The sequence below is a fragment of the Pungitius pungitius genome, chromosome 3 (assembly GCF_949316345.1).
Source record: "Pungitius pungitius chromosome 3, fPunPun2.1, whole genome shotgun sequence".
Taxonomy (NCBI): Eukaryota; Metazoa; Chordata; class Actinopteri; order Perciformes; family Gasterosteidae; genus Pungitius; species Pungitius pungitius.
Window position 1 is genome coordinate 12,281,579 of NC_084902.1, and position 115,885 is coordinate 12,397,463.

At 42.0% G+C, this 115,885-nt stretch overlaps 4 protein-coding genes across 12 annotated transcripts; 2 read left to right on the forward strand and 2 right to left on the reverse strand.

Annotated features, from left to right (window-relative positions):
• Positions 1–7,225: 7,225 nt before the first annotated feature.
• On the forward strand, positions 7,226–22,318 carry hnf1ba (HNF1 homeobox Ba). Its single transcript, XM_037468778.2, has 10 exons — positions 7,226–7,893; positions 9,427–9,626; positions 9,941–10,208; positions 10,307–10,530; positions 15,428–15,582; positions 16,758–16,878; positions 16,963–17,145; positions 17,640–17,758; positions 18,143–18,187; positions 20,252–22,318. The coding sequence occupies exons 1-10, from the start codon at positions 7,514–7,516 to the stop codon at positions 20,270–20,272; spliced, it is 1,716 nt and encodes a 571-aa protein (XP_037324675.1). The 5' UTR covers positions 7,226–7,513; the 3' UTR covers positions 20,273–22,318.
• Positions 22,319–28,451: 6,133 nt separating this feature from the next.
• On the forward strand, positions 28,452–63,716 carry synrg (synergin, gamma). Of its 9 annotated transcripts, none has more exons than XM_037457232.2 (24): positions 28,452–28,524; positions 32,267–32,307; positions 32,982–33,139; positions 33,515–33,642; positions 34,264–34,369; positions 34,480–34,591; positions 34,908–35,339; positions 36,004–36,282; positions 37,341–37,421; positions 37,590–37,786; positions 39,299–39,514; positions 39,599–39,738; positions 40,717–40,841; positions 41,323–41,385; positions 42,893–43,852; positions 48,464–49,015; positions 50,512–50,675; positions 50,773–50,826; positions 51,067–51,163; positions 51,489–51,637; positions 52,196–52,306; positions 52,418–52,456; positions 60,421–60,450; positions 62,446–63,716. In XM_037457232.2, the coding sequence occupies exons 1-24, from the start codon at positions 28,490–28,492 to the stop codon at positions 62,575–62,577; spliced, it is 4,401 nt and encodes a 1,466-aa protein (XP_037313129.2). In that variant the 5' UTR covers positions 28,452–28,489; the 3' UTR covers positions 62,578–63,716. The 9 variants fall into 9 exon arrangements, with proteins under 9 accessions (XP_037313129.2, XP_037313254.2, XP_037313391.2 ...); XM_037457357.2 differs by having other exon boundaries at positions 28,464–28,524; positions 37,344–37,421; XM_037457494.2 differs by lacking the exon at positions 60,421–60,450 and having other exon boundaries at positions 28,464–28,524.
• Positions 63,717–66,168: 2,452 nt separating this feature from the next.
• Positions 66,169–73,160, reverse strand: dusp14 (dual specificity phosphatase 14). Its single transcript, XM_037458169.2, has 2 exons — positions 72,837–73,160; positions 66,169–69,107 (listed from the first exon to the last, which is right to left on the reverse strand). Exon 2 carries the CDS (start codon positions 69,019–69,021, stop codon positions 68,392–68,394), a length of 630 nt encoding a protein of 209 aa, XP_037314066.2. The 5' UTR covers positions 69,022–69,107; positions 72,837–73,160; the 3' UTR covers positions 66,169–68,391.
• A 9,866-nt stretch (positions 73,161–83,026) lies between these two features.
• tada2a (transcriptional adaptor 2A) lies at positions 83,027–92,225 on the reverse strand. Its single transcript, XM_037473034.2, has 15 exons — positions 92,083–92,225; positions 91,477–91,583; positions 91,325–91,384; positions 91,144–91,235; positions 90,831–90,988; positions 90,316–90,404; positions 90,044–90,116; positions 89,905–89,968; positions 88,414–88,457; positions 86,399–86,509; positions 85,273–85,344; positions 84,746–84,878; positions 84,327–84,370; positions 83,932–84,011; positions 83,027–83,492 (listed from the first exon to the last, which is right to left on the reverse strand). Exons 1-15 carry the CDS (start codon positions 92,105–92,107, stop codon positions 83,307–83,309), a joined length of 1,338 nt encoding a protein of 445 aa, XP_037328931.1. The 5' UTR covers positions 92,108–92,225; the 3' UTR covers positions 83,027–83,306.
• Between the last annotated feature and the right edge of the window lie 23,660 nt (positions 92,226–115,885).

Here is a 115,885-nt window from a genome sequence, read left to right on the forward strand (position 1 = left end):
TTTTTCCCATGCTTCTGTGTGCCCGTGACTTTTGATATTTGGCTCATTTACTTTCTTTGAGTAAATCAGTTTGAATGCACACTGCTTAAACCTCAATTCTGTTTCATATTTTAAGCAGCCTTTTTTCTGTTTTCACCTGATGCCATAGAGATAGCAGGTCTGCCCCCCCCCCCCCCCCACCCCACTGAGCCCTGACAAAGTGGCTGTTGCTTCGATCCCTGAGTCAATATTGACCACCAGCCTGAAGGAGAGAGGAGCAGCAGCAGCAGCTGGGAAGAGGGCAGGCAGGGGATCCTCATCAGCTACACACACACATACAAAGTATCCAGATACTTGATAGGATTAGATCAAATCATCTGTTCGTCTGTTAAATTGCAATTCATTTGTGGAATTTTAGGTATTAAAATAGATAAGTAAATAGCTGTTATAGCCGGATGAACATGATCACAACTACAAACATTTAAAAATGTAAATAGACGATGTAGGTAAGTTCACTTTCAATTGATTCCTAAATATGTGAAAGTAAAATCAATGTCCAAGCTGCAGGGATAAAGCTCTCCTTGAAGACACTGAAATGATGACCTGTATTACTGGATTTGAGGGTTGGAGAGAGGAACTTGTCTACATATGATCAGCCGTGTGATCCTGATCTAGTCCTATGTGCTCACTGAGCAGTTGCTGCCAGTGTTGCCCTATTGAGTGGTTTTCCATCTAATCAGCCAAGTAGAAATCATTTTGCTTAAGTTGTGACAATTTGGGCATTTTCCACCAACCAAAAGTTTATGCTGGTCTCATAAACAGTTTGGAAAACTAGCAATTTATAATCTCCTTAATCTTACAGCAACAAATGAATAGACTGTTCTGTCACCCAAGGAGACCACAGTCGTGTCCCATGTGAATTTCCAGGAGATCTAAATTATTTATTTGTCACAGAACTTGCATAATTAAGTTACACCGTGTTTTTAGTGACGTTGACTCAAACAGTGGTCTTTTCCAAAGCCCAAGTCGTTTCTTAGTTCCCAAACACCGGTGAGCTTGAGCAAGCGGCTGATCGCTTATGTAGCTGGACCTTCATAGCCATTATGAATGCAAATTAAAACAATTCCTTTTATTCCCCCAATAAATACATCAGCTTGGCTCAGTTACAGTAAAAGTGTGGGAGTACGGAGTGGGCTGAGTGACGTCAGGGGTCGTGCTGCCCTGACAGACAAAATACGGCCTCAAGGAAAAACCCAAATCTGTTGGGTCTGTTTTGTGTTTTTTATCAGCCTCTCATTCAATGCATAAAACAAATATAACGATAAAGAATACTACAAAAGCGAAAAAGTTAAGAGGTAATCAAACAACACCGGGACAGAAACCAATTTGCCGTGTGGTGACTAACAGCCAAAACCTCAAAGCTGCTCTGATCTGACATGATTTAACAAAAGCAAAGAGGAGGAAAAGCTCAATCTCTGACGACACACACACCTTTCTGCGAGGAGAGCAAACACAGTCCAACGACTTTCAAGTCTTGGGTTTGATTTGAACCCATAGAAACAATCTGTCACACACACGCACACACACACACACACACAGCACCCTGCCGCAGAGCGGGTCGACAGAGTTGACACAAATCGACCAGCGCTGCAGGCTGGCAGGGCTCAGCAGTGCTCCTGGTGCAGGATCATCCTCAGGTCATGTTTATGAATTGGGAGGAGTGGAAGGATGTCTCCGCTTTCCATCACTTTCCTCTTCCTTATCCCTGCTTGTATCAGGCGACGGCAAACAACGCTGTCCTCTCAGTGTGTGAAAGCCATCTTCCGGTGATTCATGGGCGCGGTGACGACATCTTATTGCCCCGATAGAGATCAAAGATCCGGTGAGGGGAAACTGTGATGAAATCAAAGCACCAGTGGAAAAGTCTGATCGCTGATGGATTCAGAACGGCTGAGTACCATTAAAGAAGCCAGAGGATTTGCATGATTAATGAGGTTTTGGGCGGGGAGTTGACAAAACGAAATGAGAGTTGGGATGTTTAGACTCTTATCTTTTATTGATCTAGGTTCTCCATAAAGGATTGTTTTTTCATCCTAGCTTTTCCTGGTCGAGTCAAGAGACAATTTGCCAAAAACTAACAAGACATTTTGAATGAATCTGTTGTCCTTCTTCATTCATTTCCTTTCTGCAGGAAGTAGTTTGTTATTTTGAAAAATGTCCTTTTGTTATTTTCTTATTGTAGCTATGTGGCGCTGGAGACAGCAGCTGGTTAGTTTCAACTTAGAATCAAGAAACAGCGAGAAAGACTCCGCCAGGCTCTGTCCTAAAACTAATAAATCAGCGAGTCAGCTCCTGTTATATCTCACTTTACGCAAAAACTGAAGTTTGAAATTGTTTACCTTGTGCCGGATTACTTATTTGTTGTGAGCTGTACTCTTTATTAAGTTTGTAGTGTTGTTTTTTGCTTGCACGCTGCCATTTGTAGGGCACCACATTTCAGTATACTGCCTCATAGGTTGACCCGACCTATGACCTGAACTCACTTAAAATACTTGATATGTTAATAATTTGCTGTTAATGAAAATGTCTTTCTGTGTTTTTACATCAGAAAAGGCTTCTACACGAGTTCCAATGTTTGATTAGTTGTACAAACAAATACAATTGGATTGCTTTACTGGTGTCAATTGCGTAATTGCAGTTAGCAAAAAAACTATTGCTATTATAAATATTTTTGGGAGTTTATTTCCATAAAGTTGGAATTAGAAGTTTCTGTCCCTTAAACCATACAACGTGTCGATTTGTATAGATAAACCACTTCTAATGCTTTCAATACGCTTGTCAGTACCCGACATCTGACACAGACGCACTGAGGCCCCGTTAAGCGCGTTACCTCCGCTCACAGCACCTGACAGAGGATTGCAAGTGGGAAGGGATACGGATAGAAGTTAAACAAACAAAGCACTTTCAATCGTCGACATTTTTGTCACGAGCGACGTTAGACATTAAAGTTAGTTTCAACCACAGTCTTTTCCTAAACCTGACCTAACCAAGTTCTGCTGCCTAAACCCAACATGTGAAGTTCATTTCGAGAAGACTCTCCGTAACAAACCAAAAGTGGACACGTCATCCCTAACCACGCTGCTACGGAGCTTTAGAGGGGCTGAAAAGCCATTTGATTTGTGCTAAGCTAAACTGAGCAGGTACTTATGCCTGAACCTTCATATCTAGTTCAAAGACATCAGAGTGCAGAATCTCTGGCAAGGAAGCAACTCAGTATTTTGAAATTGCGTAAAGAATTCCAAAAGGACATTAACCTGTCTGTGTCTTCATGCGGATACAGCTAACATCGGGATTGACAGCAAACAATAATCTGCAGTCTCTGAGGAGAGGATGAGTGATCGGAGGGTTCAGGGTGAGGGTAAGGTCCAGCTCAGTCTGCGGAACGGTACATGGTCACCGGTTCCTGATTCTCACGTACACAACACGTAGACTTTACCCTTTTTATTTCAGTCACTTTCCAAATGTTCCAGTCAGTGCACTGGCCAGGCCCTGGGTGAGGAGCGAGAGGTCGAGAGAGGTCAGAGACACGCACACAGAGCAGCCCAGCACTCCTTGACCCAACGTCGGTAACTCACAGCGTGTCCCTGGAGCTAAAGTATTAAAATGACAGGTCGAACAAGTGAAGTCTGGCTGGATCCAGATTTGGATTATGATCATATCCACGCTAAAGAGAGAAGCATGTTTATTTACTTTAGTGTGGATACAGGATACAGTTTAGATATAAAGTTGTTAAGTTGTTAAGATTCATAATGTCGAGTCAACTGTCTATGGCCCAAATAACTACATTTCCGTACAACAAACAACACCCTCCGTTCTTAGACTTTTGCTTTGAGAAACGTATGTTTTTTAAACAGACTATGGTCCCCCCCCCCCCCCCCCCATCAACCCCCCTGTAACTTGTTCAGTGGCCCTGCAGCTCAAAGTATGGCGGCAAAAGTAACCCAGTTCAGTTGTGGATGCGTCCCGAACAAAGTGTAACTTTTTACATGATTTCTGCATGGTGTCTTTTCAAAATGTTCTCTTTCCTTTTGAGGTTTACTCATGCAGAGAACTTAGTTTGGTTTCATCTCCGTGCTGCAGTTTTTAGCAAAAGTTTCTTAAACGGCACTAGGTGTTGCATCTATTGGGGGCTATTCTCGGTTGTGGATTAATACTGATTTTGAACGATAACGACATGTACAACAATGAATGAATCCTTGAGTCTGGGTGTTTTTCGTGGGATTGTCTTGCGGTACGCTCAGGTGGACGGACACGCACGCTGGCAGAAAACAGTTGGACTGTCCCGGCCCGGATGGTCCCTGTCCCTTCGGTTACTCAACCCATGTGTCACCGATCTGTGTGCAAGTGTTAATGGGCAGCGCATGTTCCACATCACGCTCCAGCGCTCAGTACGATTTCTCAACAGTGGTGATGGATAAACTGTTTTCAGCCGCTTGTTATTATTTGTCGTTAATGGTTGACAGATTTTAAATGAAGAACTGCGAATGTGCCAGAAAAAATGTACGCCAAGGTGTCTTCACCCAGAGGTGACAAGATGTTTTTTTCTGTGGGTTGGAGTGCATTTGAGATGCAAGATGTTCTTTAATCTCATTTAATGGGATCATTTTTCAGATCATCTTTAAATATCCCATTTCTAAAATGTTACTTTAAAACGTTTATTGTCAGACAGCAAACAGCCCAATTTATTCTGTTTTTAATAATATCAGTCAGTTTGTTTGGGCCTTGAAAAGTCAGTAACTTGTCACCCGGAGATGACAGGGCAGCAGACACACTGTCATTTATGTGCTTCCACTTGGTTATTTACTTTACCCACGAGCGCCTGTGGCACTTAACACACTTTAGCAAGGGGCAGCTGAGGTGCACAACACAGGGAAACCTTATTCCAAAATTGTAAATCTGGAGAAAAGATTGTAATCCTTGTAGTGAAAAACAAAGCTGCAGTAGAAGTAAATGAAAGGTTTCTTGAGTACTTACTATACTGCACTATAAAACCAATAACATTCCTACAGAGATTTGTCTCTATTGGACTTTATGTTTGTATCTCTTCCTGCATTGTAACTGTAATGATTCACATGATACAAGATACATTTTGATCACCATACAGACTCCCTGCAAGGCTCAATTGCCTCAAACAGCACATGTTGTGTTTGAGGACGAGTTGCTGCATTATATTGGCGCTGGTGCTAATATGTTGAGGGAAATCCTGTATTAGTAATGATCAACCCTATTGATACTACACTGAAAGATTACACATCAAACAATAATCTTGTAAAACATCATGCCTGTTTAAACAGGAGGTCGGTAGCTTCTGTATTTCTGTTCTTTTTATTTACAGCAACGTTTTTTTTAACTTGGTTCAGTTCAGTTTTGTGAGAAACTCCACAATTTGAGAACACAATGTTCTATAATCACAAGAAGTATTTCACTCGGAATTCTGAAATTGTATTTTCTGAGTCAAAACCACCCGTTTGTTGTTTGCCGATTGCATATACCTGCATGTGTCTATGACAACTATGGCCCAAAAACGGACCTGCTGCACAGAAAGTTGATAACTTACCTTCACTTAACTCTCTGACCCTTGTCAGTCTTTCAAACTTCTTTTCAACCAATCCACCATTTACCCGACGGAAACACTGGGCTCATTAACAATTAAATTTTGGATATATAATCAAAAAATATAAATGTTTTAAACATTTTGGTCTTCGATAAATTTCAAATAATCTGGCATAACAGCATTAATAAAATCTCAGCATGTCAAGTCAACTCAAATGAGGAAAATACTGTTCATACTTAGGATTTTCAATATGAATCAATTTATTTAAAGAATTACACCCTCTTAAATACTCGTGTCAGGGAGATTCATGTTCCTCATGTCTATAAAGTTGTTATGAGTGCAGAGGGTCCATGGAAACAATATGACGCTTTATGTAATCTGCATCACCTCAGGTCAGGCTGATTCTTGTTCGTAGTGTTGTTAATTGTTTATTCTGTGAAAGTGGCAGATTAGTATTAATTGTGCCATGTTGGACCCTTCTTTTGCTTTAATTCGAGTCCAACTTTGAGCATGCAATCCTGTTTTTCATTTTAAACTTTTGAACAAAACTGTTAATATAACATTGTGCTCAGCCAATGGGTACACTATTAAAACATCTCCATAAAAGATGCAGTATGTTTTGCAGATGTAAATGTGAAGGCAATTTGACCGGATACATTTAAATTGATAAAAGCTGTTTAATAAAAATAAAGCCAGATTGGACACCTTCAACATCGAGCTGCACTTGTTTGTTGACCTCGCGGTCTTTGTTATAGACTTTAACTAAGGTAGGATAAACTCAAAGGCTTTATAATAGTTTTATTTACAGAACAGTTCTACACGCAAACAAAGGTGAAAAGGGTCCTTGATGACGTCACTCTGTTCAGTTAAAAGTTAGTTTATCCCCTGAGTGAATCGGAGAATTTTGTTTTTTTCTAAATTTGCGAAGTGAGATAAAAAAAAAAAAAATCGGATGCTTTCATTTACTATGTGTGGATCACAAGTAGTTTTATATCGTGTCGGGACATCGTGTGCAGATAAAAGACAATCGGGAAGATTTACAACTCCTAAAACGGATTTCTGTCCCACGGTTTCTATTTTTTTAAGAACCATTAAAAGAAAAATAAAGTCACATGTTTAAAGTAAAAAAAAAACGAATAAAGTATTTTCTTATGACACCCATTTTGAAGTTGGAGTACGAGTGATCTTTGTAGATATTATTATTATTGATATTTGTTGCCTCCTTCTTCAGAGAAAGTGGAAAAAGTCAAGTTATTAAAAGGTAAGAATTTCTGTGATGCGAGCATATTTGCCTTAAAGTACAGCGTTCAATGGGCTTCATCAAAGGAAACAAACTGAATTAATAAGAACACCTATTGACACCTATGCGATTATCCCATTAAGTAATAATGACAGCACTTGAATAATTAGTCAAATAAATACACCAGAGAAACCTGTTGCTTTTACTCCCCGAACTACTTCAAAACGGGAATAAAAGATCCAGCAGTGTGAATGTGTGCAGCCTGCCTTCCTTAAAAAAGTCTTTATGGCATATTCAACAGGGTCCAAAGTCTACCAAAGTTTTGCTGATAAGGGGAGCCAATAAAAGCAGCAGTGCAGCAGTGTAAACACATGTCTACCTCGGCCCAGAGAGGGCCTTATTCAGTGGATTTACATATGGCTCCCATCAGCCGGCCCACTCATTACCACGTTTTATATCCCCCTGCGCTCAGAAAGCATCATGACAAAGTAGCTCCATCCTCTCCTTCAACAAGGAAGTGAAGCAGCTTCTCGGAGCAGGTGTCAGTAGCCACTAAACTGGACCAGAGAGGAAGAAAGGAACTTTTTTAAACGTTTTTTTTTTATTGTATCCCTCTGTTTCCTCCTTTCTCCCCCTCCTCTGCTGCAGCGCGCAAACAGCAGGCCTATGTTGAGCTTTTAATGTTTTTAAAAATGGTATCCAAGCTGACATCTCTGCAGCAGGAGCTCCTCAGCGCCCTGCTGGACTCAGGAGTTACCAAGGATGTTCTGATCCAGGCCCTGGACGATATGGACCCCAGTCCGCCTGGCTTTGGAGTAAAACTGGAGAGCCTGCCCATGTCCCCCGCGCGTCCTCAGAGCGGCAAGATGAACGGAGTGGACGTCGATTCCAAACCCGTCTTCCACACGCTCACCAACGGCCACAGCAAGGGCAAGATGTCCGGGGACGAGGGCTCCGAGGACGGGGACGACTACGACACCCCGCCGATACTGAAGGAGCTCCAGTCGCTGAACACGGAGGAGGCCGCCGAGCAGCGCGCGGAGGTGGATCGCATGTTGGCGTGAGTTTATTGCAAGTCGTCTGACTTTTTTTTTTTAATTCTGAAAAAAATATATCTTTAAATCTATTTGAATTGCAGCATGCGAGGGTGAATGATAAAGTATCACTCAGTTTACAGTAACGCACATGGAATTCTATATTTCTTAGAGTTTTAAATGTAAATTATGCATGCGGTTAAATAAATGTACCTATATATATTATATGTATCAATATTTATTATTAAATATAGGCCTACAATCTACTTCACACACAACACATCGGAGACACGAAGAGAAAGTGAATCGAAAAAATCATTTGGACAGATAATAGGATTCAATATGACACACGATCTTCTTGATAATGATTATATTACATTTGTTCATGTGTAAACACGTCGCGCTAATTCGACCTCACGCGTATATTCCCTTGAATTCACTCAGACCACTTAATTTTACTGTAAAACTAATATTTGAGGTCCTAACACGCACCGGAAGAATATCAAAACTAACCCACGTGTAGTTAAGTTATTATTAATTTTATTCTATAAATCATCAACTGAAAGATACACAGTGGCGTGTGATTAGAGTGAATGGAGATCTGGTTATTCATTGTCAAAAGTTATAAACTAACATCTCCCACTTAACCCGCAGACTTAGATGTCGGCCTCCACATTCTCCAAAACAAACAGATGTGTGTAGATTTGCTATAATTAGCGACGTCAGTGTGTCCGGCCTGCTAATCTCGACCCGTTTTTACATCGGAGCATGTGTGTGCTATACACTGTCCCGCTGCTGCGTTTCACTTATTAATTGGTCATTTCCAGGGCTAATGATGGTAAGGGCGCGTTCTATTGATGGATGGATGTATGCGTTCTTCGTGTGGACGCTAGAAAATATAGTTACTTTGAAAGGAAAATTCTATATTTTGAACTTCACCTTCCTTTGAGATTTAAAAAAGCAGAAAACAATCCTGACCTTTAAGTTCCTATGATTTTCATTTACGAAATATCTGATCCAACCAATTAATTTATTTTATATTCAAATATGCATTCAACCATATATATATTTTGTAGACTGATTTATCTATATACTTTTAAATACTTTTAAAATATCTGTATCTTTTTCAAGTTTTTTTGCCAAGCTGTCTGTGGATTTTTTTCACAGTTTGGGGACTTCTGGCCTTATATTTACAACCTATTGAAAAGGTTGGAACAATTAACGGGCTGTCTTTGAAGGGACTTCCCCTTTTAACTTGAGGCCCTAAGAAAACAGTGAACAAGTTCATGTGTGTTTCATTAAAGTATTTCTATATTTCTTTTATTTTCTATACTTATAAATAAACACATTTTACTATCAACCAATGTAACCGAATCTTCCCACTCGCATGAATATTTTTATTTGGAGATTGCATTAATTTAATAGCATGAAGTTGACCCACTTTGTTTCAGCTGTGAGTAAAGGTGTTTTTGATCTTTACGACTTCCCTCTAAAAATCTGCAGTTAGTTCAGTGGTGAAATGAGCGTTTTCTCTGCTTCTGTGTTTTATCTGAACCCAGAGAGGATCCATGGCGTGCTGCCCGCATGATCAAAGGTTACATGCAGCAGCACAACATCCCCCAAAGGGAGGTGGTGGACGTCACAGGGCTGAACCAGTCTCACCTCTCCCAGCACCTCAACAAAGGCACGCCCATGAAAACACAGAAGCGAGCGGCCCTCTACACCTGGTATGTCCGGAAACAGCGGGAAATTCTCCGACGTAAGTTCATATCTGAGTTTCTCACCGCTTGGGCCCGGCTTGATTGTGTGAACTTGGCAATAGCTCTTCACACTTAAATTTCTGTAGAAATGTCAATTTTGGGTTGCATATTTCCTTATAAATGCTCTGTGACATGTACGGTACATCCAACATCAGGTGCTAGATCCTTCATGCGTTTGTCATAATTCATTCAAAGAAAATGAATATGATTGGTTAAACACCAATATTCTTGCATTCTTGTATTTTTCTTTTGAGGTATAAAAGAGTATTTTTGAAAAGATTTTTTATGGAATGCACCTCTTCTCGTTTTGCAGAGTTCAACCAGGCCGTGCAAGGTTCTATGGGCAACATGACAGACAAAGGCAATCAGGATCCGGTGTTTTTTTTCCCTGAGTTCAACCCGTCTGGTCAGGGCATGGGTCAGCCAGGCGAAGAGGTAGGCAGTGAACCGTCCTGCAAGAAAATGAGACGTAACCGCTTCAAATGGGGGCCGGCCTCCCAGCAAATCCTGTACCAGGCCTACGAACGCCAGAAGAACCCCAGCAAGGAGGAGAGGGAAGCTTTGGTAGAAGAGTGCAACAGGTAGATAAACACAACACCTTCCACCGCCTTCTTTGAAAAATGTCCCCCCAAACGCAACCAACCCCAACTTTTCCCTCCGTTCACTTGTTTTGCCGCAGAGCCGAATGTCTTCAGAGAGGCGTCTCCCCCTCCAAAGCTCAGGGCCTCGGCTCCAATCTGGTCACTGAAGTGCGAGTCTATAACTGGTTCGCCAACAGGCGTAAGGAGGAAGCCTTCAGGCAGAAGTTGGCCATGGACGCCATCACCGTGCCGCCCCACGGCATGAACCCCCTGCTGTCCCACAACTCGCCGCATCATCCCCAGACCAGCCTTTCACCTCCCAGTAAGATGACAAGCAGCCTTGCTTTGCATGCAGTAGTGCAGGCAATACAGACAGGATATGTCACGGTGACGGATTTTCATTTAAAAGAGCACTCAACCCATTTAAGGTCAGGCTCCTAGAAAAGTGTCAGAGCGGAAAATCTCAATGTTAAAACGGCAGCGCGAGATATTACCTTTGTCTCTGTCATCAGACATGTAGTGTCAAGCTTTAAAACGTTACGTGTACACTTATCATTGATGTCGACAAATTTCGCGTGACCACACACACGCGTTTGACGCCTGCGTTTCAGGCAACAGTGCAAAGAAGCCCATGACTTAGTCCCCTCCGGTGTGAAAATACAAAGCGCTGTTGATGTGATCAGAGAGGCAGAGAAAGAAGGGACAACTGATCAATGAGTGTGAGTGAGTGAGCTGAGCAAATGCCATTGTTATTCTGATCTTTGAAAACACACTGAGAACAATCCACATTGTACCTGCAATCTCCACTCCAAAGTCAGCATGGAGAAGCATGACACAAAGGGCAGCGATCCTGTGACAGGCCAGGGTCAGGCCCCGGTCAGGGGAGGGGGACAGACATATCCAGGTTACCTCTGCATAACGCCGTCATTTCCACGTTTCCTCCCCCCCCCCACCCCACCCCCCCTTGCAGGTTGCTAATGACTCCGCCGAGAGTCTCCAAAAACAAGGAAATGCCGCGCGTTATTGCTGTGACCATTCCGCCCTGACCCGATGTTTGCGTTTGCAGTAATTAGTATTGACTGAGTCTACCTGCCGTATACGACATAAAAACAAAGCCGATAGGCCCGGCGGAGCATTATCCTCCATGCCATCACTCACCCTCCATAAAACTGTGATTTGAGAGTCTCACTCAGAGCGCATTGTTGTCGTCTCGTGTTCGAACACGAGCGAGCTTTGAAGGGAAAGCTTGGCCTTGGCTCGCTCTTTTTTTTTTTTTTTTTTAACCTTTGGTGATAGTCTGTTTGCTTGAGCTTTTTTTGTTTTGTTTTGTTGATGCTCAGAACACCTGACCAGGCATTGACCCCAGGTTGCCAAGGCGGAGGATCAGTGATAAGGTTGCAGAAGGGTGCATGGTGGAAAACAGTTGGCTCTCTCCACAAAAAAAACTACCCTCAGCTGGCCGCTTACAAGGTGTCCTGCTGGCATCCTGCCGACAGCATCAGCTGTTTTTCAGTGTCAGCTCCTGGCCTGACAATAATATCCCAGCAGGGCATCTCATCGCGTTGCCAGGGCACGGCCTGTATTATGCATGCTTAATGGACAATTAAAATCCTTTGCTACTACATCTCCTGGGCCTTTGATAAGGGGCTCCTCTGACTTCTACGCTCTATACTCTGCCTCGGCAGGGGGCCCCATTGTCTGTGGTGTATTAGAAGACTGCAGTGACTGTAACCTAGGTTCATTTATCTCTGCTGGGGCTTGAGGAGGACTGATTCTAAGGCCTCCCCCCCCTCATCTTTATGGGCATTGGCATAGTTGCTGAGGCTGGGTGCAGACTTGGAGCAGCAGGAGCTGTCCACTCGGGTATAGGTCCTTTTCTGGCCAGACAGGACTGATGACCCCCCCTTCGCCTACAGAGAAACCTAGCCCCCCCCTTCCCCCTCACCCCCCCCCCCCCCCCTCTAAACTGTCGCCACACCTTCAGTCATACAAGAGAGGTCACCGCTGGGTCGGATCAAAGAAACTCCTCTTACTTTGGGAGTTTTTATTGATTCTGTTTCAGTTCGTTGATCAGTCAGTCACAACTGGATAGAGAGTCAAACAGTGTGACGTGCAGTTTTGGTTGGGACCTTTTTTACTGTCGGGAATGGAAATGATCTCAGGCATGTTACATCGCTTGTCAGAAGCCGTATGCCTGCATGCACCTGTGTTTTCCTGTTTTCACTGCTCATCCTCTAATAACATTTAATGAGTAGCTAATCTTATTTACATCATTTTACTTTGGAGCATTGACCCCCCCCCCCCCCCCGCTAGTTAGTTAAGGTTGTAAATATGCAGACAATATATTATCTAATTTGAGATCTTCTCAGGAATTTTATTAAGAACAGTAATTATTAATTTACCATCATAAAATAATAAAAAGAAAATTATTGTTTGCAGTAGTGGAAAGTCACTAAGTACATTTATGCTTGTACTTATTTGACTATATCCATTGTAAGTTTACTTTTAAGGTTAAGCCTCTACATATTTACCTCAAAGATAAATATTGTCCATTAAACATTATTTAACAGATAATTATTTACCTAATAAAATAAAACACACAGAATAATTGTACAAAATACCGATTATTGTATTTACAGACACTTTTACTTTTGATACTTTAAGCACCTTTTTTTTAAAAAAATGGATTAACTTCCTTGCACACTTCGAATGGAGTTTTTTTCAGGTTAGCACTTTTTACAGCACTGATTATTTAGCTGAAGTCACCATTAAATCGAATGATTGCTGACCTGAATCTTTCAGAAAAACTAGCAGACTAAGAAGTTCCTGATCAGACACAGTAGCGGGGGGGATTATCCGTGGGTTGTATTGCTTTCCGGCACCTCAGGCAAGCTTGAAACAAGACGGACATGCACACACACACACACACACACATAGAAAATAATGGCCTAGCTCTGCACTTTCCACTGCTCTGTGAGTCCCAGAGCGACAAAGAAGGGACTGGATACGTCCTGCAGAGACCCAGGAGGTCTGTCATATGCAGCGGCACTACAATGAGCACTGCCTGAGGTTGGGTTGCAGGCTTTGATATAACATGGGTCACACAGGGAGCTAGAGCCTTTAAAACCTGCTGAAGATCCTTGCTACCACTCCCCCTCTAGAGTTCTCGCCCTCCCCCCTGCTCTTGAAAGAGGTGCCCCGTTTTTTCACGGATGATCCCATCTTGCCAGAGCAAATCTTTAGTTTTAAAGAATCCACTAAGTGCAAATGTCCAAAGAACTTGCATTCTAAGGCAGATTTTCTTAGTCGAGATTGCAGAAGTCGTCCTTACTTACTTCAAGGTTCCGTGCAGCTGGATTACTGCCGAACCCAAAGAAACTAAACTGGCCTGAATAGCATCCTTTTCTGTGTCTGACACTGCAAGAGGTCGTCCAGCTCAGAGATAACTGCCTTTTTATGAGTCCTCCTCCATTGTGTTGCAATGGGGGTCATGAGTCCAATGGAGTGCTTTATTGTTCGGCACCAGTGTTTACAAGGCACGGTGGAGTGTTGTGGGCTTGCAGAAGACAATATGAAGTCTGTGGTCTGAACAAAATGGAGGACAGGTACTAGAGGATGAAATATAGCGCTGTGGCTGGAAAGACTGCAGTGTCTGTATAATAAGTGTCTGTAGTCGAAGGAATAGTTCAACAGTGAGGGAAATATTCTTGTTTGCCATTTTGTATAGTCGTTTTGCAAGAGCATATGTTTGCAAAAATTATTTAAAAATATTGCTTAAATATGCAAAAGCTTTTGCAAAATTAAGATAATACCTGCAGAGATATTTAAATCCTTAATATGCATGAATCTGTACGCATCCAATAACTCAAAGAAAGATGATTTTCGCAGAAGCAAACTGTCAGATCTGCAGCAAAAAGAAAACAATGCCCCCTTCATTGGTTACATTTAGTGTCAGTGACTCTCCCTCCCCTTTATCTCAAAATGGCTGTAATGCGCCCCGCCTGCGAGCGACTTCGACAGGGTGTTCAGGCCGCCACACCTGGGTCAGGGACGAAGGGCTCGGGGAAGAAGGGAGATCTGAGGGCAAACACAGTCTGTCTCTACGCTGTCACTGAGGGAGGGACGCTCTGTGTCTGTGTGAGGCTGAGACCACAGGATAAGAATGTGTTTGACATTGCTTGTAATTGTGTAATGTTTACTCTGTTGGTATCAGAGGGGGCCTGCATCGGCAAACAGGCATTGGATTGTCAGTTGTGGTGGGGTGAGGCATTCCTTTTGGCCTCCGGAGCGAGACAACAAGAAGTCTAGACACGGGATTAAGTGATGGCAGGGAAAGAAGAATTTCATTTTCAATGAAACCTCGCTGTGCATATGCAGAATTAATTTACTTGAGTACTGTATGTGTTTAGGTTCTTTTTTTTATACGCAGCTGTATCTACCGCAGTATTTTTTTTCTTACGATTTTAAACAATTGAAATTCTAATCAATATAGGATAAGCTTATAAAATACACAATCTAAGATAATTTAATTCACTTTATTTAAACTAGGCAATTAGAGAAATTTATTTCCCAGAAAACATTCCTCCCCCTTGTTCCATTTTGGAGGGGCTACGACCTTTGGGTTGGAACTCACTGAACTATAGTAACAAACTTCATATTAAGTAGTTATAAACAAGCTTCACCTTGAGCAGCTACACGAGTACAATGTTGTTTCCACATCGAGGCATTAGTAATACCAATCTCACAATGTAATATATATATATATGCTATTACACACGCAGAGGTCATATTTTCTGCAGAATGCGCTTAAACAGGCATTTAACATTTAAAATACCTTCTTAATTTAATAGTTTGCAGGACTTATATTGGTACTTTTTGCTTCATTAAATAATCTGACTACTACTGGTGAAATGTGACCTTGATGCAATTAAGAAAACCATTAGTAGAATTTGTGTGCTGATCAGAGGTGGGAGTTCTGCTGTGAGCGAGTGAACGTGGGGAATGGCCTTGGCTGAGCTACGCAGATAGCAGCAGACGGGTCACTGTGTTTGTTTGCTCTGGCCTCCCCCCCCGTCCGCCTCAAAGAGCAGGTAGATTGGAGTGACAGCGGTGTTTCACAGCACAGAATGAGGCCTGCAGAATGAGTCTCTGCCCGACATAGCTGTTATAGCTGTAGGACGGGACGAGTGAAACTAACTTCCTTCTCGTCTCTCTCCCAGTGCGGTACAGCCAAGGCCCCGGTGAGGTCACCTCCTCCACGACCATCAGCCACCACGGTGGCAACGCCATGGCGACCAGCCAGTCGGTGCTCCAGCAGGTGTCTCCGGGTGGACTGGACCACAGCCACAGTCTGCTGTCACCTGACTCCAAGATGGTGAGTGAACACACCTGGGGCCTCATGGCCTCAGATTAGATAAGGCCCGGGCTTCGTTTAGCATGAACGTACAAAGCAGGTTCCTGAGCCTCTTCTCCCATGGACCAACGGGCAGGAGGCAACAATTAGCACATTGTGCCGCTCTGTTTGAAAGGTGGCTGGACTAGCGCACAGCCTTCACCAGACCACAGTGTACAGGCATCAGCCAATAGACCTGACAAAGGAACATTCTGTTCTTATTGATTAAATGCCTCGCAATGAAGAGCCACAGGCGCTGCTTGTTCTGCTATAGAAATGACGCCAACATTTGATTCTACCCAATGTGTTCTTTTCGTCCGTGTCTACTTCAGAGTTTCTCCCTTCTGCCCTAGTCCAATATTTGTTCAGTGACAAGGAAACCTGTGCAATGGCCCATAGCGTTTGAGTTGTGACGCAACAATACTTTTGATAGAGCTGGTGTGAATCACCGTCAAAATGAAATAGTTTTCTCTGGACCAGAATTGAAAAGCCACGCGACGCTAGATTTCACCGTTTTTACCACTTATCTCGCTCAAACTTCTCCGTCATCTAAATACTTTGGTCTTTCGGAGCGACATCACATGGGTGAAATGACCACAGTCTGTGCATGTAGCAGCGGGTCAGAGCACACAGTTCCTCATCGGCGGGTCTGTGTCCGGCCGGTCTGTCGTTCTTGGGCAGCTGGCTGTGGTCATATAGTCTCAGCACCACAGAGTGGGAGCCTCCAGAAATCCATTGTTTTTAAATGCATAGATGTTGTCTTTCGCACATGTTCACATTATCATTCGCATGAACCAACTCGCAGGTAAACAGACCCTGGCGATGGGCTCCTAAAAACACATGCACAGTCTTCTGGTGACGTTTTTTAATATGATTCTTTTTCTTCTTGACCTTTTGTTTCTTATCGGTGTTTGCTTGTGTGCTGTGAGTGAGTGAAGCTACACAAGTACAGGGTTATACAAAAGAATCTCAACTAAGTCAACATTTATGTATGTTGTTTGTTTAGCAGCCAACATCTGTTTCACTTTGAAAATACATTTATGTGAATTTACATAGCAGACACTCAGAACTTTAAGTGGGGTGGTTTCGGTTTGTTCAAAAACATTACAGCAATAAAGCAGAACTCTAATTGCATTATTTACTTTATCTTTACCCAGATTTCAGGTTCGGGTGGAGGTCTTCCTCCAGTCAGCACACTGACCAACATCCACAGTTCTCATCACGGCCACCAGCAGAACCTCATCATGCCTCTCTCCGGGGTCATGGCCATAGCACAGAGTGAGTCCCGCATCAAGAACCCAAAGTCTTTCAATTGATTCTTTCACGGCCGAATTTAACCGGAGTTTCACTGTGTCTCACTAGGTTTAAACACGTCCCAATCCCAGACGGTGCCAGTGATCAACAGTGTGGCGGGCAGCTTGGCGGCGCTGCAGCCGGTGCAGTTTTCCCAGCAGCTCCACAGCCCCCACCATCAGAGCCTGATGCAGCAGTCCCCCGGCCACATGAGTCAGCAGCCGTTCATGGCTACCGTCACACACTCGCACAGTCAGTAACAATCATTTCTACTCTCATCATTGATGGATGCAATAGTTTTTCATTTGTTCATTTCATTAACTATGAAGGCTTAAAAGAGCAAAGTGTGGATGTGTGGAAGAAAATTTCTTTTTGATTTTCTCCTATCCTGGTCTTTGGGCTACAATTCCCAAAGGGGGAATGAGTGTGTAAAATATAGCCTAAAAAACATCCTATTATCCTAATATGACTTATTACTCAATTCACAATGAGTAACAATAAATAATACGTTAATAATAGGTTCAATTTTGGTATTATCCATGTTTTTCCAAACTAAAAAGAGAAATAGAAAGTGAAAGCTCTACTCACTAGATACCAATACAGGTACACTCATACCACTCTTAAGATTATATTAGATTATGGTTTGGTATCTGCAGCGGCTTTAGACCAGGTGTCAACCTTAATGCTGGGTATTTTTCTGTTTACAAGTGTGTTCATCTTAGCACGTGTCTGTACTTGCTTTGCAGTGTATCCTCACAAGCAGGAGCCGCCGCAATATTCCCACCAGTCACGTTTCCCCTCTGCCATGGTCGTCACAGACGGCAACAGCCTCAGCACCCTCAGCTCCATGTCCTCGAGCAAGACGGTCAGTCACACCCCCGAAGCCACCGTCAAATGCATGTTCTCCCCTCTGCCTGCCTGCTACTGGGGGTTTTATAGTGAACATGTCTTCAATCAGTGTTGGGTATCTGCATGACAATCATTTTTTGTGGTAATTCTTACTTTTTGCAGCATAGAATTATCGTTTACTATCTCTCTTTTTCTGTAAAAAAGTACTGTAACACTTGATTAGCTCACGGACCACCAATTGATTTACAAATAAACCTGCCTTACGCCGTTCCGATTCAGGGAAACAACACGATTGAAAAGCACACACATAGAAGCAGGAACTAGATCATGACAGGGAGAAGTGTAGCTCTGTGTGTGTGTTATGATTGTCTGTTGACCTGTTTAATTCCTGTCACATTAGGACGGTCCCGTAAACAAGATGGTACAACTCGGGGGTCTCTCCTGGGTAAATACACTTTTATCAGTTCAGTCAAGCATTGCAAATGAGTAAAATGACCAAATTAGCAAGCAGATGGAAAACTTTAGAAGCCTTTGCCCACTGTTTGTTTTACTGCTGAGGATGTTGCTGATGTTCCAATGCTTCCATTTGCCGCCAAACTGATAGACGAGGTGGACGTATAGAAAGAATACTCCTCAGAATTCCTATTTCCTCTAAAACAGCGGTCTAATCAATCACCTGCTCCCTCAGCCTGAACGCCTCTTGATTAATGCAGCCTCCTTTCACTTTCATCTCCTCGCTGAGAGTTACCTCTGCGATCAGGAAATGAGCCCCGCTGTTAATCAAAGTTCTCAAGCCTGGCGTGCTGCTACTTTCCTCCATGCTACAGTGAGGCTGGAGATGAGATGGGGGTGGTGGGGTAATTACACCTCTTCCTCTTTCCTACTTCTCCCTGGTCTCAGTGATCGCTCTAGCCTGAAATGTTGTCCATGGTGCTTTCACACGCTCAATTTCCCACGCTGAGGCCGAGCACTCGGACCGCAGCGCTACTGACCGGCAGATGGGATGATAGCTCAGAGCGCGGCGGAGGTGTATCCTCAGTAGAGGAAGGAAGTAAAATACAATTCTTTGGCTTTGAAATATCGGTGTGACAAAAGCTGTAACCAATGGTGGCAGAAGTGTTCAACACCTGTAAAAAACAAACAACTACCTCGGCATTAATTTTCTGGAACTAATATTCGCGTATTGGTATTTCTAGTACTAATAGTATTCTCAATCAGTTTGATGATAAGCATATAATATTATAGACGAGTTGTTTCAGATATTTAATGGATCGGTAATAAATAAAAATCTGTTAATTAAAGATTGGCATGACACAGGCTGCTTTATGTAATGAGTCAGGAGGCAAAAAAAGAAAGTGGGAACAACTATTAACAGTTAACAACTGTTTTTCCTTTCATTATTTCCATCAATGTGTTAAAAGCATTTGATATTTGATAATCAATGTATTTATCAAGTCAGCAGAAAACCCCAAACTTTTCAGTCTAAACTGAGTTGCTATAAAGAAAAGAAACACAATTCTTTACATTTAAAATGCTGGAACCCTCACATTTATAAATTGTCTTTCATTTGTTCCCTGCTGATCAAGTTATGGATTTATCCGTAACCGTTGCAGCTCTGATGCACTTTATGTAAAAAGCACCTCTCCTGTGTTAAACATAAAGCTTAAGTACCTAGAACTCGTACCTCTAGTGCAGTACTTGGGTCGGTGTATTGGTGGTTACTTTCCACCTCTGGCAGCATCACTCTGGTGCATTTCACAAACCCATTTATTTAGAGAGCAATTAGCTAGTGGGCCCTCCCAGGCATTTTCTTATCAGGACTTTATTTGGATGGGGCAGCCTTCTTCTCGTGACACAACTAGCGCGCTCAGGCTTTATAGCGATCAGTGTTTACCGAGAACCCTCCATTATACCTGCGTCTGTTTCAACCTCACCTCGGCTCAGAGCCCGGCGTCTAATGACTCAAGTCTTACCCTGCGGGTCACCTTTATCAGGTGAGGCTGTTTGCTGGCCGCGGGGTCACACCTGGGTCACATGCCTCCTCCCCCTGGAGAGGCAGGTGGAAAAATAAATTCCACAAACAATCTAAAAAAAGAGAGCGTTTCGATGGAAACAAGGCTTTCGAAGGTCGGTAGAAAGAGGGATGAGGAATGTATTTGGTCAGGTGTGGCACATGAAGGTGCAGGGGCGATGTGTTTACCAGTGGTGAACGACCTATTTAAATTGTTTGCTTGAGTAAAAGTTTAAGTTTAAGAAGTTTAAGCTTCGTTTAAGCATCGTATTTTATCAAATGATGATGCGTTCTGTAAAATCTGAAAAGCAACAATAGTTGTTTCCTAAATGCAGTGGATTCAAAAGCGTAATCCTTCCCATTTAAAACGTTTTCACATTCAGGAAGCCTTGACGCTCTTGTACAAAGGCTGTCTGTGTTACTGGACAGATTGTATTTATTGTTTTATGTAACGAAGGTCTGTAAGTTTGTCTCACATTTCTCTCCTTCTCCTTTCAGTGTCCTCTTCAAGCTTGGTGAGAGCGTCCACCTGACTTCCTCGGTGCCCAGCAACCGGAGCACATTTTTCCACCCTCTCGCCGTGGTAACCACGACGACTCTTAATAACTGGCAACGCCGCGCTGGATGATGAGTCAGTCAACAAAACTAGAGGGGTGGCGACGACGTTGGGCCAAGCGGCGAAAATGAGAAATGGGGTCGGAGGGGAATTAAAAAAAAAAAAACTCGCAGCACCTGAAAGTGAGGAGACCGGATTCCCCTCTGTCGCTCACATATGATCAACAAAGATGATTTCAAAACAATCTTTGATAACAGTATTTTTCTTTTGCCATCATCTTTTCTGACATCACAATGGAACAAAAAACAAGCACAAAATATGGCTCACTAACTGGTGGTGCAGCGTCCGGGACAACTTCTATTACGCTGTGATTTAAGGGGGGAATGTGAAGACGCCCTGAAACTAACAGAGACAGTGATTAACCTCTGTGAAGGCCGAAAGACTTAACGAAGTTCCTGGATATCACCACAAACTGTCTTGCACGTGAGCGGAACGGTTTGACAATCACAATAACCCCTGTATTGCAATTGACATTCTTACGCGGGCCTTAAAAGAGTCTTCCACAATATTCTTTCACATTCGGCTTTACTGTGCTAGTGCAGGGGATTAATATCACCATTTCAGGAGTGGTTCAATGTGTATACTGTGATTGAAGAGACTTTGACAATCTTGAAAGGACTATGCAATACGTCAAAAAGTTGTATGCAATTCTTTGTAAAACATGAGACTGCACAGAACTCCACACACTTGGGACCGATCGATTGAAGGGTCAGTAAAGTCACCAACAATTTGCCCGTGGCATACTGTGATACTGTGTAGATCGAATGCTGGAGTTGCTATTGACAAAGTTCCCTGTAAAATAACAGAATAGCAGATGGATGAATGTGTGACAACTATACCAAAGAAAAAGAGTCAGCCGGCAACGTCTGCGGAGGGAGGACTGACTCACACACTCTAGTGCCCTTCCCCTCTGTGTTGTTTGCACACACGGGTTCAGGTGGATTTCAGGAATGGGACTTGCCCGCCTCTTCCTCCTTCTTCTCCTCCTCCTCCCACCACATCCTGCTTCAATGTGAAAAGATACCAGATTGTACAAATATTGTTAATAACTCCCCATCACACAGCAGGGACCCCCCCCCCCCCCCCCCCAGGGTTAGAATGGAAAAATTGACAAGTATTCTGAAAACAAAACAGTCAAATTGTTGTGGTATTTTGTGGAAGAGACGTGACAGTGGGCCGTGTTGTGACAGCAGCTGCTCCAATCATACAGGAATCCAGAGACTGGGAAATGTTGGGGAGAGGAGCAGCTGCGGCGGGGGGGGCACGCCCACGCTAACTGGACCGTAAGTGCGTTTGGACGGAGACGAACTTGAGTTCGCCGCCAACAGGCCGTTTGTGTTTGTTCGCCCACGTACGGCGAAGGGAGCGTACGGAGCGTAGCGACGTTAGCTGTCGGCTAGCTGTCGGCTAGCTGGCATCGAACGCGTGCGTGGTGCGTGTATGCGCGTGTCACCGACCCGCTTCCTGAAAGGAGCTCACCAAGAAGGTCCGCCTGATGAAAAAGCCTTGAGATGGGGACAACATTTGGCATCAACAATCCCTATTAATATGTATCATAAGTGTGTCAGATCCAGTCTCCGGTTCAATATTAGGTCATTACATGTGTTATTATTATGTTAGTCGGTTGGTGAGTGGCTGTTTTTATGGGCTCACATCTTCTGGCATCTGATCAGAGGGCACTCACACTTGTGTGACAGATATGATTCTTTTTTTCTCCTGCTAATGTATTATTTTTGTATAAAAATTTAAATCAATCATAAATCATTATTTATACTTTCTGAGAAAATGTTGATATTTTAAGTAAAAGGGTTTTTTTTTCAAAAAGAACATGTTTTTGCCTATTTTGTGTGCAAGGTTCCAAAAATGTCCAGCCTGTAGTATCACTGTATTTTATGATAGACAATAATTTATCATATTTTAATATCTTATTAAAACCATTTGGAACAATATCTTACAATACATTTAAAGTCTTCATCGGCCAAAAAAACATACCCCTGCATAGCTCTACATGGAACAAAAAGTATTCCCTGGTAATGTTGTGGAGAAGACAGTAGTTTAAAGTAACATAAAATGGAAGTACTTAAAAGGTGTACCAAAGTACACTGCTTGAGTTACTTCCCGCCTCTACACATGTTTATAACCTCAACAAAGATGTTGTGGTGTTGCTGTGGGATAAGACAAACAGCCTCTTTGAAGTTCATAGATCTAAAGTGCAAATTACATTTCAAGCAACAAGTTCGTTGAACCTGACTGGTTGATAGCACAATTGCTTTCAGCCTTTATCTCGGTCTGACAATGCGCACTGTAAAAAATATAATTGCTGTCATTATAGTTCTTGTAATGACAAGAAACACACCTTCATTTTTTTGCAGATACTATTTGAAAAAGAATTCCATGTAGTTACCACTTTAAAACCTATTGACTTGTATCACTTAGGGATCCCTTTTTAATGTGTTGACCCGCGGTCTCCTTCGTGGAGCCATGCTGTTTGCAGCCTTGTAATCCACTGATGTTGCCCTATTTGGTTTTCAATGAGGCCTTTGATTTTCAGACCCAGGAGGCCTCTAAAGACCTGACCATGTCTCTTTTTCTCTATTCTCTGCAAGAAATTGGAATACTGAAAGGCGCATTAGCATCTGTAGGACAACACAGAACTCTCAAAACATGCCATTTAATTCAGCTGTGAATTAGTACACAAGCGCAATTCATTGACACTTTTTCGGACATCAGTTAGAAATGTGCAGTTTTGACTCTTTTACATGCAGTTTAAATTTGCTGAACCAGCATCGAATTTTAATGTTTTATCTCCTATGTTTTTAATTGTAATTGTTGTTATTTAAGGGATGAGCTAATTCTTATAATCAAGAAACAAAGAAGGTTGTTTTCAATAGATTGTATCATTTATGTCCATCTCAATACAGATCTTTTTGAATTAGGTGTTATTTTAAATGTATTACATATGCTGAATGTTAAATTCAGTTATTATCAAACAATTGATTCCTGGGGAAAACAATGTCCTACTAGTCGTCATTGCTCATCTCTCAGAGGAGGCTACGATTGGTCAGGAATACCAGCCAACAGCATCATTGTGGCAATAAACACATCACACATTGCTAATGCAAGTACCGTATTGTTTAACAACCATTATAGTTTTGGTCATTTGGGGAATATTTTGGACATCTAAAATGAATGTCAAAAAATGTCTTGTTACATTTAACAGGTCAAAGTTATTGTTAACTTTAAAAATGTTATTCAAATGACATACTTCAATTTTAATCAGCATGCCCAATTTAAGTCTTAAAAATCCCAATGGATGTTCCCATACGAAGGGCAGCTGTCAACTTCAGGAAGCTTCAGCGAGTCTTCGGGGACAATCCGTTTCACAGCATAATTTTCAACTCCTCCACAAGTGTCTGATTCAGCGCTGCATCCACCTGATCAAAGCACAAAACCTCCAGCCAACAGAGGATCATTGACTCTCCCTTCACCTCTCATAAGCCGACTGGCATGACTCCCAGGCAGCAGAGCATAAAACAGGGAAGGTCACAAATGATGCTGTGAAGGAAATGAACTTTGGCCACACATAGTTTGTCCGGTAAAATGTTGTCAGTGCGAACAGGATTCCTTCAAAAGAAGTGTGACTGCTGAAACTAATCCTGTCACCTGTAATTCTGCTAGTTCTTTAAATTTTACTGTAATATTATGTTACTTACTCTGAACTTGCTCTGCCCACATTTGTACTTCGGGACAAGTTCAAGTTTCTTAATCAGCATTAACATTACTAAACACATGCTGTAAAACGTACTGCAATAAAAACATGAATACCGCTAATGCTATTATTGATACGTCGCTAACATTAATTCTATTGCTATTATAAAGCCGGTTTTATACTTTTGTATGTCTAAAAAACAATTAACCGTTATCTCAGATGTTGTATAGAGTACTTCAGGAATGAGTCCTTAAACCCCATAATTAGGAATTCAATGCAATTCTGGTTCCCTCTGTTGCCTGAAATAAGGTAGCAGTGAATAGTAATAAATCAGACAACAAAATGTCCTAGCCAAAGGTTAGCTTTTTTACTTATGATGGCTGCATTCACAATTGAAAAATCATAAAAGTTGCCTTCATTTGTGAAAATGATCACAATGTACCAAATGTGTTAAAAATGATTAACATTTTTTTCAGTTTTCAAAAATCAAATGGGAAAATCCATTTTGGCTTTTTGTCAACGGGAACCTGTGTGATGCTAACTTCCATGTTGGCCCTACACAAATGTGTAATCTCTCATGACGATGGAGGCGGCCCAACAGATCTGCGCAATCGAGGACTGGAGAGGTCAACGCAAGGAGAGAGATGACACCCGGGAAACAGAGGAGAGGGGCAAAGAGACAGAAAGTGGAAGCTACAGGGTGAATGTGGCCGTGTGTTTAGCAGAGCCAGAAGAAAGGGTACTACATCAACTCCAGCTGGGGTCCAAGGGGTCAATGGATAAGACTGCCCAGCAGGGGTCAAAGGTCAGAAGGCCACTCTCTGCCAGGGCTAATTGGTCACTGCGACCAGAGTTAACGCCAACCTTTCTATGGAGAAATACATACACATGTATGAAGCTGCTCCGACAGAGGTCTTCCATCAAAAGCCCCCATCAAGGAGGCTTCTGTTGTGCTCTGCACAGTCATGGAGATCAGTCAGGCCTTCAGTCAGTAGCCTTCCCCGTACATCGCCACCAGCACCACCTACAGTGACAGCTGGGCTGGACGCTTGAAAAGTATTCATTTGAAAGATAAATTTAAGCATTATTTTTATTATTATTATATATGTTTGAACTTAATCTGTAGTTATTATTATTTAATTTAGTGTCTGTTTTGTTTAAGTCAAGAAGTGAATCGTTTTGAATCATTTTCACAATCACATTGGAGTCCTCAACCAAATTCATGGATTATGGAAACATAAACGGTAATACTAAGAATCAAAAGACTGCCTTCCTCGGAGTCAACGGACCTAAACACAAACACTTCAAAACATAAAACCAAACTTTGATCATCTGCACACAACTTAAAGAGGGTTCTTCTTTTATTGTTATGTATGCAGTGCAAAGACAAATGGAACTAACTTTCCACTTTACACCAAATCACACAGCAAACAGGAAGAACACAAGCTCTCAACTTTTATATAAGTGAAGTGACACATGATTCAGAGCTCTCTCTTTTATTCTGTAGACATACAATGTATGTCCTGAATATGATTTCAAAATAAAACAATGAATATTATTTGAATGCGTAGTATACCGTAAAAAAGGGGGTGAAAATTCTGCACCAATTAACTCAATTCATTTATTTTAAGGATTCGGTCGCTCATATTTCATCCACAGCTTGAGACAGCTGTCAAAAGCTGATTGTGATGCCAGATGTATTTACCCTTAATGAGCTTGTAAAATATTGAAATGTTAAGAAAAGATTGACCCAATTTTTTTTACATAAAGCATCATTAAACTAGATATTAGAACAACACAAAGTGTTTCAGGTGAAAACCTGCAGGTGTGATGTGCTATATTCGATTTAATGAGTCTAAACTGAATCAATTTGCATCTAAGGCTAAAAATCTACGGTTTAGAGAAATCCTGACGGATGGATGTTGTCATGCTGATGCTGTCACAGGCTTGATGCTGGACGGGTTAATGATTTATGGGGAATAGTGTGATGCCCAGAAAGGGACCCTGGTTAATGTTCACCTTTCTCGCCAGACCCCCTCTCCGGGGGGGCTGCCCGCAGCCAGTCCTCATCCACTACTGGAGGGGGACGTGACCGACTGTGTCGGCCGGCCTCCAGCTAAACCCGACACACACAGCAGGACGGGACACCTCGATCTGCTCTCAGAGAAGTGGAGGGAACGGGAGACTGACGAGGCCTAATCATCTTTCTAATGAGTGTTAATAGAAGCAATTGAGAAATCCAAGCCGTTGAAAAGAGCACAGATGTAATAAAAGTCACCTTCTCTATAACATGTGAATGTTTGAGCGTCACTGCGCGATGATTATTAATGTAGTTTGATACTTGAAGGCTGTTTTAACATGTACTTGCTGGAGAGTTTCTCTCTGCCTACACTGTGGCGGACCAACTACGACTGCGTGATGGAAAACACGTCACAAGCTATATGTTGCTTATGATTCTTCCAGGGAACCGACACCAGATTTGTAATACTGCAAATTCGAGGGCTTTTATCAATCGGCTATAAATCACTATTTTACTTACGCATACAATAATAGCTATTAACTTAACAGACATTTATTCAAAAAACAATGTTTGAGATCATCACTCTAAAAAAAATGCTAAAACGAATAATAAAATATATTTTCTTTTAGTATTCATCCATGACCATTCTGGCCTTAGGGGAATACTTTTCTGGTGGATAATTTTTAACTTTTCAAAGTTAATGACAGTAATGTCTAACATGTGCCCGTGCAGAGAATAAAAAAAAAGAAGCCATGTCCTAGATTCGATACTGTGACCATACTCATAGTATATCAAGGACAAGACCTCAGTGTCCTCACTTAACACCGCAGCTCTGTCCTGCGAGACATAAATCAATAAATGTAAAATATAAAAACACACTGTTATCACCATGTGTGCAAAGTAATGTAAATGTAATGTAACGATTTCTATCCATGCCCATACCTTTATGTGAAATTAAAACAGCAGCTTTTCCCTACGCTGTGTATCACTCTACAGCCTAAATGGCCACATAGTCCCTCTGTCATGTATATGGACTCTGAATCATTGCTGTTGAATAAAGCAGAGGGAGAGGAAAGCGTGAGGGCAGACGAGGTGATGGATAGCAGCCGGGCTTGTCATTGGTGGCCTTACACTGCTCTCATTAAGCTGTAAATCTTTCACAACGACACCCGCTATAAGACAATACTAGAGGCTTTTCCTTGTTGCTCCACCTTGTCATTGGTTTAACAAAGAAATTGCCAAGTGAATTACTTTGTGAAGATGCTCAATGGCCTCAATGCTTCGAGCAGCCGGTAAAAATGTTGGATCAGACATCGGGGGGGATGGACACAATATGCGTGCAATATAGAACGCGATACAAATATCAATATACGTAATAAAGTAATGATACATTTTAAAGAAATACACTTAAACAATAAAAGTTTAACTTGCAGAAACAAGTAATTACTTCTGTCTGTAATAAATCCACCCGAATAGCGGCAGTTCCCAACAAGTGGGTGTACCGTGTACCGCAATTTGACTGGTAAGGTGGGTCCGGCAAAAAAATAATACCACTCCATTTTAAACCCAAAGCAGACGTAATTCCCTGAGGAACTGTTTAATGTGTTTGGATGAACTGCAATTTTGGTTTAAATATTTTGATAACATACATACATCATTGTTTTGAATGATTTGCTGCAACAATACAAAACTGGATGAATGATATCTTAGTTGTGTAGAACCTTAAAGCTATTTCTTTATTAACATTTGTGGGTTTAAAGGATGTACGTGTTACAGGACAATTATGAAAGACCTTATAACATTTTACTTAATCCATCTGCTGTGACATGCAGAGCCCAATTTTTCACCATACTTCTTGTCCAGAATGACAAATGACAAATGATGTCTTTTTTAGACAGACGCTACCCACCCTGTGCTAGACTGTAAACACTGCCTACAGGTTTTACTACAGAGCCAAGGATCCTGTGTCTGTAACTTAACATGAACGAAGCTGAAAAACAAGCTTAACACTGACATCTGTTGGGAAATATCTTTAATTGCAGCAAAGCACGGAAAGTTGTATTTGGGATTCTCGGGCCCTGTGTTCTGCCTCGCAGGAAGCCCACACGAGATCTTTCCATTGTAGTCAAACTGCAGAACGTCTTGAGGTCACATTTATTTTCCGTTCTTTACTGCTTTTTTCTTCTTTTATTATAGATAAAATACCAGCCCGTTGTTATAGAAGAGCAAATCATGCCGATGTGGATCCTTATTTCCCAGGTGGGTAAAACATGAGGATCAGAATAGAGCAGTGGGTATTCTGTGCCTGAGAGACTCTACTCAGGGCCCCGTAGACCAGTTAGACACCGTCACTGCGGACGTCATCTCCTCCTGGTGACTACTGTTATCAAGATGGCGCTGCGGCCAGGATCAGGGGGAGGCGGCAGGTATTTTGGCATTTTAAAATCAACTTTGTCGCTAAAATGTGAGCAACTTGTAAAATACCCCCAGTTGAGCGACTATTACCAACACCGTATTTGCACTGAAGGGCCTCAAAGACAGAAATTGAAAAGTGTTTGTTGTACGGGCGAGATGAAGAGATGAGATGGCTGGTTGTCAGGTGTCAGCTAACGTTCGGTAACCGGGGAAAGCTAACGAAAGCTACCTGGTTTCTGCTGCCTGTCCAAGCTCCGAGTGGACCAAAACAATGTCACAGGGTTCGTACATTGACACATTTCAAGTGTCATGCCTTGTGTTACTCTAATTTTCCGTACAGTTACGATATCCAGGGTTATATCGTGATACACATCGAAATTACAACCCTTGTAACTAACGTTATAGCATTGGGAGGAAACTAGCTAGCACCTGTACAGACGGGCCTGTGCACCGCTGACAACGTTACAATCTGGCCTTATACACTCTTACAATTTTATGCTCTCCCATGGGGGGAAGGGGAGGCTATTTAGTACCATGTCGTTCAACGGTTGAATAATTAAAGGAAAGCAGGAGGGATGGGACTATCCACACAACCAAAAGCTGCTAAAGTTCAATTAAAACACTTATTATGACCCCAGTCATAGACCTCTGCTTGTTGTCTTAGCTAACTAATACACATTTACAGAATAACAAAATAACCCTGACAAGCCAATTTATGATCTCTCTCTGGTTAATAATTAGTTGTAGGAGTTGTTGACCAGATGTACAGATGTCTCATTAGAGCCCCATAACTGTTTCCAAGCTGAGGTGTATGACTATTAAACAGCAGCTGGCTACAGGCATCTCGACCAGCCAGGTGAATGTGATCCCACAGGGGAAACCCGAGCCTCCGTGACTACAAATGAGTGCAGGTGTAACATGAAGACCTGCAGGTGTAACATGAAGACCTGCAGGTGATCCATCATATGCCGCTGATGGCTGGTAGACAGTTACTGACGTGTGCAAAGTGAGTGCAGAGCAGGAAAAAGATGACTTGGTGGATTTAGTCAGACAGGAATAGCTTGTATTCGTCGCTGTGGTTAGTGAATGGAATTGTACCCATTTATGTCAACTGTATTAGGCTGTTCAATGAGCAGGGCTGTCTTATGGGAATATTTACTTTTTTAAGGAGTTTTATATTAAAATGATCTTTTTCTGTCCTAGAGTTTTGGAGCGCTGAGGCCATGGATATTGCATTTAATATAGTCTATGGCAGCCAGAGGCGTAATTTGTTGGTTTTCGCTGATTGTTGTGTAAAGCAGAGCCTTGTATATTATTCTCGTTTATTTCAAGGATCTCCTGCCACTTTCTGTGTGTGATGGATTAACAGGAACCTGATCAGATATTAAAAAACAAGTTTGAAAGTCACTGCACAATGAATATAAACCCAAAAAGCATCAACTTTTGGCTTCTAAGTTGATAGAACCACAGAATTCATGTAAAATTACAGTATAAATAACTATTCTTCTCTGTTTAAATAAAGAGTTCATTTATAGTCAGTTTTTCATCTCACAACAACATCTGTTTCCTTTTGAGGGAGTTCTCGTCATACCTACCATATATTGCACTACAAGAGAAGCATCGTTTTAGCTTTCTCAGTAATGATGACATTGACGGAAACTCCTCTCCCAGCTTTCAAAACAGTTTGATGATAGCGGTGGGATGATTACGGTCTTTTTACAAGGCGCTGGCTCGCAGATGCTATCGCTGCTTATCTCCCTCTTTGTTAATCTGCCCTGCCATAACCTGGTATTTGCTGCAGGATGGTGGCAAGCAGTGCCGTAGCACTCCCATTAATGCTGTTAAGCTGCAAATCTTACACAGAGCAGATGTGACTCTGCAACGGCATTGCTTGACTCTTTATTCTAACCTACCATATTTCTGTCCACGTGGGGGCAGCAGTGATGAGCTGTGAACACAATAACCATATTATCACATTATGGAGTTAATGTCCTTTGCATGCAGTGGCCTTTTTCCAAATGTAGTAGACATGAAGCATTTATTTCCCGGTATTCCTATTATATAGGAATATTAAGCCATTATATTGCTGTCCCTCTGCTGTTTGGGAGAAGCCCATTAGTGTGTTTTCATCCCTGTCATTCATCCCTAAATCATTTTGAAATATGTATTTATTGAAGATCAGGTGTAAGTTAATTCATTAACCTATATATTATTTCTGTGTAATGACAATTTGCTTGTAGGATGGAGCTTGATTGATCTAAGACGTTTTTCAGATTTGATTATGTTAAAGGACCCATCGTATGCCCATTTTACCACAAGTTGATGGTTCCTTGGGGGTCTTGATTAAATGTCTGTAACATACTTTGGTCAAAATACCACAAGAATAATTTAAAACGGCACCCTTTTCACCCTGTCTAAAACAGCCCTCCACAGAGTGACCCGTTTTAAGTGCCTGTTCCTTTAAATGTGCTTTGGCAAATATTGTACATATAGTGAGTGTTGGGGGGCATGACGTTTCTAATGTAAAAGAACCATAAAAAATCGCGGGAGTTGTTTTTGGGTAGGTAGACATGCCAGATAGATGTAGAAGTGTAATTTTCCTAATATAAGGGATTTAGTTTAAATTATTTGGCAAATGCTTGCGCTGTGTGATGATGAGTTCCCTGCCTCTCTTTTGCTAGCACAGTTGCGTTGGTACCAAAGTTCCCAGTATGATATTTTCACCCTTTGGAGATTAGTGCTTACATTCAACTCAGTCAGCCCGGGACACCCAGGCCTGGCTGGGTTTTTCTTCTGTGTGTCTCTGAATCACCAGTTTCCAGCCTGGAGAACCGGGTCCTTTTACGTTATTTTACAAATAGCTGCAGGCCTGTGTGGCTTGGCTCTAGTGAGTAGACCCTTGGCCGACATGCAGGAGCGTCGTGTAATTGTTTTGCTAAATGCCTGATTTCTCGGCACAGACCCGAGTACCAAGTTGCCTGATGAAATGAAACCGCATCAATTATTCTGCCTTTTGGGTATTATTGTTAAAATGAAAGGATCTGGAAATGCATCCCGTTATTTGGTTATACAATAAATTGAAGAAAAAATGCTCACTGGTGATCAATGAATTACTTACTTTCGGCGCCTCACGAGTGGCATCCTTTCACAGCAGCTCCTGCTCACCACCAAGCTTTTTCTTAACATACAGCTGCTGTTGTTTTTTACTTTTTTTTTAATCATGTATCTTTTGTGCACTGTCCACTTTGCTGCTGCAATCCTGTGACTAATATAGGAATATCTTATCTTATCTTAATGCTGACAGCTAACAATCATATTTTGTATTTTTATGGTGGATTCAATCTAGCAGTTGTATATGGTTCCACTCTAATGTAATTTCACAATTATGAAAAGCAATCAAGGGTTTAACTACCTTTTTGTTGTGTGAAATGCATACCCATCATTTACATTTTTTTGTCAACAGTTCGTTGACACCGAGCAATTACCATATTAATCATATTTAGTTTCAAATTTTCAAATTCGCATTTTTCTTTCACTTACATTCTATATGTATAACATCACTAGCCCTACTTTGAATGTATGGTTATACATAATATATGATATTTGCAAGATAGAAATTCAGTGATGATTTATACTTTGCATTGTTCAAATCTGCAGGCGACATGAATTTTTGAAAATCCCCTCCAGGTGTTGTCTAAAGCTCTATTCACTTGAATCTCATCACCTGCCATTCTGTTTATTTTCTCGTTCTAGTTTTATGTATCCTGTTGGAGGGGGCCTGGGGCCGCCACAAGGTGAGTCACTCTGCAGTCAATACTACTATCCGATTCCTTCAAGCTGACTTTGAAAACGCACTCGACCACTTTCCTTATCCAATGCTGACGAATAAATAGAAATCTAGAATTTAGCTCTATGTGCATTGTCATATTTAGACTTTTGACTTTGCTGTAACACTCCTGATGAACCATCTGCACCGAGCTGGGGGAAAAGCGTCTCTAAGGGGCCATTACATGCTCCCATTAGCAATGTCATTTTAGACTAAGCACATTGTGTGTAGCCACCTAAACAAGCCGCTTTGTCAGCCCGGTTGAGCCGTGAAATAGTGAATCACCCGGAGGCTCCAGCGGGAACTGACTGCAAGGCTCTGGCTGTCAGATCACATGGCCTCTGCAAAAATAAACACAGACACATTTCTATTTATTTATTTTTTTCCACTTTCTCTTCTTGTTGTGCTTCGAGCTGTCACCGTAGTCCCCAGAATTGATTTGTTTGTTGCTGAGTCTTTTTTCTGCCGTCTTAGAAATGCTTTTGCAATATTGAATCATGTCCAGTCTCTAGAGGCTCTCCCTTCCCCCAAACTCCAGGATTAAGTTGTCTACGGTGTACCTCAATTGAGCATTCTCATGCTTCAAATTGTACTGTAAGACAGTATTTGCGATGTGTATTATAACCGTATGTGTTTTTGCAGGAATGGTACCCATGCAGCAGCAGCAACAGCAGCAGCAGCAGCAACAGCAGCAGCAGCAGCAGGGCTTCCCTATGGTTCCGGTCATGCAACCGAACATGCAGGGCATGATGGGAATGAATTTTGGGGGACAGATGCCTGCAGGAGCTATGCCGATGCAGGTGAGCTTATTTCTGTTTTTTATTGTGTCCTTAGACATTTGTCGCCTGCATTTATTTTTCCACAAACTTGCTTAACTTCATTTCCACTTACAAATTCATATGGAAACCCTGCTGTGCTTCTTTAACTGGTTACGGTCCTGTAGAAGCCTTCTTTTTCTGAATTGCAACGGTTTCCCTCTGTGTTAGAATGTAATACATTGTTTCTCCTACCATTATACTGTTCTAGAGACATGTAGATCCTTTCGTCCGCACCTGGCACTCCCCTAAAGCTGTAAATCTAGGGGAAACACTGTAATACCTCGTGCCAGAGTGTGACAAGGGCTCATGCCAACGGGATGTCTGAGCTGGTGTCTGTGTTATTTGTTCATCTCACAGGGTGGGATGGCAATTGGTATGCAGAACCCAGGGATGCAGTTCTTGGGGCAGCCACAGTTTATGAGTATGAGACCTGCCGGACCACAATACACTGCGGACATGCAAAAACAAATGGCTGAGGAGCACCAGTAAGATATCTTTGCAACAAATGTCATGGTTTGTGTGTGCACATGAATGCTCACAAATGTATAGCCCACTAAGTAACTAACAGAATACATTTTTAAATAGATGGAGTATGACAGACTGGCATCCCTGTTTTGTTCCCCGACACATAAGGCTTAGCCAGCAACTCTTAAATATTTTAACAAGGATTTGTTAGAATTGGGGGAGTGTTATATTGAGTTGGAGCCAACCTGACACCATGCTGTTAGACATTTTTGGGCACACTGGGAGGCATAGGAGATCCAGAAGTGGCTTTAAATGAAGACAAAAATGATACCTGAATGTTGCGTTAGCATCGTCTCCGTTAACATCTTAGCACACTGATAACCGGATTTACCTCTGAACTGCCCGACTACAGCCACAAAGGGTTGTTATGACGATTTCCTACAAAAGTTGAATAGAATAAAGTAATGAGATTTTGTAATGTACAAGTACTTTTTAAATATACTGCTGGTATGGCCTTGGTGGCCCACCTAGCAGACCAGCGCTCCCTGTCTGCATATGTATGTGTAATCATGAGTCTTTTACCAATCCATTTGAAATTCCTTGGTTTATTCCATGTGATGCCTCCTCCTCATCGCTTTTAGAAAACGGCTGGAACATCAGCAAAAGATGCTGGAAGAAGACCGGAAAAGAAGACAATTTGAGGAGCAGAAACAGAAGCTGAGGCTGCTCAGCAGTGTCAAGCCCAAAGTGAGTGTCTCTCTACATCCGGTTCATTTTGCTACTCTAATGGCATGCCGACTCCGGAATTTTGTAACCTTTGTAACCGGCCTCTCAATCCTCATTTATTGCATCCTCAGACAGCTGAGAAGAGCCGCGATGATGCCTTGGAGGCAATCAAAGGCAACCTGGATGGCTTCAGCAGAGACGCGAAGATGTACCCTAATCCATCATCCCAGACCAAGAAGCCAGGTACCTTAATCCTCAATGACCATCTGTTGTTCCTCTCCTTCAGCAGATCTGTTCTGAGTTGAAATGCATCTGTCTGAGAGTAATAGGTGGATAGGAGGCTGGTCAGCATGATGACTGCTCAGCTGTTGTCTGACGAGAGTGTACCACAAAAATTTGTCCAAATTTCTAATGTTATTAAAGCATTTCAAAAAGTCAAACTATACTGTCAATACTTGAGTTGAATTTGGAGTTATCTCACTCTGGGAACGTTAATTCATTCTCCATTGCAGTGTGTGTCATATGTTGTGCCATCCTCATTATTTCTTCATTTTTGCAGACTCATCGCCACCACATCCTTCTGTCCCCATTCACTCCCTCCCCCCAGCACGCCCAGACAATGACGAGTTTAGTGACTTTCAAGGGCCTGTAGACGCCCCCGCCTCCTTCCCTCCGCCCTCATCCACTTGCTCCGCATCGGGCCTTTCTTCTCAGGCCCCCGTCCAGCCTTCGTCCACTGCCCCTGCGACAGGTTTCTCCCCGGACGATGACGAGTTTAGTGACTTTGTTCAGGGTCCCCTAAATGCGTTCCCTCTCTCCGACTTCCACGTCTCCGCTCAGGCTCAAGTCCGACCTTCCTCCCCTTCCCTGAAGGCAGGACTTTCCTCCTCCTTTTCCTCCACCCTCCCTCAGTCCCTTCCTGCCTCTGTGTCCATTTCCACTGTCACCCAACATGCTGCTGTCAGCAACAGCTCCCAATCTACATTTCAAGGTAACTGTCTTTTTGCTTTGTCGACACCTCCCTGCCCATCCGCATATTTTATACCCTACCATATATATTTTCAATGAATCTGGAGAATTTTAAACTTTTTTTAGCACAGTTGCTGCTTTTATTGCTGATGATAAATATTTTCGCTGGCACGTCTGGGTTGTGCGCTGGCCTTGCCGTGTGGCAGCATGCAGCTAGCACAGCAAATGGCCTGGGCTTTTTACCTAAACTGTCAAAGCCTCCAGACACTGCAAACTAGGCAAATTAGGATGCAGCATCAAAAAGAAGTGCATATACCAGATTGTACCTGAATCAATCAATGATACCGAATGTTTTTTTTTTAGGTTTGATAGTAGACTTTTAGACTCGTGTCATCAGCTGTTTAATCCTTCGGATGAGCTGTTCAATGACTGCTGTCAGTCTGTACACTAAAAGTGGGACAGACTGACGGGACAGAGACACATTCTGTCCAGATAAATGCAACATCAGCCCCCCATCGAGTGTCCCCTCCCCACACCTCCTCCGGTCCTGACACATTTCTAGCGTAATTGTTTGGATGTGCTTGCATTGCTATTTTTTCAGGTTTTTCAATATATTTTAGGATTTTTTTTTTCAACTGCTTGGTTTAGACTGTTTGTGTCATCAAGAAACCTGTTTACCCCTCTAGGCCCCTCCCTGGAACAGAAGCTATTTTCCTCATGCGATTTCACTGCCCCTGAGACGGCACCGGTTAGCTTTAAATCCAAGCCGAGTTTGGCAGCAATGGGTCCTGGAACTAAAGTTTCAACCCAGTTTCACTCCAGCACTAAAGCGAGGAATTGGGCTGCGGGCCCCGAGGACTTGAGTTCGGTCTTCATGGCTGAAAAGCTGCCTGAGTGCCCGGTGTCAGCGCCCGGCGCCCCCCCACCAGGTGTTGACTCGTCTCCTCAAACCAGTAAAGACAGTGGTGAGAGACGGGCCTGTTTTTAAGTCTTCACTGCTTCCTCTTCTCTCCCTTGCTCTGCTGCACTCAATCAAGGCAGAACTTTTCTTACTTTCCCAGGGAAAATATTTACACCCTTTTCTAACAAACCAAAAATTATTCTCTACCTTTTGGGTTACAAGTGTTTTTTTGCCAGATTCTGAGCTGTCATCGTACTCTGAAATCAAATTCTGCTTTGATCATTTACTTTGCCTGTGAGATCAAATGGAATGGTTTCCTCCCTGTTGCTTTTCCTATGTCTCTGCTCTTGCGTCATACCTCTGTCGCCTCACACCAAATCTTGTTAGAGGGGCTTGTCTTCTCGGCGCCCTCTGCACATGTCGGGGAAATGGACTGTGTCCGTTGTGGTCCTGAGGGGACTCCATAAGCTGCTGTTTGTTCCGCTCGCCGTGTAACACCTCAGAGAACCAGCTCTGGCGCATGCTGACTGCTATGGTTTAACAGGGTTGCGCATGGTTTGTGCAGGTGCCACTAATGCCCAAACGAAATCCGAGGATGATTGTGCATGCCACTTGTCAACTCCTTTATGCTTTATGTTTGTCTGTGTCCGTGTCATCGAGGGAAATGCAGAGGCTAATCTTGGAGACCGGGGAGATTTGTAATGAGATTTATTTAATTGCCCACCGACGGCTGAGTATTATTTGCAAAGCAGCTGCCTGAGTAAACAGACATTTTGGTGACTCAATAAGATGTTTTGCAAAGCACTGAAAATTTGCTGTAGTTTCCATTTGTAGAAAATGTTTATTTGGGTTAATGTTAGCAGTTAAATTTAATTTCATATTCATTCATTTGTTCGTACAACACGGTCTCCTCTCTGCCCATCTTGAACCCATAAATGGCTCATGTCTGACCAGGAAAGACTTGTGATTCCGTGCAGCAGTGCATGACATTATGCACAGTCTTCCAGACTTCAGATGAATATTTCCTTTGAGGCTTGGCAAATTGTATGGCCGGGAAAGTGTTGTGCAATAACAACTAATTGTGTTGTGTGTGTTATTTGCGTGTGTGTGTGCCTGTGACAGCAGGTGTTGGCGTCTACCCTCAGCAAGACCACATTCAGCCCATGCTGCCAGCGTGGGTTTACAATGACAGCCTCATCCCAGGTAAACATTTCCTCGTGTTCCTGTTTTAGACATTTATAATTAATGATTTCTGTCTTTTGTATGATCAAAAACCTACAATTCTCCATTATGACTAAGATTTGGGATAGTATTGATAGATCCATTTCTCGCATGAATGAATATTGTTTTTTCTGTCGGTTTTCTCTTTAGAAATGTTCAAAAAGGTCCTGGAATTCACCATGACCCCGGCGGGCATAGACACAGCCAATCTGTACCCTATACTAATGTCGTCAGGACTTCCCAGGGAAGCACTGGGGCAAATCTGGGCGGCAGCCAATCGCACAACACCCGGCATGCTGACCAAGGAGGAGCTCTACACCGTACTTGCACTGATTGGTGTGGCGCAGGTAAAAACTAGAGCCATGACAAACCTTCTCCTCAGACCAACTTGACAAATCATCGTCCACGGCTCGCACCGAGCCTCGCCATCAGGTCCACAGTGTAATTAGACGGGCTTAGCTATGACTGGGTGAAGTGAGGCCACGTTGAGAGTCAGCCCGGGGCATTTGAAGCCAAAAATATGGCTCCACCAGTCCCCCATTATTCCCCATTTGTCAGGAGGTTTCTTATCATCCTTAGCCTGGGCCTGTGCCTCCCTGCAGGGAGCTTATGAAACACTGCATGCCACCACTTCCAAGCAAGCAGTAACAAGACACCTGGGTTGACGTAAATCTCCAGGAGCTTTAAAACATGCCCAACAAGGTGGGTCACACTAGCCACTGTGCCGTAACGCCTCTAATCATTCAATTGATATACCTTTTTTTTCATTTAATAAGGCATGTGCATGTATGTGCTGTGGAGGTGTTGCTAGCTCTGTGCAACACTTATTTTCTCCATTGCCACATTGTTTTCTGTCAGAAGAATTGACCAACTGTTGAAGTTTATTGTTTGATGGTTTTCCAGTTTTTAAGGATGCTTGTTTGGCAAGTCCGAGATGAGGGAGAAATGCCTAGACCTAAAGATAGTCTTACGTTAAACCAAAGGTGCTGAGAGTGAGTACATTTGCATTGAGTGGTGTGTCTTCAATGGTCCAGTTTTTATTTTGTTTTGACATATATATGTTAAAGTTAATTTAAAGTGTATTTTTTCAGATCTATTTTTAGAAGTTTGGTTAATTTGGTCCTCTTTATAGTATAGTCTGAAATCTGTAAGAAGTTGTTTTTGAGATCGATTGTTTTGAGGTTTATAGAAATTATTTTCTTTTATTGGATTTGGAAGGAGAATCTTTGCACAACTCCCCTAAACAATTGTTGTGGAAAACTGAACTGCCTTTTTTAAAATATATATTATGATATGGTTCGACCAGTTTTGTTAACCCACTGAAAGCATGTTCTCTCCGTAGCCCGGTTAATGCTACAGTTGGCCATTGGTTTAGTTATATATATAATATAATGTAATGTGTGTGTTTACAAATCACATTGGGCACATCTTTGTCTATGTTGTAGTAGCTGAAAATCCTAAGTTGTAGCGTGGAGATTTTAGTATCTGTTCATCAGAGTTTAGATGAGTACCTTGTGAAAGACTATTCCCAATTTGATTCGGTAATTAAAAGAATCAAAAGAGGAAAGAACTTGTTTTCCTTTTGATGAGTTCTTAATGTTCATAACATTTCAGTTTGTCCGTGATTAGTCAGGAGTTGTAATTGATGTCTTTACTGAATTGTTTATGTTTTTATTAACAGATCATTAAGGCCTCTGGGTCATTTAATGTGGTGTTTTCCCATATGCCTTATCAAATAAGTTTGCAGTATATCACCATTGGGGCTTATTCAATTTGGTCACAGCATCCTTTCCCTTTGTGTGTGGTTTCTACAATAGCTTCCCTTGTCAGTTCCTTAAAATCTCTTTCCTTTCTTTCAGAGTGGGCTCCCAGCAATGAATGTGGAAATTCTCAGCCAGTTCCCTTCTCCACCAGTGCCCAACCTGCCAGCCCTGGCCATGGCCATGGCCTCCGTCATGCCCCAGCAGCCCATTATGACCAAGCCCTCTGTTCCTATGGCCATGCCCACATCAGCACCGCCGCAGGCTCAGGCACCCACAAGCACTAACTTCATCGCCAGCTTCCCTCCGCCACAGGTAACACGACCATGTCTTGAGTTCTGCATTATCCATTAGGTGGTCATTATTTGCGGCCTACTGACTAACACGTTGCCGGCCCAGGGGCCCAAAGCCGATGACGATGACTTCCAGGATTTCCAGGAGGCTCCAAAGGCCGGAGCCGGAGACCAGTCCTTCACTGAGTTCCAGGGGGAGTCCAGCGGAAGTTTCCCCACTACCCTCGCATCGCAGCACCAGAAAGGGTAACAGTTAACCCTAACCCTAAATGCAATTATAATTATAGCTCACTTAATTAGCAGTAGGATTTGATACTAATGAGTTTACAATACAATAAATATATGTCTTCAGGGGTCCTTGTTAATTCTTACATCTCTAGGCTTTCTCACTAGTCCTACTTTTTTTAAGAAAAGATGTTTGTCGTGATGAGGGTGTAATATTCAGCCCTAGGTGCTATTTATAGCTGAGCTATTCTGCATAATATTTGAGTCTTCAATCGTTTATCCTGGAAACCATACAGTCAGGCAGTGTCTTAGTATCTTGTGATAACCTCCCTAGAATAACAATGAGTTTGAGTCATCTCGTAATGAATTCATTTCAATGAAATAGTTCATTTCTTTATATTGCTTTCCAAGCGCATTTTGAGAGACTTGTCTTGTTACAGACAGGAATCTGAAAAGCAATTATCTGTTAAAAGACAAAGAGATATAATTTAATAGTTTCGCATTTAAGTAGCATATTCTGTTTCACCAACGTAAGAAGTCTTATATTCTTGTCTAATTAATGAGAAACTGAAAAGCTCATGTTGGTTTGGCAAGCCAAACTCTGATGTGTTGCAGAAAAAGGGCTTTGTGGGGAAAAAAACATATAAAATCAATTGGGAATTTAGAAATAAGGAAGCATAATTGCATAAATTGGAACAGTTGTTTTTTTGTTGGTCTGAATGTCATTTGTCAGCAACAAAACCTCAGAGGGCCGGTGAGCTGTGCCCAAGTTGGAGGAGCATTGTTTTTTAAATGCATAGCAGAGATGTTTAATAAATGTGTTTTCAGTGTTTGCATGAATAAACCACACTTCGACATAAGTTGTTACATTGAATATAAACATTAATAAATAAAATAAAAATACCTCACTCACCACACTTTACAGTGAATGTTTAATCAGCTTAATCTTCTATACAAACCTGCTGTCCTGATGTCTAACTCACTATTGTGTCCCTGCAGTGCGTCTGCCATGCTGACTCCCGTGTCCGGTTCTTCATCCGCCTCCGTCACTTCCTCTGATAAGTACGCTGTGTTCAAGCAGCTGTCGGTGGAGCAGCCTGCGGAGCCTACGCCCACTGCCTCAGGTACCTCGTAGGACAACACGGAGTGGGCGGTACAAGTCACTGTCCACTCTCAAGGAAAGGCTCCAGTCAGGTGAATCTAGGAAAAAAAGGTAGAGTAGATAAGGGAGTGGTGTGGGCACGCCCCCCCTCTATATAATGGTAAGGAAAACACTAGGAAGGGCCAAAGATAATGTTTCTTCATATGTGATTCCAACTTAACCACACAGGTGATATCTTCATTTTTACCTTCATACAGTGTTTCACTACTTATGAAATAATATTGATCCCTGCAATTTTAGTCTTGGACATTATTTCCAATTGGGGCACTTTCAGTTTTCTGGAAATTGTTATTCCTTCTATAATCTGAGAGGTCTTTACACACATTTTAGAGTACAGGTTGCCATCGCAAACGGCATTAAGGGAACACCCGCATACCGATTAACACTTAGATTTGTTGCATTTTCTGTTCATAAATCCCATTCTTCTTCTTGTTCTGATCCAGATTTTGGGGACAAATACAGTGTATTCAGACAACTTGAGCAACCTGCTGACAAGAAACCAGTCGGTAAGAAACTCAGACACATTGAAGTTTGCTTCTGATTCTAAAATGCACACATTAGCCAAACTATGGCTATTCCAGCTACTCCTGAGAACAAATTCTTTGGCCTCTTTGACAAATGACAAAGAGGACCTCTCGGGCACTGATATGGTCGCAAGTTTGATATTCCCCCTAATTAAACAGGGTTTCATGACTCGGGTAATTGTTGTTAGGGTGCTACAATATCATATTTAAATGCCATTTTTACACTATATGTTGTGCCGTGTTGATACTAGTGTGTTTCCCATCCCTGTTTCATTAGAACAGTTTCCGATGGGGACAGCTCTTGCAATTCCAGTAAGTCATGGTTTGCAGTGACCTTTCCTTGGCATTGTCAGGCTCCTTCTCCTTAATGAGCCCATTAGTTATCTCCTTTCCAGCTTGCAGCAGCAGTGTAAACACATCCTCTGGTTCCATCCATGCATATATCATACAGCAGCAGATTAACAACCTCTGAAACTCAAGGATACATTCCGACTTTTTTCTCTACAGCAGTGTTTTGTTTCAAAAGATTTGAGACAAAAAGATTCTGTTTCAAAAAATGTTTCTGCTGCACCTTTCGTAGCATATATTGAGCTTCATTGCACCATCTTAACGAGCAATTTCAGTTTCTATTCAAATGGAATTAATGAGTCAACCAAATAGTAAAATATCCCGCTATTTATATTGTTACTCAAGTCTAGATACTGGCAACGACCTAACCTTTTTTTTAACTTATCTAATAGTAATGTTATGTTCCTTGTTAACATGGCCAGGTGCAAAATGTGTTTTATAATAAACACTTGCTCATTCATCTAATTAAGTGCACTATGCCATAGGATAACCACGGAAGTCAATTTATTGTTTAAAAACAACAACATGAAAGTTCACTGATGGTCGTTTTCTTATTTAACTCGTGATATTGTATAAAACAAGATTATCCCCTTCAAAGAGTCCATTATCAGGAACAAATGGACGTCCACGATGATGGACACCTTGTCGGGCATTATACCCCCATCAATAGTATCAGGACAGAAAAAGGTCTTCTGGTGCATCCCTATGTTTAGTTTGCATTTGTTCAAACATTTTTTCATGTAGCACTGGCATCATGTTCTATTACTCCACTGGGAGGGTATTGAGAGACTATTAGACACTAGAGACAACATAACTTGTTAAGATGGACTTACACTTTGTAAAATGTCTTCCTCATGTCCTGTTCTTGGCTGAACAGCTCTTTGCATGGTAGTGTGGATTGTCTCTATATAACATAGCTTTTTTGTGCGTTGCTGTGGGCTTGATTGGACCTTCTGCAGCCCGCTGTTCATCAGAAGACTTGACGTTTCCCGAGAAAGTTCACAAGGCGCCCGAGCCATAATTGATAACCACCCACTCTTCTTTCTTGTAGGATTACGCTGCAGCTGAACGTCCTCGATTATGTCTCTCTGTCGGGATTCATAGTTTTTAATGATCTCAAACTGTCGTCTTTAATTCACAGGGGAAGGATTTGCCGATTTCAAGTCCGTCAGCGCTGACGATGGTTTCACAGACTATAAAACTGCAGACAGCGTCTCTCCATTAGACCCTTCAGACCCGGCCAAGATCTTTCAACCTTCCTTCCCCTCTGCTTTCCCAACCTCTCAGTCTCTACAACATCTACCCCAGCAGCAACAGCCCGCAGTGTCTCTTTCTCAGCCCAAAAATCCTCTCAACATGGCCGACCTTGACCTTTTCTCTTCTATAGCCCCTTCTGTACCTGCTCCCACTGAGACAAAACCCAGCCCCTTCCCCACCGTGTCTGTGCCCCCTTCTCTGGTGCTCGTGCCAGGTGGAGGTAAACCTCGAGGGGGAGGTGCAGATGATTTTGGGGATTTTACACTCTTCGGCTCATCCTCCGATGCTGCTCAGGCTACAGCGGTGGGAGGAGCTGTTGCGGTGCCGCAGGACGACTTTGCAGATTTCATGGCGTTCGGCAGTTCTGGTGGGGAGCCCAAAGGCGAGAGCAGCAGCGTGGGGGTCCAAGGGGAGGCCTCCACCCAGCAGCGACTTCAGCAGACCTCAGACAAGTATGATGTATTCAAGCAGCTATCTCTGGACGGCGGCCTGGCCCAGGACAACACCAAGGAGAGCGGCGGCTCCTTCTTCTCTCTCAAGAGTGACACCGACGACTTTGCCGACTTTCAGTCCTCAAAGTTCTGCACGGCGCTCGGGGCTTCGGAAAAGACTCTGGTGGACAAGGTGGCCTTTTTCAAACAGGCCACAGAGGACTCCGCCTCCGTCAAGTCCCTCGACCTCCCATCCATCGGGGGGAGCAGCGTGGGAAAGGACGACTCTGAAGACGCACTCTCGGTGCAGCTGGACATGAAGCTCTCGGATATGGGCGGAGACCTGAAGCATGTGATGTCGGACAGCTCTCTGGATTTGCCCGGTCTCTCGGCCCACCAGCCCCCCGCTACAGGTGAGGAACTAGTGCGATTGCTCTGGTGAGGACCCATCCAGTCACATCCAGTATTAATTTCATGGCCAGCGGTGGCCTCTTCTCCTCAGTGCCCACTTGTGACCAACAAACAGGGATCAAAGGGCAAGTAATGAAGCCCTAATTAAAATTCCATATGCTCCAGTGCTGATGATAGACTACATGAATAACATATCATAACTAGATGCATCGTATCATTAATTCTACACGTCGTCATTCATCAAGTCATATTTATTTATTTATTATTTATTTATTTGAACCCTTAGTTCCCCTCCCTTTTTGTTCATATTCCTTTCTCTCCTTCCTCCAAGCATATATTATTATTGTGATGACAGAAAGTTGCCCTGTAGTTTACTTACAAATGGTGGATACCTAGTTTGGATGTGTTTGCAGTCATGGTTCCCGCTGTGACTCAGGCGAGCTCCGTCCTCTGTGTTCTTGTAGCAACAGGCGTGCCTCCCTCCACTGCACCTTTTGTCCCCACAGGCCCGACTTTAGGAGTGTGTTGTTGATGTGTCGCGCAGAGCCGACAGAGTGGTTGAATGGAATACAGTCGAGAACAAGAGATGATTATGGCGACGATTGTCACCTGTTTCCCACAATCGGCTGGAGTTTTCTGATGGCATTATTTTTAAATCATCAATCAACATTTTTAGGGTTGCAAAATATAATATGGATTAGCTAAAAATGCAGTCCTTGGTTTCCTTATATGTGCCAGATCCTTTGATTTGCTTTCAATGGCTCTCAGCTGGTACACGACGGCCCAGCGGCTCATGGCTGACAGCACTAACAGTACAAGCTACAGTTAAAGGGCAGTGTGTGTGCACCTCAAAGGGAACGGGAGGGTGGGGGACGCTGCAGGGCGCCGTTGGTCGGGTATGTCCTCAACGCACAAAAAACCCAGACAACAACTCGCACCAATCTTCTGCTCAGGTAGACATTACTCCACCATGTCTCTACATGGAAAAAATTGTTTAGTGCTATATACATGTATAAAGCTGTATGCACTATTCTAGTCATTTAAATATTAAACAGGAAACCAGATGAGGATCACAGCTGCGACAGTAAATGCATCTTGACTGGATGCAAAAAGCATTTTTTCGGCCAGCGTTCTTAGAGCGTGTTTCTGCTCTTTGCGTTTTTATTTACACCAGCTATTGTGTTGCTGTGCAGTATTTCAGACCTACCATGCAGTATTCTTTGGATCAAATGGTCCTCTAATTTGCATGCACTTCACCTTTGTGAAAGTGGAGTCAAAGTGTTTGACCCCCTGGAAGTGGTCCTTGCAGCGTCTGGGAGATCTGCTCATCCCATCAACTCCACCCACTTCTCTTGGGTCATCGGCACCACACCCACTGGGGTGAAGTCGATTGGATGGGTTGTTTTACAATCGCATTCATACATACGCATATATTGATAGGGTTGAGTCTGCAGACCCCTGAGGCTGCTCACAGGGCTGTTCCTTGTTTGTTCAAAGATTATTAACATTGAAGGTCAATTCAAATTGCACCCTTTGGTGTTCCATGCAATTACACCCGGGGGGGGGGGGGGGGGGGGGTTGATTGAGCATACGCTCATATAGTAGGATTAAAAGGAAATAAAACCTTTTCGGGGGTTATCAGGTGACGTCCATGTCAGCCTTCCCTCTCCTGTGCTTGTCATTTATTCATTGAGCATATCACCTTCCATGCCACGTCTCATGTGTTCTAAATGTGTAAAGCCTTGAAGCTTAAAACATTCGTTTTACTTTTTCTACTCTTTATTGAACCCTTTTCTTTTTTTTACTCATACATCCAAGTTCCTAGACTTTATCAGATAATCCTAACTTAAATAACAGGTCTCTCATATCATTTCACCATTTTCTTCCTGATCAGAAAAAGAAATCATGAATACAAACATCCCCATTGCCTTATTTGAATTTCTATACAGAGTTGAGGAGTTCGATGATGTTTTTAAACAAAGTCTAAGGAGCTGATGTTCCGTTTTCCGGAGAGCTTTGGGGCTAATCTGATGTTTAAAGCAGTTTGAGCACCTCATTACGTGGTTCTCTGGACGTAATCTTAAAGAGACAGTATTTCTCTTGTTAGGTTCCTTTCTTTAGGAATCTTTTTGTTTTAATTGTTTCTTTGTTTTTCACCGTTGTCTGTGATAGTGCAGCATGAATCATCATGTGTACTCTCTGGTCTGGCTCTCTGAGAACATCATGTCGTTAGTATTACCCTTCCTGCCTTGCTCTTTGCTGCAGTATGCCTGCCTTTTCAATTTGTGAAATTGACAAGAACATAATACAAGATATCATTTTATGCATAGCAGTATTGCAAGTTGTTTTATCAAAGGAAACAAATGTATACATACAGATTTAATAGTGTATTTTTATTACAGGACTATTGAGCTCTGATTATGAAGGACTCCTTGATCTTGGTGTAATTTGCAAAGTATGTAATTTAAATGTAGCCTGCAGTATTTAGTAAGATCAAAATATTTTGGGTCAACATTCCAAACAAAAACATTGGTGTCTCAAGTAGTGATGTGGTATTATTTAAAGGATTATAAGAGTGTGTTGCGCATTGGCCTGCTTTGTCAAACAATCACTGTCGCAAAGGAATAGGGATACTGTCTCTTTAAATCTGTTTCTGCATCTGTGCTTGGATGTAATTAAAATCCTTTCTGGGATGTCAGGTGTAAGAATGAACCTCTTTGTTTTCTGTAACCCTTTGAGTGCTTGAACAAGATCACTTAATGTTTTTAGATGCAGATGATGAGGTTAATGCGGACGTTGTGATTACCTCCCTTTAATTTGTTATTAGAATAAACTCAAGGACTAAAATATTATTTCATAATTGTAAATGGATAAATGGCAGCATTCTGAATTGTGCATTTTTAGTCCCCACTGCTACTAAAATGCAGTTTTAGAATTTCCAAATTAACCAATTCTTCCCTCAAGTTCTCAAAGGGTTAATGCTTCCTGCCTTGAGCTGGTTCTTTACATTATCTTTTCAACTTGGCTTTGCGAGTGTTCTGTACTCAAATCTTTTCCAAAACACCTGTTGCTTTAAATCCCAATAGTAAAACACAGTTTGTCCTCTCCCCAGAATTATTGATTTTAGTCTGTGGATGTGCCTTCTCATTCTGGTTCCTGCTTCAATATCCTCGGATTATCTTGGTTTTACTTACTTACTGTTTATTTTCTACCCTTTCCTCCTGACTCTGCATGCCCTTGTATTCTAAATGACTGAAATCTAATATTTGACAAGTGTTAGTTTGACAAACCTCTTGTAATGATAGACCTCTTTCACAGTACTTTCTGACCTCTCTTTCTCTCTACTCATGTTGTCGTAATAAATATTACTGTTGGTATTGCTCAAATGCGTACCGTCTTCTTTTTCCTCCTTCCATTTCTTCAGAAGCCGCAAGTGATCTAATAACACAAGGCTTACGGTACTAGGTCCTTGTCAATTTCACAAATTGCTTTTGGTATCTGAGAGCTTCTGTCCTGCAAAACAAGGTCAATATGTGCGGATGTGTTGGAAAATAACCGAGAGAGACGTGAATCCTCCGGTGTTGTGACAGATGTGTGTGAGGTGTGTCAGTGTTTTTGTTAAAGAGAACATAAACTGCTCTGCCAACACAACGGGGTGTAAGAAACATAGCAGATGTAATGGCAGAAGGGATCTTTTATTGATGTTGTCATTATCACATAAAAAAAATATATCCGTTAGTATAAAGAGATCAACTAATGATCAATGCAAGCAGGGCAGCAAGTGGCAGCCATTGTAGAGAGAACTGTCCACTACAAGTGTTAGTATTCATTGTGTTATAATAAATTGACAGCAGTCATTTTCTTCTCATAAACATGATCGACATCTGACATCAAAACATTTCGTTCCATATTTGTGAGGAGAAATCTGGATGAGAGGATGTGTCACTGTTACTACAGCAACAATTAGTCAGGCGCTATTGTTGAAACGGAGAAGTCAGCGTTGAATATGTTCAAGCCCCATTTTTTGTGATCGCCCGTGCATTTCAGAATGTGTTTTCCCAACATTTAAGTGTGAAATATCTCATTCTTAACACCGTTGACTATGCAGCTTAAGTACACCACAAAATATGCTAGTAAATTTAGTGGGTAGTTTAGGTTTTATCTACACATTTTTTACATATCTTTGAGATTTCTGCTTCCAGCCCAGAACAATAGTTTGTGGTGCTTACAGGATTGAAAAATGACATTTCATAGATTCAACACATTATTTTGAATAATGCAGGGACTGTCCACGGTGAGGTATCAAAGGTAATCAGGCATTTATTTTTTTAATGAAATGGTTGATGAAATGGTTGTTTTTCAGTGCAATTCTCCTGAGCACCACTAAAGGACTGTATTTGGGTGAAGTCAGAAATGTCAGACTTAATGAAACCCAAACTGTCTCAGGGCTTGACACCACCAGAGATAAGTGAGGAAATATATAACACCCGAACCATCCATGAGTAAAATATCCAACAGAAATCTCAGTCCCTCATCTGGGTTCATTGATCTTCCTCCTATCGTGACAGCGTCTATTCCCAGGAACCACCGGTGTATCTGTGTTGTCATTACAGACGGAGACGACGGGAAATTTGACCCCTTCGGGACGTCGGCTCTCAGCACCTTGTCCAGCTACGACTGGTCAGAGCGCGAGGAATGTCTGCCCGGTGAGGTCAGGAAGCCACAGGGCTTCGAGGGGGCTTCCCTTCCATCATTAGTGCCAGGACAGAGGAAGGAGCCGACCTTTGGCAGCACAGAAAATCTCCCGGGCAGCTCCGTAGCAAAGGTCGCGACCTCTGTTCCCACGGAGGACGGCTCGTCCACGGATGACAAGTTTGAGGCCTTTGTTGATTTTGGCCCCGGGGAGCAGAGCGGTGTCGATGACGAGGACGACTTTGGGGACTTTGCGAGCACTGTTTCTGAAAGGTCTGACTCGCTGGCCGCCGCTGCCGACGGCGGCTCTGAGGGAAACCAGAGCGAGGCCTCTGATGAGTTTGGGGCCTTTCAGGGGGACAAGCCTAAGTTTGGCAAGTCTGACTTCCTCAAAGCCAGTGCTCAGACCAACGTCAAGTCCAGCGAAGAGATGATCAAGAACGAACTGGCGACCTTTGACTTGTCAGTTCAAGGTGAGTCACAATCATCATGTTGAACTCATGTTTGAACGATAGTAGAAAATGGCGCCTTTCACAATTTACAGGAACCATCGAAGATATCTTTAAATATGTTTGACCTGATATGTATATATGATATTTAACAGAAAAGAACTAATCAATTCGATCTTGTGTTAAAAAATCTTTAGGTTTGCGACTAACAACGTCAGGATTTGTTGAGTTATAATATAGTGGCTTTGATAAAAAGAAATAGACGTTTTCACAGTCCAGTTTCCTCCAGCCCTCCAACCAAAGGCAGTCACATGTTTTGTACATTTCTACACAGGCCTGGTTGCCTCATTGTTTAAACATGCTCACGTCTGACAGATTTAAACTGATTTAAACTCGTTCCTAACTGCCTGTCATCCTCATGAGCTTTCATGGGCATTTGGAATCCAAATTGGTCCTATCCTTTAATTTCAAAGATGGATGCTGAGTATTTGGTATACACAAATTTGTGACTGGCCAAGAAGAGGGAGACACCAGCAAAGTTAAATCTACTACTACTTTCCTTTTGAGTAAAAAAACAAACAAAATAAAAGTGGAAAAGTGAGGTAATATGTACTCATTTTCGGAAGTAAAACTAATATTTTATATAGATTATATATATTTTAATGCAATTAGTTCAAAAGAAAGAAGGTACAACCCATTTGGGGAGGGGGAGCCTTCCTGGGGGGCTTGGCAGAGAAAGTATCGGAACTACTGCTGTAGGCTATTTTTAAACCCCGTGGCCCTAAAATGGCGCAACAACACTGTTGAAAAGCCTCTTGCTGCCCACCCTCACACGCTCAGATCTGCAATGAAGCTGTCAGGCGTTAGATGGCAGTGTTGGGGTGACGGGTGAGAGAGATTAGCAGAGGCCAACAAATCCATGAGCACACATTAACCCTATCCACAGAGAAGCTGCTCATTTTTTAACCGCCGTTTGCGGTCATCATGTTCCAGGAATAATTTGTCAGCTATTCCCGCACTGTCATAAAGGCCCATTTGCTCCATAGATTTATCTCCCTGTGCTGGATTTAATTTGTGTGAGAAAGAGAGCCTCTCTTTCCTCTCTGCGCCCAGTGCAACAGTAATCTGATCTGAGGGGGGAGCTTCTGGGTTGTGGGGACGATGACGCTTGTCTCTGTGGGTGGTGTAGAATTTGGAGGCGGGGGGGGATAGATTACCTGTGTCTGGATACACAAACTCACTTACTGCCAGCCCCACTGGAATAGTCCATGTTTGTTGTGGTGCCCTGCCAGGATCTGCCTGGGAGTCCCGATGAATAATTCATGCCTGCATATTTGTGCCTCTTTTTTGCGTAATTATCAGTGTCACAAATTAAGCATTTATTGATGCTGTCCTTTTCCACAAAGTACTAGATGCAAAATAATGGATGTCTAACGATGGTAAACCAACATGCATCAAAATGAGTCATCACCATAGGTGCCTGTGAAACAAAACAAGTTTGTGTTCTCGCTTTGTCTCAGGCTCCCACAAACGCAGCCACAGTTTGGGCGACAAGGAGATTGGGCGTTCTCCCCCGTCTCCGGCCCCAGACCAGCCCTTCAGGGACCGATCTAACACCCTCAGCGAGAAGCCCGCGCTGCCCGTCATCAGGGACAAGTACAAGGACCTGACCGGGGAGGTAGAGGTGAGGAACCACCAGATTTCCGGCCTGTGAACGGCTCCAGAATAAAGACGTGGTCCTGTGTGTTCATGGGAGATCATTTTGTGCTCTGTTGCTGCAGGAGAGCGAGCGGTACGCATACGAGTGGCAGAGGTGTCTAGAAACTGCTTTGGAGGTTTGTATTGGTTTGTTTCACCTTGTCCCAGGGTGATTTTTTATTATGAGAGTGGAGGGAAATTAAAACAGAGCAACAGGCCCAGAAATACAGGAACTGGAAGAAGGTTCCTTATTAACACAGTATAACAACGCACAGTAAATATTTAAGCACTTTTTCATTTTTAATCAAGACAAGGTTGTGATGAAAATGTATATATGCATAGTGTTATAATGATGGCTTCTCTCATCCCACATTAAGGTCATTACCAAAGCCAACAACATCCTGAACAGCATCAGCAGCTCCTCCGTCTGCACCGAGGTCATCCAGTCCGCTCAGGGCATGGAGTACCTGCTGGGTGAGGAGTCACAGGACACGCACACACACACAGAGTCACACACCACTATGAGCAAGCCAATCTGAGCTATGCAGTGTGAGGCTGTTGAAGAACCTTGTGTGTGGCCTTGTACCCCTCTGAAGGACAGAGAGGACAGGATTAAAGCGACCTCTGGTGTGATAGCTTATCTCCGCCAGCCTTGACGAGGTCCCGCTCCCTCGTTGTGCTCCTCTCCTTTTTAATGAGCTGCTGGGACCGAAGACGCTGTGCCTCCCTGGAAGTGGATCAAAAAGAGCAACAAAACATGTTTTCGTGATGTGTGCGCTTGTGTATTTCCCTCCGACAGGTGTGGTGGAAGTGTATCGCGTCACCAGGCGCGTGGAGCTGGGCATCAAGGCGACGGCCGTGTGCTCCGAGAAGCTGCAGCAGCTGCTCAAGGACATCAGCCGCGTGTGGAACAACCTCATGGGCTTCATGTCGCTGGCCAAGCTCGCTGTAAGTTCCAACCTATCAAAGATTCACAGTTGCGCAGTGAAGCACCAGACATTTGTTTAAACCTAAGTGCAGGTACACAAATACACAGCGACAGCAATAACCGAATGGAACGGAGGCATAAGCAATATTTTAGTTCCATTTGCAAGAAAAAAAGAATCATAATTCAATGATTTGTTTGCAGTGTCGCTTTAGCCTTTTAGCCGGTCTGTTTATTTCTTTAAACCCCAGCTGTCTGCTGAGGAGGACTGTCTCATTCAATATTGTTTTTCACATTGAGGAACTTAAAGCGTAGTATCTCAAGGAGGAAGCGAGAAAAACAGAATGCATGTTTAATTAAATCAGACGAGGAGCTTTTTTCTTAAAAGATAGAAGACGTTTGTCGGTTTTGTTTGTACTTCTCCTTAGTCTTCAGGGAAAGGTGATTATGCTCAGAGATGTTTGTTGGGAGCAGACGTATTCGCAATGCTTTTATCAGAAGAAATAGAAATGACTAAATTTTTCCCTGCGGCAGGAAGTAAAATTAGTTTGTGTGGTTTTTTTGTGTGTCTGTGTTTGTAGCCTGATGAGAGCTCCCTTGATTTCTCCTCCTGTATTTTGAGGCACGGTATTAAGAACGCCAAGGAGTTGGCTTGTGGTGTGTGTCTACTCAACGTCGTCGCACGCAGCAAGGTTGGTGCCCCGCCCGCCCACACACACACACACACACAGGATAACTGCTCAAATATTGTTGTGCTCATCTACACCGGATAACAACTGACATTTGTTTGAAACGTTTTGCAGAATAAAGAAGAAAGCACTATTGGACGTCTGTTTAAACGAGTATGAGACATTTAACTGTAAACTAAATCTCATTCCACTCTTCCCCTCTGGGGGGCTGTTGGGGGCCTATTCTGTTGCCAATGAGTCTGGGGGCCAGAGTGACAAGACTCACACTAGATACCAGCCAAAATCAATCCTTTAAACATCAACCAATTGCCTGTCAAGCCTGTTTCTCACATTGCACGTGTGCAGTTTAACAAACCGGCGATGAGAGCCATTTCTGGCAGATCAGTTGTAGCGAGCTAGCTATGTTAGCAATGCTAGCTAAGCTACATGTTCTCCAACTCGCTGAAACTAATTAGTTGGAATGCTTCAAGCATTCCAAGTATTGTTCTTCTTTTCTTTATTCCGCCTTTTTAGTTGGAATGCTTCAAGCATTCCAAGTATTGTTCTTCTTTTCTTTATTCCGCCATATTATTATTCTATTTCTTCCGCCGCACCTTTCAACTCCTTCACGCTTTCAGCTATTAAGACCATTCAAATATTAAAATGTTCAGCTCATTCAGGGGAGGGGTGCTATGACTTTTCAGCTTTTTAGCTCTTATAATTGAATTAATATAAATTAATATCTTCAACCTTTTTAACATGGTTTCCTAATGGATTAAATTTTCAAATCCTTTCAAAACTTCTTCAACTTTCAACTTTTTCAGCTTTTCCAATCTTTCAGCTAGAGACACCATTTAAACTTTAAAATGTTGACACAAGTCTTAACAATTTTATTAAAAAAACAGCTTGTTGATATCTATTATACTTTTTTCATAACCACTAATTATGTTTCAGTAGTTTTGGGGTTTCTTTCGAATTTAGAGTGGAGTTTTCCGGATGGTCCCGCGATTTAGAGTGAGCGCCTTGTCAGGATTCAGTAAAAAAAAAAGAGGCACTTTTATCTTTACGGCCACAATATTCACTTTTCAGCCTTCATTTAAAAAGAAAACATTAGCCGTGCTTGTGCTGGTTGGACTCGTATAAGTTTGAAATCTCAGAGTCATTTACTTTTTGCGTGAGGAGCCCGATTGTGAGACAAAGTCTGCCCCGAGCCCCATAAGCTTCCATACAAATCTGGCGACATTTAAAAAAAATAAACACAGCCGGTACACTTTTTGTAAACGGCTGTTTGAGCAGTTTTAAAACACACAGAGACATAAAAACTACACTCATGCGTTTGATAGGGTCTTGGGTCTCTCAAAATGTCATTATTTTTTGGCTACCCCATATAGTTTTGCTCCAGGAAGCATTTGTTTGAGGTGTGGATTTTGTCTAAATCTCTTCACTCTCTTCGCCGTGAGCTAATTAGCGACCAGCTGTTGATCTATGGCCATAAAGACGTAGCTCAGGGACGTGCAGGTTTAACCGTGGTTAGATAACGGTACGTATGGACGTGCAGGTTTAACCGTGGTTAGATAACTGTACGTATGGACGTGCAGGTTTAACCGTGGTTAGATAACGGTACGTATGGACGTGCGTGTCGTGAGTTGGGACGGAGACCCGGGATGAGCAGACAGTAAGTAATGTGGAGGCTGGACCGTAAGATATTTGAGACATGTGAGAGCCATAAGTACTAGATTGCTAGCTAGCTATACTGCTAACAAGGCTACTCCCCGCTGGAGACATAAACCGTGGGTGTGACGTTGTTCCTTCGGTGTTGTCATTAAGCTGCAGGCACGTGAGTTTATTTTCTTACGCGAGTGATACTATTAATAACCTTTTCGCGGACCGCAAGAAGGTCCGTAGGTTAATAAGCACGTCAAAAGTTACGGGGAGTGGCGTGACGTTGTTCCTTCGGGGATTGAGCTGCAGATACGTGAGTTTGTTTTCTTACGCGAATGACAGGAGATCGTTTGGTCTTTATTTTACACAACAGAGCGTCAACTTAATATACTATTAATAACCTTCATCGGACCGCAAGAAGGTCCGTCAGTTAATAAGCACGTCAAAAGTTACGGTGGACCAGCCGGGGTTAGGGGGGAGGAGGGGGTTCGCTGGTGGGCGAAACTGCGCACTGAGGAGTGAACAATTGTAATCGAGATGGGGGCTGTAGTATTTGTGTGTGTCCACTAACATTTAATTGTCCAAGTGAAACACGTAGTACTTGTATTAGTCATTGGCGCTGTATGCGTCCATGTTTATTTCACAAAACCGCGCATCTTTATGACGTCATCAAGACATGACGGTTAACTTATCCGGAAGTATCCAGGGGCGTTTCTGATGGGACCGCCACGAAGCTTTCAGTAATTTCTACACTATTTGCAAACTTTTGAGGCACTCACCAACCATGCAAAATGTTTTTATATTTTATTTTGACTTGTTGCCAGGATCTTCTCCTGTCTTGTTTATTCTGTGCACATGGGCAGGTGCCACTGTGTATGGTAGGTTGTGTCATCAGTGTATTAATGAGTGAGAGATGTCATCTAGTATTGAAGCTCTTTGAGTTGTCAGAAGACTAGCAAAGCGGTGTACAAGTTCATTAAGTTTGAATGAAAAAGATTCAGCAATGTTTAGAAGTAATTTAAGCTTTTATTAGTTCTGTATTTTGTCAAATTCATAGAAGCTTCCCCCATTTCTGTTTTTTCCAATTCTTTCAAGTTCGTTTCAGCTTTTCTCATTTCTGTATTTTTAGCAATTTTTAAATGTATTTCAGCCTTTTTTATTTCAGCAATGTTTAGAATAATTTCAGCTTTTATTATTTCTGTGATATCAAATTCATAGAAGCTTCTCCCATTTCTGTTTTTTTGATATTCTTTCAAGTTCATTTCAGCTTTTCTCATTCATGTATTTCAGCTTTTTCTATTCTTTCAGCAATGTTTAAAATAATTTCAGCTTGTTGCATTTTAAGCAACTTTTTGAAATTAATTCCAGCTTTTATTATTTCTGTGATTTCAAATTCATAGAAGCTTCTCCCATTTCAGTTTTTTTGCAATTGTTTCAAGTTCATTTCAGCTTTACTCATTTCTGTATTTTCAGCCATTTTAAAATGTATTTCAGCTTTTTCTATTCTTTCAGCAATATTTAGAATAATTTCAGCTTGTTTCATTTCTGTACTTTAAGCAACTTTTTGAAATTAACTTCAGCTTTTTGCATTCCAACGCATTTTCAGCAGGAAATGCATTTTCTAGTTTTTATTCTATTTCTTCCGCCGCACCTTTCAACTCCTTCACACTTTCAGCTATTAAGACCATTCAAATATTAAAATGTTCAGCTCCTTCAGGGGAGGGGTGCTATGACTTTTCAGCTTTTTAGCTCTTATAATTGAATTAATATAAATTAAAAACATCAAACTTTTTAACATGGTTTCCAATGGATTAAATTTTCAAATCCTCTCAAAACTTGTTCAACTTTCAACTTTTTCAGCTTTTCCAATCTTTCAGCTAGAGACACCATTTAAACTTTAAAATGTTGCCACAAGTCTTAACAATTTCATTAAAAAAACAGCTTGTTATCTATTTTAGTTTTTTCATAATCACTAATTATGTTTCATTAGTTTTGGGGTTTCTTTCGAATTTAGAGTGGAGTTTTCCAGATTGTCCCGGGATTTAGAGTGAGCGCCGTGTCAGGATTCAGTAAAAAAAAAAGAGGCACTTTTATCTTTACGGCCACAATATTCACTTTTCAGCCTTCATTTAAAAAGAAAACATTAGCTGTGCTTGTGCTGGTTGGACTCGTATAAGTTTGGAATCTCAGAGTTATTTACTTTTTGCGTGAGGAGCCCGATTGTGAGACAAAGTCTGCCCCGAGCCCCATAAGCTTCCATACAAATCTGCCGACATTTTTAAAAAAAACACACAGACGGTACACTGTTTGTAAACGGCTGTTTGAGCAGTTTTAAAACACATAGAGACATAAAAACTACACTCATGCGTTCGGTAGAGTCTTGGGTCCCTCAAAATGCCATTATTTTTTGGCTACCACAAATAGTTTTGCTCCAGGAAGCATTTGTTTGAGGTGTGGATTTTGTCTAAATCTCTTCACTCTCTTCACTTTGAGCTCATTAGCGACCAGCTGGTGATCGATGGACATAAAGACGTAGCTCAGGAGTCATCCACTGCGCAGGGACGTGTAGGTTTAACCGTGTTTAGCTAACCGTACATGGACGTGTAGGTTTAACCGTGTTTAGCTAACCGTACATGGACGTGTAGGTTTAACCGTGTTTAGCTAACCGTACGTATGGACGTGCGTGTCGTGAGTTGGGACGGAGACCCGGGACGAGCAGACCGTAAGTAATGTGGAGGCTGGACCGTAAGATATTTCAAACATGTGAGAGCGATAAGTGATAGAGTGCTAGCTAGCTAAACTGCTAACGAGGCTACTCCCCGCTGGAAACTTAAAGCGGGGGTGTGACGTTGTTCATTCGGTGTTGTCATTAAGCTGCAGGCACGTGAGTTTATTTTCTTACGCGAGTGATACTATTAATAACCTTTTCGCGGACCGCAAGAAGGTCCGTTAGCACGTCAAAAGTTACGGGGGAGGGGCGTGACGTTGTTCTTTCGGTGATTGAGCTGCAGACACGTGAGTTTGTTTTCTTACGCGAATGACAGGAGATCGTTTGGTCTTTATTTTACGCAACAAAGCGTCAACTTAATATACTATTAATAACCTTCATCGGACCGCAAGAAGGTCCGTCGGTTAAAAAGCACGTCAAAAGTTACGGTGGACCAGCCGGGGTTAGGGGGGAGGAGGGGGTCCGCTGGTGGGCGAAACTGCGCACTGAGGAGTGAACAATTGTAATCGAGATGGGGGCTGTAGTATTTGTGTGTGTCCACTAACATTTAATTGTCCAAGTGAAACACGTAGTACTTGTATTAGTCATTGGCGCTGTATGCGTCCATCTTTATTTCACAAAACCGCGCATCTCTATGACGTCATCAAAACATGACGGTTAACTTATCCGGAAGTATCCAGGGGCGTTTTTGATGGGACCGACCGCCACGAAGCTCTCAGTAATTTCTACACTATTTGCAAACTTTTGAGGCACTCACCAACCATGCAAAATGGTTTATTTTGACTTGTTGCCAGGATCTTCTCCTGTCTTGTTTATTCTGTGCACATGGGCAGGTGCCAATGTGTATGGTAGGTTGTGTCATCAGTGTATTAATGGGTGAGAGATGTCATCTAGTATTAAAGGGCTTTGAGTAGTCAGAAGACTAGCAAAGCGGTGTACAAGTCCATTTACCAAGTTCATTATTAAGTTTGAATGAAAAAGATTCAGCAATGTTTAGAAGTAATTTAAGCATTTATTAGTTCTGTATTTTGTCAAATTCATAGAAGCTTCCCCCATTTCTGTTTTTTCCAATTCTTTCAAGTTCATTTCAGCTTTTCTCATTTCTGTATTTTCAGCAATTTTTAAATGTATTTCAGCCTTTTCTATTTCAGCAATGTTTAGAATAATTTCAGTGTGTTGCATTTTAAGCAACTTTTTGAAATTAATTTCAGCTTTTATTATTTCTGTGATTTCAAATTCATAGAAGCTTCTCCCATTTCAGTTTTTTTGCAATTGTTTCAAGTTCATTTCAGCTTTTCTCATTTCTGTATTTTCAGCCATTTTTAAATGTATTTCAGCCTTTTCTATTCTTTCAGCAATGTTTAGAATAATTTCAGCTTGTTTCATTTCTGTACTTTAAGCAACTTTTTGAAATTAAATTCAGCTTTTTGCATTCCAACGCATTTTCAGCAGGAAATGCATTTTCTAGTTGTGAAATGTCTTTACTTCATTCTTTACACTTTTGCTCTTCTTTTTTTTAAACTAAGCACACACCCCTTATTACTCCCCCTCATGTCTCCTACCAGAGACCCATGTGCACTGTGAAGAAATCCAAGGCTTGACAGGCCGGACATGTCTCCTTCCAGTTGCTGAGCTGTGATTGGACAATCACCGCTCTCGTACTGAAGGACGACTGAGAAAATTTCTGGATAACAATGTGCTCTTTGAATAGTTGAGAGAGGAGAGTTGTCACTTTGGCACCTCAGGGCGGGTCCTTGGACTCTGGTGTTGGTTCTTCAACGTCACTTTTTCTTGGAAGGGTTTCATTTGGCACCTCTTACGCAGGGTCACTGCTCATCTCGCCACCCGCGGCTAACGGCTATTGGTGTTTCCGATAAGTGGTCAGTCATCAACAGTGAATGGGTGCGCTGTGTGCAAAATGTGTGTGTGTGTTTGTGTATGCGTCTACCTCCTCGCCTTCGGTGGCTCTGTTTTTCATTGACGTGGCCCGTTGATGGGGTACTCGGACCCTGCGGTTTGGGGGGCAGGATGGCAGGGCAGATTGTGTCGAGCGTTCCCTCTGCTGCTCGGCCACAAACAGATGGATGGCTGTGACTACGATTATGGCTGACTGAGAGGCATCTAGGAGCAGATGTGGCTTACACGTTAGTCATGACCACGGAGTAGTACTGACTATTAGACCTACACACACACACACACACACACACACACACACACACACACACACACACACACACACACTCTCTCTCTCACTCATATCTCACTCGAATGTGCATAGAAGCATGCTGAAATGAATGCAGTTTTATTTTGTCTCGGTGCCACTAGCACGAGATTAATAACCCATCGTTTAATTGCATTTTTGTTTTTGGCAGAGCCACACTGTTCAGAATGAATAAAAGCCACGTGAAGAATAGCATCCCCTCAGAGTATAATGAAGGGAATGAACTGCTTTGGCTACAGCAGACGGCCCTGATTGTTGCTTTGTCCTTTAGTGAAGACGGTACTGATTTGTTTTTCAACCAAGGTACTGAATTGTAATCCTTCAAAGGTGTTGTTGTCTTTGTTGAAACAAATTGATCTAAAAAAAGTACATTTTATTTTCAATTCATTAAGGGCTTTCAGCTGGCTTCTTAAGTAGGGATCGGCAACCGCCAGCAGCTTCATTTCATCTCAGTTTTTTCATTTTTGATCAAGTGACATGATGCTCTCATCTCCTATGGTGCATCTCTTAAATAATAATAATAATAAATGTTCATTTGAGCAATTACAGGGAGAAGCACTGGAAAGGACTAATTTACCATATCTTCCTATTTATGTGTTAATGCCAGTTTCTGAAGTTTGGATCAATAATTATGTGTAGCGCAGTTGGGGATCAGAGCATTGTCCGCATTTTCTGCAAATGTGCCAATCCTCCAAATTTGAATTGGTAAATCTGTGTTTTGGTGGCCCGTCTCTTTCAAAGCTCGTTGTATTGTGCCTCGGGTTAGCATGGTTCCTACGCAGCTAAACACATTCCTCAGGTAATACTGAGCCTCCGAGGAGCTGTGTGCGTGTAGAAGTTATTCAGTCTCAAATTGGTTCTGACGCAGACTGTAGGGGGGGAAGAAATAGCCTCAGCAGAACGTTTGTGTCTGACCTCCACCTTCTGTATGTGACACTGCTGTATCCAGTAAGGAATCAGCCAATTAAACCCAGATGGAATGGCTTGCTAGTTGATGATTTACACTACCAAAAAAAACTATTTCTCAACTGTCATTTGAAGAAATGCACAATGTATTACGGCAACAAGATGCTGTGAAAGTGGAATTCATGTCAGGAAATATGGAAACAGCAACCATTAGATATGCTGAGGTTCAGAATGACAAGGATTTAACAGAAATGTATCAGTCAAATTGATTTATATTTAAGTAGCTCAGTTTTTTTATAGCAGCAGTTGGTTGCTATTTAATGGCCATATTTTAAACCAAACAGAAATCAGTGCATACATCAATGTCGTAGGCAGCTTTACAAGTGAAGTGCCAGCCCAGTAATGGTGTATTTTTAAGATGGACTAACACTGAGGCATCAATACTATCAATCAATCAAGGCCAGATCTCTTGAATCTGGAGACTGAAGGGAGCCCTGAGGCATAATAACATGTATTCTGTCACGGTTTCACTCCCAAATGTACTGGGAAAGGGGGATTTCTTCTGTTTAAACCGCTGATCTGAATATCTGCCCCCTTTGCTGACCGCTCTTGTGCTTACAGGCATTTATTGACACTGACAGGAGGTTACGGGTAATTATTCCTCTTTCTCTCTTTTGTTTTTTTTAATTCAACATACTATTGTGTATAAGTGTAGAAAGCCAGATTGTAGATTCAGGGCTGTTTTTGATATCCTCCTTCCTGGTAGTGGCTCAGTATGAATTGTTACTCTTTACATGCACCTACAAAGGTCAGCCGCATTAGAAGAGTTGTAGTTTTGTCTGACCAGCTCCAGCTTGAAAGCATAGATAGTACCATTTATGTTCAGCCTGAGTTACAAGTGGCTTTTCGTCTAAAGCAGGGGTCTTCAACTAAAATGTGAAGAGGTCCAGTTAGAGAAAATTTCTAGAACCAAAGGTCCGGAACATCATAATGTGACTACTTAGTGTGATTAAATAGAGGAGTATCAAATCAACATTTGCATGTAATCAATACACAACTAAAAAATCAAATGAATTCAGTATAATTCTAAAACTATAAAGAGAACTAAACATATATGTGTGACAGCAAATATAAATAATGTTCTCTCAATTAACTAAATAACAGTAGGGCTGCATTTAAAAAATGTAAAATGTGAAAATTTCTACTTGAATCAGCCATCAGTCGCTGCCAAACAGTCTAAGGAGGAGGAGTCTGAGTCCATAGAAATGCATGTTTAACATGTAAAGTCTATGCAGGGGACGGAGAAGGAGTCACTTTAGTGAGACTTTATTTAGTATTTTCTCCCTCTGAGCTTTGGCAGCGTGCAGGTACGCGCTAACAAGTAGGCCAGTGTAAACGAACATTCATTGTGCGAATGGGTCACTTCGTCCTGCTGGGCGTTGCATGTCATGTGTGCGCTGCGGGCTGCTTTCAGGCAGACAGGCGCCGTGGCGAGGCATTTGTATGCAGTTGTTGCTTTTCTGCCTGCGTCTCATCTCTCTGTGTAGGAAGCTACACATGGCTCACTCAGACATCTCTTGCCTCTCATGATTGCGCACACAGCACTCAAATAGGGATCAGAGAAGCTGCGACGTATTTAGATCAGTTTAAACGATGAAACTCAGAAACCCTTAAGCTTTCAGTAGCAAACGCGAATCAACAGGTTTGGCTGGAAAACTTCTCTCCTGCCGTGGGTAGCGTCAACATTTAAGTGTGTGGCTAAATGAATGAATACATTTCATACATTGCTCGTACAAAGCAGGAACCACACCCTTAATGAAACAGCGGCCCGCGGTTTAAACCTTCTGAAACGTCCTAAGCATTTTTTAAATATAAGTTGACTGTGTGGTATTTTTTCAGAAATGCATAAGGATTCTTTTCTTGATGCCATGTGGTCTACATTTTATTTGTTTCACCACAAGAAAATCGTTTTAATTTTAATGACACAGCACACCGTGATCTAATTTAAGTCTTGCGTTCAACTCCTCCTAAGCATTCGGAGGATTGAGTGTAAAGCACTCTGGGGGAAACTTGAGGTTCAGCGTCTCACTCGAGGACACTTGGGTGTGAACATTAGCAGCCGGGGAACAAACCACCCATTTGGGGATTAAATGTCGATATGCTCCATAATCTGAGCCACAGTTGCCCCAAAATAACAGCGACTGTCTTAATGTCTCAGTGAGACCCTAAGGTGTCACAGCATGTCGTATTTTCCTGTTTTGAATTTGAATGACATCATTCTTCAGAAAAAATGAAGACTCCGTTTTTTCACTATTTATATTTGCTGGATTTTATTTTCTTCTATTTCTTATTTTTGCATACGGTTGTATGGATACACAAAGAGAGAGTTAAATCTTTTCTAGCTGGGATTACATGTTCAGAAAACCTATAGAAATTAAACTAGACTAAAAGGTACAGCTGGGGCCACACATGAAGTCACGCTCCCAGTATTCTTGCTGCATGAAGGCATAATACATTGTCTCCCTTCTTGTTCCTATCGTCCCTGTCTATCCCTCTTTCTCCTGTGTCTGTGCAGATGAGATCATTTTCCTCTTTGATCCAGGTGCGTAATATATAATAAAATAATGTACCCTTCCACTTTGACAGGCCTTCAACTCTGAGACAGACAACTTCAAACTGCTGTACGGAGGCCATCAGTACCACGCCAGCTGCGCCAATTTCTGGATTAACTGTGTGGAGCCCAAACCCCCTGGCCTCATAATACCTGACCTGCTCTGAGCTCTGGGCTGCGGCTGCCATGGCAACAGGGCACAGGCTAATCATCATCAGATAGGTAGAGGAACGGCGCGCGCGGCTCAGGCTGCCACCTTGGACTGAGAAGAGGACGTTCAAAGACACTGGAATCCTTTTTTTTTTTTTCCCGTCTTCATTGCGATTGTTACCCCTTTGTTCTTCACCACAAATGACCTGAACACAGGTCAGCGGCATCGGTCACATTAGTAATGAGCAATGTGTTTATTATATAGTTTTGACTGATTTTCACTGTTGAAAAAAAGTCAATGAATCCATATTCACGTGATAGTAACATATTTAAATTATTAGTTGTGCAATATAAATCTGGGGTTTTTTATGTGACTTGTTGCTTCTGTTTGAGAGGATTCTTTTGTCACGACTTCCTTTCTTCCCCATTGACCCAAAGCTGTTGAATCAAACCTATTATTGTTCTTGAATTACATTTGTTAGTCAGGTCTGTTTAATGGAACTTTGGTTTTAATAGGAAAACTTTAACATTCAAACTGAGGCGGTTTTCTGGAGTTGTGTTGAATTGGTGGCGTTGAATGTCTGCACGGTTGAGGAGATTTCAGCATTTCCAAGGGTATTTAAAATGTGTATTTTATAGGGGAAAAGAGTCTGGATTTGAGGTGTTGAAGGGAATCATGTTAATGGTTTTGTTTCCGTGTCTCGTCGTGTGCAACTAGAGCTGAAGGTAAAGAATGATGATGAACTGGAATTGCAGCAGCACTTTTGTATATTACAGTGTCATGCTGTAGCATTGTAATTATAACTAACCGTAATGTGATGTAAATAAATCTGCATACAGTTTAAAGTGTTATACGTTATTGAGCTTTTTCAGAGTTTCTAAAGGCTGTTTTTAAACCATACTCATAAATGTACATTGAGTTTATTTTCAATCAATTCAATTTGAACTGTTTGCCAACAGCGGAGATTCAATCAGCTGCATCAAAGACTGCAAAAAGTGTTTTTCTTTGGGTATAACACTATATGTCTAAAACTTAAAAACGCAAGAGCAAAAGTCTAAAAGGAATACCCCAGTTCATTCCAGACCTGAAAGTATCAATTGTCTCATCTAAATTCATTCATAAAGAAAATAAACTTCTCACACTTCAGAATCAGCATCACTGTTGAAAATTTCATTTTTCAAATAATTTCTCCTAAATGTTTGTATGTGTTAGTGCTTATAGCCTTAAAATAAGTCCTTTAAGGCTTTTTCATCTTTCGCATGATTTCCTTCCTCTGCCAAATGCACCAACGTTGCCCCCCATCATTTGTAATTTACCGCCTCTCCGGCTGGAGAGGCCTCATCTCCCATCAATTCACAACAAAATGGAATCATTTCTACTTCGACGAGCCTGCCGGGCCATTGCCGGCGGTTGAGCTCAGCCAATGAAACGAGACGTCATGGTGCTCAGTGAAACTCGTCTCATTAGGGTTCTCACATGTGTGTTCAGGTGTGCTCTCCAACATCCATTTAACTCTCGCTGTTACCTAATTCATTTCCTGCAGATAATTAATTCCTCTCTGTGAACACTGGGACTACAGACAATTACAACACCCCCAAATCAATTGCTGAATAAACCTTGTAAATCGAAATACAGACCGCCTGCCGTCTTCAGGCCTATTGTCCGCCGTGCTGAAACGGTCACTGCTGGGGAGGGAAGCGTGTTTCATCACCGTGGTCCATCACATTCATGTTTAAAAACATAATTGGCCTTTACTCTTGGGAATAAAGTTGCTTCCTTCATTGCTTTCCCCAGTAATGTTTTCCATTGTTAAGGTTCTGATTTACTGTGATAGAAAGAGCCTAACATTTGTAATGTCTTCTATTCATGATGACTATGTACTTCTAGATTTTAGGGGCTTATGGTGATATTTGAGTTTGAATCAATATTGGCTCCCCCAACAAAAGACTTGACTTGTTGATTGACAATTATAAACAGCATCATTCCTTCATGACCAAAATCAGTAATAAAATGTCAAATAATCACTATGTTTGAGCCTCACATAAAGATCTTCCCTACTTTATGGATTTATAAATTAGTTACGTGACAAAACAGAGCAATAAGAGAAAGTGTGGGATATATTTTTTCATGGGATTTTCTGACAAGAAAAGTAGACTTTAATTATAGCTATGTCTTTTGTAAAATCCTGTTCCACAGTTTTCACTCTCCATGGCTCACAGTCTGTTGCCTCAGAGCTCTCTATCAGTTCATCCAGGCGAGGCTGTGAGCGTGATGGACGGATGAGTCATTGTTACACCGCAGAGACCACACGCTGATTCAGCCGCTCACCGAGAAACAATGACTTGTTTCGCTGCGGACCAAATCGTGTAAGGCAACATATCCCACTGCGCCACACCACTTAAGATGTTCTTCAGTCCCTGTGAGGAGCGTTATTCTTTCTAAGCTCTGTTCAGTTATGAACTCTTTCTATCCTCCTTCCATTCTAGGATTTTATGGCGTGGACGTGAAAAACCACCATCATTTAAAAACTGAACTCACATTTATTTAAGTTTAAAAGTATTGTTGGCGGCCAAATAATCCACATTTTTTTATGTGGCTACTTTTTGCAACTAATAAATACATACTTTGAATTACACCCAGCAGCATATGCGGCTAAATCAGGTTGTCAAATCAGAAAAGAAAAGAGAGTAGCAATGAAACAGCAGGGAAAGCAGCCTGGTTAATAACTGGCATTGTGCATATGGTCTTGTTAAAATGGAAATGCAGTGTTTACACCTATTGATATGGGAGTAGCGCTGTGACTCATGGTGATTAGGATCATTATTAAAGTACAATTTGAAGCTTAGAGAAGCCGTGATTCTGAAATACATTGCACTACAGCAGATGATCATATTTTGTTTGAGTAGTTGAAAAAAAAAAACCCTGCTCAGTCAGACATGCAAAATAGGAGTGGTGCTGAAATATGAACTGACAAGTTCCCTAATTCCATGTAAAATGTATCAATACAATTGTTGAGCTGTATCTTTTTTACATGTTGTCTTTCTTAACACTGTTTCACATCCCTCCCTACTTCACAGGAGATGGAAATACTACAAACATTCAATATATATAAGATCATTTACCCAATATTTGGCAGCATGTGCGTCTCTCAAATGTGAGGATTAAAAAGAGAAAAGGAGAAAAGGATTTCTTTCTGCCGTGAGGAAATGCAGTGCAGTGTAATTTGAGCGCATCCTCTGTCGTGGTTGCCGGTCATCAGATGTCCCTCCGGGTGATGGTGTTTATTGTGGTGACCACTCCAGAGGTGCCTCAGAAAGTGGGGGCACAAGACAAATGGAGCTCATCAGTAATCTGCCTGCTGCTCTGTAGTCACAGCAAAATGAAGTGAAGGATGGAACGGTTGTTTCGCGTCTGAAAATGTCTCCGGAGGAAAAGCGCGCCGGCATGAATAAGATCAAGAGGCGTCGGCAGAAGAAACGCGGAATTCTGATCAAGCAACAACATCTCAGAAACGTTGTCTTCACAAGAAAAATGTTGGCTGTTATTCCTGTAAATGCTCAATATATTCCGCAATATATTCTGTTAAATTAAATCACATATGAACAAAAACAGTGACATGACATCTTTTTTTTCATAACACCACTTTAATATGACTGTCTCGGGGAATCAAAGGATTAGAAGTCAGATTACAGAAAATCTCCTTCCTATTAACAATTATTGACACCTGATCTTTAATTATTATTGTAATATCACATTTAATGTATTATGGCATTGTTGTCGCACTGCTCCTGCAGCATAGGAAATATCGTTGAAGTAATGGGATACATATGGTGCTGGAACAATGAGGTGAGATTGGTAAATATACAGATTATTGTTAACAACTTTGACCATGACGTATCTCTGGAATGTGCTCTTTTTTATTTTAATGTGTAATACATTTCAGACACCTCACACTCCCAAACACTTCACGTCACTTCATCAGATGCATGTAAATGGGCTGTGAACCACACTGGGGGCCTGATAGAAGAACCCATGTACGACTCTGAAGTGCCAAATTGTGGGAAGCAGATGAGATCAAATTGAAGTTTTTCTGATGGCGCAACGTGAGTCCGTGCTTGGAAATAAGAGGATTGAAAATACGTTGGACGCAAATTCAGGTCCTACTGCTAAAACGTCAATAGGCTGATGGTTTGAGTTTGATTGGCATGTCCTGATGCCTTAGTCAATCAACAAAGTGCAATGTGGGAAGGTTTTGAACAGTAGTGGTGCTTTATTCCACGGGCAGCCTGGAGAGCACCTGAGCTGACAGCATCTCTTTATTTCTGCTGTATCCTACTAAAATCGCAGCTCCCGTTACACGGTTAAAGCTCGGCTTTGTCACAAAAGGGGGAAAGAATATCTCTGAGCTCAGAGTTTTTCCAGTCTCTGGAGGACATCCTACGCTACAAGATTCCCAGGGACCCACGTATCGTGTACCTGGGACTGGTACCTGGCAACATAATTCATCAGAAGCACATCTACCTCTTTGGAATCCTGATACTCGCATGTAAAAAAGCCGTCACAAGGAGCTGGTTGAAATGGGAGGCTGGTCATTGTAGAGGAAATATACTCAATGGAAAAGTTGACTTCTTCTCTAAGGATCAAAGCAGGGACCACCAACAACGTTGGGAAAATGTCTGCATACAAGGCGAAATGATGAATAATGTCATCAAGAGTGGATCCAAAAATTCTAAAGAGCAATTGACGCCCCCCTATCCATTTAATTATATCGCCTTTTTTTGGTCATTAACGATGTTTTATCACATTTTTTGTTCAGTGAATCTGAAAAGAAATCACAAAAGAAATTAAAAAATTATGAATACCTTTAGAAGAAAAAAAATACAACTAAAAAAGGAAAATAAAACGTTTCAACAAGCCAATTATTCAAGCCACTGTGATAATATTGGTGTGCCTTGGGCTTGGTGTGCATTGTGATATTCTGCAGTGAAGTTAAACATTTCAACCAGAAGTAGGATGTTCAGCCTGTGTGACAACGCTCTTTTAGGCGGATTTACAAAGAAAAAGACAAATCATTTGCAATCATTGGACAACAGGCAAAAAATGAGGTGAAGACAAGCGTCTATCGTAGAGCTACAGATTCCATTGTGGCGCGAGATATCTTTATGTAAATACAGCATCAAATAGCACTTCGATAACATAGTGTGATCACATGATGAAACAGTCAACCCTGTGTTACCCAGGAGCTTTCCAAAGATCTTGACTTTTTCCTTACTTCCATCTTTTCAACTCAAAGAAAGAAGATACAACACCATCGTGAACCCTCGACTTGAAATGTGCCGTTTGTTCCTCACTATCAGTACATTTGTCTGCGTTTTTTTCTTCCGTACACTTATATTATACCACGAATTGAGAGCTGCTGCTGCCCTTCACACTAAAGATTACTGCATAACTGGCACAATACCACCACAGGACATCATCACGTCAGGAAAGGGGGCTTCAGTGACACCGCTGTCCGAGTCTCCAGAACAGCCGAAGCCTTCACCGGATGCTCTTCCTTCAGTGGGAGTGTAATATAGACACCAAAACAAGATCAGAGAGTGGAAGTTGCTGCCGTTCGTCTCAATCAAAATCATCGATGTCCCGACTGATCCTTTGGCTCGAAGGATCCTGGGGGTTGAAGCTGCTTTGCTGGAGCACAAAGACCACATAGAGCGAACTGGTTGGACAAACGGCACCAAAAACCAGTGTTTGGTCCCCGTTTGTCCAAACGCACCAGAATTCATCACACACACCGATGTACACCCACATGCTTCTCACTTAAGTGTGGCTCTTAAAGGCCCCAGGACGGAGCCAGACTCCTGCGGTCCCTCTCATAAACATCAGGTATGACCCCGTAGGGAGTCTGCACCATCTTGACAGAGTTTCGACCAAACAGCTTCCTCTCGTACTCGATGAGCTGGCGCCAGAAGCCCCCGTTGGGCCTGATGACGGGGCGGCGGGCTTTGACCCAGGCGTGGGCCTCGGCCAGGGACACGCGGTGGTACTTCATGAGGTACGCCAGGCACAGCGAGGCCGAGCGGCTCACCCCCGCCGCACAGTGCACCAGCACCGCGCCGCGCTTTCGCCCCACGCTGTGGATCTTATCGGCCACGCTGTCGAAGTACAGGGAGAGTGGGGAGTGTGGCATGTCTGCCAGAGGGACCTTCACATACTCCATGTGAGGCCAGTTGAAGTTGGGGAGCTCGATGGTCGCGTTGACCACGCAGGTGATGCCTTTGGAAAGCAGCAGGCTGCGGTTGGATGCCACGTTGCCTCTGCTGAGGAAGAGGTTGGGGGTGATCTGCGCAATCCCCCCCAGCAGGCTGCTGTTCTCGGGAAGTAGCCTCGGCACCATAGTGGGCACCATGGCGCTGCGGTGGTGGTGGTGGTGTTGGAAGAAGCCATGGCTGCGGGAACCCATCGAGGAATCAGGTGGGTTTCAAATGATTTTTTAAGGTAAATCTTCAGGAGCTCAGAGTCATAGTCGTGCAGCCTTCCAAACAGCTCCTGTAACACACAAACAGATTCCCTCCTGAGTCTAAATTCAATATTTTTCTACTTTACTGTAGGCCGAGCACTCAAACATACGATGACCTCACAATGACTGCTTAATTCCTTTTTTGGGATTGCGTTGTGCTGACACAGTTGTTTCTAGTGATTGACTTTCTGCAGTCTGTAAACTGCAAAAACAGATGACCAATTAAAGCAAAATGCTGTGGCATATTGATCGAGAGAGATCTCTGCTGTACGATTCTTTGCATTCCGGTTGAATGGCCTCCTTGCAACACACAGACATGCCTCCCTCTGCCATGTGAGCACATGTGACACCCTGCAGGTGTGCATTCACCTCATCTCATGTCCATCCATCCACAGACCCTCACATGCATATGATATCTCTCGTCTCTGTCATCTTGTCATCTGTCATCTTGTTGTGTTCTGTTAAAACACTTCCTTCATGCATCACATTTACGACTGCAATGCAACTGTAACTGCTTTTTTTCTGCAAAAAAAAGAGGTATTTTTTTCACGAGCTGATGAAGCAAAAGATCTTATATGAACCGTAACAACATTTCTGCCTGCACTGCATATGATAGAAACACCCTCCTCTGTGAATACTTCTGCCATCAGCAGAGGACTCACAGCTCCGGGCGCTACTTCACACGCTGTTGCACTTGCCGTGCGTCATCCACACCTTGTGCACCGGTCTGGCTGCCGGGGTATTTTTCTCAAATGTTCTGCTCCAGTCTGGTTAACAAGACACACGGGTCAACTGCTTTAAACTGGAACTCAACCTGCAGAGAAAACAACAACCACCTGATCACCTGTGAATAGAATGCCAACACGGATGGGGATACTTGTGATTCATAAATCCTAGCTAAAAACACGAGTGCATTTAAATATATCTGCATTAAAATGACATTGTGCTCGTTGCTGTGTTCTCCAACAATACATTTCTGCTACCTAACCCTTTACATCAGTTGGTCCCAAGCATCTGGTTAATTGTGTATTATTTAGCCGGATAGAAGTCAAACAAAAAATATTTGAAAAATAATTTTGGATCTTTCAAATCTAATTAATTTAAAATTTCATGTGCATCTATAAATAACATCTTCAGATAAAGTTTGTTTAAAATGCTCACAAGTCAATTGTTTAAACAGAGCACAAGTCAGACAAGTTGGGGACCGAATGCTTTTAATGTACCATTTCAAAAAAAACAATTTGAAAAAGTAATTGAGAATTATTTAAATGTTAACCCTCATTCCCAGAAGGTTTTAAGCTTCAGAGTTTCATCGTCACCTTCTTCTACTCCCTCTCAAGCTCTGCTGCCTCAGCGTGTTCTGCTTCTCTTTCCAAAACAGAACCGGAGAAAAAAAAAATCAAAAGGCTCAAACAACACCCTCCTCCCCACTGATTCTGGCACAGTTTCTCCCTATTGCCAATTACTTTGCCTCTGTTCACCGTTGCCAACGGTGATGACACAACAAACCAGTGGGAACAAAGTGTGACCATCGAACCACATCAGGAGGTCGTCAGAGAGGCACAATATAATATATGCTGCAAAAGCCTTTTAATTGGCAACTCCCTTGATCATTAATCAAGTAAAATACAGAAAATTTGTTTTATCCAAAATTAAAATCATGTGTAAATCTGTAAAATCACTTTCAGGTTAGTTGATTATATGTTAATAAATATAACAAATATCTTGAGAAACAAAATTCAATAAGCTACGGCTAAAATTTAAAAAGAAAAATACACAAAATGCATTGCTTGTATGATGTTAGACATTCTTTCATGAACAGGGTTTATCTTAATCTAATCAATCCGTATTTGATTTAAACTCCAATGATGTCCTGCAAGCACCTTTTGATTCAGAGGGTTGATGCCGTAATTTATAGAGATGGATAAGATGCACAGCATCAGCTGACATGGGTTCGACCGAGAGACGAAGAACACAAGGGAACAAAATAATCTCCGGCCCTCCCCAATGTGCTGATGAACGCCGAGGCTGTGCTGACATTTGCTCCATCCGCATGGTTATTAATACGATGGGCCAGGCCTGCTGGAGCTGCAGGGTGGAATATGGGAGAATTATGCAAAGAGAACAATTTACTGTGATCTTGTAGATAGTGGGGATGCTGCGGCCGGATGTCAATCAAATCCACTGAGTGGGGTCAGTGGCACTCAGAGGACGGCAGAGGGAGGGACATGGTTTCCCAAATCAAACCACCATGTCTTCTTGTTTGTTGATCTTACAACAGCAACCCGGCCATCAATAATTTAAAGGTGAACATGGTGGCTTCACCCCTAACAAAATTGTATCGCACATCTCCGTGTCTAACGCTGTAACTGTGTGTGAGGAGGCGAGGATTCCTTGAGGGGCCGGTCCCTCCTCCGCTATTAAAAATTGGAGACCTGACCCGCCTGCAGGAAAACTAGAGAAGCAAAACCTGACGGCACCTTCACCCTCCCAAAGCCCAAAGTACAGCAGCAGCTCTCGATCCAATGCAGTCCATCCCTCCTGTCAGGGTGACCTTTAAAAAGGGACCGTGAAGCCAACACGAGAAAATAACAAGCAATGACACGGTAGCAAAAGTTGACTGCAAAGGGACAAAAGTCCTCTTGAGGAAAGGGTTGGACTTTGGGATGTTTCTGAGAAACGGCAGCGATTGGGTGCAGCTCACCGAAACCACAATGTTACACCTCGGACACCAACACAAGAGCCGATGTCACGTTGTGAGGGATGCAAGCATAGTAGAAACACACAAAACGCTGATGACAGATACATTACCGAACCAAGCATTGTATGGAGTAAAAGCACATTGTTTTTGAAAGGGACAATTGCATCCATCATTGCGTCAGATGGATAAAACCGATCAATCCAGTGGCGGTTAAACAATGACTGTTTAGATTGAATAGAGCTATTACCAATGATTGGCTACAAGCAATAACACATTAAAAGAGTGCTTAAACCATTAGGTTTGCTTTTTAAATAATTCTGCCACCGCTTGGAAACCAATTAAATCTTTTCCCAAAAACGGTATAGTGCTAGGTAAATATCAATGGAACCACAATGATGAAATCCTAAACTCTAGCTTTCTTAAATGTATAATTTGCTCCTTTGGCTTTGACATCTTGGATTTCAAATGGAATAGTGGAGTTTTACTTTGAATTGGATAAAAGAAGCATTTTAAAGATGACATCTTGAGCCCTGAGGATTTCAAACGACTCTCTAATAGACAACTAAACAATTAACTGAGGTTATAACAAGCAGATTATTCTACAGCTAAAATAGTTTTCATTTATGAGGGAGAGCGTAAAGTTGACATCAAGACATCTTCCTCTGGGAAATAAAGGCTATTCTTGACTTAGACACATTCAAATATTAACTCGGACAACGGGTGTAATTATTAATGAATCCAGATGTGAAAAGGACTGCTCCTGCGCGTGCGGGATGCTCGTCCCCGTGTGCTGGCGTTAAAGAATGCAGGTGACGCTAATCGATTGTTTGAAGTGTAACAATACAAATCGTAGAGTCTTTAGAAGCGTTGTAGGGAATATGACAAAACTGAGCAACATGTGACACACACAGGAGTGTGCCGCTCGTTTCCTCAATTTCACCCATCAGAAAACTGAACTTGAAGAAGAAAAAAACCCTCTAATATTAACAACGTGTTGAACATGTGTGAACGGTCTCTTGCTTGCGTCATATGGTCCTGGATGTGAAACCCAACTTACCAAGAGGACTCTCCGTTGGGCAGAGATGGAGGTTATTGGAGCGTCTTCCCTGACTGCAGCGATCCGCCGAGCTGATCTCACACCCCGGGCATCCGCCTTCAGTCAGTCCGCTCCAACAGACGTCCGGCAGCAGGGAGAGAGAACAAGTAGAAGCAGAGCAGCCGCGACGCACAACAACATGGTGTGAAAGTCATTAGAAATAAGAGCCATCAGGACATCCGCCTGCCTTCACGCTGACAGCAGCAGCAGCGGCGGCGGCGGCGGCGGCGTGCAGCGGGCAGCTTGTGTATGAGGAGTGATCCGTGCCACGCTGGGGAGGAAGAGGAGGGCGGGACATGCGTTTATGAAGATACATATCTGCATACGGAATTCGAGGCGGTGCCCCGTTCACGTAGAAATGACTTGAGGTTCCACATCAAGCTCGGTTTATAATCTACTCATCGTAAACAAATATTGTTTTTATTTCACTACATTTATCTGACCACTTCAGCTGCCCCATTTGCTCACTTCATTAAATTAGATGATGTTTTATATTTGTACTTCAAAAGAAAATGAAGTAATTAAAATCTGCTCCCACTCCATCAGCTTTAACATTTAATGCTGTTTACATTGGAAATAATCGGGAATCATGTTATTTAATCAATATTAAAACTTCTGAAATTGTGACCAAGAACTACAATACTTCCATTTACACTACGTGCATTTAGCTTAATTCATTTAGTGAAACCTTGAATGCATGAGAATGCAGGAAATCTAGACTGTCACTCTGGACCGACACAATGGAAAAAAGAGCAATCGTCACACCTGTGCCTAAACCAACCCAGTCTCCAAAAAAAGCGTGAAATGGCTACGTTGGTCCACCGTGATAAACGTAGTCATGTTACGTTTTCCCCCAAAATAACGTTACTATGTTACGTTTCTTTTGGCCCATTCATTTACATTGCTTTGCAAATAGGTCACGTGACTATCAAGTTTCCCGGTAGCGAAAAGAAAAACATGGCGGACGGTCAGCATAATCTCCGTGAAAAACACAATATTTTAAGAAAGCATCAGCATTTGTATGCATTTCGATGGCATTTCTAGCGAGAAGTATGCGTTATTCTTTCATAATCTTCTATCAGAGACTGTAGAAGACCTTCCGTTTATTCGTTTCTGCGAAGATTTGAGTGTCCCTTTGGGAAAGCGTGGCTACGCAACGCCTTTAACGGCGCATTATTAAAAAAACACTTCCAGTGGGGGCGTTACCGTAAAGAAGCGTTCAGCCTTAAAGCCACTAATCGCCAAACAAAACAAACTCAAAGCACTCGAATCACATTATGACTTTTTAAACATAAATTCCGTTATTTTTATGAGTTTTCAATGAAAGAATGCATCATTTCCGGGGGTAGGCATGCCCGGGACATCCCGAATTATGGGCAATTTTGATTTGTCCAGCTTTTTGACAGCTCCAGTCCCGACTTCCAATCACAGCCTCCTAAATCAATGACGCGCCTAAAACTCTCGGATCGAACATTACGTCTTGTTTACATGGGAAAGGGGGGCGGGGCTTCGCCCTCAGAGCGGAGCGTCATTTCTCGCTCCACACGTCTCCTCTTTTTACTGGCCAGGAAAACGGGCGATCTATCCCACGTGGGTCTGGCTCCATTCCATTGGCTCTGACGAATCCATAGCGAGGCGGGACTTATAATTTGCCCGGCAAACGGAGAGATTTGAGCTGCATTGCTTCCACTGTGCGTGAAGTGGCCGTGAGGCCTCCACTAAAGTCTCTCTCTATTTGTTCTGCTTTACTCAATAAAAGTAAAACCTTTACAGATATACTGTCCACACACTAGGCTAACATAATGGAGACTTCCAGGCTTCGTCCTTTATGTTTTATGGGGATAAAGCCCCTGTAAGTAGTTTTTTCCCAAGCAAATCTGAGTTTCTTCTTTTTTTGTGTGTCCCATACAAATATCAAAATATATATACTGATTTTCACATCCAAACACACTCACTTATGTTCCCTTTTATCATGACAACAAGAAATTTCAAGATATACCTTTTGCTTTCATAAATCATACAGTTTTAGTGTGTAACTGCCCAGCAGTGTACGGTCCGAGGGCCCCTATCGGGCCACTTGTTAGATGGGTTTGATGGGTTACCGACTAAAATATATGCCCCCACCCCCTAACTTGATTTAGGTCTGTTGCCTCAGGGTAACTTGTAAATATAATAAGTCAAACAAGCAATGTAAGCATTAAGAAAGTAGTGCATTTTGAGCACATTAACCACAAATGGATTCAAACATAAATTCAAAAATATTAAACAAAGAAATGAAATGACCAACACTGTATGTACAAAATCCACATACAAAACATGTAAACTTAAAGGGCTTGTTTGTGTCAAATTTTATGGCATACACATTCAACTGGCCTACAATAACCTGAAGAATGTCTTAAAATACTGAAGGGGGGGACATGATATCATTAGAAATGTTATGCCAGAGGGAGCACAGAATGTATTGTGGGGTGTTCAACAAGGAGGATTTTCAACCTCTACTATGTCTCCATCCTCATCTTGATCGACAGACTCACTGTCACTATCATCAGACATGCGTTATCCTAGTTTTAGTGTGTAAATGCAATTTCCAGCATGAGACCTAAAAAACGCCTACAGGAATAAAAGGGTTAAACCAGATACAACTTGCTTGTTTGACTTATTTGACTTATTATATTTACAAGTTTCCCTGAGGCAGTTAGGGGGTGGGGGCATAAATTTTAGTCAGTAACCCATCCAACCCATCTTAAAACTCAGTCGAAGGAGTCTAACGCCGGAGTCACAGGGTGCAACAAAACTCTGTAGTGAAAAAAGTGAAGGCCGAGGCATGCTGGGTGAGGTGCGATCCCGGCCCTTTTGGGACAGTGTTGTGCCTGTTCATAAACTTGTTGATATTTTGGGCGAACGTGAACTCAACGTACTGTATTAATGCCCGATGAACGTCACTGTTCTCGTTCATTCTGGTGTCTATGAACGGCGCGTTCGTTCAGCTTAACATCGTTCAATGGGGTACCAGATTTCTATAGAAAACACACCATAAACGCGCATTAATAAGTGTAGCAAAGAGGCGGCGTATAATAATTTTAAAGAGTTTATGAAGTTACTGACAAGGTCGGTGAGGATGGGAGGAATCTGACCTTTCTTTGCAAACATTTGCACCTTAATGATTACTGTCCTGTTTTTCTTTTAATAATTCCTTATTTAAAAAAGACCATTTAAGCAGCATGTGTTTGAGAATGTAGTGTAGGGGTAAACTCTGCAACTGCTGCTAGTGTGGAGTGAATAGACAGCAACATAGCATCAAAGAATCATTAGGGAAATGCTGTCCCCTCAATGCTAATGTAAACCCTGGTTGGATAAGGATTCAAATTGGATAAGAAGATTAAATCTGATGCATCGCTTCAGTGTTAAAACTGATAAAATAATTGCTGTCTGTGGTTCTGGGCTGTGGCAATAATTTTAAAAAAAAATAGCTCGCAGCAACGTATGGAAAAAAAGAACTGAACTAGTTCATTTTTTGGAACCGTGAACTTAGTTCAAATATTTTGAATTATGAACTGAACTAGTTCCTTTTTAAAATTTGTAAACTAAACTTTGAACTAGTTAATGTAGAAAGTAAACTTTCCCAACACTGGCTATAGGACCCCGGAAGATGATGAACTATGCCTGGGAAGGGCGAAGCCATGCCGGTACGAGCATGATGTGCAAATTAGTCGTCAGATCAAAGTATAGTAGTGATAGACTAATCGAACCATCTAACAAGTGGCCCGATAGGGGCCCCCGGACCGTACACTGCTGGGCATTTACACACTAAAACTGTCATATTTATGAAAGCAAAAGGTATATCTTGAAATTTCTTGTTGTCATGATAAAAGGGAACATAAGTGAGTGTGTTTGGATGTGAAAATCAGTATATATATTTTGATATTTGTATGGGACACACAAAAAAAGAAGAAACTCAGATTTGCTTGGGAAAAAACTACTTACAGGGGCTTTATCCCCATAAAACATAAAGGACGAAGCCTGGAAGTCTCCATTATGTTAGCCTAGTGTGTGGACAGTATATCTGTAAAGGTTTTACTTTTATTGAGTAAAGCAGAACAAATAGAGAGAGACTTTAGTGGAGGCCTCACGGCCACTTCACGCACAGTGGAAGCAATGCAGCTCAAATCTCTCCGTTTGCCGGGCAAATTATAAGTCCCGCCTCTCTATGGATTCGTCAGAGCCAATGGAATGGAGCCAGACCCACGTGGGATAGATCGCCCGTTTTCCTGGCCAGTAAAAAGAGGAGACGTGTGGAGCGAGAAATGACGCTCCGCTCTGAGGGCGAAGCCCCGCCCCCCTTTCCCATGTAAACAAGACGTAATGTTCGATCCGAGAGTTTTAGGCGCGTCATTGATTTAGGAGGCTGTGATTGGAAGTCGGGACTGGAGCTGTCAAAAAGCTGGACAAATCAAAATTGCCCATAATTCGGGATGTCCCGGGCATGCCTACCCCCGGAAATGATGCCTTCTTTCATTGAAAACTCATAAAAATAACGGAATTTATGTTTAAAAAGTCATAATGTGATTCGAGTGCTTTGAGTTTGTTTTGTTTGGCGATTAGTGGCTTTAAGGCTGAACGCTTCTTTACGGTAACGCCCCCACTGGAAGTGTTTTTTTAATAATGCGCCGTTAAAGGCGTTGCGTAGCCACGCTTTGCCAAAGGGACACTCAAATCTTCGCAGAAACGAATAAACGGAAGGTCTTCTACAGTCTCTGATAGAAGATTATGAAAGAATAACGCATACTTCTCGCTAGAAATGCCATCGAAATGCATACAAATGCTGATGCTTTCTTAAAATATTGTGTTTTTCACGGAGATTATGCTGACCCTCCGCCATGTTTTTCTTTTCGCTACCGGGAAACTTGATAGTCACGTGACCTATTTGCAAAGCAATGTAAATGAATGGGCCAAAAGAAACGTAACATAGTAACGTTATTTTGGGGGAAAACGTAACATGACTACGTTTATCACGGTGGACCAACGTAGCCATTTCACGCTTTTTTTGGAGACTGGGTTGCCTAAACCCTTTCCATGTTGCTCTCACCTCTGCTGTTATGAAGTATGTGTAGAAGTTCATAGTGAGCAAACTACATCTGGATGTAGGCCCACCGCTGGTTTCCTCTCGATTTGCATACGCAGAGCAAAGGGGCTCTGACGGTGCAACCAACCAAGTACAGTGCAGTGCACGTAGTGAATAAACACTGCTGTTAGACTGTTGTTTGTAAAATTCTGTTCAGCCTCATCTTCTCCTGAAAAACACCGATGAGGATGAATGGCAACCCCTTCCTTACGAAGTGGTGTCACTCATTCCTCACCAACCGTACCCAGCAGGTCGGGGTGAACATGAACTTGTATCCTTGACCATAAACACCGGTGCCCCCCAGGGGTGCGTCAGTTCACCAGTCCTGTTCACCCTGTACACTAATGAATGTACATGCAGTACTGGTAACAACGTTTTCTAATGATACAGCCATTCTGGGCTCGTGGCTGATACATCAGATACAGCTGAATACAAACACAAGATTCAGAACTTTGCCCAGTGGTCCAACACTTCCTCATATGTTACATCAAGAAAACAGAGGAGATGGCGTTCTGCCCCAAATCCATTCGAGTGGTTGTCCATGAGCAGAACATAACACAGGTTGACTCTTACATATAGCTGGGCATAAAGTCAGTGTTCAGGTAGGAAACGTCTGCTCTGGGATCATTTTTTTGTTTACCAGCAGATACTGTAGGTTTCCAAGACAAATTTCCTTGGGGTCAATGATGTCTATCTACCAATCTGGGATGATGTTAAATTGAATTTTTTTACTTTTGATTAAGTCAAGCCCTTTTCTTTCATTATATTTAGTCAATACAATGCTTACAACAAATATCTGGTGACAGGTGCATATATTATGTCAATAGACCTCCAAATTTTGAGCACCTGATCTTGGCATCCTAAATAATATGGCCCTGCTTTTTTTATTTTTAGTAAGGTAAAAAGTAAGGTGCCCCTTTCTGCTCTTCCTACCCTAGCAAAGCCTGGATGTACGCAATCATGTTGCAGGTCTTAAACTTATATAACCCAGAGAGCAAACTCAAGAGTTGGAGATGCAATAAACAGTGTAGGATCACACCCAGAATTGGCAATGTTTGCATTTCTTTTGTCATTGTTTTAAACCCACTTAAATTACCAATTTAAATGTTGCCCTGACAGCGTTCTACAGGCGGGAATGTAAACCAAACGTAGTGCCTGTTGTATGGGTGTGTTATTTCATGTGTCATTATGCCCTGCCTTGGAGGAAACGGCTCCCTGCAGACCTCGAGACTCAGAGACCTTTCCCACAATGGCATGCCCACCATTGGAGATCTTCAGGTAGCTGAGCTGTGTGTGCAGCCCTTTGCGTATACTGTATATCCGTGTAAAAACCCTAATAAGACGTGCCTTCCAAAGATAATCCTCTTTCAAAGGGCTCATGCGGGAGAAATTACACTATCCATAAACCCGTGGCCTCCGCCTCAGAGTCACTCCGAATTACATTGCAAATTCTATCAACTGGAAACAAACAGCCCCAGTAGCAAGCAGTGCAAACTGCTGCAAAGGTGGGATTTTTATTGACCACATACTTAAAATGCCAGGCATCCGATATAAAAAAACATATGGGGAAATGGGGAAAAAATGAACTGTTCAAGCAAGAAGCAGAAAAAATTAATCGTAGTCAAGAATCAGCCACCTTGAATTTGAACAGTGAAATGTGAGCAAAAGATCAATAAGACGGATGGAGGGATAAGATTGAGAAAGATAGAGCTGCAGGCTGGAGACACGACGACTGGGGTTCAGAGTGAAATGTCAGATGAGTCAGAGGCATCCCGCAAAGACGCCGCTGTTTAATATGGCCGCCAAGGAGGCCGGACATTCACAGTGACGCCGTCCCCGTAATAACAAGCACCTGAAGCCACGTTTTGACAGAGCTGTCTGCTCTGAAGGAAGCGGGTGGGGGGACATTGATCAACTCTGACTGCCTCTTCCACAGGGGGAACCGATGGGCTCGACTGTGCAGACGGGGATGTAACCGTGAAATCCTTCGCGCATCTCTCATACATACAGACACGCAGTTTGGGCACTTTCTTAGAGGCAGCGGAGATCTGTCACTCCTCACAGTCAATTGGGACTGCAACAATCCAATTTAGATTTAAAACATTGAGGTAGAATGCCGAATATCACGGCAGGAAAACACAAGTGGCATCTGGAAATATTGTCGCGAGCGAAGGGTCCAGATGAGCAGCGGCAAGTTGATTGATGACGATCCCTGACCAAGTAACCCGAAGACACAGTGTGCATCTCCAAGATGATACCGGCTGGCTACTACCACGACAGGCGCTTGGCTTGTTTCAGTCGGTGCTGATGAGTAAGATGAGGGGAAAGTGCTCTCTGGTCGACGGTGGTGGTGGAGATGCTAAAACAGGCGAGCAGGAGGGAGGAAAGGAGTGGGGGGGGGGGGGGGGGGGGGCAGCGTGACGGGGGTCTAAATAAAGTTGCTGCTGATCCCACTGGTGGCCCTGTGGCTGCGGCCGCTGGTAAATAGACAGCGTTTGCTGTGGCAACACGCGAGAGCAGCGAGGTGGTCTCCCGTCGCTCTGATCAGTGACGCTCCCACATCAAAGACGCATTTGCTGCTTTGCAAGGAACAAGACCTGAGGCGACTCGGTCTCTCTCTCACACACACACACACACACACGGAGCGGAGGTATCTTTTCCCGATATAATGTTTCACTGAGTGCTGAATGGCTCGCATCTATTGGCTCTGTGTCTTCCATGTTAGTGAGCCAGTGAGAAAAAGCACGTACTCAAACGGGTGGGGGTGGGGGTGGGGCAGGTGGAGGGGAAGGGGAAGGGGAAAGGGGGGGGGGGGCTCTGGTTAGTCACGACTCCACTGCCCAGCAAATGAACATGAGCAACAGGGCGAATGTCCGTCCCCTGCCCCCCTCCTCTCCACCGACCGCTCCTGTACTTCAGCATGCCGCTGACCCGGTTGCCAAGGTAACCCCTCGTGTTGATTGGTTCACGACTACCTAGTAATAAAGGCAAATTAGGAAGGGCGGGCGTGTTTGTCATTTTAAAAGCTGGTTACAACAACACAGAGCAAAGATGTGGGAGACATAAGTTACAAAAAACTAAATGAAACACAGAGGAGCTTTTCAGAGATGTCTTTTGTCTTTCATTTCTAAAAACATGCATATTTTCACTGATTCTGATTTAAACTAAATGTCTATCTCAAAATTGTAAGCACACAAATTATTAGATGCATAATTGAGGGCAATTAACATATCAGAAGGGAGATCCATGTCCACTGCATTTGCTTTTCCATCATTCTGCTCAGCGTGGAAATGATGGAAAATTATGGTTATTGTACGTCGCATTGGATAAAAGCGTCAGCTAAATGACATGTAATGTAATGTAATGATGAATCCTGATCTGATTATTATTAAAAAAAATTTAATTAACTATTGCGTTTTTGGACCCTTAAAAACAAACAACACAAGAACAAATGAAAAAATATCATATCCTCATTACAAAAAGAAGCGTTTGAGTTGAGTCTTGAGTGTGTGATGTTTATAAGACACTATCAGATACACTAGTTGCTTCTGAAAAGAAGTCAGCACCGACTTGCTTTCTCAGCAGGAGGCATGAATAGACGACACACACTCAGAGCGGGGACACTAACATCTGCCTGCCACCTCAGCACAGACTGCACTGTGGCATGAGCCGTGCTGCGACATGGCTGAAACAAGAGAGGAGCCCGAAGACATTCCACATGGTGAATAAATATCAGTGCGCTGGAAAAAAGGCCCATTAACCTGTGACTGGAATATCTTTTATTTAACTGCGGTTGAAAACGTCTTTCACATCCACATCCCTCCTCTGAAGTCACAAACGTCTAAAAACAAATAAACACTGTAAAGGAAATTGATTTCTAATAAACCTTCTTCAAGGATGAAAAAACACTTGTATTATCCAGAACAACGGTGGAATAAAGCGGGGCTTTATTACCTCTGATTAAGCAACGAGTGTGATTGGTCAAATGCAACATGACAAACTAATCCACCGCCATGTGCGAATGTCATTGAGCTCAGTCCCAAACGATAATGTGTGATATCTTTGCTGTTGGACGGCTGCTGCGCAGTCATGAACATGGTTAAATGCATTAAATGCATCCACCTGTTTCCTTTCCTAGTTTCATGGTGACCAAAATGTACCTAAAAATGTTCTTATAATTTTAGTCCTGTTGCTAAAAACTTCCACCCTTTAAACTGTTCAACTTTTCAGCATACCTTGCAAGCAAGACATCGCGGTTTATATTACGATTTTCTTGAAAATCTCTCTGGTGGCTTTATTGTCAGTAATATGGACGAGTTCTGCTTTCAACTAAGACAGAACCCCAAGTGCCACTATTTTGTAGCCATAAGAACACAACATGTAATTAAAAACTGTAGAGAGGTTAGTTTAAAGCTTAGGTTGTTGAGGGTTGTTGGAGCTAAGCCTTTCGTTAAGTGGAACATGAGGAAACCGGTATTCTGTGAAATGAGCAGAAGGGAAAGGAGCAGATCAACTCTGCCACTTCTTGTTTGTTGTGGATCAATAACTTAAAAGATACATTGAAAAAACGGTGGGAATTTCTTATCCTCTACATCCTCTTAAATCCAGATCCCATCGCAGCATTTCAGCCTCTCGGCTCAGCCTCTGCCTGATTGTGTGTTATCATCGAGGGTGGAATCTGGCCTTATAATCAGGCCGTTAGCTGAGCTGCTCTCTGCTCAGAAAAACCTCACGGAAGCTGATGGCCTCCTGCCAGCGTTGGATTCATCACAGACCTCCGTCGTCACATCGCGCAAATGTGCACAGATGGAGACGGAGAGGATCGAGTCGCCGATGCCAATAAGTGTCTGTCACCGTGGAGCGTTGGTCAAAAGGAAGTGCTGACAAAACCTTCAGCTCAGCACCGATCAGGCTGAATTGTGCGACTCCACAATGAGGTCTATAGTTTACATAATCTGTAATCCTGTATTGGCCATTTATAGGCAGGAGATATATTACCTCATACTACTCGTTATTGACTTACAAATCATCAAAGAATCATTATTTATTATATAGTGTTAGTCTGGTGTCGAGACAGATCAATACAAAAATAAACAAACATATCCCCATTTAGCACGAGTCCCTTTTGTTCTTTTATTACATTTTACTGATTGTACATGAACAAACCTTACAAATGTTACAAAATGAGCAGCAACAACAACAACAACAAGCAAAACCTCTTAACATAACACAGGCTTACAATGTTACAAGATTAGATAACAGGAACCACTAAGCACAGTCCATTCTGCTCTGTGCTTAAAGGGAGCTTTCTAGGCCTTAGTGATGTAGCCCTCCTTGATCAGGAAATCATAGATTTTGCGCGTTTTGTTGACGTCGATCTTGATAAGCGATCTGGCCTGAGCCAGCCGGAGCCCGCCCTGTCGTCTGCACTCATTCAGCAGCGCCTGCTTGTATTCCAGGTAGGCCCCCGGCACCAGCCGCACAACCTGGCATAACTGCAAGCACAAAACAAGCGCAAGTAAGCGGGGTGTGCTTCAAAGAAAATGCTCGACAATCCAACTATGGCTGAAACCTCGTAGAATGGAGGGAGTTCGGGACATCCAATGTTTGCAACGCTCTGAGCCGGTGTGGAAGCGTCGGTCTGTCCACCCGTTGGTCCAGAACGAAATCTAAACAGCTAATGAAGTGATGTGACTTTGTGTTTGTATTCATGATGCCCATAGGAGGAATCAACCCGACTTGTGATGATCCTCTGACTTTTCATTTAGTGCCAATGAAAGGTTAAAACTAAAAATGGACAATTTATAAAGGAATTTCCACCGGCACTTAACGCGATCTTCCCTTAAATGCATTGGTACAAACCAGTTTGCCTTCAGAAGTATTGTTGGCGACATATGAAGCACACCGAAGTGGCCCTTTAAGAACAGATCGTACCTCTTTCTCGCGCTCGTTGAGTTTCTCCGTCCCCGGCAGCCCGGTCAGATTGAGAGGAGGGGCGCTGCGTCTACCTGTTGCTGTGGAGCAGAAATTCAACAACAGTCAAACAGACATTGGCTGCACCCTAGTGTTGATCTGCACTCCAAATCACATTACAGCAACCGGACAACACGCAGTTCATTCCTCTGCTTGGAGGAGAAAGAGGAACAAATATTTACAGTGAGTACATTGTGTGAAGCCGCATGGGAGCGCGCTTCCTATTTCCTAAACTTCCTAAAGGGGAAACTGCAGGATAAATATGCACGTAGGAGCCTATTGTTCAAATGTATTCATCGAGGAGCATGTGCATTAATGTGACTGGGCCGGGGGCCGTGTGGAGAGAAGCTGCGTACCTGACACTGTGATGGTTGTGACAGCCGGAGTGATGCCGGAGTCTCTGTAATCACAAAGTCAAAGTCAAGCGTTATTCACGCACACACACACACACACACAAACATCCCCCCCCCCCCTCCTCCCCCGGGCTTTGTTCACTGTTCTGTACACTCACTTGGAACATCATCCAGAAAAACATGAATCATCGCATAAAAGATGCTTTAAGGTGGAATAATTACAGGAAGTTGGTTACCATCCAAAGAGAAACGCATCATTGAGAGGAATAAAAATACCAAAGAGACTGGAGGTTCAAGTAGGATGCACAGCAAGATAAACGTCTGCTCCATTAGTCTCGGAGCAACTGTGTGTGTGTGTGTGTGTGTGTGATGACGCAGGTTGGCGTATCGGAGGAGTGCGTCTACCGAGCCCAAAGTCTCACATTGCAGCCTGTTTGCTGAGCCACTGCTGGCAGGCTCGGCCGTCCTGGATGTACTGCAGCACGTCACACAACATGGTCCGCTTCCGCCGCTCCTCCTCCCGCAGTCGCTTCACCCGCTCGTACACTTTGGCACCTGAGAGTCGGTCACACAGAGAGGTCAGCAGAGACATCCATGGATCCAGGGTGGCGAACGACACTCAGAGAGCGATGACAGGCAGTTTCCGTTTTAATGACTTAGAAAGGCTCAATTTGCTGACATCATACATTAGGTACATGGGAATATTCAAGTTTTAATAATTCTGTCAGCAACTCTCTGATCCTCATTCCATGTGTAGCTGATTTGGCAACTCAATAAAAGAGTTCTTTGGTGTGCCATGCATCAACACATAAACCCTAAAATGACTCAAAGACCCATTTCACTGCTGCATATGAAAAAGTTTGAAGCTGAAAGCTGAATACACTTTTCTCGCTTTAAAATGAAGTTTTGTTGAACAGAGGAATAAAAACAAAGGTCAAACCACACTCACTGCAGAAGGATTTGATCCCGGCCTTTCTGTACTCCTGCAGCCTGCGGATCTCTCTCCTAAGCTCAAACTCCACTGAAAGGAAAAAGGGAACAAAGTCTGACAACAAAAAAAAACTTCAACTCACAAACTAACACTTCATACAGCACAGAAACTTATATTTTTATCGAGTTTGACAAGTTCATACAAATTCCAATCTATCAACATGGCAGAGTGTGCATGTCGTTAGCGATACAGACTTTTGAAATGTCGACATTTTGGGAAATATGCTTTTTCACTTACTGGAGCAGCTAGTTAGCCCAACAACTGGAAACAATGGTGACCCTTCATTTAAAAAAGCTCTTGCTAGACGGTTATGGAAAGGCATGGAGGTTGGGATATTTAATTGGGCAGGGAGTCTCACGTTTTTGCAAATGTTTTTTGTTTTTTGTTCGCAGGCAGCACAAAAGCTTTAAAAGAGACCCCCTGTACACTACTTCCTCAGCACCAAACCACCAAGCAACATAACTAGAGACTATCGGGGAACACAGGGAAGAATTTAGCCAGATAAAGACCCGGTTATTTCCCTCAGGAGCTGGTAGAGACCAGGGGATATTGACTTTAATTTATGAACAGCTGGAAACAGAAACGAAGACGCAACTTGTTTTCGCAGCCCCCGAGTAGTTAAATAAAATAAAATGATTGCAGTTTTAATCCGTATATCAAAATGGGACAGCAACCATTCGCTGTTGTGCAATGCTAAGATATTTACTGGATAAAGATTGCTATCAATCATACATGTAACTCCCCCCAGAAAAAAACCCCATTCATTTGAAAATGGACTTAATGAACTTAAATGAAAAATCTGAATAAATTAGTTGAGTAACATAATTGTTTAACTAATGTCTTGTGCAGCACTTTTAACCATTATCAAAACTCCAAATGGAAGAGTAACTTGTTAAACTGATTCATAAATTAGGAGAATACAACAGGCTGTTCTTGTCATACTGAAAAACCTCTTATCAACATGGTTCATGTCTCTTTCATGTTCCACCCATTTGCACATACAATTATACAGAGAATGTAAGAAAAGGGGTCACTTTGGAAAAGACTGGTGATATTAATTCTGTGTACTAAGCCGGATACTAACGTGCATGACTTTCGATGAATTTGTCATGTTCAATCGGTCCAGCCACTCTGGCAAATCGTCTCATGACATCATACAGCTCCTGCACCTCCTTTGGGTAACATCGCTCCAGCACTGAGAGAGAGAGAGAGAGAGAGAGAGAGAGAGAGAGAGAGAGAGAGGGAGGGAGGGAGGAGAGGTGTGAGTGGGCAGAAGATACAAACAAATATAAGAAGAAATATGAACAAATAATTAAACCCCTGAGGCACTTTAACACACCAAAGCTTGATGGGATTTTTATGTGCATTTGGGGCAGTTCAGTAAATTAGTTTATTTTGCCTGATTTCCCACATACTTTATCAGCAACTCAAATGCATGTAAATAATAATAGTATCTATTTTCAAAGTAAGAGTAATTTATAGTAATAGTAGTCTTTTGATTTTCATAACGGTCTGTACATCTTATTTTCTCCAGGTATCATTGTACACTCGGCTTTGTAGGAATAACATATCGAGCAGAACGCCTTGAACTCTGTATATATGGTTGTTGCAGTCTTAAAGCCAGCTAGTGACTATCAGCGTACCAGTCGGCACAAAGCAGGACTGCTTTTTCAACTGAGAGACTCCTTGTAAATACATACTTGGTCAATTATATTGGTTTCTAAATTTCTGATTTCTTCTTCAACTATTATTGTAGAGAATGAAATATAAAATCATCAAATCATCCAACAACAAAAAGTGCCTCGAGATTAAAGTTTCATTTCTAATAGAAGGCATTTCAGTGTAAATCCAAAGGCTTTTAAAAGCACAACAAGAAAATCAAGCAACCTAACCAAGCGTTTAGCTCTGCGTACACACTCCCTCTCTGAAAAGATCGTAGTGTTTGTCTCAAAGCATCGCCCGTGCTGCTGAGTAACAGACAAGTGTCACAGCCAGAGAGGAAAGCTGTTGTGTGGGTGTGAGAGGACAGGTTGTGCGTGTGTGTGTGTGTGTGTGTGTGTGTGTGTGTGTAAGTCAAGTTCCTTCATCGGGCTCTTGCATTCGAGTGCTAATGAGCAGCTGGCATCTCAGGAAAAAAAAAACATGAAGTCATGCTCTTTAACAGAAAAGTGGACACACACAACAATGTTGGAGGCACCAATCAGGGGCTGGCATGTGACTGCGCATTGTTTAATGTAACGAGCCCATACAGGACATCAGATGGGCCGCAGCCCTAAAAACCACCGAGGTGGTCAATCTGCCTCCGGCACTTACTGAGACATGATACCGTGAGCCTCCCGGGCTCGGAAACTGCCTCCCATTATTGCATGTGACACACACACACACACACAGACACACACACTCTTTTGACAGTCTCCATGACAACCCGTCTGCAGCTCTACAGCTACTCAGAGTTCCCTTTTGTCTTGAAAGTCTGGGGAGATAAGGGAATGGAGGGAGGAAACAAGGGAGGAGGTCTGACTGGAGGCTGGCGGAAGCATAAATGAAACATGAGGGGAGAGAACTGCTGGACTCCCAAACAACAACAACAACAGACAATTTCACAGAGCAACAAGTGGAGATGTAACGATGGGCGGTGGGGTTATAACCGGTTAAAAAGAAAAATACATAATCGCTCGCCTTCTCTCTGACCTCTAGTGCAAAGACCCCAAAAAGATGCGAAGAATTACATTACTGAGCCAGCAGCTTAAACCCAGCCTTTTGAAACGCGGATCAATAAACAGCCCCCTGCCCTTCATTCATTATGGCGGCAGTGCTCACCACACAAGGGTCTTTTCTTAGAGAGGCAATCGTGCCGAGGCACACTAGCAAAAACGGACAATTTTCAGCCTCGATCGTAAATACGAACTCCATCAGTTGCCACATTAAAGCTCCCGGAGGGACCGCTGAGGTCAACGGTTGTTGTTGCGCTGCAGTTGTTTTGCATGCATCCATAGAAACGCCAAGCAGCGATCTGGCTGCTGGATATCAGATGCCTCACTGAGTTGCAAAGAATACGGTCACGGACAAGCCAGTGTGAGTGAGTGAGTGAATACTTACTCTGGAATTTCCGCAGGTTGATCAATCCGTGGTCTCGGATAACCCTGAGGGAAATCAAGATGTCATTTTTAATTTGAATTGCAGTCTTTACAACATTAAACCTGGCTGTCCGCCGTATGCAATTATCTTGGCTGATACAGTTTATAAAGTCATCGTGGCGTTGAATACATGATAAATACAGATGTCTTTTCCATAGGAGGAAAGAACAAGGAAACAAATTCCACCTTGCTGCGGAAAACACAGACGGGAAAAGAGCCAAAGACGGGGAAGAGTGAGCCGGTAAAAATTCTGTCAATATTTAGAAGAATATGTTTGAATGGGATTAACGTTTGCGAGTAGCAACGCACCCCAGGCTTTGTGTTTTTTCAGTGTTGACAGTTCGATAAACAGACAGTGATGGCACAGCGCTGTGTATTGTAACTGAAAAGGCTTTGCGCTGGTTAGCGGGTACGTCACTGAAAAAGGTTGAGAAGTGCTGCTCTAGAAAGAGAAACCACTGATCTTTTGTAATCAGTCTTTTGATAAAAATCCTCCTGCCGTCATGAAGGGAAGCTGTGCGGTTCAGTTTTTGATGGAGCGGTTGATCAACTAAACTGTTTGATCATTTGGAAGGATGGAGTTTGTGGTGCTTTAACGTAATGTTTTACTTGCAGGTTTGTAGTATTTAGTCTACCCTTATTGGTGCGATGGACATTTTAGTTGATAATCAAAATGGTCGTTGTTGTTACTTTCAGCTCTGACGACAAATTGACCTTAGAGCAGAGGAGTCAAATAAAGCCACGAGAGGGGTTTTAGAATCCTATAGCATAACATTACTATTTCTCTGAAATCCAAAACACTTATTCTGTGGCTTTTAAATATTTGCAGTTAGGATGCTTTCTTTTTTACCTTGACATACACTGGAAAACAGGCACATTTTCCCCATTCCCAAAATTATTCAGACTTTGAATAGAGGTAAACCTTAACAGGAGAGGGAAAGAGTAGTGGAGTCTTTTGACACCAGGTGCCTTACATGAACTATTTTTCCATGCGGCACTTCTTCCATCATAACGAACAACACGAGACCTCTCTGCATGCACATGAATGACTCCCTGAAGCTTGAAATCAGAGCCTTAAAAAACAGGCTTAAATATGCAATTAGAATCACCCTGCTGAACAATTCCAGTCTCCAAGGACTCACATATTTTAAGTGCTTATAATGAAAATAATAAAACAGTTTAGGAATTATAAATATATTAGCATTTCATTTGAATTCATTAATAATAAAAAGGTACAGATAGTGGTTCAAAATTATTTGGCTTGTACATTTGTATTTAGTAGGAAATGCATTCATTCAACCTGAAAGCAGAAAAAGAATCTGGAGGAAAGAGGCTTCCTAATTGCAACGTAGAAGCTTAAAGTGCCATCTACTGACAGACAGGCGTCATTACAATGTCCCAAATATATCAATACCCATTATGTGCAATTTAATGAAGAAAGAAAATGACCTACTTTTTCCTTCGCTGTCTCTCTTTTAGTCTTGAATGATAAATATCAACAACTGAAAGCTTGAGGGCTGAAAGAGAAAAATATACATGAGTTAAGGTTATAATTTTTATAAATTTAATGAAAAAGCTTTGATTGTACAAACCACGTAGAATGTCCGAATCATCGTCCACAAAGTCGATGTCTTTCAAATCCCATTCTGCATAGTTGTCAAACTCCTAAGAGACAGTTAAAATATGAATGAATATAATCTGGTTTGAAATGTTTTTTTTATATTTTATAACAATTAATGAGTGAAATAAAATGCTGGGAGATGACAATAAGAGCACTGCTTCAATATCATTTAAATATTCATTGTTTTTATTCATGTTGACAGGCACATAGATGATAAAGTGCGGGACACATGTATCCCCTCACCTCCATGAAGTCTGCTCTAGCAGGCATGTATCCAGCCATATCTCGAGACAATACAGAGTCAAACGTAGGCCGCGGAGGGTCATCAGTGGCTGTAAAATCAGAGCTATACAGTAAATGCACAATAAGGTGCTTTTGTGTTGTGTATGACAAGGATTCTGCCTCCTGTAAACTCCTTCCAAGACCTTGATTTTTGACTACGTACAGCAGTCATTAGTCATAAGACCAAGTTCCTCTCTCTGCTATGTGAACATCACAGTGCAATGTTGGATGAGCTCTCAAACGTTGTGGCAGATGGAGACCTTGAGACTTCTACAAAGTTCCTGACTCACCAACTCCTCCCGTCCAACTGGCATAAGAGTTTTTTCTCTTTGCAGTTACTAACTTATGGCCTCCTTCAGACAGCTTTGGAGGCCAAAAAGCAATGCCAACACATAACTAAACCAACAAATATTGAATGTCTTTCACTTACATTAAAGCAACAATAATAAAAAAGAATGAAAATAACATGTACTTACGTTTGAAAGGAATAGCGCCCTCTGCAAAGCGAGAGTCTTTGGTTTTCCGGAGGCTGAGCAAGGTGGAGGAGAACAGCGGGTTATGGATGAAATTCTTCATATAGTGGCTCTCGCATTCCTCCTTGGTTTTAGTGCGCATCTGATATGCCACGTCCTGCCTGCGGGAGAAAAATGCCACAAATAAAAGTTGTTATTGTACAACAACAGCTCAGAGAACGGTATGTGACTAAATCCACAGTTCTTTAGCCTCAACAAGCCGCTACCTTGCTATCAACACGTCGAGCTTACAAGCTACATGTGACAAAACACCCACCAGTTTCCAAAGCCGCAGTCCATGACTGCTTCCAACAGGGACATCTCTTCCAGGGCCGTCCACCCAGGCTCCAGCACGGGGAAATCTGATGTCTGTATCGGGAGTAAAGAGTGTGGACATACACAGTGAGAGCGCGGTCATGTGATGTAATGTGTGAAACGTTTTTATTTATTTCACTCACCATGATTTCATATTTGTGATCACTCTCGTGCTGCTTGTATTCAAATCCTCTGGTAAAACACTGAAAAAAACAAGAAAAAAAAACCATTTTATTTCAGGCTATGAACAACCAAGAGCCATAATACCAAATGCTTATGGTTGGTAAGTGCTCACTTGGAGGCAGAGTAGAAAGGGAGAAGGTCCACATTCTGCACACTTAATGTAGGGTTCCGATAGAGAAGATGAGCAACCTCTGCACGGTGGTTTATCAAAAGGATCATCTGAAACGAACAAGATTGGTCTTTAATCACTGCCAACAAAAAAGAAGAGCATTTGCTATAAGTGACCACTTGCAAACTAAAGGCCATTCGTACGAAGTAAATCAAAGCGAACTACAGCCGAACGCTTTTCTTCGGCTGTTATGAACGAACCACCGCATACAACGGGTAACGCTAGCCTTGAGGCTAGCTATGCTAACGCTGATGATAAAGCTGCAATAGTTAGGTTTAACTATCTCGGCTTCCCAGCCGTCACGTCTGAGCGTGAGCTCACAGTAAACCCTACCGATATGTTGCTTTAGCGAACACTTAAAATCAAAGACTGACATGCACCGAAAGGTAAACATAGCTAAGTATGCTAACGTTAGCAAAGCAATGCTAGCTGCAGTGGAGCTGATGCAGTTATCCAGGAGTAATTTGGGAAAGCAGCGACATTTTTAAAGAAAAGCAGGATATACGTCTCTGTTTATAGCTTGTCTATAATAATAATATCAAAACTTACTCCCAAAAGATTGCAGGCGGTCCATAAGACAAGAAATTCTAACAAAAATAATACCAAAATGATTTTTTCTACTTCTTCTTTAGCGTTAAAAGCAGCTGATGTCATCGGCGCATTACTGCCCCCCCCTGGAGGACCGTTCTGTTGTGTCCTAATCTTAGTTTAGACACGCGAATGTCAAATTTCCTCTTATTTCTCATCTCGGTACCGACTCTATTTCAGATTAAATGTTAAACGGCTTCCCCTTATCTACTTAACCTAGTGCAGTTGCCACCATTTATTTTGCCATCATTCATCACAACAAATCAAGTGTATTTATTGTGATACTTACAATTATCACATATCACAAAATATATCATGAAATAATATGTGGTAGAGAGGTGAACAATATAAAAAAAACAATACCCTCTATTTGGATAATGAGAACCAAAGAAAGTAATTGATGCAACCGACTTAATGCTGAACAGCAAACATAATCACTGTAAACCACTTGCTTTGATTTGTCAAACCTATTTTAAGGAATGGTGAATAAGTCAGAATAAAAAGTTTGAGTTTTTTTTTCAACTCTTTTTCAACATTGCAGATCCTCAGCCTAATCTACAGAACTGTGCATGTTTCCACTTTGACATGTTGTCTTTTGCTATGTTTATGCATAGCATCCTTTGGAGTTTTAGAGCGTCTAACACACAGTAGTTTGTCTTGACAAAATGTTCTTTCCAATCATTTCGGAGAAAGAAGTTTGTTGACATAGCTTCGGTTTCATTGTGACCCTTTTTAAAAATCAAATTAGAATTAGAATCAAAAAGACTTAATTGCCAGGTATGTTGGACATACGAGGAAATTGTCATTGTGTGTGGTGCATATACGTGGAACAAAGATGTGTGCTTTTATAAAAATGCTTCTGTTCTGCCTCAAAGCATTTTAAGGATGAAAATGTCCCTAAAAAGTCTTCCTTATTTTAAGTAAATTAGGGGACGGTGGCCTTTCTCCATTCTACCACATGGTGTTGATCTTGTACCACTTCTGTGAAAAAATAAATGAACGCCCTGACTCTCTTTGTCTTTCTCTGAGCACCTACAACCTCCTGAGCAGTGCCCGGGTCAATGTACTGTACGTTAAGTTGAATTATGGACCGAACAATATTTTTTCCTCCCGAAATACACCCCTGAAAGTAACAACAATGTATACAGCTTCCCCTAATGCAGTAAATATCTTTGTTTCCTGATATTTTCCACTGCCTGGAAATAGACCCTGGACCAAATACATCTCCTGCTACTCCAGGACACCCATGCTGACTGCACATCAGGGGACCGGGCAAATCAAATAGATCAATGCCGTGAAACCTCAACTCAAAATAAAGTACATCTTCATTTTTCATAATTTAAGGGAAATTACCTTTTGATTCTAAAGAGGCATTTTATATTAACATAAGGAAAGAAAAAATCTGTAATGGAGTCTATATCTTTTGCAAACAATCTTAGTAAGAGCAGTAAAAAGGAGGATATGGTGCATCTACTAAATCGCAGATGTTCTTCTTTGCTTTTTTACTCTGGGCCATGTCTTTGAGGACGATCTACAGTGACAAGTACTTTCAGAGCAGCGTACCCTGCATCCCGCCTCCTGACCCTCTGGGGTTTCCTTAGACCTCTCTGGACCGTCTCAGTCATCCTCCCCCGAGCCACACAGATCCATGAGTAACAACAAAGCGGCCCTTCCAACAGACTGTGTGCTATAAAGGGACAGTTGTAATTTCCCTCTGGGGGAATTTTCATCTAACTGCCAGCCGGCAGTTTGTTTAACAATCCTGTGAGCGCGCTATGATTTATTTATCTTGAAAAAGAAGAACTTCTCTTTTTTGTGTTTGACAGTTTCACCCTGAACGACCCTTTCATTAGATCACAACAACTGTATATTTAAACATGAAAACGTTAAGAACGCCAAACATTACACCCATTTGAGATGTTTGTGAGACACTGCCTAACACACAGAAGATTTTACAACCTGGCTTCAGGGATTTGCTCCCTGATGTTGGGAGCCTGGCTCTTCCATTTCAAACCACTAAAGAAAACCATGTCCTGTCTTTGTCATGTTAAAACCAGAACGGGTCTTCACCAAACTGCTGCTAATATGCCATTGTCTGAAATATCACTGTATTCTGGAGCATTTCGATGTCCTTGAATTGCAACTGGGTGTCCGCTTACCTTTTTTTATTTGTTATTTACCTTCCCACAGCACTCTTTATGGGTTAATAAAACAACTGCCAATGTGGCACTTTAGTGCCTAAAATGCATACAACTTCAAGTTACCTTTATGTCCCTGGTTCAGATCCGAGGACCAGTCACTTTGCTGTTATCAATATATAAAAAGGTAAAAATCCCATATATAACTTTGAAACAATTGCTAGGAAGTGGATGTTTGCAGGATTATTTTCACGAGGATGGTACTGTAGCCTCTATATGAATTTAATTTCAAAGAAATCTCCCGAAAAGCTATTTTAAACTGTCAGGGTCAGCATATGTGGGAGTATAATGTTTAAAATCATATCTTGGCAGTGAATGCGGGCAGACCCATTATCCACATGCAGACCAACAAAGCAAATAATGTTAGCCTAACAGAGGGACATGTGTGCTCCCTTGCGACGGCCCCTGCTTCAACATTAATGCCTGTGGGCAGGCAGACAACCTGCTGTCTCTTGAGCCACATGCCGCCCCCTGCCTACCCTCAGTGCCTCTCTCTCCTAGGTCTTCACTGTCAGAGTAAAAGCCCCGAGAGGGCGGGCGAACCCCCAGCCTGCAGGCCTCACACTGCTAATGCGGATCAAAGTGCACCATAGACGTGTGCCAGATTATACACCGGCCTAGCAAACTCACACCCCCATCCCATTACATCCTTAAAAACTCCCCCAGTCTCTGCACACTTTCTTTGCCTCTTACCAAAGCACTTCCCAGCTGCTGTGATTTGAATATGAGGGCCCCTCAAAAGAAAAGAGGGCATCTGGCACATGCCTTACAGGCTAAGAAAAAGGGTTAAAATGCTCCTGTCATGGAAATGGTTAGAAACAAGATTATGCTCCTTTAATAATGCAAAGCAGTAAATGGACACAAGCACTTTAATAAGTTCAGACAAAAGACAACGCTGTGAGACACCTGGACACGGTCGATATTGTCACAAAGGAGTGGTCAGTTGGAGTGGATGGACACACAGAGAGCTTTGCTTTGTAAATTGGATTCATAGTTCAGCACTGAAAATTATATTTCTTTATTTTGAAATTAAGAAGTTGTGATTGGTAATGTGTTTCATCGCTCTTTAAAGGACACTTTAATATTTATTAGACTACCTGTCCCATCTTAGGACTACCGATCATTAACACACAGTAAAAGGTCCACTTGGTAAATGGAAATGCTTCAATGAGAATATCCGGTAAGTAACAGTTAGTGTTCAGGGAATCCCTTTGATCTGATCAACCGATTATATATTTAGATGAATGATTAAATGGATTTCAAGGTCTAAGGACATTTAAAATGAATTCTTTAAAAATGCATGGAACTTTATATTAAAACCAATTCTGTGCCTCAAAAACCAGGGGAGCAAAGATGGCATGCAGTGCGGTGAAATGTTTGATTCATAAGGAAATTACCAAAAATATAATGAGTTATTCTAGATAATTTCCTGAAAGGTCATACTCCTTCAGAGAGGATACATGGTGACCCTGCATCGTAAAGGTGCTTACCAACTTCCACATAGTGCTTAATGACAGTGCCTTAAGTTGGTAAGCCGTTACTGTCATGTGATACAAATAGCTTGAAGTTACATTTTATTACCATTCGCAGGTTTACAATCAGTTGAGGTTTTGCTGTTAATCATAAACTTACCTTTGCTGTTTCTCATACCAAACCGAACCTCAGTCACACAGAAAACTTAACACACTATCAGATCATCATGTGGTGCCAAATGACTCAAGGCAGGACTATGTGTCTTTCAACAGAGAGCTCATGCTTTAACTCTAAACAAGTATCACCTTATTTTCCTCTTGTACACACTTGCTATTATCCAGGTTTTGTATTAAGTGTAGAGTTTTAAGTTGGATCCAAATGTCTCTCGACATGCAACGCTTTACACACCTGATGTACGTGCAGGCACAAGACGTGAGGTGTTGACAAAGTTACCATGACTCTGCATTAGGTGTCACACAAATGTCAATAACAATCAAACTACAGCAGTGCCATATGTGATTCAATTAATGAAATCAGAAGCCTCCCACACAAACGCTTCATCAGTTTATTTTTGCTGAACGAGAGATTCCCACTACATGTGTTCCTCCTCCCCGTGATCTCGGTGGACATCCTCTCCCCAGGGCCAAGGTAACACAGAGGAATCAGCACAGCGAGAGTTCGGCGAGGTCAACAAGTGGGTGTGGAATGCAAGTGTTTCCCACGCGGCGTACCTCGACACACAAACCCTGAGAAAACACGTGTCAGGCCTCTGCACAGCAAACTGCAAATCCACAAAGCCTACTTGGAAGTTTTATCCAAAGGGCAACAGTGTTGGACGAGCAACCCGGTTAATTCAAACGCTGTGGGGGGCAGGGCAACAGAGGTGGAGGAAGTACTTAGGTCCTTTACTTATATTGAGCTAATAGCATGAATAGATAAATAAACCCCACTTAAGAGGCAGTAGCCAAATATACTATGAGTACCAAATGTGGAACATTCCCCTCAATAAAAGTAACACCACAGTAGGAAAAAATATAGATGCGGCTAAATGGGGAAATGTTGAGACTATGCACCCCGCTGAGGGCGCGCTGTGGATGGAAAAAGAGCTCCCCATGTGAACCGCACCGTGTTTCCTATGTACCTCAAACGGCAGAGCGGCTCTACCACAACAATGTCAGAACGCATCAGCTGCTGGAGCCTTGACAGCTTCCACACTGGGGCTCTCCCAGTGGCGCCCTGGAGAGATACAACAGGCCTGTTGGTTTAGTCCTGCTCCTGGCGGCGAGTTCTGCCTGCCCGGGTCCCAGCACAATGTGCCCCGCGGCTTGATCTGTGGGAAGAATGTAGATGCGCATTATCTCTGGTGGGGTTTGAGTGAATGGACAGAAATAACAGTGAGGGTTCGTGGAGGGTAATGTAAAAAAAGATTTTTCTTTTATCAAAGATAAATGTTGTCGCTGGAGCATTGCCTCAAGCTCTAGAGCTTCTATGAGGAGAATAACATCCTCAGAGCGTGATCGGATTACCTCATTGGGTACTAAAGTTAATCTATAATGTCTTCACTCTACAGGGTGGCGAAAAATGTGTCACGTCGTCACTATATTCTCCTCTCACAGTGGAATGCGGGCTGCCGAGACAGTGAAAGTATTCTTGGTTTTCACCTGCTCTTTTAGAAGTAAATGTGTGCTGTAGTGAGCAAAGGATGTCTGTCAGGGTCAGATCAGGAATGCAACGACAACAGCATGAGACGAGATATAGACACATGCATGTTGGTAACACATTTCCAGGCTTTGCACAGAGTCACCAGGTCAGGTTTCAGGCCTGTCTGCTCTTGACTAGAATAATCGTATGTATCTATGAACCCTGCCTGGATGTCCACTGGGGGTTTTCTGTGGGACCAGACCACTGGAGGGGTTAGTCAGCTGTTGGGTGGGGGCTTGATTTGTTTTTTTCCCATTTAACAGTTGCTAAGAGAAAGGAGTGGGCTATTGTGGGCTATTGACAGTCTGATTGTAGTCAATGGAACAAGTGTAACGGCAATAAAAGGCAGAGGGACACATGTGACATGCTGTTGCTAAAAATACCTGTAGTAAAAATACCTGACAAAGGTTCTCAGTGATCTGCAGTTTGTTCTAATATGAAAAACATGTGTATGGGGGAAACACAGCACCCCTGAGTCTGCCTCAATGTCCTCTTTTCCACTTTGAATGACTCTGACCCAGGAGAAATGAAATGTTACTCCACACAGACTAGTACATATTATCTCCACTTGTTACTACATTGAAATGATATGAGTAAATATTCAAATGCAAGACTCCATGCATTTTATGACTGAACTATTTCAGAAAAGGGAAATATTGCAGTTGTTTTCATCATTTGATCATTCAGTCCAATATATATTTGGATCTTTGGTATCTTTGGGAAGTTTTTTTAAATTAACTTATGTGTGATTGATTAAAGTGGCTAAAATCTCTTAGTTTTTATAATAAGACATGGCATCAAATGTTTGAGGAATGTGTATGAAAGAAGTCACTATAGAAATGATTCATCACCAGAATCTGCCACTTCTCCAGGGCTTGATAGACCTTTTTTTTTATCATTGTTTAGCTTTTCAGCTGCTACTTTACTGCCCTGCTTCACACTTCTTTCTTGTTGTTTTTGGCCACAGCAGGGGACTGTTCTAAGCAAATAAAGATCTGAAAACCTACTGTACACCACATCGGCAATGTGTTTGTGCGAGACCGTCTCACAACTGCTTGACAAAGTTGAATGAATACAGGGCCATTGTTTGTAAGCTTGGGAACTGGGCTCCCGCGGGACAAGACACGACTGAAACCAGTAACTGGGATCAGGGCATTTGGGCTAAAACTTGCATGTGGTTCTCGTTGCCGCAGCGGAGTGAGTGATCGTTGTGTACTGCTGCTTTAACTGGCCCCGGCCTCGCACATGAGCCGATCAAAACCACATGTTTCGGTGTGATTGTGTCCGATGGTTTGCAACGAGGGAGCTCTGGCTGAAGAGCTGGCTCACACGCCCCCACAGAGCGCTCTTTGCACGTTAAAAACATTTTCCTACTCTATTGGCTGATGGTAGGGAGGAAAACGTCCACATGGAGAGTATTTCCACTGACTAAGGGGGTTGGGAGCTGATTTACAGTACAGGACTGTTGTTAAAATCATCTTGAGAAGAGGGGCTTTGTTTTTTTAAAAGAACTACTTGACGGTCCGATATCAGGCAGGAATGGAAGTTATTATAAGCAAAAGTACAGTCGGTAATATGAGGAGAGAGCACTGTTTATAGCTGATAAAGTTGCTTTAAGAGAGGTGACATTTAAGGTCAATTGTTGAATTGAAGAATGTGTCATCTGTGAGAACAAAGTGCATCTTGTGGACAACTTTATGTGGTTTATAGATCGGTTTGTATGCTCTTGTAGACAAAAAAACGGAGAAAACACGTTGAAGCCTTCGTGTCTACTGTGAGGGGTCGTATACTGTGCGTTCTGGTGAGGGAAACCATGTAAATCAAGTCCTGATGTACATCCAGGTTTTACAGACCGTGTAGGAACACAATCATGAATCATTAAAAGAAAAGGAACAACCGGTCAGATTCCCAAATTTCTTTTTCAACCTGAAGTAACCCCTCATCGACTCCACATGTTTTAAGGTGTTCATTTGATATTGAATATATCAAAGTAGATATTGTTGTAGTAATTGTTCTACACAGTTGAACTGTCGATGTGAATTTAGTTTGGTCGGTTTAAAACTCTGTACCACCACCTGGAGTGGAAGATAAGCTGAACGTTTAAGCCACCAATCAGAAGCCTTTTATTGGCACATATGTTACACGTAGAGGAATTTGTCTTGAGGATTGGTCCGATATGAGAATAAAAACAAATAGCTAATAATAAACTATAACTATCAACCTGTCCCTTTAAGCTTATTATTTCCCTTTTACTATTTATGAGTGCTATTCGCTCGATCACTTGCTATTTCATTTGTATGCACTTTCATTTCAGCCGCCTCAATGAGTGTATACATATGAATATTTGAATCATTATTTTTAGCTTTTCAAATGGGTTGAGCTACTCCTCATCTTCTCCACATACCCCCTGGCAACTGCAGAAGGACCCCGCGGCGTATCACTGACCTAGATGACTGATCCAAACTTAAAATAAACGTCATTATCATTCATTATCTTTTGAAGGGGGTTTCAGTAATTACCACATGGAGCAAAGAGAGTGTTTTAATATGTTGGATGATGATGTTGGAGTATAGTAAATTGGTTCCGTCGGACTTTCGGGGGCAAAGTGTCCACACCAGCAACACCACTGCAGACGAATTGCCTGGAGATGTGCTGGTAGAAAGCCAGCTGCAGCCTCACACTGTGCCATTGTGTGTTATCTCGAGAAGCCGGGATGCTGATTACAGGGAGACTGTACGGGCATGCACTGTGTCAGAGACAGCGAGCCTGTGCATCCACCTCCACACCGCAGATATGCTCAAAGCCATTACATGCCGTTCACAGTAGGATAGTGGACAGCTGTAGTGTAGTGTCTTTGACAATGATGGCAGCAGGTCATGTGAACAAAATTACATTTGACCACTGAAGAGCTGCTGTATGAGATACAGACCCGTTATTTGTTCATTTAATCATGCTGCTTTGGATCTTTATTGCAAAAAACAACAGGTCAGCAGTTGTCAAATTGTCAAACATCCCACAGCATTTCGACAGCCGGTTGTTTTGTTAAGGCACTGGGATTCTAAAGTTTCAAAGTGTCAGTAGTGTTCACTTTAGCGTCAACGTGTCAGTTGTGAGTGGGGCTGCTGCTTCTGAACCTCTGCAGCTGCAGCAGAAAAGTGGCACGAAAGAAGGTCCATCTCTTGTGTCAGCTATATCAGTTTCAGGGGAATGCGACGCCAGAAGCAGAGTAAGTAAAAAGGAGGTTTGAATCTGACCTATGAACTCTCTGGCTGAGGGTAAAGAAGCACAACAACACCAGAGGAGCACTGCTCACAGAGTTTATCAGCGACATTGACAGAAAGCTTGAATACAGCTATCTGCCGAGGCTGGGGAAACCGACCTGATTTTGCAGAATCTGTCTTCCAGACAGTGAAAAAGTGTAGAACGACAAACACGCACAATTAATACAATGCATGCATGTGATGTTAAAGAGGGTGAAAGCTGCGCTGCTATCGATCAGCAGGTTTGGCTCAGTTGTTGATCCCCTGAAACACAGCTCGCAAAGCTGCATCTTAATTTACCCCGACAGTAAACAAGACAGCATCAGCACACTATTCAAACTCCCGCTCTCCTATCGGTCTTCCAGGAAGCTAATTTAATTGTATCCTGAATGAATCACAAACATTCAACGATGTGAAGTTGAGAGGAAGCCGTTTGGCCGTCCAATCGCGTCATTTGGTGTTCAATTTAACGATGAAGGTTTTGGTTGTTTAACTAGAAAACAAAAGCAGGAGCTGATGAGGGAGTGGAGGGGGCTAGTTAAAACTAGATGATGATGAAACAAGTAAATAAGTATTCGTTAAGTTATTACTTTAATCCAGTCTGTATTGAGTTCAACTGAGATATGCAGGAGGTGGGTGTATTTAAAAAAATGCATTTATGATAGTATTTTATGAAAGTGTCATGGTTATGTCAAAAATGTATTGTTTCCTCTCATCTCACATGTCAAAATGTGCTTTCTTTGCTAGGAAGCCCTTTCTAAATCTTGAACTTTTATAATTATACTCAAATATTCTCAGCAATTTGTTCACTAATCCATTATTTGAACACAACATTTTACTTTAGTCTGACAAACAACTCCAGTTAGCAGAGAAATATTTCATTTTGAACGAGAATGTTTAAAAACTTTTAGTAAAACAAAAAGGAGGTTCCTTTTGAATATGAGGACGGCGGATGCAGCAGGATGAGAAGTACTGTACGTTGCGGCTGTTCCCTGCTGCAGCACAGACGGGTCACGACTCCTGGACCACCAGGAAATGGCAAACAATAGTAAAAGGAGTATTTTCTCCTCTTCTGTCTTCTTCATATTGTATTATCTAAATGTTTTCACTCCAGAGAATGGCCAAAAAAGAAAAAGCATTAATACAGCTCTTTAAAAAAAAAATTGAAATAAATGAATGATTCAATAAAGTAGTGAAAAGGACACCGTTAAAGTCTAATGTAAAAGATGAACATAACATTTTCGGGAATTACGCTGTGACAGATTAAACTACAGAAACCCTCTTTCCTGTTTTACAACAACTCAACAGCTCTCTAACAACTCGACCATGTGCTGAAGCCATTGAGGCACTCTTGAGCGTTTCCTGTCTCCGCTGGGACAAAACCTGAAATCCATCACTTGCTTCCTGTTTGCACTCCAGCTCAGTTTACATGCTTCCTATATAAGCCAAATAAACTTCCCTCACAACACTCACAATGCACTGAATCTCTCAACGGTTTGCTTATCTGCTCGGCAAGTGACACAAATGTTAGCTTGAGATTCACTTGTTAACACATACACACACACACACACACACACACACGCACACACACACACAAAAAGTTAAACCAATTATATTCTCCAATACTGGTCCACATATAATGAATAAGGACAAATCCAGTTTTGGCTCCCTCATTCCTTATGATTCAGTTTGATTTATTTACAAAAAAAACAGATAATAAACGGCATCCATTTGTTCCAGATCAGAGAACATCTGATTTGATTAAATGGTTAAAATGCTTTGTGTAACACATTACAGTAATCAAGACTGCAAAAAAGTTGCTGGCCGAACAAAACAAAGTCTCGGTTAAACAAAAAAAACAGATTTGTTGTCGATCTACAGATAATTGATAAACACAGCTCTCCCTGTCTGGGCTGTAGGGATGTCTCTTTTCTACTTCTTTTCTTCAAGAAGATTGTTTTTGCTCTACACAACTGCAAAGTCAGAACAGCAAACTCGATTTGCAGGAACAAAGAGAGCCAAAAAGTGAGCCAAAAGTTAGTGTGTTGTATAAAAAGTGCTGATCTTGTGTGTTAATCGGGAGGAAGAAGTGCTGAGGCTGCTAATAATGTCTACAGTTTCTAATGAGCCTTAGGATGCACTACGTCGAGTTATAAATACCAAAGTCGGTAAGACAATGCAACTAAAGTACTATGTGTAAGTTCAAGGTTTTGACAGTCTTGTACTGCTGTGGATATCAAGGTAGCGCTCCCTCTGGGCTTGGATGGCACAATGTTTAATTCATGAAGAGGCCACGACTGCCGCTGATGCTTTAATGCTCGCCTTCAATGTATCCGACTAAAAGAAACTCCCCTACTACATGACTACATGCCAAAATGTGTCCACCTTAATTATTTAACGCTGGAGGTCAGTGACATAAGTGCTGAGCGAAAAAAGCATTTGGAGAAGAAAAATAAGCCTTCGAACTTGAAGGCAGTGGGCTTTAGTGTGAAAGCTTGTCTCTGATACTTGTGCAGACTGTCATCCATGACCGCTGGTGTTATTCAGCGAATGCCACGGCACTTTGCCTGAGTGCATGTGAAGTGGTGCTTCATACAGAGAGGTAATCGTGCAGCTTCAGGTCCTCATAGACCTCACAGAGAGATTACCAAAACACACATTCAGGAGGGGACACGGTCAGTCTGGGAATCACTGTATTACTTGTTAGTTTGACATTTGTATTCTGAAAGCAGCTGTAATTGATGTCAAATGTGAAAACAATATTTCAATGTGACAGAGGGTCACTCATGCAGATGAACAGTGCATCAGCTCCTCCCCTAGTCTTTATGGAGGTTTTATTAGCCGGCAAAAAGTTCTCCACTGCACTAGAATTTTTACTAGTTTTACAAAAGCAAACTTTAATTGCCGCCATTAACCGCGATTTACACACAGTCACCTTCACTCGTCAGACATTTTAGGTATTTCTGTTTTGTTTTATGTCCATAATGTGTTTGCGTGTTCCCAGCTTTGAAAATTGTGCCGATCAGAGCTGCGGGACGTAATTTACTGCGTTGGGAAAAAATGTTTTACACGGATTAAACATTTAGCAGATAGCCGAGTTTTGAGACGCTTACACAAAACTGCAGCTCCACATTTGAACTAGGATTATTGAGTGGATTTGAAAATTTCAGGTGGGGATTATGGCATTATCTCCTCAATCCCGACCCTGTTGTTCAATATTTTACCCTCAGATTAGGCACGCATGGCCCACTTGAGTCTTTCAGTGAAATGTGTTTGTCAGCAGAGCCCCTAAAAACATTTTATTCTCATTTGACCTGTGAGGTAAATCTCTCCTAAAATAATCAATAATGTCCTGACTGAAACAGATGTGAGGTGTCCCTGTTTGGGCGGGGGCTTAGAAGACATATGGCTGTTTCCCCTGATGAAAGCCTTTTTCATTATGTTGTTAAACCGGCAGAACACCGGCAGCAGGGCCCCTCCCTGCACGAATAGCTGTCCAGCTGGGGTCAAAGGTCAGTGCCCTCCCTGTTGGTCAGAGGGGAGTAGTGTTAACAGAGAACTGTGTCCATCTGCAAGCTGAAATCAAGCCTACACTTTAGATTTATACTTCTGTCACTGGTTTCTATTTTTTAAACATGGCAAGTACAAGGCAATCGGAGAATCAACTCTGTTCTTTTCGGTCTCCTTTGATGATTGTGACAGGAGATAGACCGGTTCACAGGCAAAGGAGTGACTTATCTCTCCTACCTATCATCCATCTTTATTTCATTCGTCACCACAAAGCTCATGACGACAGTTCACGACTTCCCAACCTCAACTCCTTCATCCTACGCTGTCTTGACAGGCTTAGCGGCCTGGAATTTATACCCACTCAAGGCCATTACAATGTTACCGCCATCATTTTTCACCAACTTTTGACACGTTCTTGTGTGACTTCCTGTGCTTCGAGATTGTTGCATTAGATTCCTCATTTAAGATGGAGAGGGTGTCCCTTTCCCTTGTGGCTTCAAGACATGTAAGACATCTTTAAGAGGAGTGTAAATGCAATGTGAAGCTGTCTCTCTGTATCTGTATGAAATACTGTGGACAGAGTTACTTAAAAGTCAAGATTACGTTTTGACTCTTTAAAATCTTGTAACTAAAAACTGTTCTTTATTTACCATTTAATTGACCTATTTGATTGTTTTTGTTGCAGCAATACGTTCAATGACCACTACCTGTTACAACTCTACAGCACAACCAAGAATAGGAGAAGAAAATAAATCACAGTTCAGCGCAGATTTAAAAGCTGATAATAGAAAAGCATCATCTTAAAATCATAGAGGTGGATTAATTAATTATTATACAGATCAACATATATCAAAAATAAATTCTTGTTGTATCCGGCCCTTTGGTTTTGTCCGGTGAGCTTTTCATTTATCTGCCACCACTATCATTTCAGAGTTATCGGTACACGTCTTTCTCTCTGGAAAGAGAAGTTCTTTTTGATTTTGATTGTCAGGAGCCACTTTTACCGCTCCACAAGTGAGTCCGTTCACTTCCGTGGTGGTGGAAGACACCTCAAGATCTCAAAATCTGTGAGGCGTGATACATTTGGTTGAACCAAACCATTCCTTTAGTAGAAGAAAGACTCTTGGATGTGAATGATTTAATCTTCATGTGTACTTTCCGGACTAAAGATAACCATCTCTGAGTCACTTGACATGCCTGCCAAGTGTGATCTGTGCCCTCCTTCACATGTACATCCCGGCGGTGTGACATTGTTACAGACGCCTATGACTTGATAAGTCAGCGTTAACATTACCAGAGCAGAGCGTAGCTGTGTCTAAAGGGACATGATGGAAACGTGAGACCTTCTGGCTGACGTTTACTTCAGGGCAGCGGCAGCTCTACAAACTGTGCAGCCTCCGTGACTGAGATAACACAATGTTGCCTATTTTCATTTGGATTAACCGTGTCTATGCTGTTATTATGTATGCAGTGTGGAGACGCGGAGCAAAGAGGATATAAACAGGAAAGAGACGGAGACATCATTTTTATCTTTTAGGTGCTACAGAATGTCAAAACTCCACTTCAGTTGACAGACGCGATGTAATTGTAATTTGATTAAATGACCCTTCTATGGATTTGAGAGCAGTTTGTGATTTTTCAACCTGAGCCATCAAAGAGATTTGATATTTTAAATACCTCAAAATGATACACCAGACATGACACTGATGCCTCCCGACAAACTCTGCAGCTCTGCAGCTTTCACTTTCTTAATCGGATTTGGCAAAAAACCCTTTATAAACATTTTCAGTCAATAGTGTGGGAGCACCTTGCAGTTTCAGCTTCATTCAGGAGTCTTGCATTCTCTGAAAGGGAATCGTTCACCAATGACCCTGCTAATAAATGGCACGATAAGTTCATCACTGGTGGCTCATGATGCCGACTGAAAGTCTGTTGAATGCGGTTTAACGTTAAACTCTTAAAGTCTGCGCCTATACGAGAGGAATGTGTGAATCGCGCCAAGAAGCTTTGACAAGGAAAAAAAAGAGTCACTAAACAATGTATTAAAAAAGCAGGAATGTTGAGTGCCGTCCAAACTAGAAGATGTAATCAATGTACACATGAGCTCAATGAAGTCTCAAAGGATTTCTGAAGTGTCCTTCAGCAAAACACACACAGTCTTGGCCCACTGCGCAGGAGCTGACCTTGCACTTAAACCCTTTTGATGTATTTCCCTTTAAAGGATCACTTGTTTTCAACGTCTCACATACAAACTGTGCTTTCTTTGTATTAGATATTGTACAATTTGCCTTGATGCCAGGCTGATGGTTTCACAAAAACAAAATCAAGATTTTTATGGTATCTTGCAACCATGAAAGGTGTTGCTCAGACACTTAGCGACCAAATTTACAGTTATCTATATGAAGCTTTATTATCACCTTTCAGCCTTGGTTTTACTGCCTGTCAGCTGCAAAAAACAATAATAAAATCAAAATTAGACATTCATCATTTGACCAGACTATAAATAAACTTACATTTTGATCCGTATAAGCCGTGTCTATAAAATGGTTTGCTAGGATGTTTTCCATTAGCTGTACAATGTGATAACATGACATTTGGGGGAGAAACTTGTTTTATAAAGATCTATTGGCAGTGTGCATTGATTTGCTGTATCAAAATAAAACTAAAATATTTTACAAAAGTAGATGCTCAACATGTAGGCTGCGGGTTTACTCCCAATGAAATTAGTGTTCTTCTCAACAACATGTGCTAAATTCCAGCAACATTCCTCAGACTGCTTTACAGCGGTGACCTCAGCAGCAGTAAATGGGCACCATCTTGCAACAACAAGTCTTAAATGTACAGTGTGTTTACAGAGAAAACAAGGCAGGACCTCCTAACAAACCGGGCCACTGCTCAGTCAAGGTGTGGTGGACGTGGCCCCGGTAAAGTGCCACATATAGTTAATCCGCTCCATGTGTCTGAAACCCGACACACTGACCGGGAGTGGGGGCACAACAGAACGGATGGCCCTGTCAGTGATGGAGGGCTCCCTGGCGACCCATCACTACAGAAACAGCACTGCCTAATGATCATATTCTTCATCTTGCATCACACCAAGACCTGCAGCTTGGTCTGCTCCAGTATGCAGGATACAGCCAGGGGCCGCAAAAGTCAGACCACAGGGGCCAGGGTGCCTGCATCAATAGAACACACAAAATATTTTCTTAACCCGTGTCCTAATATGACTGAAACAAACAAACATTTTCTCCCAAAGTTAAAACAGTTGTGGTCACTTCAGATTTGTGCTTTCTCGCTGGTTTGAAGTTAAAGAGACTCATTGTGAGAAAGGGTTAAAGTCAAGGAGACCACCACCAGAGTTTTGCAACATTTGAATTGAGTTACTTCAAACAAACCCCACACTACACAGTCGGAAGCAGATTGCGAGAGTTTATACACTTTATATATATTATTATTATTATTATTATTTATATATATATATCTAAATGAGCAGCTGACTCTTGCTCAATAAATCATGTTGAGCAAAGCTATTAAAAAGAAAAACTTTAGATAAAGTTGATTGTTGTGTGTTTTCGGGAATATAGGTTAGGAAAGACCACATGGTGAAGATAAGCCAAGCTGTGTACTATATGATGGTGAACATTGAACAGTTGCAAGTGAGTATGTTTAGATGAAGAAATATGTGAACATCAGCTATGATATGAGTCGTTGGTTTTACAGGAGCCTATTAATGCTAAAGGGCATCTTTTTGTCTACCTTTGGCTTCAGGATGAAGAGAAATAGCACACAACTCAGGTACAACTCAATGTGTTCGCTTTCTTGCTAGAAAATGTAAACATTGTTCCTGAACAATGGATTCCCCTAGAAGCACGGGACTAAAGGTTAAAGCTCTTAGTGGAGGAACTAAACATTCCCTGAAAAAAAAAAATCAACCAATCCTGAACTCTTTTGCCGCCTTTTCCACAAATGTAATTAGCCAACATGTATTATTTAAATCCAACTGAGAAAATAAGCAATAATCACAACTTTGAGCATGACAGAAACGTTTTACTCGGCTAATCAAGAGAATAGCTTCAGAACCCTCAAACCCCAGAAAAATGTGCCACAAAATCCCCCTCTCAGCATCTCTCATCCCACGCGGCTGATTCTTAATCAGAAACAGGCCGACTGGATCAGGTCCCACACGTGGAAGACTGGATTATAAAAGCTGTGAACAATTAACATGCAAGAGGGAATGCCCTGCCTCAATGAGAAGGGAATGGGGTCTGCTTATGTTAATTTCTCTGGATTAATTTAAGAAGCTTTTAAGGGCACTTCAGTGGGAGAGATTTGCAAAGTAGAGCGACTCTTTGTCCCGCTTTGTCGAGTCACATGAAAACCTTGCATTGCTGAAACAACTGTACATCCAGAACTCCAGATCTTCTGTAATCGGTCACATAATGAGTTTAGTGTGGTCAGCAAAAATCTTTAGTGACAAAAACAAAAGACATGTGTGTTTCTGTGGTGTTGGTTCCGTGCGGGACTGGTGCCGTGTTTGGCCCCATGACTGCGGCTCCAGATGTGAACGACTGCTTAACACACACCGAGGAGGAGGAGGAGTACGAGGAAAGAGTCGGCAGCAGGGTTGAGAGGGAGGCGGGACCGCTGCGGGGAAACTGAAACGTGACCCCGGCAGTTTCAGAGCTCCCTGCACCGCCCAGTGTGACACATAACTCATCCTCAGGAGGCCGAGCATTCAAGGGACTGTAAGGAAATCATTTTCGCATAGAAGGCGGGTGAGATTTATGTTCATGACAGTTTAAAAAAAAGACACTGCTTAGTGTTATTGCAACGTTTTCTCTGGACCCTCCTCTTGGTTGAAACGATCAGCTGACTGAGGGCGTTCCCCCTTTTCAGTTCAACCCGGTAGATTTTCCACAACCTCAGTGGGGCAAGCATCTTACTGCTGTCAAATGTTTCCTTTCTGGTCTGCTGTCAGTTTTAAATGCACTGGAGAATCACTGTGACCCTCTTCCATCCCTCTGTTACCACCATCAGTGTAGGAGCCAGGTTTTGTTGGTGCCACCTTTTCTGATCAAGTGTTTGGTATCAATGGGGATAAAGGTGTGTCCACAGTTTAGTTTGGGGAAATGGAAGGAGAGGGGGTGAGAGACGGAGTCACACATTTTGTTTGACCTCAAAAGGCGATGTATAATGTAGCAAAAATAAAACACGAAGAACACAGCCACCGGATCCTGGATTCATTGGAGGAAGCGCGTCTGCAGATGATCTGCCCTACTCAGCCTCTTGGTGACACTGAACAAAGTCCCGATCACGTCACCTACAATCAGTCTCAAGGCATAATACGGATACTCCTACACACATGAAGTTGTAGAACCTTATGTCTTAAAGTCTTAAATAACTCAAAACTATCACACTGATTAGTCTGAACTGATTAAATTCAAGATTGTGTACACGTGTCTATAATTCAAATGAACAATAAAATAACAAGCTTTACTAAAATGATAATTAAAAAGAAAAGAAACGTTTTTTTTATTATGAAAAAGGGATTTATGAGTATAGTTCAAAATGATCAACATAAGGGTGCATACAAGTGAACTGACTGCTGGTTTAATGTCGATTAAATAACCATGCATCTCACATTTTCTGGCCCCTCTTCCGTCCCTTCCATTTTTAAAACAAAGCCAATGCAACATCTCCTCTGATAGATACAGTGATGCGTACAGTGATGAAGCAACGTTCAACGTCTGATTCAACCTGCCACTGTAAATCATCCACAGTGGACCAATTCCTCTCATCGCATTAACTCTCCCCTCTTATTGGCAAACATTGGTGATTTACATATGCAATTAGCAGTGCCGAAGGAGCAATTTTTAGGCAAACAATAGTTGTCATGGTCTAAAAGTGTAATGCAATTAGAGCCAATTGTTTAAGCACGCCCGCCCGATTCAATTACTCACGTGCTGCTGACAGTGTGTGTCTGGCCGTCTGAGATGCATGACTAATGAAGGACATCGGGCCATGCTGCCACCTTGCATTAATGCACGCCTTACGTTCCACACACAGCTATCAAAATAACACCAGATTCCTTTTAAGTAACACATGGAAACATCTTGTCATGTCAACACAAAATATCCCAGTTATGAATGACGATGAGGTTGACTGTAATTTTGTTGTGTCTAACGTTTTCAAGGAAATGAGAACAGAAGTTTAATTGGATGTTACATCCGAGAGGCTTTTTACATTATCAGCTGTTTTATTTTCATGTTGTAAGGAAATAAAAGTCCTAAACCTAACTTATGTATGAAAGGAGGTAATAAAAAGTAAGACTACTTGGAAGAGGATGAAACCCCCCATGGAGCACGCTGAGCTCATTGATTTTCATTTTTCAGCTTTTCATCAAGTTCAGAAAGTTCATTTCGCACAGCTTCCAACTTGAACTCATAGAGGGTTGGTATTTTAATAAAAGCAGGGAGGATCTGTTTATACGAACTGCTCAAATGTAATAAAGTATGTCAATAATTCATAAATCTAATATAATAAGCCTGAAATGTAGAGTATGTCATTTAGTTTAATATATTCAGCTAAATTTGAAGGTAATTCTAATATTAAGAATTTCAATATTCTAATAGTATTTATACTTTATTAATAACAATTCATCACCAATGGCTGCTTATCTCAAGGGTTTTAGTGCATAAACTGCATACAAACTTAGATGTATTTGTATTTGGCCGGCAGCCCTCAGTAATCAATACTCAGGTGGATTCTTCTAGCTTTATTTTGCCACAAGAGACATAAGAATATCAATAGAAAAGACGAGTCAGCTTTTGAAGTGTAAGGCCCTTCTAGCTGTAATAGCTAGCTGCAATACTGAAGGTCTAAGAAGGCAAGTAATAAATGCCGCACTCAAATTACCTAAAAGGTAAAAGTATTAGTAAAATATGCTTTGTGTATAAAGTAAAGGTACTTATTGGGCAGCATAATGGCCCCTTTACTGTACAATTGTGTTTTTTTATTTTTACTTATGTATGACCATGTTAGCAGCCGTTTAAAACTATTTTACTTCCGTTGTGAAGTAAGTGAAATATCGCTTCTTTACTTGAATAACAAATATGTATAGTTCCCTCACTATTGACATTGGATCAACAGCCACTTTATCTGGGAAAACAAAAACTATTCAAATATCCATACAAATGACCAAATATGTGAGCCCTTTTTTAAGTGTCACCTTTATAAACCTGATGTGTGACCTTGTTGCCAATAAATCTCTTTGTGCCAAGACAGCTCGGCCCGGCAACAAAACATCAATTGTTTCCAATTGGCAGAATTTTCTTCCCTTAGACGTGGCTGCGGCCAATCAGAGGATGGTTTGGTGAAATGGAGCGTGTTCACCGTGGCAACCGCTCCACTCTACCTCTGCTCACCGACACTTCTCCATGGAAGCATTATGCACTCCTCACACTGTCCTCTCTGTCTCCGTCGGATGGTCAAAATAACACCCAGTAAAATTGCAGCTCAGGACGAGGTTAATCTTGACCGAGCACTGGAGGGGGACTGTGCTTGTTTTATATACTACATCTGGACTTTCTGGAAAACAATTTTCTGAATAACCCAGAGCTAATGTTCCCCTGTAAGAGGGGAAGTTATCTCAGGGTTTGAGGGAGGTGTCTCCAAAGGAACGAGACATGAGACAATCTGCGTGCTTGTGCGAGGCGGTGTCCTCCGCCTTTAACAGCAGCTTGTGGGGGGGAGGTAATGATATTTGAGCCACAGCACAGATGTGGGACTAAAGGCTAAAGACATGTGTGGGTGGTGCTGTGTGTTTCAATGCAGCTGGGTTTAAAGACAAACCACACGTATTTGAGTAACCCTTCCCTGACCGCGTTACTGCAAACACACAAAGACACTCGACATGCGGACCCCCAGTGGAGAGACCTGCTTTACACAGAGCTGAATGTGTTTACTTCGTGACATCTTTGAAACGACAGTGTGGCCATTAGGGGCTCAGAGAGGCCGGGAAGCCATGTCCAGAGGATAATCTTGACCATCTGGTCAAGATTTTCTGTCTTTTCTGTGGATTTCTGATTTCCTCTCTTTGCCATGAAAGGAGGAGAGAAAAATGTGTCTTTTGCATTCTTGAAATGCAATTTAAGAGTTAAGAGTCAATTTCAGTTCTTCTTCAACTGGAAAATTGAGAGACGTGGAGCAGAAAGCGAAAGAGCTTTGTTGCATCCCAAGCCAGTACTGAACTACTACGTAATCTATACTTATACTATTACTGATCACTTTCAGTTGCCTCTGCCCATCTGGATGCTTCAGCAATCCCATTGCCATCCCAGTGTAATTGCTGTTGACACAGGAAATTTAATCTAGATATCTTGGTGATGATGAAAGTGGTTGTAATAGGATTAAACTGGGCTTGACAGGAGTGTGACATCGCTACTACAGGGCTTGAATATACTGTTGGTAGTTTGCAACCTGCTGCGTATTTATAATGTCCACAGGACAGGACCAAATAATCTAATACACAAATCATAAAAATAAAAAAAAAGCATGTATATTTTTTGTTTAAATGGTAAATAAAAAAGGTATTTTTTAATGATAATAATCCTCTTTATTGTTACTAGTGTAAAACTAAGTTGCTTCTTTACAAGCATATCATCAAATTATGAAACTCAGGTTAACTCTACATGCAGTTATCATTAATCAAATGCCTCATCTATGGGGAGAGAGCTTTAGGATGAAGGTATGTCTGAAATAACAGCTTCATCCTTTGTTCAATTTTCTTATAAGTCACTTTTAGCAAGCTGGTGGTTGATAGTTATCTTACAGAAATGTTTTAACGCCACAAAACATTATGTATTTCATTTCATTTTGGTCCTTTTTAGCCTTTAACTCTGCTCATGTATCTGCCATGTGGCACTAACCGCACACCGTCAGATTATGGGTTGCATGGTTGGGGTTACAGGAAAGCATTACTTAGTGGCTACAGGCTGGAGTTAAGATTATCTGCAGGACTTCAGGCCAAAGAGATTTGTTTCCACAAGCAAAACACAACAGTGTTTAGTAGAGAGAGGATTCTGAGGTGAAAAAGATTAAATGCAACATTAAGCTAGTTTAATTCTTGTTGATGAGAATTTTATTTCTTTCTATATTTTTTATTATATATTATTTTTATATATATTATATTTTTTGCTTTGGTACTTTCATTACAATCAAATGTGTAAATAATTGATATTAGATTGTTGAAACATGTGGTATTGAAAAATAGTATTAATAAGTAATAGTATTAATACTTAATACAAGTTTAGAGTTATTCCAATACTGATACCAGTATCAGAAATTCAGGCTAAATGAGTATGCAATTCATTTAATCATTTAACCTTTTAATTTGTGTAAGCTACACAGGAACAACAGCAAAACCTAGTGTTCCTCACTACCCGATCTGCATCCTGGCTGATTGGTACTGACATTTGCAAACAAGTACTACTAGATAATGCTATTATGAAACAAATGTTCTGCAACAGGAAAGTTATTTAACATTAGCTGTTAGCAGTCGGTGCTGCTTGGGTCAATAAAGGAGCTAACAAAGGGCTAGTTAAGTTACATTATGATGCGTTCAAGGTATACTGAAAATAAGTAGGTATTAGACAAGGGTGTCAGAATGGTAACTTTAAACTACAAAATGTGTATACATATTTATTATTCAGTAATTCAGGTTGAGTTATTAGCAGAGAGGTTGTCCTTTTTATTGAAATTTAAGATCCGCCTTGATAGCAGGGGAATTTGGAACATGAAGTAGAGGATAGCCACAGGGACACTCAGTACAGTCACGTCACAGTGATATTCTTTAACAGAGCGTTTGATGTGGATGACCAGGAAGCCTCCGGAGGTTCACACGCTGCTGGGAGGATTTGTCATCGTGAATGTCGACTCATGTAAGCAACGGTCACTGAAGGCCATTTCAGGATCATCGACTCAAGCGGCAAACCTCCTGCGTGCACACTGCCCACATGGCCATGAAAGTTAAATATCAACTGTTTTATCTGAGATGGTGCTTATTAAAATGTCAAACCCTGGGAGTGAGTTCTATTCTGAGATGTACAAAACAGAAACAAAACAGCTTTGAAAAACGTTCACATTTCACATGCTGCATAGGTGTAATCCAATACTTTACATTGAATTTCTAACATTTTTTAAGCTTGGTTTTCCTTAATTTTACACAGTACAGTCAGAAAACTATATTAAAAATGGACATTAGGGGTTTAGGACAATCTTGGTATGAGCAGAAAATACTCAAACTGAGCTTGCCTTTCCTATTATTTTGCCAACATTCATGAAGAAAATAATTTTTTCACACAGTCAGCTTTGTGCTCAATCTGCAAAATGTAAGGCACTTAGACTTAATAACACAGGCGTGTTTGTGTATGCAATCACAAAGATTATAATTATTTTGAATCACATGGTGTACATATATCAGGAAGCAACAGATTTACAAGACAAACATCACAAAAACACACCTTTCTTTCCCACAGCATGCAAACAGAGGTTAAACACTTCTCAGGAAGTTTGCAAATGAGCTGTTGGAGAATCCTCACAGAGGTGTCAAATACTGGCTGTTTTTATCCAACAAAAGCGTGCTAAAACTATCAAATTGAGTCTGAAATGCATCGCAAGCTTAATATTTCTTTAGTTATGTCTCATTGATCAAGTTAGAGGAAAAGAACATTTGCTGCAATTACTTTGTAGTTTTGTAGAAAGCCATGATCAACCCAAATGTAATACAAATATGGTGTCAAGCAGACAAAAAAACAAACAAATAAGGTAAGTTCAAATGATTAAATAGAATAAAAATATTTTAAAAATCGTGAATATGGAATCATGAAACGTTTTGTATCAACACAAATTGATTTTTTTTTATTTAGCCAATCAATTGTTTAACTCACTGGAATGAGAAGTTAGGTCAATTGTAGGCCCACGTTCTGTACTTTAGAAAAATAATTAGATTTCATTAAACCATTATTAACGACCGCGGTATTTTTTAACAGAAGTCGAGATGTATGTTACACACAGATGTGTGTAAGCTAGGAGGGTGTAGCACCTGCCTTTTATAGAATTTGTATGAACATCTACTCGCCCCAAAGTAAAGCAGAGAAAACCCTGGATGTGGAGACTAGAGCAGATCACAAAAACAACTGTCAGAGCACAGCCTGCACGCACACTAGTGAGGCAGACTTTTAATTTATAACAAAACGTTAGAGAAATATTCAAAAAAATAAATCATATAACTGTTTAAAGAACCTGCTTAAGTCATAGAAAGTAAGTGTTTTAATATTATTTGATGTTTTAATCTGATTTTGTTTGTTGTTTTAGCTCTTCACGGTGGATTTTGTTAAGCCGCAATGCTTTCTAGTAAAACCAACCACAGAGTATCTGAAGCACATTTATCATGGTCAATCACAGATTTCCTCGAAGTGTACGGGTGAGCTTATGTGGACGCCTCCAGGTTCCCGGCCATCAGGGCTGGTGTGTTTTTTAAGGCATCCGGGCCGGCGATTGATCCAGGCGTCATACTGCTAGAAGGTAGCCACGGTGGGTCTGTGACCTTTGGCCTTAGGTCAC

Coding starts and splice junctions, on each gene's coding strand:
- tada2a (XM_037473034.2), bottom strand. CDS start 92,107: ATGGACCGCCTGCAATCTTTTGGGA. Junction 91,584..92,082: donor CCGCCTGCAATCTTTTGGGA/GTAAGTTTTGAT, acceptor TGTTCGTTTCAG/ATGATCCTTTTGATAAACCA. Junction 84,879..85,272: donor CGGGATCAAATCCTTCTGCA/GTGAGTGTGGTT, acceptor ACCGACTCTCAG/GTGCCAAAGTGTACGAGCGG.
- dusp14 (XM_037458169.2), bottom strand. CDS start 69,021: ATGGGTTCCCGCAGCCATGGCTTCTTCCAACACCACCACCACCACCGC.
- synrg (XM_037457232.2), top strand. CDS start 28,490: ATGGCGCTGCGGCCAGGATCAGGGGGAGGCGGCAG. Junction 32,308..32,981: donor GGGCCTGGGGCCGCCACAAG/GTGAGTCACTCT, acceptor GTGTTTTTGCAG/GAATGGTACCCATGCAGCAG. Junction 50,827..51,066: donor GTCTAGAAACTGCTTTGGAG/GTTTGTATTGGT, acceptor TCCCACATTAAG/GTCATTACCAAAGCCAACAA.
- hnf1ba (XM_037468778.2), top strand. CDS start 7,514: ATGTTTTTAAAAATGGTATCCAAGCTGACATCTCTGCAGCAGGAGCTC. Junction 16,879..16,962: donor GGTCATGGCCATAGCACAGA/GTGAGTCCCGCA, acceptor GTGTCTCACTAG/GTTTAAACACGTCCCAATCC. Junction 17,146..17,639: donor TACCGTCACACACTCGCACA/GTCAGTAACAAT, acceptor CTTGCTTTGCAG/TGTATCCTCACAAGCAGGAG.